Here is a 130,330-nt window from a genome sequence, read left to right on the forward strand (position 1 = left end):
AACAGTAGGGAGACAACCTGACAACAACACACACCTTAACATTGACAATGATCCCACAGTCATACTGTGTCCAAACACTCAGCTAAATAGTGGAGGAGGCCTGATTGGGAATGGGCCACACCTGGGTGAAAACACGAGGGAGCTAATCAATCACCAACCAAGCACACAGACATCACTGAGGGGTGGAGCCACAAACAGGAATCCCTGAAACACAGACGAGAGTTAACACAAACCAAATAAACAAAGACAGAAAAAAAGAGGACCCAAGGGTTAAAATAAACAGAACCTGACATATATATATATATATAGCGAGACATCGACTCACTGATCCATACCACCCGGATATACAGTACAGACATTGGGATGTCATTCGGACTAGAGAAGTGTGGTCGGATGGTGACTAAGAGAGGGAAGGTCGTCCACACAGAAGGGGTCTCACTCCTAGAAGGAACAATAGCAGACATTGAGAACAGTTACAAGTACCTCGGAATCCCACAAGCAAATGGCAACCTCGAAGAGGTGACAAGGAAAGCGGCTACGGCCAAATACCTCCAAGGAGTACGGCAGGTCCTAAGAAGCCAGCTCAATGGCAAGAACAAGTCCCGGGCAATAAACAGCTACGCCCTGCCAGTAATCAGATACCCTGCAGGAATAATAAGCTGGCCAAAGGATGAGATACAGACCACAGATGTTAAGACACGAAAGCTCCTAACCATGCACGGAGGGTTCCACCCCAAATCCAGCACTCTGAGACTGTACGCTAGCCGGAAGGAAGGAGGACGAGGACTAGTGAGTGTGAGAGCCACTATCCAGGATGAAGCATCCAAGATCCATAAGTACATCAAGGACAAGGCTCCAACAGATGACGTGCTCAGTGAATGTCTCAGACAATGGGGAACAGAAGATGAGGTGCTGGAGGTTCCATCATGGGAGGACAAGCCCCTACACGGGATGTACCACCGAAACATAACTGAAGTGGCGGATATCAAGAAATCCTACCAATGGCTAGACAGAGCCGGACTAAAGGACAGCACAGAGGCACTCATCATGGCTGCACAGGAGCAAACCTTGAGCACCAGAGCAATAGAGGCCCAGATCTATCACACCAGACAAGACCCCAGGTGTAGACTGTGCAAAGAGGCCAATGAGACAATCCAGCACATAACTGCAGGGTGTAAGATGCTGGCAGGGAAACCTTACATGGAGCGCCATAACCAAGTGGCTGGTATAGTGTACAGGAACATCTGTGCAGAGTATGGGCTGGAAACCCCAAGGTCAAAGTGGGAAACACCTCCAAAGGTGGTAGAGAATGACCGAGCTAAGATCCTGTAGGACTTCCAGATCCAGACGGACAGAATGGTAATGGAGAACCAACCAGACATTGTGGTGGTGGACAAAGAGCAGAGGAAAGCCGTTGTGGTCGACACAGCAATACCAAGCGACTTCAACATCAGGAAAAAGGAACACGAGAAACTAGAGAAATACCAGGGGCTCAGAGAAGAGTTGGAGAAAACCTGGAGGGTGAAGTGGTGCCCGTGGTCATTGGGGCACTCGGGGCAGTGACCCCCAAACTGGAGGAGTGGCTCCAGCAGATCCCAGGAAATACATCAGACATCTCGGTCCAGAAAAGTACAGTTCTAGGAACAGCAAAGATACTTCGCAGAAGCCTCAAGCTCCCAGGCCTCTGGTAGAGGACCCGAGCTTGGAGGAAAAAAGAGACCGCCCGGAGGGTGAGGAAGAGATTTTTTTTATATAAAGCCTTGCTTCTTCTCACTCCATTTTGAATGTCATTATTTTTTTTTTCTATTCTTCATTATTATTTTGCTTCCGCAAAATCTTCAATTCTATATTGTATTCAATATTGTGCAATTAATTTGTTAGACAGCAATCAGCCTTGTACTATTTGCATATTTGGAATTAAAGCAGAGCTAAGTAACTTGCGCTTAGAGACTGGTACCGTGTCGGAGGCAGGGAAAGTTGCAAGCGTGGTTTTCTGGCCAGAGACAACAGGGGGAGATAAAGACCCTCCAATCACCCCATAAACACGTGTAGTACCCTCAGAGGGACTACGAGAAGGATTTATTAAGGTAAAAAATTTACTCAGTTCTGCTTAAAAAAAAACAACAACAAAAAACATATGTGACATTAGGTGGAAACGTAGTGTAAAGGGTTTATAAGTGCTGAACATGTCTAGAAAGTGGTAATAAATGTGCAGAAAAGACATTACATTGTGTCAGAAATGGGTGTAATGTAGCAAAAAAAACATTTCAAAGAGTGAAATATTGCAAGAAAAAGTGATGAAAATAGGTTAAAAGTTAAAACTTTGGTGTTGTTACAGAAAAAAAGGTGAAAATAAGACCCTAAATGGGGTCCTGACCCCAAGGTTGAGAACCTCTAAAAAAATAAAATTTTCTTCCCAATTCTGCATTTTCCACATAAATGATTTAAAATACAGCTTTTTTTTTAAAAAAAATATTTCATCTTTTTTTTTTTTTTTTGGAAAATATCAGTTTTTAACTGTGGAAACGTAATGAATAATAAAAAAGAAACACATTGTTTAACAAAAATGTATGTCAAAATAAAAGTGTAATTACCCTAATTTAAATTATCCTGATGACGTCATTGCAGTAATGATTACATGAAAAAGTAAAAAATGAACACAAAAATGCATCAGTTATTTCACCACTAATGAATCAGAAACAAATGGGTTCAAAGTGACCAAAAATGGTTGAAAAGGTGGTCAAATGGGATTTTGAAAACCACAGAAAATGGTTAAAAGTTGCAAATTAGAGTGGATAAAAACAGACAGAACTAGTGGTAAAAAACAAAGGGGTCAAAGTGTTAATTTTGGAACAATTAGTTTAAACTGGCAAATAATGAACATGACAAAAGTTGAGTGTGTGTGTGTGTGTGTGTGTGTGTGTGTGTGTGTGTGTGTGTGTGTGTGTGTGTGTGTGTGTGTGTGTGGTTTACTCAGCAGCATTACAGACCAATTGGGTTAAGGAACCAATTTTGATGATCGCGTAAACATAAAACGTTATAATTATTGAATATTAATTGTAAAAGTGTGATTACTTAGTTTCTAGTGTTATCAGTTACAGTTTTTTTTCTGTCGCTAACAAGCGTTTGTCCAACCAGCTGTCACATTTTCAAAACTCTAAACACAATTACTACAGCGTCGGTCTTTTGTGGCCATACTATTCACACATTTCTTGTTGTTTTCACACATGATGCAGTCAGTGAACACATTTCCACAAAGCTTACATTTTCTTAACAGACAACCTATACCTCCCAACAAAATTATGGATTGTTTGGTATTATTTACGAATGTTAACACACAACATTCAACAATAGCAAATACAATATTCCAAACCTTAGATACAGTATAAATACCTCTGATTCTGCAATGATATCATTTCAAAAACTATACATTACAGCTGAAAGTGCAGTGAGAGGTGCAGTGAGAGGTGCAGGAGAAGTGCAAGGTGCAGTGAGAGGTGCAGTGAGAAGTGCAAGGTGCAGTGAGAGGTGCAGTGAGAGGTGCAAGAGGCAGTGAGAGGTGCAGTGAGAAGTGCAAGTGCAGTGAGAAGTGCAAGTGCAGTGAGAGGTGCAGTGAGATGTGCAAGTGCAGTGAGAGGTGCAGTGAGAAGTGCAAGGTGCAGTGAGAGGTGCAGTGAGAGGTGCAAGGTGCAGTGAGAGGTGCAGTGAGAAGTGCAAGTGCAGTGAGAGGTGCAAGGTGCAGTGAGAGGTGCAGTGAGAAGTGCAAGTGCAGTGAGGGGTGCAGTGAGAAGTGCAGTGAGAGGTGCAGTGAGAAGTGCAAGGTGCAGTGAGAGGTGCAGTGGGAGGTGCAAGGTGCAGTGAGAGGTGGAGTGAGAGGTGCAGTGAGAGGTGCAGTGAGAAGTGGAGTGAGAGGTGCAGTGAGAGGTGCAGTGAGAAGTGGAGTGAGAGGTGCAGTGAGAGGTGCAGTGAGAAGTGGAGTGAGAGGTGCAGTGAGAAGTGGAGTGAGAGGTGCAGTGAGAGGTGCAGTGAAAAGTGGAGTGAGAGGTGCAGTGAGAGGTGCAGTGAGAAGTGGAGTGAGAGGTGCAGTGAGAAGTGCAGTGAGAGGTGCAAGGTGCAGTGAGAGGTGCAAGGTGTAGTGAGAGGTGCAGTGAGAAGTGCAAGTGCAGTGAGAGGTGCAGTGAGAAGTGGAGTGAGAGGTGCAGTGAGAGGTGCAGTGAGAAGTGGAGTGAGAGGTGCAGTGAGAAGTGCAGTGAGAGGTGCAGTGAGAAGTGGAGTGAGAGGTGCAGTGAGAGGTGCAGTGAGAGGTGCAGTGAGAGGTGCAGTGAGAAGTGGAGTGAGAGGTGCAGTGAGAGGTGCAGTGAGGTCCATCCAAAACATATCGACATTGTATCGTATCGTGATGAAGCTGGTGATTTACACCCCTAGTGTGGACCGGCAATGCATTTAGCAAGTAAGCTAATTCTGTCATCACAGGCTCCTGATTTTAGCACTTCAGCTAGAAGGTAAGCTTATGCCCAAGCCTATTCATGACTGCCTTGAAACATTTCCCATCATGCCTTGCGTTTTCGACTGACTCCATTTACGGTCATGTTCACTGATAGCAACTATGGCACGCCATAATAGAAAAATACATCAATACAACATGTACTAGTGCAGATATAAGCAACTGGCAGCTTGGGGGCCAAATGCAGCCCTTGGTCAAATGTTATGCAGCCCCTAAAGTAAATGTACAAAATGACAGAAAAATACACAAAACAAGAGCAAGATAACACAAACAATTACAACATTGCAGGAAAATACAGTAAAAGATAAAAACAGAAAATACTCCAAAAACACTCAAAACTACTACAAAAATGAGCAAAAAGCAACAGTAATACACACAATTACTCAGAAAAATATGCAACATTACGGTAAAAACTCTTTGTTCTTTCCTGTATTAATGCAAAGATCGCTCATTATTCTAATGATGACATGAATGTTGATCATGTGACCCTCTGATCAAACAAACACATTTTTGTGGCCCCACTATGATAGAAGTTGCCAATATATGTGTACACATTATAAATACTTATTCATTACTTATAGTGTTGTTTGGTACATGATAAGAGTACATGTACAAAAGCATATAAGCAATAAAAAATAAATAAAAGTTAGAATTTATATGGTTGAAATGAAATAATCATTCAGTTTCCTTTGCACATTTAACTATACTAGTACAGTGCCCGTCGGAAGTATGTATTCATATTGTGGGAACTTAAGTAGAGTTGTCAATTATGGCCAAATTAGTATGTGTTTGAAGGTTGGATGTACAAAGAGGTGTACATACTCTGTAGTGTTATAAAGGGGTTTATTTGTGGGTGCAAAGTAAAATAGCGTGTGATTTCCCTGGTTTAATTGCATGTGACATACACATGATATATAGATAAAGGTTGCACCAATGTTTGCTGGACTTAGGTAAATGGATAATAAATGCACCAGATCATCCCTTGTCTTTAGACCCTACCTGGGCAAAGAAAAACACAAAATTCATTACATGTAAACATGTCATGTACGTCCAACATACGACCATAGAGAAGAGACACAGAAAAGTGGTGGGTTTTACACTAAAGATGCCCCTCTCCATTTATCCAGGGTTGGGACTGGCACACAGGAACACACTGAGTGAGTCCTTTAGCAGCTGGATTCCCACCACCACACCATGTTAGAGGTTAGTTTGTTAGTGGGTTAGTTTTTAGTCGTAAAAGTATGTAGTATCAGTGGGCGTGCTGCTCAGATGCTCCTCCCTCTCATGTCTCGTTTGGTCTAATTTGTGTTGATTTCAAAATCAAAACGTAATTACTAAAGAAATTTAAAAATCAGAATCTAGTAATTATAATATGATAAAAAAAACTATATTACTAATAAACAATATTAAATAGTGATAAAGTAATATAATGATAATATAGCAATACTAACAATACAATGAAAATACCATTAATTGTTGTATAAAATAATAAAAAAGATTATGAGAATATAATGGTAATTAGTAGTACAATTAAACAATAATAATAATAATAATAATATTAGCAATAACAAAACATAATGACAATCCAGTAACTAGAATACAATAATAAACAACATTGCATTTTTGTGCATTTTTTGTATAATTATAATTTTTTGTTGCCATTGTAGTGTGATTCTGGAGTCATTTTGTTTATTTTTGTGTTATTTTTAGTGTAATTTTGTGCATTTCTGTTGTCATTTTAGTGTATTTTTTTGTATAAATATTGAGTTATCAGCTCAGAAGAGAACCAACAAACATAGTAAAACATTTCATTCATCTAATTGAAAACAATGGTGTAATGAAAAAACAAGTGTCTTTAATTTATCACAAAATGTTGATGGATGTATCTGATAATACACAACATATAAAACAATGGAAATGGAGCTGAATATGATATTTGATGATGATACTTGGGGAAATGTTTGCTCTGGTTGTCATAAGGGGGTGGGGAGTCAAATGTGGAAGGAGTTTGACTGGAAAACTAAAATCGAATTTTTCAGGACTCCACTGGAGTCTTTGCGTTGTGGGAGCTGAGGTAATGGTATGTGCTGGAGAAATTGTGGACTTGTGGGTGATCAAACACACATATTTTGGGACTGCCCCATTTTGCATCACTTTTGGACTGAAGTTAAAGGACTAATAGATTAGCTACTTAAAGCAAACCTTTCCTGAGACCCTTTGATGTTTTTACTGGACATATTCCCTGATGATCTGTCCCAGGACTACAGGTTTTTGCTGCATCTCCTGCTAATGACAGCAAGAAAAATGATAACAATCTGCTGGTTGAAACATGACCCACCTACAGTCTCACAATGGATACTAAAAATCCCCTGAATTACTGTGGACTGGAAAATTCAATGAATTTGCTGTATATTTCAATGAAAAAATACAATCAATAAGGTCAAACATCAGAACAAACAGCAAAATAACAAATAGCTTGAACAGCTTCAACCACTGAGGGAGGAGTCAACTACAATGTTAGAGTTTATTACAGTGAACCCAAAAACAATAGAGGAAACTGTTCAGCAGCTGAATTCATCAACGTGTTGCTTTGACACAATACCCTCAAACTTCTTTAAAACTGTTGTAAAGTCAATTGTCACTGATTAGTGTCAGATAATTAACTGCTCATTCCAATCAGGCACCGTACCAAAATCCCTGAAAGTAGCTGCTGTTAAACCTCTGTTAAAAAGAGAACACTGGATGCCTCTATACTGGCTATCTATAGACCAATCAGAACCTTCCATTCATGGCCAAGATCATTGAGAAGGTGGTCTTCAACCAAGTGATGACATAAGGTTGAACACTGATTCAGGAAAAGTATCTGTTTTCATTCTATTGGATCTAAGTGCTGCATTTGACACTGTAGATCATACAATTTTGTTGCACAGATTGCAAACATGGGTTGGACTAAATGTTAAAGTAATGCAATGGTTAAAGTTCTACTTGGAGGAGCAAAGTTATTTTGTAAGCATTGTAAACTTTGAATCTGACAGATTACCAATGTCCTGTGGTGTTCCTCAGGGCTCTGTTCTTGGACCTCTTCTGTTTAGCCTTTATATGCTTCCTTTAGGACACATTTTACACAACTGTAAGGTTGATTATCAGAGCTACGCAGATGACACACAACTATATCTATCACTGAACCCAGATGACTATGGTCCCATTGAGGTGTTGTGTGACTGTTTAGAAAAAGTAAACTGCTGGATGAGTGAAAACTTCCTTCAACTAAACCATGACAAGATGGAGGTGATTGTCTTTGGTAACAATGAAAAGAGGACTGCTGTCAGCAAGTATCTGAGTCTGGATCTTTAGAAGATAAAGACCAAGTCAAAAACCTTGGTGTTCTGATTGACTCAGATCTGACATTCAGCATCAGATCAAATCTATCACAAAAACATCTTCTACCACCTAAAGAACATCTCCAGAGTGAAAGGTTTAATGACTCAGAAAGATCAGGAGAAACTGGTCCATGCTTTTATCTCCAGCAGACTGGACTATTGTAATGGTCTTCATCAAACATCTACAGCTGGTTCAGAATGCTGCAGCTCAGGTCTGAACCAGAACAAAGAGATCAGAACACATTAGTCCAGTTTTAAAGTCTTTACACTGGCTCCCAGTCAGCCTCAGAGGAGACTGTAAAGTTCTGCTGCTGGTTATAAATGTGTGAATGGGTTTGGTCCAGAATACATCAGTGAGATGTTAGTCAGGTATGAACCCAGCAGGTCTCTCAGATCTATGGACACAGGTCAGATAGTGGAGCCCAGAGCTCACAGTAACCATGGTGATGCTGCTTTTAGTTGTTATGCTGCAAAGAAGTGGAACAAACTGCAGCAGAGCTGAAGTCAGCATCACATGTGAACATTTTTAAATCAAAGTTAAAGGCACTTTTTTTCTCTACTGCGTATGATTGAGAGAGAGATTTTTGGTCCTGTTGTTGATGTAATGTGTTTGTTGATGATTTGAAATGATTTTATACATTTATACGGTGTACGCTTTAGTAAATAAGTAACTGTGCAGCCGTACCAGGAAATAGCAATATTTAGTCATTTTGTCTATGAAACGCACAAAATGTGGACACTTTCAAACTTATAGGTACTGTAGGCTATTGGAAATTGAAAAATAAATCATTTATAATTTAAAAAAATTATCAAAATATCAATTCACCCTTGGGTAGACTGTTGTTTTGGTGCTGCTTGCCTCCCCTGGACTCTCTTATCGAAGGTTTGCAAGCCCAATGGCCACTTGCTTGGAGCGGCTATGCTAGTGGTGGTAGCCGCTACTATCCAAACACCGAGTTCTATCAGTCTCCACGAATCCTGCATCACCTCTACCTTCAAGCGGATGTCTGTACGTGGAACACCATCCCTGTGGAAGCTGTGGATTACCCTGGCGTATGTCACTGTCATTATCCGCTACATGCCTGGATCTCTGCTCGCAGTTAACACACCACGCATCATGTTGTGATCGGACACCTCGACACAGCATCACCAGGCTCTCAAATACAACCACCGGGCCTCCATGCAGAAACTGGATCTTTCGTGGTGCCCTCGTTACATCCATAGGGGATCAGGGCGCCGGTATTTTGTGTCCCAATGCGGCGACCACAGCTCCATCACATCCCTCTGGTCAGCATCACGTCCCGTCGCGTCACCGTCTGCGGCCGGCCCACCTTGATACCAATACCTCAATAAGGCTCGTACAACTGGTCGGGGTGGGGGCCTTGCTGTTTTACATCGCAGCAGCATTGATATATTCCCCGTGCCTGAGCCCAGTAAGGGCTCCTTTGAAAGTCTGGTTTTTAGCTGCAAAAAACCTTTTTTAGCAATAATATTCCTCATCTATCGCCCTCCCAAAAGACAACAAACTTTCATCTCTGACCTTCACGATTTCCTTTACTCACTCTGCACAGCACACTCAAATATTCTGGTTATTGGTGATTTCAACATACATTCCAAAAAAATGTTTTCCACAATTAATCACATTCTCAAACCACAGATCTCCTCATTCTACACCCACACAGACACAAATTGCAACCGGTTTCTTAATTAATTCACATCAAAAATTGATAATATCCGCTCCTCATTCCCATGTCTCAATAGCACATCACTTGATCTGCCCACAACACCCATCGCACAAAACCTACCTCAATTCTCCCTCACAACGCAGCAGGAGGTCGAGAACATCATCAGTAAATCTAGCCCATCCACTTGCCACCTCGATCCCCTCCCATCTCCTCTGCTTAAAACTCACAACAAATCCATCAGTCCCCTCATAACCAAAATAATAAACCTGTACTTAGAAACTGGCCATGTTCCAACCTCCCTCAAAACTGCTCTCATTAAACCCCACCTCACAAAACCCACCTTGGACCCTAAACCATTGTCAAATTACAGACCAATCTCAAATCTCCCATTCATTTCCAAGTTCTCTTTATTTTCTGGACACACCATTCCCCTCTCTCCCTCTGTCACAAACCTGGGGGTTAAATCTGACCCGCACCTCTCCTTTGACAATCATGTCACCTCCATTTGCAAAACTTCATTTTTTCACCGCCGTAATATTTCCAAACTGCGCCCCTCCCTCTCCCTCCCTGCTGCAGAGAAGCTCGTCCACGCCTTTGTCTCCTCCAGGCTGGACTACTGTAACACACTCCTCATCGGGATCCCTGGCAGGAGCCTGCAAAAACTCCAGTATGTGCAGAACAGTGACTGCCAGGGTCCTGATGAGGGTGCAGAAACATGAGCACATCACCCCCATCCTCCGTACACTGCACTGGCTCCCCATTCAGTCCCACATAGAATGTAAGATCCTGCTGCAAACCCATCACTGTCTGCACCCCCACTTACCTCACTGAACTGCTCACACCACACACCTCAACCAGGACCCGGTCAGGCCAACAGCACCGTCTGATCACGCCCAGGACACGGCTCAAAACAATGGGCGAGAGGGCCTTTGAAGCCGCTGCCCCCCGCATGTGGAACGCCCTCCCTGACCACCTCAGGGCCCCACAAACGGTGGACATTTTTAGGAAAAAACTTAAATATCACCTTTTTACAGAAACTTATTTTAACAGTTATTGTCTCTTTTGGTCCTGTCTTTTAATATATGTTGTGTTGTATTTATTCTTTTTAATCCTGTAGCACTTTGAGATTTGGAATAAAATGTAAAGTGCATTACAAATAAAATGTATTATCATTATTATTATTATAATTATTATTATTATTATTGTTATTATTATTATTATTATTATTATTATTATTATTATTATTATTACCTGAGATCAGTGACCCACCGTGAGCACTAGGTTTGGGTAGGCATGGCGTTCCAAATCGAGACCACCAATGTCAACACCAATGAAAATTTCATATGTTTCTGCTGGCAAGTGTTAATTCAACTTTATTTGTATAGCAAAATTTACAACAAAGTCATCTCAATTATAAAACTAATAATAAAAAAGAAAAAACCCAATTAAAAACACCATTAAAGAAAAGTAAACAATTATTTAATATAGCCTCTGTTACGCTCCGAGTGCTCAAAGGGCACCCGGACAACAACAGACGGTCAAATACAACAAAGACGGTTCAGTTTTTAACAATTTATTCGTCTTAACACAAGGACAAACTCTTCCCGGTTGGGGAAGGTGAGGGCTGGGAGGTTTGTGCCAAATAAATGAAACAAACAAAACAAACCAGGCCCTATCAAACTCTACTAATGCAATATGAAAAGGAACAAACAAAAATCCTGACTAACTAACTAAAGAAGATGCCAAAACGTACATGGGGTGGCACCAACCACTTACCAGTGTTTCTAGACATAAAAATTCCTAGGTGTGTAAAATGTAAGAGGTACCTCGTCTTACCTAACCCTACACCTTACCACCACACCGAGAACAAAACAAAAGTGAAGGCCACCACGTAGCACAGCTCTCTCCAGAGCATTAGAGGTTGATGCCATTGAGCCCTTATATACTCTGCAGGGCTGCTAACGAGGCCAGGTGAGCACAGCTGATTAGCCTGCTAAAACAAAAGAGGAGGATTACAACAGTGCAAAGTTTACATGCACGTAACACCTCCATGTTCTCCCAACAAGATATATCTCATGATACGGCAGCGCATCCGTTGTTTGTGTTGGAGACACAGAAACAGGGAGAAAATGCCAACAACTCAGCACAGCCTCAGTGAGGAGCATCCACAAAGTCAATCCTTCCTTTTGTACTATTCACTGTATAAAATACAAACAATGTTCTGACCTTACCTTTGCTGAAGGTCTGGTTGCTCAGGTGTTGGTCTGCCGTCTTTTAAAAGCTGTTGTTTTTTCTCAAAAGAAAGTTTCTTTTTTGTCTCTAGCGCTGTCATCCTGCCTGTAGTGTTATCCAGCCCACTAGCTAGAGAACGTAGCAGCAGCAGCCTTATGATATCAATTCACTAACGCACTGTGAACTTACATATAGCATTTAACATAGCACGTTTACGTCCAAAGGCCGCGTAGAGAGCTGCCTTTTTACGTAAATGGTTTTCATCTTGGAGAACTGACTGTGCATGCGCAAACACATAAAAACACACTACGGGGCCAGAGGCAGAGCAGCAACGTGCTTTTGTGAGGGGTTGTGGCTCCTCCTCCTGCCTTACAGCGGAGTGAGACTGTGCAGCATCTCTGCCATAACAGGAAATAGCGATGTTTAGTCATTTGGGCTGTGAAAAGCACAAAATGCTGACACTTTCAAACCTACTGGTACTGTAGGCTATCGGAAATTGAAAAATAAATCATTTATAATTAAATTATAATTATAAACAAATAATCAAAATATCAATTCATCTTTGGGTAGGCACTGCCTACCTTGCCTACCCTGACTGCACGTCACTGCCTGAGACGTCCTGTCAGTGCGCTGCCGCGCAACAAGAAGAAAAGGAGACCTGGAAAAGGACACTGCATGAAAACCAAAATTATCGACCCTGTGAATGCCCAATAATTCCCACAATTCCCCTTGATTATCGGCAGTTATCAACAGTTCATGAGTTCGCCTCTGCCAATAATTGTTCGAAACGTACTAGCGGGGTCGTGCACCCCCCACTGCAAATGGCTCTAATTGATTAGCATTTCAATGTCTGGCCTCCCCGACTGAAACTAACAACCGCATTGGATGAAACCACAGACAGTTCTGAAGTAAAATCACCTGTGATTAGACAGAAAATCCTTCACTCATTGGTTACCATTGGGACATATGGTCATTTGCCCCTCCCATTTTGATAATAATATTAATAATAATAATAACAAATATGAATGATAATATTAATATAATACTAATTATTATTATTTATATTATTATTTAGTGAGAACTACACATCACAATATCAGTTAATTGAGAATAAGAAACACAGGAGGAACATATTGAAAGAAGAGCTTTATTTAAAAGAATTAAAACAAACTTTACACGGTCACACTACGGTTCTATTGGACAAACTACTTTTAATCCACTAACTCCCATCATAAAGGGTGTGCTTAACTGATCAAAAGTGTGTCACTCAAGCTCAGACAAACAGTTTTATTTCCATGCAACGCTAACTATTACTAGCACAGTAATCGTGTCGTTTGCCAGCCAGGTAATCAACTGAAACGACATAAAACAAACACACCCACAACATTAACAACACGGACATAATATCGACTATATAAACTGCACACATGAACATTTAAGTAGTTAACACAGGTTTAACATCTACACATTTTCTCACCAGCTCAGCTCCACCAGTCAAAACAGCGACATTTGTACAAATGAAATCTGGCAGGTAAACACATACGCGGGTAACACACATCACGCCCTATATTTTTATAGATTAAGCCGCCCCAAATAAAATACAGAAAAATGCAATAAGGGTGAGCTGTGGGGCCTCGCCCGTACTGGGGCCTCCCCTGGGTTGTGCTGGGTGGGTGTGTGTGGGGGCGCGGCCTAGGCTCCAGTACTGGCGGATCCGCACCAGGGGTGGTTAGTCTGTGGCTGGGGGCGCCGGGCCCCATGGGTGTCGTGTCGGGGTGGGGGTGTCCCGGGGGTGGGTCTTTGGGGTTGGCGTCTCGGGGCGCGCTCCCCCGCCATCTGCCCGGGGACTGGCCACGATTCAGTGTGGCACCGCGCTGCCTCGGGCGGGGTGGGGCTGGTGGCTTGGGGCCCGCTGTCCTGGCTGTGCTGGTGTCGGGGGGTGTCTTGTGTCGGCGCGTGGGTGATTGGGGGTGGCTTCCGCAACAACACCCACTTTTTGCACCACAATCACATACCGTACCCTTGGGGGGGCTGGATGGTGGGGCTTGGGGTGGAGGGGGCCGCCACCTGTGCTACTAAGTAGTGGCTAATAAAGTTAGCAAAGCAGTTTATATTATCAGTTAAAAATTTTGTAAGTGCAGTATCTATAAACAGCCAGGAAGTGGTGGTAGAGCTACAGTATAGAAGTGCTTGTTACAGAGGTTGGACCATTTCAATAGATTATAAACTTAAACTTTCTATGTGACCAGCAGTGATTAGAACTCAGTGAAGGAGAACAAGCAGCACAACAAGGATGCTTTAAAGCCACAGAGGCAGTTAAATTCAGGCCCAGAGTAGCTAATCTGGAGGAATGGTCTGATGTCACCTGGTAAGTGATGGAGGATGTGAGGGATATTATATGCAATGCAGAATTTCTTGTCTTTTAATTCTCCTTTTGCCAAATCTCACAGTACTTTAAATTATTTTTAATGCATTTGCTGATAAAAAAAAATCCTGTTTTTTTTTTTTTTTTTCAAAAATAAAAATGTTTTAGGAAATTCATTTAAACTATATATTTTAAATAAAGTAATCCATACTTTACTCAGTGATTGTATTCATGGTCTTCTTCAGAAAGCCATCAACGCCCACTTATCTCAAACATTCAGAGCAGGATTACTATTGCAGCAACACATCATCAGTAGGGTAAAACTAACCTGTTTCTTGACAGGCTTCACTTTAAGCCTATTGTTGCATGACACGTCACAACATACTGTTTATGAGAAATGTAGGATTAGTACAACCAGCAGTGTTGTCAGATATACATTCTGTTTTGAAATCTAAACACACAAAAACTCTCAAATTTATTGACAGAAAAACAGCCCAATCTGGCAACAATGACTTGTCACATCGTTTCTTGCCGATTCAAATAAACGCAGTGGTATGTGTTGTTCCTTACTAATGATATAGCATTAATAATAACAGCAATGACAATATATTTTGAATTTGGAATACTTTATTAATCTCTGAAGGGAAAATACAAAATGAATAATAATAAAATGAGAATACCAGTATCTAAAATATAAGATAATGAGATAATATGAGAATATGATTATAAAATATCAATAACTTCATTTGTGTAAGCACATCATTCCTCTATAGATGTACTCTACTGTACACTCTAGGTTAATGCTAGGATAATGCTAATGCTAATAAAAATGCTAATGCTTCACCGTCCAACCGGCAACCGCCCTAGAGCCCCTCTCATGATTTCCGCAGAAATCGTCTAGTATTAATCATATAAACACTATTAAAACACTAACGATATCTAGAACAACATTACAAACGCAGAAATATAAACAGTGAAAAAGCTTGTTTTACGTTTATATCCCTCTGACCTATGACCCCCCCAGGTCACGCATTCGCAGTTCCAGAGTGTGAAAAGAGAACACATTCCAAACTAGTTATGACATCATCAAACTAGTTATGACATCATCAAACTAGTTATGACATCAGACTTAGAGAAACTCAAAGGGCTGTGATCTAAAACTCAAGTTAAGTCTCCAGACTTCAAACACTCAATAACAATGCCTCGTCAATTGTTTGCTTTCGGCCGTAAAATTATACAGAAGATGAAGACGAAGAAGAAGGAGCAGGTGAGTTCAGCTCTAATTTAAATTCAAGACATTTTTCTTCATCAAGTTTGAGAATTAAGTGATAAACAAAACTTTAAATACTGGTTGATTTTTCCCAAATACCTGTTCTCAGTATAACCACTCACTACTTCCCTCTGTTCATGGCCACCACCATTATACTTAAGCTGGGTGCTGTGTCACCTGCTTCAATTTCTCCACACTTGTCACCAGACTCGCTGAACTGATTACACAACACAATATGTACAACTATCACATCTCACTCTCACCCAAAAACAGTCGACTCTTCCCCACCCCTTTTATTTCCTACCCCGACTCCCTCTTCCCTGTTCCCTCCCCCCTCACCTAGGTGTAACACTGCCCTCCCTTTTTATATTCTCACTTTAGTAAAGGGTTTCGTACCCGGAGGGCTGGTGATGGTCACAATTATGCATTAGAATAAATGTATTTATTTAATTGCAATACTAAAATAGCATTACTGTCACAAAAAGATTACAATACATACAGTGTTGACCTTTGACAGCATGTGCAGACAAATGTGCAGAAAAAAAAGATAAATTCTCTTGTTAATGTGCTGCTTGTCTCTGTCCCTCAGTGTGTCGACATGTCTGCTGCCATCAGTCAGATACCTGGACTTCACTTCCTGTGCTCCATCTGTCTGAAGGTGCTCACTGATCCAGTCTCCACACCATGTGGACACAACTTCTGCAAATTATGCATCAGCCCACGCTGGGACACCAGTGTCAGCTACTCGTGTCCCATGTGTCAGCAGGTGTTCACAACAAGACCTGAATTAGCCTTCAACAGTGCAGTTTCTGAGCTGGTTTCTCAGTTCAGACGTGGATTAGCAGCACCAGGAGAAGATCCCTGTGACGTCTCCACTGGAACCGAAGTGAAGGCCTTGAAGCCCTGCCTGGACTGTGGGATCTCCTACTGTGAGATTCATCTGGAGCCTCACCTGACAGCATCAGGCCTGACAAGACATCAGCTGGTGGAGCCTGTGGAGAACCTGGAAACCTGGATGTGTCCAAAGCACAGCAAACGTCTGGAGATGTTCTGTAAGAACGATCAGACATGTGTCTGCTTGAAGTGTTGTGTGGCAGAGCACAACAGTCACCAGTTTGGCTCTCTGAAAGAAGAGTCTGAAGAAAGGAAGGTGGAGCTTCAGCAGACGATCCAGAACAGACGAGATAAGCTGGAGGAGATCAGAGAGTTAGCAAGGATTAGCAAGATTACTTTAGACAGAGAGGAAGCTGAAGGTGTGAAGCTGTTCACTGCTCTGAAGGAGCTTTTTCAGAGAGACCTGAAGGAGATGATGGAGATGATAGAGGAGCAACAGGAATCTAAACGGAGAGAGGCTGAAGGTTTGATCAAAGACCTGGAGGAGGAAATCTCTGAGTTGACGCAGAGAAGATCTGAGAGGGCGCAGCATCCTGGAGACAACCTCCACGTCCTGCAGGACTTTGACTCTTTTCTTCCAGCCACCAAGGACTGGACAGACGTCATTGTCCGTCTATCATCATATGAGGCCATTGTGCTGAGAGTTGGGGCTCAGCTGATAGACACAGTCAGTGACAAGATGGAGGAGATGAAGATGAAGAGGATGAAGGAGAAGGAGGAGCTGAAGATGATGAAGCAGTTTGCAGTAGATGTGACTCTTGATCCTCTTACAGCTCATAATAACCTCAACATATCTGATGATGGAAAACAAGTTGACGTCAGTGATGTGAGGAAGAAAGTTCCAGACAACAAAGAGAGATTTGATCCTCGTGTTTATGTTTTAGGAAAACAGAGTTTCAGTTCAGGCAAATTTTACTTTGAGGTTCAGGTTAAAGGAAAAACTGACTGGACTTTAGGAGTGGTTAAAAAATCCATCAAAAGGAAAGGACACTTCACTCTGCGTGCTAAGAATGGTTCCTGGGTTGTGATACTCAGAGATGGAAATAAGTATGAAGCAAGTGAATGGCCGCCAATTATTCTTGATCTGAATTGTGTTCCTGAGAAGGTGGGTGTGTTTGTGGACTATGAGGGGGGTGTGATCTCCTTTTATGATGTAGATGCTGCAGCTCTGATCCACTCCTTCACTAACTGCAGATTCACTGGCAAACTTTGCCCACTCTTTGGTCCCTGTTCAAAAGAAGGTGGTAAAAAGGCAGCACCACTGATCATCTGTCCTGTCAATCAAAGTGAATGATCAGTGTCATGATGAAGTCTCATCAACAATGGATTCAATGGTTCTCTATGAGTTCTCCCACTTTTGGGCTCCAGGATCCTTTTCAGGGAGAACATTTACTGAGGACTTCCTCGTGATCTTCACACTGATTCTGATATGACATTACATAATCTCTCCTGGTCAGTTCTGGTCAAACTGCCCTAAGCAGGCTGATACTATCGTACTGATAACACCAAGGCCTTTTCCTCAGAGGCTCCGTCATTGTTTTGGCTAGTGCTATCAGCAGCTATGAAACCCTGAGAGCACAGAACAGCTACAGATTCATGGGACGCTCACACTGAAACCTCTGAATCCCAGACCGATCTGCCTCAAAACCCTTTGACCAAATTAACCCTGTGTCCACATTTGACCAGCAACCCTTCAACTTGACATTGTCTCATTTAATTCAAAACCACCACAACAGTTGGGGGCTCGTCCGGAATCTAAATACATCAGATAATGAGGGAAGTGCAGAAGTTTCCTTCTCAACATTTCAGATGGAAATCTGTGCCCTACCTGTTAAATGACTAGATAAAGAACTCATTAAAATCTGAATTTGTGGTGGGAAATTAGTGGGAAAATTTATATCCTTTTTCACCCAAAAACCAAAGAGATGAAGGATCTAAATTTCTTATATGATTTGTCTTGTTGCTGGAACACAGTCTGTATTTTTTTTACTGTAAATTTAAAGAGTAATTTGGGATATTTCCTTAAAATCCACACAAAATGAGTGATTCCAACATTGGGCAGTGATTACAGCAGGGAGAGGAGCCTGTGTGGTACAGGTAGAAGATGGGTGCAATGGCGTGCCTGCCTGGACAAGATAACTGTAGCGGGAGTATGCTCTAGTGGGATAGGGTCTCGGTAGGAGCCATTTGAACTGAGTTGGGAGTTAAATATCTGTGACAGAAGTAGCCCCAATGTGGTATTGGGTCTCAGAGGAGTCTGAGGTACTGTTACAGGGTGTTTCTCCAGCTGTGTTAGTGTGTGAGTCTAAGGTACTGAGTGAGATGTCCAGTTTTTGGTAAGGGTTTCCACTACCTACCACCTTTGGTTCATATATAACATGCAAAGGTTGTGTTTACCATTGTGGGAGCTGAAGAACTATTACATGAAGAGTTATTGTGATGACCATAGCACCGGCATGATGACCGCTTGCTGTGTAACAACTGGGAAACAGAAGCATTCTCAGTGTGTTACTGAGTTTCAGTTAAACTCAGCTACTGTTTTTCAGGGTGTTTTCATTGCTGTATTGGGGTGTAGCAGGTCGCTCAGTAGCTCTGCTCTGGGGACTTGTAGGAACCGGTTCTGAACTGTGTAAAGGCAGCCTTCATACACAAAATATTTTCTCCCATATTACATGAATCGCACTGAATTCTGGTCAATGATGCTAAACTAATAAGGATAAATCCATAAATGATAAAAGGAAAGGGTTTATTGGTCACAGTGGTGTATGTGTTTCTGTTCTTCAGAATCAGAATCAGAATCAGAATCAGAATCTTTATTGACCAGGTACAGTTTAGAACAATACGAGGAATTTGACTTGGTAGTTGCAGTGAAAGAAGACACATCAACACACCGGAGCAGCCTTTTGCGGCGCCCACATATTTAGGTGAAGAAGGGATCAACAACAGGAGGAGAGGAGGGGTGAGGGGAAAAAAAAAACTGCCAGTTTGAAACTGATTTCCTTAAACAGAGAAAACAGTGTGAAACCAGGAAAAAAACCGCCTCTGCAAACATAAATGTAAGCATGACACAGTCAAACAACTCGAGACAAGGCATGTGGGAAGGGTTGGGTGGGAGGTTGGCTGGGGGAGGGGGTCAGGTGGGAAGAACAGCAGGATTCCAGCTATTTGGGGACATGGGCGTGCTGCCAATGGGCGCTGCAACCACGCCTCCATGCAGCTGCGGATGGGAGGTGGGGAAAGATGGCCAACGAGGCATTTGAATTTGAAGACCTGTAGCTGCGTTACTGACAACCAGATGACGTGTGGAAAAGTTCAGCATCAACAGTTCCAGGTGGGAATGTAGGGAAGGAGCGGGGGGAGGGAGTGGGGGTAAGAGCCGCCGTCTGCAGAAACTTCCTGGTGATAAGAGATGAGACAACCTTGGCTTTAGCCTTGGCTGGCTGGGGAGCCGAAAGGGAGATAAGCAATGTGATTTGATACAGGCTATGTCAATTTCCAATAGCCTTCTGTCCTGGGTCTCTCTGCTGTAATCCAATGAATGGCCACTTCCAAGCCAGGTCTCCAACTTCTCCCAGTTGTTATCCATAACGCGTAGACGATCCAAAAGCTTGCTTTTGATATCGATCAACACATGAGTCTGAGTGTTCAGAGCCCTGCTACATCCTTCAGAAATCACTGGCAGCTTTTCAAAACAGTCGCCAGCGTAGTACGGACTTTTCGATAGATGAGGAAGCCACCAGCTCCGATCAGCAGCATGCCTACTATCATTATTCCAATCATGTAGATGTCCTCCACGTCTTCCACGGAAAGGATGGACAGACACACAACTCGCCACTTGTTCCAAGGGTCGAGGGTGTATCCAGCCGCAAACGTCCCGCTTGGACATGCGGGTTCACCACCCCCGGTTCTTTTTGTCGAAAAAATCTGATCTTAGTGAGGATGCCAGGATAAATTAAGCATCCTCACTATTGTAATTGTTGTACTTTATTAGTCTTCTTCTTCTTCTCCCGCATTTTGTAACCGATTCCAAGTTTGGTATCAAACTATTTTCTGGTACTCTGCTAGGTATTAGCTTTGTTTTTAATTTGACACTTTTTAAACTATTTACCTTTTTAACTTTTAAATTTTACCATCCACATTGTAGAATTCTACACGACCGTATTTTACCATGACTACCTGTCAACATTGAGCTGTTCTGCAAAGCTCCCGGTGGAAAATTTTATGTAATAATTTATGAACGTATCATTGCAGTCCAAACAAATCCGACATTGCCAAGGCTAATGCTAACACTAGGTTAATGCTAATGCTAGGTTAATCCTAATGCTAAGCTAATGCTAACGTTAGGCTAATGGTAATGTTAAACTAATACTGACACTAGGCTAATGCTAATATTAATGCTATTGCTAACATTAGGGTAATGCTAATGCTAACCTAATGCAGCAGTCAGCACCTGCATCCTGACTTGCATTATCTTCAGGGAATGTGTTCTAGTTAATCTTGCGATGGCAAATGTCTGTTTATTTGTTTGTTTGTTAGTTTTTTGTCATGTTAAGAGAAAATAAGGAAATTAACTGAAAAATGACAATATCAATATAAAATATATTATTAATTAGGAAAAGATTGAAAAAGACCTTGTTAACAGTGAAAATAGTGTTTACTCTGGAAAATAAATCTTATAGCTAATGTGGAGAAGCTATCATTAGGATGAATATTTAACATAAAGATAAAAATGAAGAAAATAATCGAGGTATACAATACTATAAATGCAAAAAGACAACATAGAGGAGCATGGAGACATAGTGGTTAGCACGTCTGCCTCACAGTAAGGACACATGGATTCAGGCCTTCGGGTGGAAATTCCAGTCCTTTCTGTGTGGAGTTTGCATGTTCTCTCTGTACTTGTGTGGGTTTTCTCCGGGTACTTCGGCTTCCTCCTACAATCCAAAAACATGACTCACAGGTTGATTGGAGTCTCAAAATTGTTCGAAGTGAAAACAATAATGATTTGAACCAAGGTAGGACAAGATGGCACTGCTGTGTTTGGTGCACCGTCCTGGTCTGCTAAACTTTCTGCTGGTTTGTATGTTTATCTAGGCTGTCATGCACGATGTGTCATCTGTGCTTGTGTACGATCGCCTGACGCTCGTGGAAATTTGTGACACTGTGAACAACTTGCCTGGGTGTGCTGAATATGGGCAATCGAATACACCGCCACCATTCCTAGCCTCTGTACCTGCATACCTGAGATCAGTGACGTGCCGTGAGCACTAGGTTTGGATAGGCAGGGCATTCCAAATTGAGACCACCAATAACAATTACATATGATTCTGCTGGCAAGTGTTAATTCAATTCAACTTTATTTGTATAGCAAAATTTACAACACACAATTATTTAATATAGCCTCTGTAGGAGGTCATGTCTATGACAGATACCACGGCACGCTTGTTGACCGCTTTGGTCAGAAACAGTTTCCTCCTTTTTCCCTTTCAAACAGAGACAAAGAGCTGAGTACAGGAATTGTGTGTTCTTACCCCACTCCTCCTTGAAGCACATGACAGAATCCTTTCCTTTGTGTTCTATTGTTCTCCAAATATTAACAATGAAACATCCTAAAAGCGGACAGAAATTCCTGATGAAAGTTTTAAAAGTATTTTTCTACACTGTCAATAACTGTTTTATTAACAGGAAGTCAAGGACAACCTTAGAATAAGATCATATAATTGTTTTTACAGTTAAAGTATCCCTAAAGAATCTCTCATTAACTTTACCTAAAGTAGATCATGTTTGGTGCCAGAATAACCGGGAAAATATCTGCTTTCGTCTCGTTTTGGAAGTTATAATCTAACTGGTTTCTGAGTTCTATTCATATTTCTTGTCCCAAAATGTTTCACATTCATTCATCTCTTATCACACACACAGGATAGCCACAACCCACAAAACATCCAAAGCAATCTAATTGGCTCCCGAAAACACGTCGACCAATGGAATCGCTTAGACCGCGATAAAACCGAAGCGCAAAATTCAAATCATTGGATTTTGGTGCTGGCCGCTAAGCAGTGGCGTGCCGTGCATTTCACACCTAGGCCTTCAGTGATGACCTACACTGAATGTATCCACCTCTTAATACCATCATTATGACGTCATGTCTCTCTAAACCATACATTTATACAGAAACAAACATAGTCGAGTACAACTACTTTATTTCCGGAGCATTTAAAATCAATACATCCGTATTAACAATTAAGAGTAGTAAAGTAAAAGTTACATGATCGCTTGGATACTGTCACAACTTAAAAATAAAAGGCAATTAGTCTACAAAAGTCCACTAAACACCACATTGTCGAACCCGTAAAACAGTTTCATTCATTCATTTCCGACAGTGGTGAAATGGTGTAGCCTACTCCATATTGATATAGATTAAAGCGAAACAATTCATCCCTTCACTGAAGTCACAGGTACCGGCACATTATGGGCTCTGTCTTGACAATAAAGCGCAGGCTGCGCCCGGCGCGGCACGGCGCAGACCGCTCCGCCAGACCGTCAAGACAGGGCTTACAAAATAAAATCAAAAAAATATAGAAAAAAAAAGAAGAAAAAAAAGCTTTGTACTCACCAAAACGACTATCCCCGCTTATTTGAACACAAAATCCATCCTCCTTTCTTTCCTCAAGAAGACTTCAATTACTATTGTACAGTTTATCTGTCCGTCTCAGTTCCACCAATAAGTCCTTTGCTATCGACATGGAGGCTAGTGCTGAAAGCAGATGTAATGTTTTCAATAAAACATCTGAAAAGATTCTCCGTTGGCAAACTCCGCCATTTAATGAGAACAACAGGTATCAGTGATACAGTCTTCTTCTCCAACCCCTACTCCTGTATACCTATGCACTATAACTGTAGACACCAGTAGAACTCAGGTCACGGCTGACACCTAGTGGATGGGAGAGTTAATGGCTCCTATCACCACAGCCGAGTCTCTCTGAACCTGTGAGCCAGGGATACCGCTCGTAGCTGCTGCTTTGAAAGTGGCGCACAAACCCTTTTCCTGGCTGGGACAGGTTAGCTAGCGCGGGGGTTGGACGACCTAACGGGACACCAGCTTCCATTTGGTTAACGTCACTCTACTTTGCATAGCGCTGCCTCTCACTAGTGCGTATCCAATCAGAGGACGTGAACGTCAGAACGTGTCACGTTCAACGTGAGACCTGCTAGCTGGCCCCGATGTCGCCAACTCGAAATCTGATTGGTTATCACAATCTGTCTGTTTCAATTCATTTAAGTGTACAGGCGCCCCCACTGTTAATTCTGAAGGCCTCGGGAAGATTTCGTGGAGCCTGGCAACACGTGACAGCTCAAATATGATTGGATGAAAGCTATAAGATAAATATACAATCCTGGAAGCAGCGCAACCAAGAGGAAGACTATGAAATGAAGAGAAAAGACTATGAAGAATAATTTAATACATATTTATGAAAAAAATATATTAAAATGAAATTTATTTTCTAATTATGTTTAGGCCAGCAGAGAAGGCCTTGCTGGACCTGACAGCCCACCACTGCCACTAAGATGCCCACTGCAGTGTTATGTACGTCTCCTTTAATCTTTTATTTTTGTTTGTAACAAAGTGTTTTCTTTCATTAGACCTTTTAAACAAGCTTGAGCGTCCCAGAGAGAAACCTCCTGTTCCAACTGAAGATACTGAACACTGAACCAAGAACCAAGCCTGAAGGAGCTGAACACTGAACCACAAGAACAAAGCCTGCACACGCTGAACAAAGGCCAGACAGGCCTAACACAGGTCAGAACCAGTGGAAACCTGCTGACTGAACGAGCTGTGAAACCCACTGAACAAGGAACAGAACCGACCAGCCTAACACAGGCCAGAACCAGGTCCAGGAAAGGACACACTCCAGTGGTCCAGAGCCACGCTTTGCTGCTTCAGACTCCTCTCACCAGTCCACTCTGCCACAAGAGAAGGACCACCGACCACGGACCCATCAGAACTGAGGTACTCTGGATCTCAAATTCTAATCGGGCCTAAAATAATTGCAGCCACATAATTCTATACTGATCTTATCATAGCTCTCACACACACACACACACACACACACATACACACACACACACACACACACATACACACACACACACACACATACACACACACACACACAGAAATCATGCTACTTTTCTTTCATTCCTTCTTTCTTTCCCTACTAAGCTTTTAACTTTAAAGTGTAAATACATTTATCCTTAGTTTAGGGAGCGTAGCGCTCTTTTAGCTTCATTGTGTTAATAGGTTTTAACTTGTTTTGATTAATAAATGTTTATACTTTGAGAAGTTGTCTGTGGTTTATGAAAATATTACAATCATAAGGTTTGTTATATGGAGAGTAAACAGTCTTGACAAGAGTTCACAACCCTGGATGACAAGGTATTAATAACTAATTAAGTGATCTGAAACACAAAACCAATCCGATCATTCACTGTGAAAAATACAAACAATGTTCTGACCTTACCTTTGCTGAAGTTCTGGTAGCTCTGGTGTCGGTCTGCTCACTTTTAAAAGCTGTTGTTTTTTCCTCAAAATAAAGTTTATCGTCTCTAGCTCTGTCATCCTGCCTGTAGTGTTGTCCTGCTTCTAGCTAAAGAACGTGATATCAATTCACTAATGCACTGTGAACTTACGTATAGCATTTAGCATAGCACTGTTACGTCCAAAGGCAGCGCAGAGAACTGCCTTTTTACGTAAATGGTTTTCATCTTGGAGAACTGACTGCGCATGCGCAAACACATAAAAACAAGCTATGGGAACAGAGGCAGAGCAGCAACGTGCTTTTCACAATTTTGGGTTTTGACTTCAAATTGAGCGTATTGAACTAGAACACATTTAAACACTATTCACTTCTATGAACAAATCTAGAAAGAGACCAATAGGTTGTTATTCACAGTTGGACCAATGAGTGAGGTGTTATTCAACTATCACAGCAACGGGCTACATAGCCAGGGGTGGAAAGTTACAAATTACATTTACTCTCGTTACTGTAATTGAGTAGCTTTTTTGTGTACTTCTACTTTTTTGAGTACTTTCTAAAATCTGTAATTTTTCTTTTACTTAAGTACATTTTGTTTCAAGTAACAGCACTTTGTTACATTAGAACTAGATTCCGTTACAGGGTAAAATAAACCCCACACACGGACGGGAGTCTGCTCCATTTGTGCTATTAAACGTACCCTAGAGCTGTTGTTTGGATCAGTGTGTATATGTCTATGGCCTGCTCTGTTGATTCACATGACGTCACTCACATTGCTGCATCGCGACAAAGCGAGAGCTCTAAATTGTGGGGGTTGTGTGCATCTCAGAGCGGAGCGTTTTTGTGTCCCCCAAAGTTTTCTTAATGCCCCCCCATTTAATACTGCCTGGCGCTGACTATGGTCTCCCGTGCACCTCGTCCTCCAGTAGTGCCTGATAAGCCGCTGTCTTTACGCATTGTGTGCACATTTCTTTTTATAACAGCTACAACAGGTGTTGTAGCTAATTGATCAGCAGTTTTGTGCAATGATCATGTGATTTTAAATGCAATTTTTATTATTAATATAAAACTGTATTTGTAGGCGTGTGCACGTCACCCTGAGGCATCAGTATCATTTTTTCCTCCTTCGGCTCATTCCACCTAGAATGTTTTATAGACTTTATATAACATACTGTACACATTTCTTGCTCTCAGAGGTGATTTATTGGATGCTCTGACACATTGGATTATTGACACAAACACTGACCTCATCCAATTCACATCCTTGACATTTATTTTATTTTATCTATCCAGGTTAGCCACACCATGTCTTGTTCTCATGCACGTTATTTTGAAATGGTGTTCTCTAATAAATTCTAATAATAAAAAAAGAACTTAGTTTGATCTGTATACACGTCTTTTTATTTTTTTCTTGCATGGGAGAGATGCACATGTGAATGGTAAAATGACTCAATGGGGGCTAATACTATACTTTCACGTACTGCTACGAAATTCTGTAAAATTCCGACATCATCATTGTAGAGATAGGACTGATGACATCATCACTGTAGAGCAGTGATGATGTCATCAGTCCTACCTCCGCAGTGATGATGTCATCCCTATCTTCCAATGTTTTAATCCAATCACTGGAGAGCCCACTTCCACGCCCCATTCCAAAATGCATGTGGTTGCGAGGGCCCGTTCATTGCTGCCTGCAGCTTTAATTTTAATTAGGGGGCCAAGCCCGTGGGGCCTGAGGACGTGGGGCTTACATACGCGGTTCCCAGGACCAGCGGTGCTAGGAAACCTATTGTATTCCATAGGATTATTATTATTATAGAAACATTTTATTTTTCTCTCGGTAAAAGAGGTGCTGCAGAATAAACTGTGCAAGGGAGGGCGATGCCCTTTGGAGGGTGGGTCCAGGACCCCCAAGGGACCTTGGACGCAAAAACTCATTAATATCCGTCCAGCAGGTGGCGCTATTACAACGGTCAACGCGTTTTGGATTATAACTCCCACACCGTATTCCTTGAATAGCACTGAAAAGCCTGGGCTAGGCCACGCCCATTTCTGCCTAATTTTTTTGGAGCAAAATTGCAAAAACTGTAAAACCTACTTTTTCAAACTACTCCTTGGGATTTTGTCCAATCAACGTGAAACTTGACACATAGAGTCTTCAGTTGGACCTGATCTAAAGTTCGGCAAGCAAAATTTGCGCAAATGATTAAAGAGTAAAGTTTTCAAGCGAGCTATAGAACGCCAACTGGTGCATATCTCGGTCAAAATAAATGCCAACACACTTTTATCCAATTTTTGCCCACTTTCATCCAAATAAGCTTGATTTTGCACAATGAATACCATTTTGCCTCTTTTTGTTCCACATGTTGGCCCTTTTTCACTATTGTTTGCCACATTTTGCCCATTAAAGCTACATACCGCCTGGTTCCTCTTTATTTGCCCTTTTTTTGGCCACTATTGATGGTTTTTGGACCTTTTTAGTCATTTTACACACTTTTCTTGTCAGTTTTTGGCACTTTTGGACCCTTTTTGGCCACTTGTTACCATGTCTGCCTCCACTCGCTCGTCAAAAAACTAAATGGTCCATGGAGCGGCGTTGTGCCAATCTTTGAGCAACTTTACTTTTTCCTTCTTTAACTTACAGGAGGTGTTGGACATTTCAAGCTGCATTTTGGATTTTCTTTGGCAGGTTCAGCACTCGCCGTAACTTAAAGGGTACCTGTAATGTAACCAAAAAAATATATACAGTGTAAATTTGTCTTCAATCTTAATCACCATTCAATCAATCTAACTGGACCAATTTGTTTTTGTACAATGAATCCCTCTATAAAGGAGTGTGAGGCGCTCCTGAAATCAGGTGAATATTAAAGGTGTTTTTCCACATCCAGGAGCAGTTCCTCACTGATCTTTAGAAGTCTTTATCCCAGCCTGACTGCTCCTCAGGAGGCTCCACTGGGTCTGGAGGGAATACGTCAAAGTGGCTCACATCCATTGGTCCCTTCAGCTGTTCACACACAGAGAATCATTATCATCATCATCATCATCATCATCATCATCATCATCAAAGCATTTGGTCTTTCTTACATTACTGTGGCTGCCAATGGTACAAAAGCTCAGTGGTTACCAACCTTGGGGTCGCCAGATGCCTTCTTGAAACTAAGAATATTTTTTGAACAATTTACCATTTTTTTGCAACTACACCAAACTTGCCATATTTTTTTCTGCTTTTAATGCATTTTTGCTACATTACTCCCATTTCTGATACTTATCCATTAAATTTCAATGTCTTTTCTACACTTTTTTTCCACTTTCAAGACATGTTAAGCATTTATAAACCCTTTCCACCACTTTTACACCTAATGTCACATATGTTGACCCATTATTACCACTTTTAACCTCTTTTCACCATATTTCATGCTTATTTTGCCAATTTAGCCACGTTCACAATTTGTCATGCCCATAATTTGCCGGTTTAAACTAATTGTTCCTACTTTTTTCGACTACTTTTAAGCCATAGTGACACTTTGAATCCTTTTTACCACTAGTTCCGTCTGTTTTTGTCCACTCTAATTTGCAACCTTTAACCAATTTCTGTGGTTTTCAAAATCCCATTTTACCCTTTTCCACCCTTTTTCCACCCATTTTATTAGTGATTAATACCAGTATTTCCATCTTTAAGATGACTATAATAATAATAGTAAATGTTCCTGGATAACAGTGGATATTATTCAGATGAATAAATAAATGTGGTTATCACACATTCATAGAATAATAGACCATCATTTTACTGACTTTATGGATGGACCCCAAAACTCTCTCCTTTATTCCCCCTTATAGATGGTCCTGTCTCCACATGACTGTTCTTCAATGTTCATGTCTGTGTTCAACCACCTTCAGCTATAGTGGGGGTCCCCGCTCTCTGGGACCTTTATTTTGGGAGTCACGGGCTGAGCAGGTTGAGAACCACTGACATAAAGCATCGTCTCTTGGGTCAGAAATTGTGAGTTCATGCCTCGTCTGCTTTAAAATTCACATTTGAATGACACATTTTTTTCACGGGCTGGAAAGTACGGAAGCTTATTGCATTCACAGAAAAAAAAAGTTTGTTTTTCTGAGTTGATGAGATAAAAATAATTAAATAAAAACAATTGGCCCTGTTTTTCTGTTTTCATAGGAAATATTTTTTCTGAACTGATGAGATAAGTTTGCAAGGGGAAAAACGACCCTGCGTCCTTAACTGCAAGTGTCCGAACTGAGAATCTGTCATGTTTGCTGTCTGCAGTCTTCCGTTGAACACGGTCTGCACTTAGGAATTCAACTTAAAGAGGCAGAAGTACACAGGTGCAGTAAGTTGTTTAAAGTTTAATCTTTACTGCTTTACTGCATGTACCGATGAAAGCAGGCTGGACACTGAACTGCAACGAGCCATAGGGATGTCAGCTAACTGTTAGCCTATGACCATCTTATGTCCACGTTTGGTTAGTGTGAGCAAACTGATCTTATTGTAAAGTAGTCATACCTGTCAGGTACTGTTATTAAACATTTGCATTGAACTGTGGCCATATTTAGACAGCAGGGTTACACCAATGAGCTCAGCTAGCTTCCCTGGTTAGCCCTGGTGGGACTCGAACTCACGACCTTTGAATTACTTAGAAACACTACCTAGAAGTCCAATGCACTATCCATTAGTGACGTGCCGTCAGGGTAGGCAAGGTAGGCAGTGCCTACCCAAGGGTGAATTGATATTTTGATTATTTGTTTTAATTATAATACAATTATAAATTATTTATTTGTCCATTAGCAATAGCCTACAGTACCTACAAGTTTGAAAGTGTCTGCATAATGTGCGTTTCATAGCCTAAATTACTAAACATCGCTATTTCCTGGAACAGCTGCACAGTCTCACTCTGCTGTAAGGCAGAAGGAGGCCACGCCCCCTCCCAAAGGCACGTTGCTCTTCTGCCTCTGTTCCCATAGCGTGGTTTTACGTGTTTGCGCATGCGCAGTCAGTTCCCCAAGATGAAAACCATTTACGTCCAAAGGCAGCGTAGAGAGCTGCCTTTTCTCTGTGTTTTTCTTTGTGTTTCCAACACAAACAACAGATGTGCTGCCGTGTCATGAGTCATATCTTGTTGGGAGAGTATGGAGGCTATATTAAATAATTGTTTATGTTTCTTTAATGGTGTTTATGATGTTGATTTTGTTAGATGGCTAAATGTTTGTTCATGTGGATCTTGTTGGGTTTTTTCTTTCTTATTATGAATTTCATATTTTGATAAGTTCATTGAGAGGATTTTGTTGGAAATTGCTTTATACAAATGAATTGCCAGCAGAAACATATGAAATTGTCATTGGTCTCAATTTGCAACGTGTCTACCCAACCCTAGTGGTCACGGCACATCACTGCTATCCATGCCTTACTAAATAGCGTTTACTGCGTTGGTCGTATTTTGCCTGTCTTTATGTCTTACCTCCGCTTTGAGGCATTTTAATTTTTTTGCCCGTTTTCATTTCTTCCCTTCGCCCATTTTTATGCCTTACCTCCGTTTTGAGGCGTTTATTTTTCAGCCCTTTTTTGCCTTACAGGGTAATGTTAACCAGCTGAGTTTATATTTGGATATCTAAAAGTGCTTTCGCTAAATGCAAAGTGTATATCTTTTCAATGATTCGATTAAAATACCTGTTTCACATAGGCTATCTTGACTCTTTCTGAGCTGTATATGTTCACCTTATTCTGTGTGATTTAATGCTGGACTGAGGTCAAAGTATTATATTCAGTTTTTCTTTCTGATAGAACAACATCCTGTTTAAAATGGTAACCTATGGGTTACATTTATGACTACTAAAGTTTCACACAAGATTATTGCCAAAAATGACAATGTATAGATGGCAATGTTGAATTTGTTAATTCATTTGATTTGATTTTCCTTTGTAGCAGTTTTAAGAAACTACAGACTTTGCACCTGCCCCTTTTGGCCTAAGTGCCCTTTTTGTCAAGGTGTTATTTATTTTTATTTTTTAAGATAATAAATATGAATACATTCTCTTTTTTGCCCCTCATATATAATAGATGATGTAAAAAATAATATTTAGAAATAAATAGCGTAACATATTTTCTACTGTGACTTGAGCTCTATCTTCGATCCTGACCCCTCCTCCGCCCCTCGCCAATCTGGCTGCCCAGTGCCACCACATCCTGCTGAGGACCCAGTGGAGAGCCCAGGTTGCATTTCAGCTTCTTTGTCCCTAATTGACAACTTCAATGTTGTTGTGGGGAGTTGAAGAGCCAGTAAGTAAGTTATTTTACTGATTAGCTTGTCAGGCTGGGACCATTTATTGACCTAATCAATGACTTGAATACGTAGCCTGCACTGCTGCTCACCTGAGACAAGTTCAGTGTCTAATGGAACAAACTGTGGCTTAGACTGGAAACCACGTTTAAAAACCAACCAGATAACGTCACGTGACTACTTCTATCTCTCTATTTATGGGACATTTATCATTATAATGAGACTCACTAATGAGTTCAGGTCAAATCACTGTGTAACAAATGTAATAAGATTTATCCAAAAATCTAAAGGAATTTAATTTCATTAAAATTTTAATAATTTATAACTTGTCCCACCATGAAAAACATAGTTCATGTTTCGTTTAAAACTGTTAGTGCTTAGTAAAAAAGACTAATGTAATTTCCTATGAAATGTTACAGAATAGATCTTTTGAAAAAGCAATAATTATAAAGTAATGCCCTGCAGAACAATTTATGTTGTTATTGTTTGTTTGTTTGAAGGGAAACGCTGAATGAAATGATTTTGGATTTTCTTCTCAAACAAATGTTTGGTTTTTACTTTGAGTAAAAAAATATTTTAATCAAGTGGTTAAAAAAATATTGTTTGATTAAAATTATTGTTAGATTATTGTTGAAAAAAAATATAGTTAGGTGCCGCCCTACTAGCAGATGGCTTTGTAAAATGATCATGCACATACCAAACCATTCATGTTGAATGAGATATGATATGCATATCGTATATGATATGAATATGATGATGATTTGGTTTTAGTCAGTCGTTGTCATATTGTGTGTTTGTTCCATAGGCTCTACTCAGACATTTCCCTTTTTTAAATTAATCTTCCTTTAAATACATTTATTTCATTTTTCAGTTCAAAGATGCCACATTTCACAAAAACAGAAGGAGCTGTGTGAGGCAGCTTAAAAACAGCAAAGCTAACAACAACAATACATCGTTTTTTAGCTTGTTTTGAGATGAAGATACATTCAGGATTTATTAACTACTTATATTGTATATCAGTGGATCAGAGAATGGAGAACAAACAACAAAGAAAAGGTCAGAGTAGAAGGCTCTGGATAAATTATTAAAAAAATGTTAGGAACTAAGAAGCATAATTGTAAATAGTTGTAAATATTTTGAGTGAAGAAGACCACAAAGGAAGAAAAATAGAAAAGGCAGGAGAACAAGAGAAGAGGGAAAGAATAAACTGTATACAGGTGATGAAACACACATAAAGAAAGTTAGATCATAAAATGAGGTGATCAATAGAGTGCTGATTAGAAATGTTAATGTATCTTTATTAAGGCAAAACATTTAGTTGATCTCCTCTGTTCTTATTTTTATGTCTACAGTTCCATGTTCCAGTTTGTTGCTAGTGTTTAGAATGTATTACTGTACTGCTCTGTAAGTCTGGCAAAGCATTTGCTATTAATGGTTTATTAGAGTTTATTAAAATACCAACAGTGTGCTCATGTTCTTTAGTTTTTTCTTTCGTTGTCATGATCCTCTCCAGTCCCCAATCTTTCCCTCATCTCCTCCTCAGCCCAGCAGTGCCAGTAAGATCATAAGTCATAGGTAATCTTAGAATTAAAGGAGCTCTCAGTTCATTTTGAATGAAAACATTTTGCTTAAAATATGTGCGACAAGTTGTTTGTTTTATATATTGTGTTCAAATAAAATCTCTTTCAATTTCCATGCCTACTACTTTAGTTATATATATGAAAGTGTCTGATACTGGCTAAGATGTAATGATATGTACTGGTAATATGTTTCTGATCTGAGCATCTGGAGGTCTCTGCACGGACCTGCTGCATATGGTGATAGAGTTACTGTAAGACTTTCTGCTTACAAAAGCTGGGAGCACAAGATCCCAAAAGACTGTCTTTACTTAAAAAACTTAAAAGAAAGATGAGAACAGCAAGTGGCAAAGATAATAATTCAGAGGAAAATCCCACCAGCAGGGATCAAAAACTGCCTTTGAAATACTGTATAACCAGTGTTGGGAACATTACTGTAAAAAAGTAATTAGTTATAGTTACTCACTATTTGAGCCCAAAAGTAACTGAGTTAGTAACTGAATTACTCTATAATAAAAGTAACTCATTACCAAGGAAAGTAACTATTGAGCGACTGTTAAAAAATAAATAAAAAGTTTCTATATGTCAAAGAATTCAGATTTTTTAGATGCATGTGTCATTGTGAGGTGCTTCATTAAATTTGAGTTTCTTACAACAAATGTGGACAAAGTCTTCATTCCTGGATATAATGAACACTTCACATGTACGTTCTTGTCTTTGACCACAATTAATATAAAGTAGTGTTTGTATCGTCACCTTAAAAATGACAACTTTTCATCAGATTGTTCCACGCTCACCATCTCTGCTGATTCATCAAATCTGTAGTGTGTGTGTGTGCGTGGCACGCAGTGTTGTGCTAGTTACTGAAAAAAGTAACTAGTTACCGTTACTAGTTACTTCATTCACAAAGTAACTCAGTTACTATTTTGATTACTTACACCAAAAAGTAATGCATCACTGGAACAAGTAACTTTTGAGTTACTTAGAATTAAAGAATTGTATAATTTTTTTGGTCATTAGTGTCTGTACAGCTTCATATACAGCTTTAGTACAGCTTTAGTACAAAAACTAGCAACAATGTTCAACATAAACACAAAAAAACCTTCTAAAATAAATAAATGAAAACAATCTGAATAACATTTGGAATGAATTTTGACCAACTCTGCTTTACAAAACCTGCTATAAAACAACCATAAATGATGTGCATATAAAGCACAAAACTGCTGCTCAAAATATAAAACTGTAATTTTTCAGCCGTAGCACAATAATGTAAAGTAAGCTGTGTGTATTCCAGGTGCACATTCTGCTGTTGAAAATGCTTGTAAAAATAAATAAATAAAAATAAAAAATACTGCGTTAGAGTACTAGTTACTGTGAAATGTAACGTTGTTACGGTAATGCATTAGAACACTCATAATCACTCCCCTTGTTTTTAACCCACCTCCTCACTACAGCTGTGTATGAAGCCAGGGGTGTTTTCAGATAACAGTTTATTCAACCAATGCATGTAACGCACCACATTTAACGTTCAGTAACGTTAACAGCCTTGTAACAGCGTAAAAAGTATTATTACCCAACGTCGTTATTCCAAACACTGTGTATAACACGAGCACTAAAGACAACAAGGAACATTGAAATAGGCTGGTTACACGACAAAAACCAAGTGAGAAAAGGCAGTGGAGGAGGAAGTATTAAACATTTCTAAAACTGCCATTAAAACAGAGATCATGTCTCATGCAAAGAAGCTATTTTTTCCTTATGAGAAGTCCAGAAAAGAGAAGTGGGAAGAATTCTCTCATGAAATTGTTGACTTTCAGGAAGCATACTTTTAAGGAAGGCTGTGCTATAGGACAACTGTACGAGACATATGGGTGTGTTAATGTTTTTCTTGACTAGTGCAGTGCCCGTAGGAAGTGCAGTATGTGTTGCTATAGAAACTTGGGAGGTTAAGTAGCTTTTTCATGGATGGTTTAAATGGGAGCTTTAATTCCTCTTTAATTCAGAATAAAAGTTAAATCCTCTTTAAACTCACCTTGTAAACACTTAATTCCGAATGCAAATTTCATTCTGCATTACACATACACACATTTTTTATATTGTTATAATGACTTTATGTTACTTTCACATGCTTGGAAGAGCTGGGACGGCGGCCCATTGCACACACATGCAGCTCAACGCATCCACTTCCAACAGCAGAGCTTAGAGCTGAGATGGAGGCTGGAATACAGTATATAGTAATTGCTATATTATGGATATTAGATATTGCTTAGAGTCACTCATTCGCTACTTGAAAAGTCATGTTGTTTACAGATGGAACATGTTTGCAGTCATTGTTTAAAGTTTTATTGTTTAAAATATGTTTAAGGTCGATGTTTCGCATGTTGAACAATATCTCAAGTAATTGTTTATACGAAAGGGTAGTTGTATAAAAAGATTAAAGACATAATATTTCTTATTCCTTTGCTGTATACCGTAGACATACCCTATATTTCTGACAGAAGTTTGTAGATTAATAATGGTTGTTATATTTTAGTACATAAAACTGGCCTTTTACCATTGTGTTTTCAAGGCATCAAATTAGGATTCCTTGAAAAGAACAAAACTAAATTCCTTTTTTATGACATTGTGCAAAGAAAGTTTTATTATTAATGTGCTTTTGATTATTTTGATGATTAAAGACTTTTTTCATAGATTTTTTACTTTTATTTTAAATTCAATGATTCAGGGCTTCAATTTCCAAAAGTATGTCACGTTACAGTTTGTATAATGACAGGTTTCTAACCTGTTTGTTCATAACAGTTATTAATGGCAGTATGGCACCCCTTTGTTGTACTGTATATAATAAAAGTTGAATCACTTTTAAATAATTGTTGAAATTGTTTTCATTTACAGGACCTGCACTCAAAAGTGGTTCTAAAGTTATGAATAATAAAATAAAAATGGTCTCACACAATGAAAGACTAAACATTTTATTTATTGTAGTGTAAATGAACCTCTTGTTTACCACAATTTATTTATTTATTTTTGCTCTTCTTCTCTTCTTTATGCGGTCTACTACGAAAATAGCAGCACAGGCTCTCAAACGGTAAACTAGTCCCATTTTTAAAAGTTAATAAAACAAATATGATGCAAAATAATGTGTTTTGTTAGGCAAGACATTTTAAACGTTTTACGCCACATTTGTATAACAGTGGAGGATCCTTTAATGTACTCAGTATCGTACATTTCTTAGTGTTAGTCCTATGAAGGCATTTTTCTGTCTCAGTATTGCAACTAAACATCCCTGAATTATTAGGACATTTTTCCTAAAAGTCAAACTGTCACCAGATGTAGCTTTACTTGTTTACAAGGCACCACAGTGGTGCATTGGGTATTACTTTAGCCTCAGAGTTCATAGAGTCAAGACACCCTGGGAGGCAGTGCACCATCAACCATTCTGTGTGGAGTTTTATAAGAATCTTAATGAAACTCTTTCGTAATACATGATATTTCAAGATATGATGTCGAAAAGATCATTTGAAAATGCTGAACTCATTATTATGATTTATGTATAAATCTAGGAATCATCCCTCCTGTTTGTCATTGTCTCACATATAGACACACCCCAGACACACCCAAGGGCAGCCAGCTGAGATGCTGACAACTTTCAACCAATCAACGAAGCTTCCCTTTTGGGAGGCGAGTCTCAAAGATATTCTTTTAAAAGGAAGAAAACCGCCCAAAATTTCAGTTTTGGGACGCTGGCGTTTCATGCTCAACGCGTTTCCCTTTCCCATCTTTTCATTTATTTCATTTTATTTTTAGTTGAAACAGTTAGATTTTTGGAACCAACAGCTGCCTGGTTCGGATGAATCCAGCATCTAGTGACGTGCGTAACAGCTGAAAAACAACCCCAGCCCGCGACCCATTGGGGTAAGCCACGAGCCATTCTCTAACTCAGCTGTGAAGGCCAGAACCGCTTGGATCGGCTGAAGGGGCTATACTCTGTTGAAACACAACAGAACTCAACGGTGGCACGTCCTGCTGCATTTCTTCAAACAGCACCTCCAGGTCCAACCCTGACATCATCTGTAAGGTACCTGAATGAACTTTCATCAGCAAACTTCATCCACAATAGATCACATACATACTTCCATAACTACACTCTTACACACACTCACAACATGTTCCACACACAGTTCATCTCATTCATGTCTGTACGTCTCCCCTGTCTGTCTTCCCCTCTTTGTTTTATGAGCTCTCTTTATGATTTTATTCTTTGATTTTATCATCTTATTATTCGAATATGTATCCTGCATTTTTATTCAATATTTAGTAGACTAGCATTCTCCTAGATTAGTGATTTCACTTTATTACATATAATCCTCACTTTTATTAGCCTAGAAATGCATTTTATCATGATTTAATTATTCCATTTCAATTGATGTTTTGACTGTGTTAATTGTTGAATTTTGAATACAAGTTTAAACGTAATCTTTGATTTCTCTGATTCATTAAAGCTGTGATTATGGTGTAGATGTTGCTGTTAGAATTCACTTTTCCCTGGTTTCACATTGATGAGTTTAGTCTAAAAACTTAGACATCATTCTGCTGTTAAAAGGAGGATTTGAAGTAATATTAATAATCATAATTAATATTCTTATTTATATAACCCATTAATAATAACTCATCCTGTTACGTATGGAATATTGGTCGTATCTCTCGAAACATTGCACCTGTTCCACATAACGGTTCTCTGTCCCTCGGTCAGATCCTATACGAGTAGCAGTGCCATCTCTTGTGAAAACATCCTCCATAAAGTATCCTGGGATGACCTTGAGATCACTACTAGTAGAGTAAGCATGCAGCCACATCACCATTCTTGAAAATCCATCAATCACACCATTAATGCAGATCCCAAATGGTTTTAACTTGTCATATGAGTCTATGTGCCATAAAAAGTTTGGACCTGCATTTCTGTGCCTTCTTCGGTGGAGGTGATTCCGACGCCTTAGCTCTACTCCGTGGGGATCAAGTATTTTCCTTAAATGCCTGATTGTCTCTTGAGTAACCACAAAGCCAGCCTGAATGCATTTCAGATGCATCATTCTATATCCATGAAGCAGGTCAAACAGTGCAATGTCCAGCAAATCAAATGGTTCCTTTTTTCTGAATAACTGCATAGCTTTGAGGTGCCTACACAGTCGATAAAGTAATAACAATTCCATCTAAATTACTTCGACAAACAACAATTTCCCAAAGTCTTAATCCCAACTGAAAATAAAAGCGGATACAACTAAGATGATGGGACATTATATAAAATAAATAAAATGAAACTTATCTCATCAATTTAGAAAAAATGAAAAACATTTCCTATAAAAACAGAAAAACAGGGCAATTTTTTTATTTACTTATTTTTATCTAATCAACTTTTGAATCAACCTTTTTTTTCTTCTATGAATGCAATAAGCTTCCTTGGAAAGGTTGAGAACCACTGCATTAGTTTACCTTACAACTCTTTTACTTTACAGCTATGCAAATGCTAATGTCTTTACAAGCAGTAATAGTAGATTTAATCTTCTGTATTTTCTTGTCCTTTTATTATCCTTATGTGTATTTTTGGTACATTGTATGTTTTTGGGTTATTTTGTTTATTTTTCTTGTCATTTTATGTTCTTTGGAGTCATTTTTTGTTAGGTTCTGTTTATTTTAACCCTTGGGTCCTCTTTTTGTTATTCTGTCTTTGTTTATTTGGTTTGTGTTAACTCTCGTCTGTGTTTCAGGGATTCCTGTTTGTGGCTCCACCCCTCAGTGATGTCTGTGTGCTTGGTTGGTGATTGATTAGCTCCATCGTGTATTCACCCAGGTGTGGCCCATTCCCAATCAGGCCTCCTCCACTATTTAGCTGAGTGTTTGGACACAGTATGACTGTGGGATCATTGTGTGTGTGATGTCAGGTTCGTTGTCTCCTTCCTTGTGTCTGGTCTTGCTCCCTGTTCCTACTCCCCTGTTTTGGATTTAAATTTTGATGTTGGATTTTGGAATAAAAACATGGAGTGGTTCCAGGAACGATATGCTAGGATCCTGCCTTCTTCTTTCCCTGCATTTGGGTCCACACCAACACCAAACCGTAACATTTTTGTGTATTTCTGTTCTCCTTTTATCTATTCTCTCTGACGAGGAGGTATTATTTTCACTGTCATTTTTTTAATTGTTTGTTTGTCTGGTTATGGAAGATTCCATTACGTTTTGGAGGGGCTGTGGATCAATATACTGATTCTGGAAATTTTTCAAATTCAAATATCTGTTCCTAACTGACAAATCGTTATGAAATTTGACTCAGTTATGTTTGGTTAGTTTCATCCAAATCAGATGTAGATTGTGAATTTCATTGCAATTTTTTTTATTTATTTATTTATTCAGTTTATTTCCGACATGGTTACATTCATTTTTTTTTTTTTTTTCACATTTTTTTTTTTTTTTTTTCTTTTTTGTACATGCCGAAAAAGGAGACGAGAGAAGCAGTTTGCTTATCAGGGTCCCGTCCCCTGTTTTACCATCGCAAATTTACATGGGTTTACATGTCTCTCTGGTCAAACATTCTTGAGTTCTTCTGAACCGTCCTTTTTTGTGTATTCTCATCTGTGTTGTCCTCCTCTATCTTTGTTCGTGTTGGCCTTGTTCCCTGCCAGACGTTGTTAGCATTCCTCCAGTTCAAGAACAGTTCCTCTTTCGAAGGTGTTTGGAAGGTTTTTCCCTTTTCATCCATAATGTCACCACTTGTTTTGTCTCTACATCAAGGGTAATCCAGCTGTTGTTAGCTCTATTGGCAGTGTTGTATTCTCCACTGTCAGATCCAACTTGTATAAACACATTATTATATCCTAGTTCACAAGCAAGGTAGTATTTTAATGTAATATATCTTAGTTCATAAGCGTGTTTCTAACTGCTGTTGTTAGTTCTAATGGCAGTGTTGTATTTTCCACTGTTAGATTTAACTTGTATAAACACATTATTATATCTTAGTTCATAAGCAAGGTAGTAATTTCATTGTACAAGAAAACGTGTTTCTAACTGCACATATGACAATAAACAATTTGAATTTAAATTTAATGTAATCCTTAATCACCACACCACCTAGCAATTGAAATGAATAAATGACAGACCTTTTTTACTCTTGGTTTCCACATTTAATTCAGTCTCCGTAAAATAATCACAGTCTGAGTTTTGTTTTCAGTGTTTATATAGATCTGGGTCCATATCCATGATTACCATCAGTAGTGTTGTTGTTTAGGTGGATCCTTCGTATTTTCCCAAGTTGTCCATCGTTTTGATGAGAACTGGTTTTCCGTCTTCTTCTTCCAGGATATAAATCCTGCAGTTTTTTGACCACGTCTTCACAATCTTTCCTCCTTTTTTTATTTGGCGTGCCTTCCATGCAATGCTTGCATTTTGTTTCGTCAGGTTTTCATTGATGTACACCTTTGTTCCCTTCAGTTTATTTCCTTGCTTGAGTATTTCTCCTTTGAATTTCGTATTCGTGAAGGTTATTTTTACAGCTCTGTTATCATTTTTCTTTGGCAGGAGATGGCAGGAGTTGATGTTGTCAGGGTTCAGGACAATGTCCTTCGACTTCAGGTAGTCAATGACCTGTTGTTCAATCGATTTTGTTTCTTCGTCACTCGCGTAGCTCCTGGGTTTTATCTTTAGGCCTGTGATGATGACATCTTTCTCTCTTTCCTTTTGTTCCAGCTGTTCAACCCTCGCGTTCAACAATTTTATCTCTTCAGCATTTCTTTCATTCTTTTCTTTCAGTACCTTTGCTTCACTTTGTAGTTTTTCCAGTGAGTTTTCCAGCGTCTTTTCCAACGACTTTATCTCAGCAGATAGGTTTTGTAGACCCTCGCGTATCATCTCCTTGACCTCTTCCAAACCCGAATTGGGTTCTGAAGGGCCTCCCTGCGGTTTTTTCACCATTTTCCTTCAGTCTTGGGCCCAGTTTTTCAGGCTGTTCAGCTGTAGCCAGCTGTAGCCAAGGTCGTGTTATCGGAGCAAATGAAAACACGTCTGCTCTCTCCAAAGACCAGAGATGTCTAAAATATGTGCGTGTCAATACATTTTGACTCACTGTTTGGTTATTAATTGAATATAAATAATGCTCCAAGCCTTTAAAACCTCTTTTACCTCAAGCATCTTTTCTCCGAAAATCACATATCCATAAGAAATAGTGTTTTTCAAAGCATCAACATGGCCTACATACTGTAGCTAATTTTTGTCCAGGACCCTTTGTGGTTAATTTTTTAAATATATGATACTGAGTGACAATTATGTTTTAAATACAGAAATCTGTAGTCCTCCCAAACAACAAGAAATTTACATCAAATATAAAGCCAATTCTAAGTGGGGAAGGCTACAATGTGTGGACATCGACTGCAGCTAGTTTGGTGATAATAATAAACATTAGGCCAAAGATACACGTTTTTGTACAAAAAAGTTCAGGCTGAAGCTCACTTTGCCACAACTGTGCCAAAGTTTTCCACAAGCTTGGAAACAAGTGTGTAACTGTAATATGTCAGACAAATCTATTCCAATCATTGTTAGTGTCAGGTTTGACCACTAGGTGTTGCAATTTGGCTTGAAATAAAAGTGCTCATTGGACAAATTTGTCAACTCAGAAGTGCTCAGATGTGTGTAATGGTGGTGTCTGTCTGACTACACAATTAGGATTTATCAAAATACAGAGTTTTATGCACATTGGAGGAACTTTTGATCAGAAACAACAAAGGTAAGACACCATTTGTCATCATTACTGACTTTTTCCACTGTGTAATTTCTGATTTTGTGGCGTTGTTTTGGTACGTAACACACTGGACCTGTATAACAGTGGATTCTGCTAGGCCTGTAGTTTCACATAGGCTCTTATTATAGAGCTCTGTGTTTATTTTGTGAAACAGAGGACTGAAAAAGGCTGAATTGTTGACTTTTCCCTCTGTGAACATAATGGCCTGGTGTGTGTGCTGTGAATGTGGGTTGGCTACAGTTTTAGCTTCTATAGTTTCTTAGGATTACAGAGAGGTATAAAATGTGTGATTTCATTCATTATTTACAACATTTTGACCCGTGACAGTCACGAAAGCTGGAGCTGCCCCCGCAGGTGGGTCCATTGTGGCTGACGAGGTTGCGTTTCGATCGTTAATTTATTATAATGTGACATTAACTAATCCATTGTTAAGATTAAGGAGACACCTGTTGAGAATGTTACCAGTTCACATACCTTGGCCATGTCATATCAAATGTGGAAGGTTGTTCTGCATTTGCTGTCCAGCAAATTGCTTCAGCTCATAAGAAATGGAATGAGATAAAAACCGTGCTCACGGATCGTCGGATAAAGCTGTCCATCTGGGTAAAGTTTCCAACGGCGTGTGTGTGCAACCGTCTTACGTACAGTACTCAAGCCTGTCATCTTAACGCCTCACAGCTGGTGAAATTAAATTCCTCATGAATTAATTTTCTTAGAAAACTTGTCTGAAATGGGTTCGAACGTGTCAATGCACCACCAAGACAAAGAGATAAAACGCCATCGTTAGAAGAAAACAATGTAGACTGGCGTTTCAAATATACCAATCTCGACATACTCCGCCTCTCCCACTCTACACCGATCCGTAACTTCTGTCTTGTTGAACACCTTAAGTACATTGCTCATATATCTAGACTTCCTAACTCAGCTCTGCAAAAACAAATTCTGTTCTGCTCTAATAATAAACCGTAAACCCGTGACATATGGAAAACTACGGTAAACTTACGGGCCTTTTACCTATTCAACTCCAACGGGAAATGCAAGATAAGTCAAAGTTCCTGCCAATGGTGGCACCCAACCCGCTGAAGCAGTGGAAGGGGAAAATTGATTTGTGTATATTTTTGCATAATGTGTTTTTTTAAGTAATTTTCTCCATCTTCTTTGTCCTTTGTGCGTTTGTAGTAATTTTCCAGTGTTTTTGGAATAATTGTCTCATGTATTTTCTGTTGTTTTTGTAGATTAACTTTGGGGGCCACCAGTAGTGCATGTGTGATTTATCTGTAATTATAGTGTGTAATATTAAAGTGGTTGTTCTGTTATCTGGCAGGATAAAAGCATCTTCATCAGGTCACCATGTCCATTAAATGTCTTTGAGTTGTAGACTCTTCAATTCTATGCAGATGTATTTGAATCAGGAAAATGTATATAAAAGAAGGCAGCCATTTAATGGTTGTGCATGTGATACTCCAATTCAGTAGTTTCTAATCACTGTGTGATGTCATAGAGGTCAATGATCATCAGATGTGCCATGTCTATCCATTCTGCTACGTTTCTGTTCTTCTGTTGTGATTACCAGGCTTTGTTAGAAGGAGGAGTGTTGGTGGACTTGACCATGTGTGTTTATTCATTTAATTGTAAGATGTGAAATGTTGTGTGATGCATTACACTCACCTCTCTCCTCAGTGGAGACAGCAGCCTTTGAAACATCAAACCTTCCCAGTTAAAGCCCTGAAACCACCTGAAAAGCAAGCAGGCGAAACAAAACTGTGGCCCCCAAAATAAACACACCAATCGACAGAAAAATACACAAAACAAGAAAACAGCCAAAATACATCCTATCTGGTGGACATGCCAGCTCTTGGGAGGGGGTCACAAGATGCCTTCATGAAACTAACAATATTTGTTGAACAATGTTTTACCTTTTTTCTGCAACGACACCAAACTTAACATATTTTAACCTATTTTCATCACTTCTTCTTGCCATTTTTTTGCTCCTTTTTGCTACATTACTTTCATTTCTGACACTTCTACATCACATTTCAATGCATTTTCTGCACATTTTTCACATGTTTACCCATTATTGTCACTTTTCACCATATTTCATGCTCATTTTGCCAATTTTACCGCCTTCACCATTTATCATGCCCATTATTTGCCAATTTAAAGTAATTGTTCCAATATTGACATTTTGAATACTGTTTACCACTACTTCTCTCTGTTTTTGTCCACTCTAATTTGCAACTTTTAACCAATTTCTGTGGTTTTTAAAATCCCATTTCACCATTTTTGGTAACTTTGAACCCATTTTATTTCTGATTAAATCAAGGATTTCCATCTTTATGATGACTATAATAATAGTAAACTTTCTGGATAACAGTGGATATTATTCAGGTGAATTATTATTTCTCAAAATAGTCAAAAAGTCAGCGTGTGTTTGGGTCTGGAACATGTTTGGACCTTCAGTAAACAACTTAGCATATGTCTCAGCTCCCTGTAATGTGATCAGCATAGAGCTATGAACATAGACTATTTAGTTTAGTTTAGTTTACTATACTTGAGCAATTCACATTCTTAATTTTTACAAAACACAAGGTAGATCATTAGACGGTAATAAAAGGAGTAAGCTGAAGCATGGAAGCTTTTAGACTGTTCACATCACTAATGATTAGTCACATATATGGGGTAGAGCAGTGGTTTTAAACGTGAGGGTGTTCTAAGGGTGGGGCAACCATTCACTCAGAGTTTAGTTTATTAAATGAATTTACTAAAACCATGATAAAGCTGTTATTAAGTAAGTGATTCTCAACATGTGGCTCTTTATGTCTTCATTTTAATTATTATTCCCCCAGAAAACATTACAAGGGGGAAACTTTTTAACCCCTTTTTACCTTTTTCTTTGGCCATTTCGCAAATAATTTTGCCCTGTTTTTGCCCCTTCTCCAATTAAATTGACACTTTTTTTAGTTTTTTTCAGATTTTATCTTATTTTTACCAATACATTTCCTAATGTTTGTCCTTTTTTTGCAAGTTGTTTTTGTCAATTTTTGTACCTTTTTTTTTACCTTTTTTTTGCCACTTTCATCCAAATAAGCTACCTTTGCCCAATAAATACCACTTGTTTCCTTTTTCCCTATATTTTACTTTTTGTTCCACGTTTGCTTTTTTCACTAACGTTTGCCACATTTTGCTCATTTAAGCAACCTTTGGCCATTACATACCATATGTTTCCTCTTTTTTGATATTTTTTTTGCAACTCTTGACTGTTTTTGTAACTTTTCTTACACTTTACTCATCACTGTTAACTCTTTGTTTACCTTCATCAAATGGTTGGCTGTGATTGGCTGATCACCATTCAATCAATCTAACTGGATCAATAATAATTTTCAGCAATGAATTCCTCTGTGAAAAGTGAGGGAGATGATTTTTTTTGCTTTCATGAAAGTACGGGTCACATGCATTTGAGTGATACTCTCTGGAAATCTGAAAAAATATTATTTTTTTACTATTTTCATTGGCCCATAAGATCAGAGGGGTGTTCCATAAAGTAGGTTATGTTCAAACTCTGAGTATGTTCAGGCTGAAACGTGAGGTATGTTCTTCTCTGAGTATGTTACCATGGCAACATTGTCCGTGAACTAAACCTGGTCACTGGCAGGTTTTATCAAAGAAACCCTGGGTTTCTACCTGGCTCCGCCCACCTGAACACTTTAATGAACCTTAACACTTTTCTCTGAAATTAGTAAAATCACACGCCACAGACGTGTTCACATTATTACTAATGTTGTGTTGCTTTATGTTTTTTTATTTTTTTTTTATCAAATGGTAGTTTTTCTTTCTAACATTGTAGATGTAGATCATTAAGTGAAACACACTGAGAGGTTGATCTACATTAAAACATCTACTGACGTCTGTAGTAAAGTTCACTGAATACAAACCTGTAGATAATATAAAGGATGAGATGATAATTTAAATAAATCCACTTTTAAGGCTCGATTGTTGTTTTATATTATTATACAGTTAAATCTGTAGATCACGGCTCTATGAAGATATGATGGTGTAGTGAATTGTGATGCTGCTCTTGGAAGTGAAGGGTCGCGGGTTCGCGTCCCGCTTCAGTGTTTTTTATGACATTTTTTAGGACGTGTAGATGACTCTGGTGACAATATTACATTAAAAATCAATATAAATGATGTGATATCAAGTGGCATTTACTGTCTTTATATCCAGTGTAACAGGAGGACTCTCTATGCAGACATCCTATGCTGCTGACACGTCTCCTCAGACACATTTTATTCATATTATTCACCACTCGTCACGTCACTGATGAGATAAAGTAATGAAGTGACTAAAAAGTGTGACTAATTACGGGTGATTTAAGCCACTATAGTCACTGAAGACTGAACACACCTTTAGAACAGGCTCATATTCATCAACCACAGGCTTATTTCACCCATTACGGTGTATAAATCACTATTTTCTGGGTGGTTGCCATGGCAGCTCGACTCATCTTCGAGCCATTGATGACGGCTTTTTACTGACGCGCGTGCACGTCAGTAACCCAAGGTTTACATACTCAGGGTTGATTAACCCACTTCATACCAGCTGTAATGGAATCAGATACACAGAGTTTCTCATCGCAGGGTAAGTTGACCCAGAGTTTATGGATAGACTCAGAGTTTGTTAACCTTCCTTTATGGAATACCCCTCAGATCTGATTTAATTTTTAGTATAAAGAGAAATATTTCTTGGGACATAAAACACCCTTAACTTTGGGTTATTTTACCACTTGCAAATATTGAAAATCCTTTACATGAAGTCATTGTAGCTTGGCTTTGTCTTATAATCATTTATTGTTTATTAGTTTTATTATTATTATTATTATTATTATTATTATTAGTAGTAGTAGTAGTAGTAGTAGTAGTAGTAGTAGTAGTAGTAGTATTTAGTTCCTGAGATATAGAAAGCTGAAAATGTTAGAAAAACAAGGACGTACGTGGGCCTTTTGAATAAAATACAATTGCTAAAATGTTTTTTTGAGATGCGTGGGAAGTCCTGAACATTTTGTTAAAATGCCCCCTTCCTGCTTTACTGCTCAGTTCTCCATTCTATTTTCCTTTCATTTAAATGTAATTTTTAAAATGTGAGGGTTTAGCAGGCTGTGCTTTCCTTGCTCGTTTTGTTAACTCTGTCTCCTGTTCTGTTCTCTCATTTCTTTCCATTGACATCAACTGGTTGATGCAGATGACTCCAGTCTGTTTGATTTTATCCACTCCGTCATCACTTCTATTGCTCATTTGTTTCTTTCTTCTTTTTGCAACATTGATTTTGAAATGTGGGATATATCTATATTTATAAATGAACTTGAAATGTGATATTCATACCGTGCAGTAGAAAATGAGAGGTACAGAACATTTTGGATTTATCTTTTTGTTAAATCCAGACTCATTTCTTTTAAATTTATTTAAAATGAAAAATAAATCATATTTTAATTGATTTAGTCAAACTTTAGTCAGCAGATTGTATTTTACTTCTAGTCAAAAATTTGAAAATAATTTATATGAGCTAAATCTGTGGACTGAGGACTTATTTCTGTTATTAGTATTTCCTAAGACTTTTACCTTAAAATGGACTGGACTAAATTAATCCCGATTCAAATTGATTTTGTCTTATTAGAAAAAACTAAATCTACAAAAATCTTCCACGACTGGTTTGGTGCGCATTGTCAACGTGTCAGACTGCAGGACATTAAACAATATTCACAAAGACAAAAATCTCACTATGTTTGATTTTAGCTGAACTTGTCCATAAACAGGCAGTTGTCTTTGGTCTAGACTTACTTGTGCTTCTTGATGTCGATGATACCATTCTTTTTGTTTCCAAGACGCTCTACAGGGTTTAACCTGAGAGGAGAAACAAGCACATTTATTTATTATTCATTAGTCAGCCATCATTTGTCCACCCTCAGTACCGGCTTCTCTGTTTTAGCGTTTTAGCTAATCCTCTACATCAGGAATGGGCAAACTGGTTACCCGGGGAACACATGCAGCATTATGTGCGGCCCTTTCAAAAAAATGACTCCAAAAACACATACAAAATAATGGGAAAAAATAAAACACAAAATGGCTCCAAAAACATGACAACAAAATATATTGAGTCTAAATACACACGAAAGGACAAAAAAATAAACACAATATGACAACAAAAATATGAAAATTGAGGCGAATATTGTTCCTCGATTTTCCACCATTTGTAATTTTTCTCCAGTTTGTATTTACTTTCACCCACCAGAGTGTCACGTTTAAGGGGAGCAAATGGCTCCTTAATCACTACAAAGAGGTTTATCCAGTTGACGTAGCCCTCTTAGGGCCTATGCTACGAAGCTAGATAATTACAGTATATCCTGGATTTATCTCCGTTAGCTTCACCTAACCAGACATTGTCCGTCAGACAGACGCTGTCCTAGGAATCTCAATATCAACTTTCTAAATTAACTAGTTGATTTCAGTCTGGCTACGTACGCACTCTAGTGACAGAGGAGGAGATTACAGCGTCAGACCAATCACAATCACAGACAAACTGGAGAACAATTTACGTCACAATTGAGAAAATTATACTTTAAAAATATGAAGAATTAAAATACATTATTTAGACCAAAAATAGAGAATAAACAGACACTCTGATCAGTTTCACTTTTATCTTGTCTGTGTCTCTGATGCTGCGTTCATACAGATCAGTCTACATCATAAGGTGGAATATATTTATATTTTATATTATCTACAGGACTGAGGCTCTCAGCATTACCACAGAACACATGGATTACTTAATCAATTAATTCATTATTGGGTCTGAAAGCATCCAATGTACACAGGCTTTATCAGCTGACTAATGTCGGTCAGATAAAAATCTATATTTGTTTCTATTTCTGTTTTCTCAGAGATCTGATTGGTCAGGAGGCGGGGCTTTAGTACTTGCTCAGATCGTAGCCAGAACAAAACCTGGTCCCGACCAGGTTAGTCATTCAGCCTAAGTTACCATAGTGATTTACAGTGACATGCCGTCAGGGTAGGCAAGGTAGGCAGTGCCCTTAATTATATATATATATATATATATTTTTTTTTTTTTTCCATTTCCAATAGCCTACAGTACCTATAAGTTTGAAAGTGTCCGCATTTTCTGCTTTTCATAGCCCAAATTACTAAACAGCGCTGTTTCCTGGAACAGCTGCAGTCTTTCTTTATTTTTTTTTCGCTCCGCTGTAAGGCAGAGGGAGGCCACGCCCCCTCCCAAAGGCACTTCACTCTTCTGCCTCCTTTCCCATTCCGTGATTTTACGTGTTTGCGCATGCGCAGTCAGGTCCCCAATATGACATCCATTTACGCGTAAAGGCAGCGTAGAGAGCTGCCTTTGCACGTAACTGTGCTATGCTAAATGCTATACGTAAGTTCACAGCACATTAGTGAATAGATGACACGTGACTGCCGCTGCTACGTTCTCTAGCTAGTGGGCGGGACAACACTACAGTGTGGATGACAGCGCTAGAGATGATAGAGAAACTTTGTTTTGAGGAAAAACGACAGCTTTTAAAAGACCAACACCTGAGATACCAGAGCTTCAGCAAAGGTAAGGTCGGAAAATGTTTCATACTTTTCACAGTGAATGGAACAAAAGGAAGGATTGACTTTGTGGATGCATCTCACTGAGGCTGTTCTAAGTTGTCATTTTCTCCATGTTTCTGTGTTTCCAACACAAACAACAGATGTGTTGCAGTGTCATGAGAGATATGTTGTTGGAGAGTATGGAGGCTATATTAAATAATGTTTATGTTTCTTTAATGGTGTTTATGATGTTGATTTTGTTAGATGGATAAACACTTGTTCATGTGGATCTTATTGGGTTTTTTCTTTCTTATTATGAATTTTATATTTTGATAAGCGCATTGAGATGACTTTGTTGGAATTGCTTTATACAAATAAAATTGATTTGAACTGAATTAACACTTGACAGCAGAAACATATGAAATTGTCATTGGTGGTCTCGGTTGGCAACGTGCCTACCCAACCCTCACGGCACGTCACTGGTGATTTAGCTCCGTAAGACATTACCCAGTGTCGTAGTCCAGCACACACCGATTAAATCCCGGAAGTTAACGCAATAAAAGGAAATCTAGCTTCGTAATAAAGGCTCTTATTCTCTACTACGAGTTTGCAGAGAAGTAAGTAAAAAAGTTATTTTTTTATGAAGCGCTTTTTGAAGATAAAATCAAGTGCTGCACAGAGCTGAACTAATACAACAAGTGCAACATCATAATAGAATAATAAAACCTTCATCATAGGAGCAACATCATAAAAGGAAGCCGCAGTGTTTGCAACTGTCGCCACCTGCGGTCACAGATATTTCAGGTATAGATATAGAATCAACAGCGCTTTTAAAAAAGACAAACAAACAAAACAATATAATATATTGCCATTGTTATTTGATTTTAAAACCGATCAGAAATACACTGTTTTTTTAGTATTTGGTTTTTCCATATTCCTGTGTCTGGATTTAAATTAATGAAAGAAAAAAAAAAAAAACAATCAGGTTTTTCTATTTTTTTATTTGGTTTTTAAACTGAATAAACAAAAAAAAAAAGGGTATATGGTTTCAGCTTCTCTCTGATGGAGAATGTTTGGTAAGGTGAAGGCTGAGAGCAGAGATAAATCCAGGCTTTAACACATCTAGCTTTGTAGTACAGGCCCCTAAACTCTTTGTTGTTTCATAAAAAAACACAAAAAAACTGCAAAAATACACATAAAAAATACAAAAGTTCTCCAAAAACACAAATAATTACTACAAAATAAACAATTTCAAAATATACAAAAACAAGAACAAAAATACACAAACTGACTCCAAAAACAAACAAAACAACAACAGAAATTAAAACCACGAGCGGCGTTGTAGGGTCCGAAGAAGTGGTCCGCTCGGTAATCCATCTGTCATTTTCACATTGATTCTTGTTTAATGCTGGACAGTCATCATGTGTATGAAATATGAGGCTTTTTGAATGATGTATAAATGAGATTTTTCTATCATAGCGTGCAAAATGGCGTCAGTGGAAAAAACCCAGTATTAATGATTGCTGCGAATCCATTGAAAAATAGCCAAGTTACATTAAATGTGATGGCAAAGGATTTTCTAGTGATATTATAGGCCCCTCCCACTGATCACGGAATGTTTTTCCTTAATCGGCGACCTGCTCCCATCTTATAAGATTCATCCAACACTATTTTGAAGTCAACATGACATATCGTCTTTTCGCTAGAGCTGTTAGCATCGGACGCCGCTAAAAGCGGCGCTCTCTGAGAATGAAAGGCATGATGGGTAATTTTCACATTGAGTCTAGTTTAGGGATGGACAGTCAACATGTGTATCAAATATGAAGCAATTTGAACTTTGCATTTGAAAGTTATATGCATTTTGCTATTATGGCGTGCTAAATGGCGCCAGTCGCACCACGACCAAACCATTAAAGATATGCAAATTCTTTCAATGATTTTTAATCTTCAGTTGGTCCTAAGTGGTCTGGCCGAGTTTGAAGCGAATGGCATGGAGCCAATCAGACTAGTTCGTGCAAATGTGTTTCCAGGCCGAAACGCCATTTTCTGACCAAAGTTGGCTGACTTCCTGTTTGGTTTTGGGTGTGGTCAAAATATAACTTTTTGCTTATCTTGGGGTCAAGAATACATGTGGTGAATATAGTATGAATCGGGCAAACCTGCTGGTCGTGCGGTTTCATCGCATTTTTTGCGTTTATAATGCTCGCCATGTGAGCATTTTTTTGTGATTTTTGTCATTGCGCCAAATGATCTAGTTTTTCAGCAGGCTTGAGGTGTGTGCAAATTTTGGTGAAACTCTGGGCATCCCAAGGGGGTAAACAGGTGTGGAATATTAATAATAATAAACAGAATAAATACAACCAGTATGGCCTTCAGACCCTAAATATACTGTTATGGTCAATTATTATATTCATCATCACATCGTCAAATGTATGTTCATGTGTACAATTTGTCATGTTTTAATACATGACGACTCCATTACTCTTTACACTTTTGAACAGCTGAATCATGATTAAACAGTACAGATCGTATTATTCTCAGTGCAGCACAGTCTCTGCTCACATGCAGATATACACTGACGCACACACTTATCAAGGACAGATAAAGACTGGCACCGAACCTTCTCATAACATCTTCATCATCCTCCAACATTTCCACTATGGGCATCTGACTCCCTCCCTTTTGTCTCTCACTGTTGGGACCTTTTCTTATCTGTATAAAACCTTAAGCTGAAACTGTTAGGGGGCGCGGCACTTCCTTCGGACGTCCGCCTGGACGGACGCTAACTTTGTTCCATCTTGTACCTTTTTTCTTAGTTTAGAATAAACTATTTTTATATAAAATCATCAATGCTTCTCCTGGACTCCATCATTCAACCAGAGCAATGAATCATGTCTCCAAATGAGGTCAACCGTAAATTCAGCCGTAACAATACAAAAATGACAGAATACACAAAAAAAACAGACTCACAGAAACAAATGTTGTTTCCTGTGTTGAAGCTCTGATTGGTCTTTATTCTAAAGCTGACATGAATGTTGATCATGTGACCCTCAGACCAGATATAATCACATTTTTGTGGCCCCGCCCCCTGTGATTAAAGTTGCCCGTTTATAATGTGTAATTTATTATACTTGCAGAGTCTCCTGATGAGGTCATCCGGACGTTTGCCTATTCTCTTGGGAAAATCCACCTTTTCGATCCCACGAAGGACCATTGTGTAAATATTGAGGGGGTCAGCTCCAGTGAATGGTGGGCTTGGAGGGGAGAGAGTGTTTGATTAGACGGGTGGAGAATAACATCAATCAGTCTGAAGAAGTTTTCCATGCATTTGAATTGTGTTTTCTTCTAAATGGATCATTGGAAATGTAGAAATGTCCATTAAGGTCTTTAGTTCTGACTGCATTTGATTGAATGACGCGTCTCTATCTAAGTGTCTTACTTGCCAGTGAGTAGTTCAAATATGAGTATTCCTAGGGACCAACAATCGGCTCCAAAGTCGTGGCCTTTGTTCAGGATCACCTCCGGAGCCACGTACTCTGGAGTTCCACAGAAAGTCCACGTCTTCCTTCCGAGGCCGATTTTCTTTGCAAAACCAAAGTCTGCCTGATGAGAGAAATGACACGCCTTTACTTCCAAATACACACATATACACGTTCCAATAATCCACGCTAAAGAATCTCACCATTTTGACGTAGCCGTTGCCGTCGAGCAGCAGGTTTTCAGGCTTCAGGTCTCTGTAAACCACGCCCATGGTGTGGAGGTACTCGAAAGCCTCCAGGACACAACCAGTACAGAACCGAGCCGTAGCATCGTCAAAAAATCCCCTGGTGTGTAGGAAAAGTTGATCAAATGAATGGATTGACAACACTAACTGTCTTCACGGGTTCACATTAATAGAAAAGAATAATAAGTCATCATTATACAACATTAGTTGCATTTATAGTAAATCACTTTGCGTGTGCTAAAATAATCCATTTCCATTTCCTCCTAGCTCTACTTTGTGTGACTGGCCCATGTTTTAATATTCATGACACACTGAGGGGCGGATTCACTAAAGGTTTAATGGTATTAAAACGTGTGCAAACGTCACTCCACGCGTTAATAAGGAGTACAAAGCCCTGACAATCAGGACTGCACGTCTTCAGCGCATCACAATGCGCCCTCAATCCATTTAGTGCATTTCCCTCTAACTTTTTATTATTTTCATTTATTTATTATTTGTTTATTTTGAACAAACAACAATTTAATACAATAATAACTAAAATAATATGATCATGCAAAAATAATCCCTTTGTCCAAAAAGGAGTAGTAACACATTATCACAGTTCTTCCTGAGCCAAGGAAGGGAGAAGACGTGTTTTCAGAGCTCTCTCCGGGAAAGCTATACTCCCGTCTGATAACGCGACCTTGACTACCAGCGAGCAGCGACCAGCTGCATCTGAAGAGAGAAAACTGGGCCCAGACATGCCACCAAAAATGGAAGAGAACTTTAAGCTATTCAAAGAAGAGCTTAAAGAAATGATTAAGGAGATGAAACAGGAGATGAGACAGGATCTCATGTCCTTAAGACAAGAACTATCTACGAAGATGGAGAACATGACGAATGCCTTGGAGAAATCATTGAAAATACTGGAGAATGATGTCAAGGTACTGAAAGAAGAAAATGTAAAGAATGCAGAAAAGATAAAAACATTGGATGCGAGGGTTGAAGATCTGGAAAGAAAAGAAAGAGAAAAGGATGTCATCATCACGGGCCTAAAGATAAGGCCAAGGAGCTACGCCAGTGCAACAAGACAAACAGAGGATCTGACCAGCGAAGACAAAAAATCGATTGAAGAACAGGTGATTGATTACCTGGACTCGAAAGGCATTGAAGTGAACCCAGACAACATCAACTACTGCCAGCTGCTGCCAAAACGCAAAGACACCAGAGATGTGAAAATTACATTCACCAACGTGAAATATAAAGCTGAAATAATGAAACAAGGAAGAAAACTGGCGGGAACGATGGTGTTTATGAACGAGAACCTGACGAAGCAGAATGCAAGTATCGCATGGAAAGCACGCCAACTGAAGAAAGGAGGAAAGATTGTGAAAAACTGGACCAGAGGCTGCAGGATTTACATCACACCTCCAGGAGGAGAAAATGGAAAACCCGTTCTAGTCCAAAGGATGGAAGACCTGGAAAAATACGAATGAGGTGCCTAAAAGTCAAGAACACTGATAAAAGTCATGGATATGGACAGAATCACTAAAAATCATCCGCAACATCATCAACATCAACAACGGGAGATTAATCAAGTAGACGAAGTGGACCCAAACAACTTTTCACATTGGAAACAATACACGAACAGCCATTACTACACAGAGAATGACTTCAAAGTGGAAAATAAGAAGGAAAAAGGTCTGTCACTTGTTCACTGTAATTGTCGCAGTATGTATGCAAATTTTGAAGACATTAAGGATTACATCTCTACATTGTATAGGTTTGACATAATAGCACTATCAGAAACTTGGATGAATGAAAAAAAAGGCATGGATTTTATGATAAAAGGATATAAATTTGTCTATAAGAACAGATTACATAAGCCAGGAGGAGGGGTAGCACTATTCATAAAAGAAAATATAGATATGGAGATAATAGAGTCTTTGAGTTTAACTGTGGAAGAAGTAATGGAATGTATAACAGTGAAAATTACAAGTCCAGAGGGACGTAAGATAATAATCTGCTGTTTGTATCGTGCACCTGACTGTAAAATAGACATATTTAATGAGAAACTAACCAAAATGATAGAAGAAATTAAAAATAAGAGATTACTGATATGTGGAGACTTCAATATAAACATTTTAAATCCTTTAAAAAATACACACATTGAAGACTTTGCCAATTGCATGTACACAAATGGATTAAAACCTCTCATAACGCAACCAACCAGAATTAATAAACACAGCTCAACACTGATAGATAACATCTTCACAAACATACAAAACACAGATATAGAGAGTGGTATATTAATAAATGACATCTCTGATCATTTACCAATATTTATGATACTAAACGCAAAAGAGAAGAAGAACCGTGAAAATCATAACACACAGACATACAGGAGACTGGAAGGAGAAAAACAATTAGAAAACTTTAAACAACAGATAAAAAGACAGACGTGGGAAAGTGTCTTCAAGGAAGAAGACGTGAACGTAGCATATGACACATTTACAGACACAATAACGACAATATACGATAAATGCTGCCCTTTGAAACAAATAACAACCAAAAGTAAAATAAACAATGTACCATGGATTAATAAGAAAATAGCCAACGTATGCAAAAAGAAAAACATACTATATAAAAAATATATAACAGAAAAAACATTAAAAGCAGAAATACGTTATAAAAAATACAGAAACAAAGTTAATAATTTACTTAGAGAAAAAAAAAGGGAATATTATGAAAAACAATTAAAAGAGAATAAAAACAAAAACAAAAAATTGTGGGAAATAATAAACAACATAACCATGCGCAAATGCAAAGAAAAAAATGCAGACCATTTTATAATAAACAATGTAAAAGAATACAATAAAAACATAATAGCACAAGAACTCAACAGTTTTTTCATAAATACTGGAAAAGACATAGAGAAAGAGATAAATAAACACCCAACACTTAAATGGAACCATTTTGACAATGAGAAGAAAGACATTGATAAGTACCTTGTACTTGAAGAAGTAACAGAAGCAGAGGTGGACAGAATAATCACTACCAGTACCTCAAAAAAATCCAGAGACGTTAATAATCTAACTATGAGTCTAATAAAAACCATAACAGCTGAAATAACCCCGCCACTAACATATATAAGTAATCTATCATTTAAGAATGGTGTTTTCCCAGAAAAAAGGAAAATTGCAAAAATCAGACCGATTTACAAGGGTGGAGAAAAATGTAATTTCACTAATTATCGACCTATATCAATATTACCACAACTATCAAAAATTCTGGAAAAACTGTTCATGAACAGACTCGACAAATTTATAGAAGACAATAATATACTACATGAAGGACAATATGGATTCAGAAAAGGACGTTCAACAGCAATGGCTATAATTGACATCACGGAGAATATAAGAGAAGCATTAGAAAAAAAACTATTGGTATTTGGAATTTTTCTGGACCTAAAAAAAGCCTTTGACACAATTAATCATGATATTCTAGAAGAAAAACTTCAAAATTACGGAATAAAGCGCAACGCCTTAAAATGGATTAAAAGCTATATGACAAATAGGAGACAATATGTTGACTTTGAAGAACATACATCAAAATGCCAAACCATACAATGTGGTGTTCCACAGGGTTCAATTTTGGGGCCAAAACTGTTCATTCTATACATAAACGACATTTTCAAAATCACAAATTGCCTAAAACTAACATTGTTTGCAGATGACACAACCATTCTATGCTCAGGCAAAGACATTAACACTTTAATAGAGTCAACAAATGAAGAACTATTAAAAATTCAAACATGGTTAGATGTAAATAAACTATCCCTAAACGTCAGTAAAACAAAATTCATTAACTTTGGAAAGAGAAAAAAAACAGGAGATATAAGACTGAAACTAAACAAGGAAATAATAGAACAAGTAAAAGAATATAGGGCACTAGGAGTGTGGATGGACGACAAGCTGACCTGGAAAAAACATATACAAATAGTTAAAAACAAAGTGGCCAAAAGCAGTTACATCCTATGGAAGCTTCAACAAATCCTACATACCAAATCACTTAAAACAATCTATTCTTCACTCATAGCATCGCACTTAAATTACTGCTCCGAAATATGGGGTAATAACTACAAAACGTATCTTGAACCACTATTTAAACAACAAAAAAAAGCTATAAGAATTTTACATAAAGTACCACACAACACACACACAAACGATTTATTTGAGAAGTCAAAATACCTAAAACTGCAAGAAATAATACACTATAACACACAAATACACGCATTTAGGGCTTCATCAAAAAAATTACCACATCAAATCCAAAAACGTTTCACATACAATCAAAATCCCTATGAATTCAGACATAATAATGTGTTTAGACCAAACAGGATCATATCAAACGTTGGCAAACATAGTACTGTGTATAGAGCCATGAACCTCTGGAACAGCCTTGACAAAGAGACACAACAGTCCGATAATCTGAAACAATTTAAGGAGAAAACAAGGAGGACATTTCTACATGCATACAGATCTCAAGACAACTCTCCATTGAACTCTACAGCGACGACATGGAACTCATCAACTGGTCATTGAGCACCATTGACAAAATCTTCTCAACGAGGCAATTGCTTCAGCACGAAATACCGTGTCCAAAGGACACATACCCAAGTGGATATGTCGTGGACGCACGAGGGAGAAGCCAGATGCTCTGTCTCTCCCAGCTGAAAGTGGAAGATGTGGAGGACATCTATCTGCTAGGAGTCATGATCTTTGGCCTGCTAATGATGGGGGTATGTGTCTATGCATGTGCCTTCCGGATGGATCGTAAGCTGAGGCGACTCTCAGAGGATATGAAGGTTCTCAGAGAGAAGAAGAACTTCACGTTTGGAGAGTTGGAGGAACGTAAACAACGACTGGAAAAGAAAGCTCGTGGAAATACGGGGGAAAAAGACTGTGAAGAGGAGTAACAGCAGGAACAATGACTGCAGACGAGAACACATCACAAAAAAAAAAAAAAAAAAAAAAAAAAGGGAAGAAACGAGGTTGGATGTAAAATTATCTGTGTTCAAATTAGGGGACGGATCTAGATAAGCATAATGCTTTTTTCCGTCGCCCTTTCCGGCATGAAAAAGGACAAAAAAAAAAAAAAAACAATGATGTGATTTTGCTCTGAATGTCAAATGAATTTCTGTGAATGCAACCATGTCAGAAATGAACTGAATAAATAAATAAATAAATCACTCATTTCGATGTTTTCTTGTAAACCGTTCCACAAAGTCACCCCACAGACAGTAATGCAATTAGTTTTGAGAGTCGTTCTTACACTGGGTTGTTTAAAATTTTGCTTTCTCCTCAGTTTATACTAGGGGTGGGAACCTCTGGGTACCTCACGATACGCGATACACCGCTCACGATAACGAATATCTCACTATATGATGATACTGCGATTATGGATATATTGGACAGAAATTAATCTACGGTAATCTATGACATAACAAGGAAAAAAAAGATTAAGTGAAAAAATAAATAAAAAATCACTTAGTAGTGACATTATTTTAGTGCAACATTTCTGTAAATAAGTGTCAACAAACCAATGTAAACTAATAAGTATCTACAATGGTGCTTTATTTATTGCTTTTTTTTGCAATATACATAATGTCTGTAATGTGGTTTTGTAGGTGTTCCCCCTCACCTTAACACAATATAACAGGTATGGCAGTACAAGTGAGCAATATGAAATAAATAATGTTTCTTCATTCAGGAGGTATTTGGCTCGACCCAACACTCCAACAGTTCTTGCTATTTTAGAGCCAATGTGTCCAACTAGGACAAAGTTTGATTGAATATGCATAGTCAGCGAATCACCCAGGGAGGCCAAAATATGGGAGGAGGAAATGCAAATAAATTAACGTCGGGGAAGCAATGTGATTCATAGAAAAATAGTACGACTGAGAAGCAGGTGCAGACACACACAGATGACAGAAAACATAGTGTGTGTGTGTGTGTGTGTGTGTGTGTGTGTGTGTGTGTGTGTGTGTGTGTGTGTGTGTGTGGGTGTGTGTGTGTGTGTGTGTGTGTGTGTGTGTGTGTGTGTGTGTGTGTGTGTGTGTGTGTGTGTGTGTGTGTGTGTGTGTGTGTGTGTGTCCTAATCTGCTGATTTTGCATGCACTGATCAGAGCAAAGTTACAGGACCGGACGAAGTAGCCACAAATACATGAGGGGGAAAAAATATCATTAGGTTTTAAAGTTGTTGTTTTTTTAAAAAAAAAAAATTAATTATTTGTTTATTTTGTTTCTACATTATTTAATGTTTGTGCAGCAGACAGAGAAGTCCATCTGCCTCTAATGTAACTTCCTCAAATCTCGCCTCCACATTGAATGAGCAAAATGCTCATTTAAATAGGGTAGTCTGCACCAGTTCTGCACGTGCACTAATCATTGCTGCAATCTCAGTGAATTCCTCGCAGCAGGTGAGGAACCTGCGTCACTAAAGGATTTAGGGAAACAACTGAATCACCACCCTTTCTTTCGGATATTTGTGAATCCGCCCCTAAATGTGCAGCGATTGGCTCTATTTTAAGTCCATATGTTTACACCGTCAACTGGAACAAGGAAAAAAAATAATCTGGGATGATTTGGTGAAAATTAATGTTCTGCACTACCTTAAGCTACACTTACATGTCCCGCAGCACAGTCCACAGCTCCCCACCAAGACACACCTCCAGCAGGATGTACACAAACCTGCTGTCTCGGAACGTTCGGAAGAACCTGAAACAAAAGCACATACACACATATAACTCACAGACATGTCATTATAATGTCAGTCAGTGCTGTTTCTCATTATTACAACAACAAACACAACAGAAGACAGGGGTGGACTGGGACAAAAACTCATCCCTGGCATTTCCTGTCCAGACCCTCCCACTACATTATCAGACGCCATTTATTACCTGTTATTAAGGCAGTGATTTTCAACATGTGGCTTTTTATATCTTAATTTTAATTATTAGTACAGTGCCCATTGGAAGTAGAGTTGTCAATTATGTCAAAATGAGAATATGTTTGAAGGTTGGATGTACAAAGAGGTGTACATACTCTGTAGTGTTATAAAGGGGTTTATTTGTGGGTACAAAGTAAAATAGTGTGTGTGATTTATCTGGTTTAATTCTATGAGACATGAACATAATAAATGTGTTAGTTGTTTTTTTTACTCATCTTTATATTTTTTCCTTTTGGGGCCACTTCATCCAAATATGAAAACTTTTGCCCAATAAATATTACTTGCTTCCTTTTTCCCTACATTTTCCTTTTTTTGTTCCACATTTTTTTGCCCTTTTTCACTAATGTTTGCCACATTTTGCCCAATAAAGCCACCCTTTGCCATTACATACCACTTGATTCCTCTTTATTTGACCATTTTTGCCACTCTTGACTGCTTCTGGCCCTTTTAGGTCACTTTTCATTATTTTCTTGCCACGTTTTTGCCATTTTTGGCCTACTTCGGGTCTAACACTCGTTCACCCCTGGAAAAGGCCGTTCATGTGTCACTATATGAACATATCATTTGAAGCCCCAATGCTGAGGGAAAGAAGCTGTGACATCATCAAATCCCAACAACCCAGGCTTTTCTTTCTAAATGGCACTGACTGTTTACACAAGGTCTTTGTTTGGACTTTTCTGTGTCAAACAGAAAGTCCAACTGCATTCTTTACGTTGTACGTAGCAACTCCAGTCCAGACCAGCACATGGATTGGTTTGTCCACTGGCCTCCCAGAGCAGAACAAGAGTTTTGAAGCAGATGTACAAAGACTGAGAAGTTTTATCTGTGTCTTTTTTTAAATTCAAATGAAAACTTCCTAAATTAGTGGACAAAAGAAAGAGGAGAACTTGTGCTTGTGAAATATTTATGAACAATGCCTGATTATTAATACTTTTTAAATGGTGCCACGCTATGGGATGGCAGCAATGACAAGTGTTTAGATTATCATCAGTCTGCCTCAGATTGCTTCATAGATTTATTTTTGGTAACACTTCACTTGAAGTTTTTTACAAAAAAGCTGAAATGACATTATTATGACATGAACATCTGTCATTAGCATGAATCAGGTGTCATGAAGGCTGTCGTTAAGTGTCGTTTGTTACCCTAAATCAACCTAACCCAAAAAATGCAAAGCAGTTGGGTCAGATGATGCTATCTGTAGCAGCGCTACTAGCCCCACCCACATCCTCTACCACAGAGTGGTCTACTGTCCACTACAATCATTTATCACTGACTTTGTTCATTTGTCACTGATGGATTTATTCATTTTGGTTCTGAACCCTGTCTGAGTGTCAGTGTGGATTGGAGACACTGTCTGCTCCACTAGGACCATTGTCCCTGCTAGCTGCTACATGTTAGCATTGAGGTGTTAGCTGCTACATGCTAGCAATGAGGTGTTAGCTGCTACATGTTAGCATTGTGGTGCTAGCTGCTACATGTTAGCATTGAGGTGATGGCTGCTACATGTTAGCATTGAGGTGCTAGCTGCTACATGTTAGCATTGAGGTGCTAACTGCTACGTGTTAGCATTGAGGTACTAGCTGATACATGTTAGCATTGAGGTGCTAGCTGCTACATGTTAGAATTGAGGTACTAGCTGCTACATGTTAGCATTGAGGTGCTAGCGGCTACATGATAGCATTGAGGTGCTAACTGCTACGTGTTAGCATTGAGGTACTAGCTGATACATGTTAGCATTGAGGTGCTAGCTGCTACGTGTTAGCATTGAGGTACTAGCTGATACATGTTAGCATTGAGGTGCTAGCTGCTACATGTTAGCATTGAGATGCTAGCTGCTACATGTTAGCATTGTGGTGCTAGCTGATACATGTTAGCATTGAGGTGCTAGCTGTAACATGTTAGCATTGAGGTGCTAGCTGATACATGTTAGCATTGAGGTGCTAGCTGCTACATGTTAGCATTGAGGTGCTAGCTGCTACATGTTAGCATTGAGATGCTAGCTGCTACGTGTTAGCATTGAGGTGCTAGCTGATACATGTTAGCATTGAGGTGCTAGCTGATACCTGTTAGCATTGAGATGGTAGCTGCAACATGTTAGCATTGAGGTGCTAGCTGATACATGTTAGCATTGAGGTGCTAGCTGATACATGTTAGCATTGAGGTGCTAGCTGCTACATGTTAGCATTGAGGTGCTCGCTGCTCCATGACCCCCTGGGGTCAATCTGAACCCAGGCATATATCCCTCCAGAAAATTATTTTCTGTCAGACACTTTGTTTATTTGTTGAATCCATAAATAATCTATTGATTATAAAACCTTGACCTGTTCTCTAGCGCCACCATCAGAACAAACTTTTACATTAGAAGTAATTTATCTTGAATAGTTTTCATCCAAATCTTCTAAAATTAACTGACAACATTGATGAGCACTAGAGAATGAACCCTATTGGTTGTGGTGATGATATGACCTTTGACCTTTACTGCAGCGCCACCATCAGGTTAAACTTTCAGTTTTAGTTAGTGGATCTCGAAAATATTTCACCCAAATCTTTTCTAATTTGGGGTGAACATACATGACTCACACAATGAACCATATAGATAAATTTTGATCAATATGGTTGATAAACACTTTATTTCCTTTTTTGTAACATATTTGTTATTGTTCACCAAGTCCTCTGTCTCAGACACATCCTACTCTACATCACTTTCACTGTGAAAGAGCTGTTACAAAACCTCATTGACAGTAAACCTTTCCCTAAATGATATTTTCAAGAAATCAGAAATGTTTTTAATGGCAATGGAAGTACAAGGTGGACAGTACAAGTTAAAGGACAGTACAAGGAATTTGTCTTGGTAGTTGGTGCACAAAACAAACAACAACAAAAAATAAAAAAAAACAAAGAACAACCCAGCAACAATAATAATAATAATAATAATAATAATAATAATAATAATAATAATAATAATAATAATAATGATAAATATAAAGGATGAGGGATAAATAAAGGATAGATAGAGAATAAAGGATAAATAGGATATATATATATATACAGTGCAGCAGATAATGTCATCATGGAGGTGGTGATCGGGTGGGGGGGGTTCAGTGGGTGACTTGGGGTGTGTTCATGTGGATGGTGGCAGAGGGAAAGAAGCTGTTTTTGTGTCTGGAGGTTCTGGTCCTGATGGACCGAAACCTCCTTCCAGAAGGGAGAGATTGAAACAGTTTATGACCGGGGTGGGAGGGGTCGGCCACAATCTTTCCTGCACGCCTCAAAATCCTGGAGGTGTACAGGTCCTGGAGGGAGGGCAGATTGCAGCCGATGACCTTCTCTGCAGAGTGGATGATACGCTGTAGTCTGGCCTTGTCCTTGGCAGTAGCTGCAGCGTACCAGATGGTGATGGAGGAGCAGAGGATGGACTGGATGATGGAGCTGTAGAAGTTCACCATCATCTCTTTTGGCAGACTGAACTTCTTCAGCTGCCGCAGGAAGTACATCCTCTGCTGAGCTTTTTTGATAAGGGAGCTGATGTTCAGCTCCCACTTGAGGTCCTGAGTGATGATGGTCCCCAGGAAGCAGAAGTACTCCACAGAGCTCACTGTAGAGTCTCCCAGGGTGAGGGGGGTGAGGGGGGCTGGGTTCTTCCTGAAGTCTGCTATCATCTCCACTGTCTTTTAAGCTCCAGCTCCAGGTTGTTCTGGCTGCACCAGGACACCAGCCGGTCTGTCTCCCACCTGTAGTCAGACTCGTCTCCATCAGAGATGAGACCGATGATGGTCGTGTCGTCTGCAAACTTCAGGAGTTTGACCGACTGGTGAGAGGAGGTGCAGCTGTTGGTGTACAGGGAGAAGAGCAGAGGAGAAAGAACACAGCCCTGAGGAGAACCAGTGCTGATGGTCCGGGGAGCAGAGATGGTTTTTCCCAGCTTCACGTGCTGCCTCCTGTCAGACAGGAAGTCTGTGATCCACTTGCAGGTGGAGTCTGGCACGTTCAGCTGGGAAAGCTTGTCCTGAAGGAGAGCTGGGATTATAGTGTTGAAAGCAGAGCTGAAGTCCACAAACAGGATCCTGACGTAGGAGCCTGGGGAGTCCAGGTGCTGGAGGATGAAGTGGAGAGCCAGGTTTACGGCATCGTCTACAGACCTGTTGGATCTATAGGCAAACTGCAGGGGGTCCAGGTGGGGGTCGGTGATGTCCTTGATGTGGGAGAGCATGAGGCGTTCAAAGGACTTCATGACCACAGATGTCAGAACGACGGGTCTGTAGTCAGTAAGTCCTGTGATCCTCAGCTTTTTAGGGACAGGAACGATGGTGGAGGCCTTAAAACAGGCTGGTACGGTGCATGTCTCCAGTGAGGTGTTAAAAATGTCTGTGAACACTGGAGACAGCTGATCAGCACAGTGCTTTAAGGTGGAAGGAAAGACAGAGTCCGGTCCACAAGCCTTACGTGGGTTTTGTCTCCTGAAAAGTCTATTTACATCTCTCTCTTTGATGGAGAAAGGTGTCTCTGTGGGACGGGGGGAGGAGGGGGGGAAGATAGGGGAGAGAGCCTCTGTAAGCAGCTGTGGTGAGACTGTAGCTTTGATGTGGGGGGTGAAGGTGTTGGAGTAAGGCTGGTCAGAGGTGTGAGGGGGGTTGGAGTCAGGTCTGTCCCATTGTCTGTCGAATCTACAATAGAAGTTATTCAGACTGTTGGCCAGGCAGAGGTCGTTAGCAGCAGCAGGGGCTCTGGGCTTGTAGTTTGTAATTTGCCTGAGCCTCTCCAGACAGAAGCCGAGTCATTCGCAGAGAACTGATGTTGTAGCTTCTCTGAGTACAAACGTTTGGCTTTTCTCACCTCCTTTCCAAACGTGTACTTCGACTCTCTGTACCTGGCTCTGTCTCCACTCCTGAAAGCGACCTCTTTGTCTGCCCTCAGCCCTCTGAGCATAGCTGTGAACCAGGGTTTGTCATTGTTATAACTCACCCTGGTCTTTGATGGAATGCAGCTGTCCTCACAGAAGCTGATGTAGGACGTCACAGCGTCTGTAAACTCATCCAGGGAACTGTTCGCAGACCTGAAAACATCCCAGTCAGTACAGTCCAAACACTCCTGGAGTTTCTCCACTGCTTCACTGGTCCACTGTTTAGATTCCTTCACCACAGGTTTACAGAGCTTCAGCCTCTGTCTGTATGAAAGAATCAGGTGGACCATCACATGGTCCGATAGGCCCAGTGCAGCACGGGAAACGGCGTGATAAGCACTGCTTAGTGTGGTGTAACAGTGATCCAGTGTCTTCTCCTCTCTGGTTGGACATTTAATTAATTGTCTATATTTGGGGAGCTGGTATGAGAGGTCCCCTTTATTAAAGTCACCAAGCACAATGATAAAAGAGTCCGGGTAGGTCCGCTCCACGCACAGGATCTGGTCGGCGAGTGTGCGCTGTGCCTCGCACACATCAGCTGACGGTGGGATGTACACACCAACCAGGATGAATGAAGCGAACTCACGGGGGGAATAGAAGGGTTTGCTGTTGATAATCAAGGATTCCAGGTGAGGAGAGCAGTGCTGGAGGATCACTGTCACGTCGTTACACCAGTTACTGTTCACATAAAAGCAGATTCCTCCACCTTTCTTCTTCCCGGTGAGCTCCGCGTCTCGGTCCGCTCTGTGAAGTTGGAAGCCGGCCAACTGCAGCGCAGAGTCCGGTACCGCTTCACACAGCCACGTTTCCGTGAAGCACAGAACAGAAGATGAGGAGAAGTCTCTGTTTCTACCCAACAGCAGCTGGAGTTCGTCCACTTTATTACACAGTGAGCGCACGTTAGAGAGGAATATCCCCGATAACGCTGTGCGTCGGCCCCGCTGGCGGAGGCGCACAAGCGCACCAGCTCTTTTTCCTCTCCTCCGGCGCTTCACTGCGTGAGCAAAGGTGAGCGCACCTTTGAGTAAAATGTCCAGTAAATCCACAGAGGAAGCGATGAAAGTGGGAAATAAATCTTTGGGGATTATTGCCCTGACATTCAAGAGCTCTTCTCTTGAATAAGAGCAGCCAATTGTGGATTTTACGACAAAAACAAGACAAAAAAGTGCGCACCAACACACCACAGCAGCCATCCGCGGTGCCATCTTGCCTTCAAGGACACAGACAGGCGAGTTCTACACACCTAACAAAAAAACACCAATGCATGCGATATGTGTTCAGCACATTGAAAAAATATCATCATGATAATTTTATGCCTAATAAGTTGGATCCATCAAATTAGGAAAAGTCATGAAATTTGAAGCAAAAAAAACTAAAGTCAACTATTTCATAGACAATAGGATGGTTAAATAATGGTTAAATGAATGTGCAGATCATTCAGTGCGGTTGTATTGGTCACTGTGAATATAATAAATGACTGTGTGAAAGGTTCAAACCTGATAATAAACATGGAGTTAGTTTGCTGAAGGATGCTTTTCTCAGAGTAGACGTGCTCCTGCTGTCGGTTTTCCACGATGTGACTTTTCTTAATGCACTTCAGAGCAAACGTAGTGTCCTCACCTCTTAACCTGACCTGCTTAATGAGCAGAGGAACACAAGAACCAGCCATGCATTAATCACAGGTGAAAGAAACAGATTACTCACATTACTGGAAATTAGTTTTTTTAATGAGTACTTGTACTTTTATGAGTTGATTTCTAAACCACTAATTGGTGAGGATGACAATGATAATAATAAAATACATACATTTTATATAGTGCTTTTTTGGGAACTCAAAATTGCTTTCCAGAATTAAGGGATTATTATTTCGCTCCACACATAGTGGTGGTAAGCTACTATTGTGTTAACTCCTCCTACACCGTTTTTCTGATTTGGACAAATAAGCTATCAAAAAATTCTGAAAGTTCCCAAGATTTATGCTATCGCTCTCATAATTTCTAACTTTAAAACTTTTTGACTTATTACATTTTTTCTTTCTCATTTATTTCTATTGGAAATTTCAACCCCTTCATCTCCAGACATTCTTCAACCAATTTTGACCTTTAACATGTTCAACTACGACCTTTGACCTTTTCAACCTTTTTCAGCTTTATTGCTAATTTTCAGCTAATGCTAGGTTAATGCTAATGTTAGGTTAGTGCTAATGCTATGTTAATGCTAATGCTAGGCTAGTGCTAATGCTAACACTAGGCTAATGCTAAAGCTAAGCTAATGCTAATGCTAGGCTAATGCTAAATTAATGTTATTGCTAGGCTATTGCTAAGTTTAGGCTAATGCTAAAGTTATGCTGATGCTAATGCTAGGTTAGTGTTAATGCTAAATTAATGTTAATGCTAGGTTAATTCTAAAGCTAGGTAAATGATATTGCTAGGCTATGCTAATGCTGTTTTTATGCTAATCTTAATGCTAACCAATGCTAATACCGATGTTAATTTTAATGCCAGCTAATGTTAGGTTAACGTTAATGCTAAATTAGTGCTAATGCTACGTTAACGCTAAATTAGTGATAATGCTATGTCAATGCTAACATTACGTCAATGCTAATGCTACGTTAATGCTAACATTAGGTCAATGCTAATGCTAGCTTAATGCTATTGCTAGGCAAATGCTATGGTTAGGTTATGTTAATGTTAGGTTAATGTTAATGCTAAACTAATGCTAATGTTAGATTAGTGCTAATGCTAGGTTAGTGCCAATGCTAGGTTAATGGTATTGCTAGGCTATGCAAATGCTATGTTTATACTAATACTAATGTTAATGCTAAGCAATGCTAATGTTAATGTTAGTTATTGTAAAGAGATACAAAATACAGTAAGCCTGTGAGCCAGATAGCAAAATAATAGGTGACATGTAGGTGGCAGCAGAGCACCTTTGGATGACAGATCACCCGTGATCTTCAGAGGAAAGGAGTTTACGAGACAGAAAATTATGCTACGAGAGTTGATACTGAAGTTCCCACCAGCTCACAGCAGCTCACACTCGACCACAGCATGTGTGGAACTAAGTGGACTATTGAGAGTGTGGCAATGGTGAGAGAAAAAGATTAAAAAACGGGTCAAGCGATAACACTCGGCATGATCGAGATGAGGAGGAAGTTGCGTGTGTGGAGAATGACAAAATACAGTAAGAAACCCATTCAACTCTGACCTAGATAGCAAAATAATAATAATGTTGCCATCAAAAGCCTGGTCTCAGTGTTGTTTTTGTAGTTTTATAGAAGGAAACTAATGTTGAGGTGTCACTAAAGCAAAAAAGTAGCTTTAAAGTCAATAATAGATTTTTCAGAAAAAGCCATTTTTCTCAGTTTTTCGTCACCAACTGGTGATTCGTGTGAAACTGGCCTTTATTCAACTGATGATTACAGAAGAATGAAACTATTTTTTTTTCTGTTTTCTGTTGAAAGTAGAGACTTTAATCTTTCAGAATCTGGTGTCAGATTTCAGATTGTCATTGTACAAATATTCTGTAGGTCTTTAAAAATCAGTCAAAATGCTCTAAAAGGGCTGGTACTGAGGGGGGTAGAAAGTCTGAAAATGGCTGGCACTGAATGAGTTAATGCTAATTCTAGCTAATGTTAATGCTAATACTAGCTAATACTAATGCAAATAGTTAATACTAATGCAGGTTTGCGGATCTCCCCAGCTGCGGTGCCCTTACTAAGAACACATCATCAGTAGGGTAAAGGGGCTGACAATGGCGGTGAGGCCAAGGGCTGGGTAAATGGTTTTGGTTAGGAAAGGGAGTGTTTTCATTCCTTCAGTAGCTGATGTAGTGAATTATGTTTTGTGTTTGTTGGTGAATTGTTAGTAAAAACATGTAAGCACAGTCCCTCTACCCTTCTGACATTTAGCCTGGTGTCATGTACCCCCTTTGCTCACCAGCTCCACTCGACCAAAGCCTCCTGTGCCCAGTGTGGAAACCACCTCCAGTTCCTGGAAAGGTCTGTGTGTAGGGAGCAGCGCTAACTTCTCCCTCAGGTTCTGCAGCTCCACAGCCTCTGCACTATCAGTGTGAGGAGAGACGGCCCTGGACACACACACACACACACACACACACACACACACACACACACACACACACACGACTCCACTATAAGTCTTTTCACACTCTGGATCTGTGCATGCAGGTCATAGGTCAGAGGGATATAAAAGTAGACAAGCTCGTTCACTGTTGATATTTCCAACCTAACAGTGTTTTTAAAGTTATTACAGAGATCTTTAGTGTTTTAATAGTGTTTATATTATTAATATTACACATATTCAGACTCGAGGAGGTGTCCACGGCTTTTCCGTGGGCAACCGTGCCTCAGGTGGTAGAGAGTCGTCTTCTGATCGAGAGGTTGGGGGTTCAATCCCAGTACCTGACTATGTGTTGAAGTGTCCTTGGGCAAGACACTGAACCCTAAGTTGCTCCCAGTGGTCGACTAGCGCCTTGCATGGCAGTCCTGTCCCACTGGTGTGTGAATGTGAGAGTGATTGGGTGAATGAGCTGATATGTAAAGCACTTTGAGACTGTTTCAGTGTGGTGATAAAGCTTTATATAAATCAAGTCCATTTTACCATTTCCGCTGATGTCACTTTCGGACGATCTGAGCACTTATAAAAAACCAATGGAGCAGCTCAGTAGCAGTATGGAAGCAAGGCAGTCCTTTCACTTCCACACAGGTGACCTCTATTGAAATAGAAACTTTCTTTTGATAAATTGCTAAAATCTTCTTTAGGGTACATCACTAAAATGCACTCAAAAAAACCAATGCCACCAATTCTAGAGACCACAAGAATCATTTTCTTACTTCTTATGTATCATACTCAAAGCTACAGTTTGTAGAATCCACTCTCTGCTCTGTTTTGAAACCGAAACTTAAAGTTAACTTCTCTTACCGGTGTCTTTTGTGAACGCTCTTAGCAACTTTTTTCTCAATAGAAACTAGTGACAAATGTATGGACTTCATCTTGTGTAATTGGAGATTTTTCAGGTGTTTTAGAGACTCATTCCTGCACACAGAGGGGGCTGCACAGATTTCAGCCGCTGTTTTCAAACTGTTGTGTCTAACGCTGTGATGGAGGCTTCTGCTGGAATGTCAGCCATTGCATTTGGTACCTCAACACGTCTAACTTCAGTCGAGCAGCCAATAGAAACGCCCAAAACAGCTCAAGTACACATATTTGTAGAAAGATCTCTGATTGGCTGACATCCAGCATTATGTTCCTAGGTTTATAAACTTAATTTACAGCCAGGAGAAGGAGATTAGATTCACTGTCTATTCAGAATATTTACATTACAATATAATCAAAGATCATTATGGATTTTTGACCAAATGATGCCAAAAAAACTTACATTCTGCAGCTTTAAAAAAAAAATACAGTTGTGTTTTGTTCTACCATGGGGAGGGAGGGGTATTTCCTCATGTGAGGCCCTTTTGAGATATGGTCATTAACCTACTACTCACACGGCATTTCGCCTTTCATCGTTCCTGGAAAGCTCTTCAACATATTGCTTCAGGTAATCCTGAAGCTCTACAAAGGTTCCCACGGTCTCATTAAAGTTGCTGAGAAAAAAAGACAGAGAACATTAATTTACTAAGGCTGTGTTGTCACACTAACGTACGTATACAGTATAGTATATATTATAGTATGATTATGATGATGAGCGTTCCCACTGAAGTACACTTCCAAGTTTCCCAAGATGCATCTGGAACCTACAGCGTTAAAAACCTTGTTCACACTGAGGCAAAATATCTCTGTTGATTCTCCACCTTTACTTTGAAAGTTCTGAAAACATTTGAAGTGAGAAAGTGACCAGGTAGAATATCAACATGTGCTCATTAGATCCATAAAACTCACGTAGACACATTTCATTCACACATTTTCACACAGAGACCTTCCATTGGTCTACTGACTTTTTTTTTTGTCCTTTTGCATGCCGGAAAGGGCGACAGAAAAAAGCAGTTTGCTTATCCAGATCCGTCCCCTGATTTGATCACAGATAATTTTATGTAGCGGGTTTTTGAAGACTCACTGCTAGTATTAAGATTGGGCTAATACTAATATTTAAGGCTGAAAAATGCATAGGCTAGTTGATCACAGAAGACAACACGGAAACAAGAGTTTAGCTTTGGTGCAGGTACCATATATTAAATAATGGTTTACATAAAGTATTTACAGAACAGAAATGAGAAAAAAATAGAAAACCCCACAATATTTACAAACTGCAGCTCAACCGGTAACCTGTAGTCACGTGTACTGTATGATTCTTATCGAGTAGGATGACCACGGAACACACAGCAAATGTCACACACACACCAAGAACCTAAAAGAATAATCCATATGATTTGGTTCCTTCAACGTCCAACGCAACAACCCACGAGGGTTTTGTAAGAGTTCATAGTGGCAAGTCCATAGGTTGTTGTTGGGGAAAGGGGAATGTGTATGTGAGAATGAAGCGTCGGTCGATTGAGAAGTGTGTGGGGACAGGCTGCGGACAACCTTCCTACCAGACCAGCAGGATGGCTGTTCAGTGTATGCTGCTTCGAAGGTAGGCTTCCAGCCTTAGTTCAGCTCACCATCAATCGTCTCCAAGACAGAGAGAACCTGGCCAGTTCCTCAACGCGACGCAACACGATGGCGGCGACGGATTCCCTGCAGCACAGTAGGTTGTTCTGTCCGCAGCTGTCGATCGGCTTCCCCACACCTCTAAATGCGGAAGACGCCACAGCCAGGTTAAACGCTAATGCTTCCCTGCAGTTGGCTAAGCATGGTCACGTGACTCGCCTACGTGAGGTCGAAGGGCACGCACCACGCACGGGTAATTTAAAGGGGCAGAACTAGTATATATTTAGTAGCAGATCTTAACCTGGGTTACATTTACATCAAAGCTCGTGTCTTTCCTGGTCAAACATTCTTATCTTCTTCATACCACAATTTTATCTTTTCATTCATGTTTTTTTTTTTTTCTTTTTTGTGTGACATGTTCTCGTCCGCAGTCATTGTTCCTGTTGTTACTCCTCCTCACTGTCCTTTTCATCCGTATCTCCTCTGGCTTTCTTTTACAGTCGTTGTTTACGTTCCTCCAACTCTGTGTTGTTCGATGAAGAGTTGACTTGGGACCTGTATGCGTGTAGGAATATCCTCCGTGTCTTCTCCTTAAATCTTGTCAGATTTATGGATTGCTCTATACACAGTACTATGTTTCCCAACGTTCGATTTGACCCTGTCTGGTCTAAACACGTTATTATATCTGAAGTCGTAGGAATTTTGATTGTATGTGAAACGTTTTTGTATTTGATGTGGTAGTTTTTAAAATGAAGCCCTAAATGCGTGTATTTGTGTGTTGTAGTGTATTATTTCTTGCAGTTTTAGGTAATTTGCCTTCTCAAATAATTTGTTTGTGTGTGCGTTGTGTGGTGCTTTATGTGATATTCTTATAGCTTTTTTTAAATAATGGCTCAAGATACGTTTTGTAGATATTTCCCCATATTTCGGAGCAGTAATTTAAATGTGATGCTATGAGTGAAGAATAGATTGTTTTAAGTGATTTGGTGTGTAGGATTTGTTGAAGCTTCCATAGGATGTAACTGCTTTTGGCAACTTTGTTTTTAACTATTTGTATATGTTTTTTCCAGGTCAGCTTGTCGTCCATCCACACTCCTAGTGCCCTATATTCTTTTACTTGTTCTATTATTTCCTTGTTTAGTTTCAGTCTTATATCTCCTGTTATTTTTCTCTTTCCGAAATTGATGAATTTTGTTTTACTGACGTTTAGGGCTAGTTTATTTACATCTAACCATGTCTGGATTTTTGATAACTCTTCATTTGTTGACTCTATTAAAGTTTTAATGTCTTTACCTGAGCATAGGATGGTTGTATCGTCTGCAAACAACGTTAGTTTGAGGCTATGTGAGACTTTGAAAATGTCGTTTATGTATAAAATGAACAGTTTTGGTCCTAAAATTGAACCCTGTGGAACACCACATTGTATGGTTTGGCATTTTGATGTGTGTTCTTCAAAGTCAACATATTGTCTCCTATTTGTCATATAGCTTTTAATCCATTTTAAGGCGTTGTGCTTTATTCCGTAATTTTGAAGTTTTTCTTCTAGAATATCATGATTAATTGTGTCAAAGGCTTTTTTTTAGGTCCAGAAAAATTCCAAATACAAATAGTTTTTTTTCTAATGCTTCTCTTATATTCTCCGTGGTGTCAATTATAGCCATTGCTGTTGAACGTCCTTTTCTAAACCAATATTGTCCTTCATGTAGTATATTATTGTCTTCTATAAATTTGTCGAGTCTTTTCATGAAGAGTTTTTCCAGAAGTTTCGATAATTGTGGTAATATTGATATAGGTCGATAATTAGTGAAATTACATTTTTCTCCACCCTTGTAAATCGGTCTGACTTTTGCAATTTTCATTTTTTCTGGGAAAACACCATTCTTAAATGAGAGATTACTTATATGTGTTAGTGGGTTATTTCAACTGTTGTGGTTTTTATTAGACTCATAGTTAGATTATTAATGTCTCTGGATTTTTTTGAGGTACAGGTTGTGATTATTCTATCCACCTCTGCTTCTGTTACTTCTTCTACAATGTCTTTCTTCTCATTGTCAAAATGGTTCCATTTAAGTGTTGGGTGTTTATTAATCCCTTTCTCTGTGTTTTTTCCAGTATTTATGAAAAAACTGTTGAGTTCTTAAGCTATTATGTTTTTATTGTATTCTTTTACATTGTTTATTATAAAGTGGTCTGCATTTTTTTCTTTGCTTTTGCGCATGGTTATGGTGTTTATTATTTCCCACAATTTTTTGTTTTTGTTTTTATTCTCTTTTAATTGTTTTTCATAGTATTCTCTTTTTTTTTTCTCTTAGTAAATTATTGACTTTGTTTCTGTATTTTTTATAACGTACTTCTGCTTTCAATGTTTTTTCTGTTATATATTTTTTATATAATATGTTTTTCTCTTTGCATTCGTTGGCTATTTTCTTATTAATCCATGGTACTTTGTTTGTTTTACTTTTGATTGTTATTTGTTTCAAAGGGCAGCATTTATTGTATATTGTTGTTATTGTGTCTGTAAATGTGTCATATGCTACGTTCACGTCTTCTTCATTGAAAACACTCTCCCACGTCTCTCTTTTTATCTGTTGTTTAAAGTTTTCTAGTTGTTTTTCTCCTTCCAGTCTTCTGTATGTCAATGTTTTATGATTTTCAAGGTTCATCTTCTTGTTAGTGTTACAGAAAGTATCGTAGATATTGGTAAATGATCAGAGATGTCATTTATTAATATACCACTTGTTAGATCTGTGTTTTGTATGTTTGTGAAGATGTTGTCTATCAGTGTTGAGCTGTGTTTATTAATTCTGGTTGGTTTCGTTATGAGAGGTTTTAATCCATTTGTGTACATGTAATTAGTAAAGTCTTCAATGTGTGTATTTTTTAAAGGATTTAAAATGTTTATATTGAAGTAATCTCTTATATTTAGTTTCTTCTATCATTTTAGTTAGTTTCTCATGAAATATGTCTATTTTACAGTCAGGTGCACGATACAAACAACAGATTATTATCTTACGTCCCTCTGGACTTGTAATTTTGACAGTTATACATTCCATCACTTCTTCCACGGTTAAACTCATCGATTCTATAATGTCCATCTCAATATTTTCTTTTATGAATAGTGCCACCCCACCTCCTGGCTTGTGAAATCTGTTCTTATAGACAAATTTATATCCTTTTATCATAAACTCCATGCCTTTTTTTTCTTTCAGCCAAGTTTCTGACAGTGCTATTATGTCAAACCTATACAATGTGGAGATGTAATCCTTAATGTCTTCAAAATTTGCATACATACTCCGACAATTACAATGAATAAGTGACAGACCTTTTTTCTTCTTTGTTTCCACTTTGAATTCAGTCTCCGTATAGTAATAACAGTTTGTGTCTTGTTTCCAGTGTGAAAAGTTGTTTGGGTCCACTTCGTCCACTTGATTAATCTCCCGTTGTTGATGTGGTTGATAATGTTGTGGATGATTTTTAGTGATTGTTTCCATATCCATAATTTCTATCAGTGTTCTTGTCGTTTAGGTACCTCATTCGTATTTTTCCAGGTCTTCCATCCTTTCGATTAGAATGGGTTTTCCATTTTCTTCTCCTGGGGGTGTGATGTAAATCCTGCAGCCTCTGGTCCAAGTTTTCAAAATTTTTCCTCCTTTCTTCAGTTGTCGTGCTTTCCATGCGATACTTGCATTCTGCTTGATCAAGTTCTCGTTCATAAACACCATCGTTCCCTTAAGTTTTCTGCCTTGCTTCATGATTTCTCCTTTAAATTTCACGTTGGTAAATGTAATTTTCACATCTCTGGAATCTTTGCGTTTTGGCAGCAGCTGGCAGTAGTTGATGTTGTCAGGGTTCACGTCAATGCCTTTCGAGTCCAGGTAATCAATCACCTGTTCTTCAGTTGATTTTGTGTCTTCGATGGTTGGTTCCTCTGTTTGGCTTGTCGCACTGGCGTAGCTCCTTGGCCTAATCTTTAGGCCCGTGATGATGACATCCTTTTCTTTTTCTTTTCTTTCCAGATCTTCAACCCTCGCATTCAGCATTTTTATCTTTTCAACATTCTTTACATTTTCTTCTTTCAATACCTTGACGTCACTCTCCACGGTTTTCAATGATTTCTCCAGGGCATTCCTCATGGACTCTATCTTCGTAGATAGATCATGTCTCATGTCCTTAATCATTTCTTTAAGCTCTTCCAAAGCCGGATCAGGTTCTGGATCCGGTGGTGGCATTTGACTTGGTTTTTTTCTTGTAGTCATGTTCTGGGCCCAGTTTTCCCAGGCTCAGGCTTTCTTTGGCTCCCTTCAGATAATATTTATTAGTGTATTTTACAGCTTTGGGGGATTATTTATTCCAGGCACAGTAAGTGTGATTAATTGTAATAGAACTTGAGTAATTGAGAATGTAACTGACTTTCAGGGGAAAAGCCTTTACTCACTCTCTGTCGACCACCAGGCAGTGTGTGTCGTTCTCGTTACAGATGATGTTGGCAGAGCGAACGTCCTCACTGTGAACACATGCTGTCAATACATGTTTATCCTTATGTCTACAAACACACACTGATGCTTTTTATGCTCTACCATTGCTACCATTGGTCATTGGTTCCTGACCCACAGAAATGTGAGAGACACTGGGAGACAGTCGTCAGATGGCTTCAAGAAACTAAGAATATTTTATGAAGAATTTCAGCCAATTTTTCCTTTTTTTTTTTTTTTTTTTTTACCATTTTTCTGCAACTTTTCAACACTTCGCTCCTTTTGTATTTCTGCTACATTTCTCCCATTTCTGACACTTCTACATCACATTTTAATGTCTTTTCTACACATTTTTACTACTTTCAGACATGTTCAGCACTTATAAACCCTTTCTACCACTTTTACACCTAATGTCACATATGTTGACCCAGTATTGTCACTTTTAACCTTTTTTCTCCAGATTTCAGGATTTTTTTTAATTTTGCCAATTTAACCATATTCACTATTTGTCATGTCCATTATTTCTCAGTTTAAACTAATAGTTCCATCATTGTCACTTTGAACCCTTTTTAACTTTTTCTGTCTGTTTCTTTACACTCTAATTTACAACTTTTTTGCCTTTTTTTTTTACCCCTTTCTCTGCAACTACACGTAACTTTCCATTATTTTTTTTTTATCACTTTTCTTGCCATATTTTTGCTCCTCTTAATGTTTTTGTGCTACATTACTCCCATTCCTTGCACTTCTACATCACATTTTAATGTCTTTTCTGCACATTTTTCCACATTTCCACCACTTTTCCACCTAATGTTGAAATGTTGACCAATTATTGTCATTTTTAACCTCTTTTCACCATATTTCATGCTTATTTTTGCATATTTATCCATATTCATGGCCATTATTTGCCAGTTTAAACAAATTGTTCCACTATAGTCACTTTGAACCCCTTTAACCATTTTTTCTCTCTGTTTTTGTCCACTCTAATTTGCAACTTTTAACCAATTTCTGTGGTTTTTAAAATCCCATCTCACCACCTTTTTCCACCCTTTTTGGTAACTTTGAGCTCATTTTATTTGTGATTAAAACCAGGATTTCCATCTTTAAGATGACTATAATAATAATAATAAACGTTCCTGGATAACAGTGGATATTATTCAGATGAATAAATAAATGTGTTTATCACAGATTCATAGAACAATGGACCATCATTTTACTGACTTTATGGATGGACCCCAAAAATCTCTCCCCTTTATTCCCCCTTATAGATGGTCCTGTCTCCACATGACTGTTCTTCAATGTTCATGTCTGTGTTCAACCACCTTCAGCTACAGTGGGGGTCCCCGCTCTCTGGAACCTTTATTTTGGGGGTGAAAAAGTTGAGAACCAGTGTTCTACCTGATCAAAGCTTTCTCTCCAAAGTAGTCGCCCACTCTTAAGGTCTTAATCTGCTGTGGTTCAGTGAAGCCGTCTGTGCTCTGAGTGACCACGACCTGCACAACAAAGCGTAGATGTGAAGGTTCTCAGTGTTTCTGCTCAGTTCAACAATAAACATCACAATGATCTTCAGCTAAAATTATTAATCAGATATCATATCATCATTGGACTCTCTGATGCAGGGATGGACATCTTTTATCACAGCAGGGCCACAAACATGTGACTGTATCTGATCTGAGGGTCACATGATCAACATTCATGTCAGCATTAGAATAAAGACCAATCAGAGCATGTTTTTCCGTATATTTTACCTTTTTGGTTATTGTTGCTGTTTTTTTGTTTTTTTATTTTTGGGGCCTATGTTACAAAGCAAGTTTACTTTTATCACGCTAACTTTCAGGATTTAATCCGTGTGTGCTGGACTACGAAGCTCGCTAACGTCTTACGGAGCTAAATCACCATGGTAAGTTAGGCTGAACGACTAACCTGGTTAGGAGCAGGTTTTGTTCTGGCTAGGATCTTAGCAAATTCTTAAGCCCCGCCTCCTGACCAATCAGTTCTCTTAGAAAACAACCTGCCCAGAAGATCTTGATTGGAGCAGATCTGACAGCTGAGTTTAGGAAATAAGATTATTAATTATAAATGAATCCTTTCATTTACTGATGACTTCATTTTGGAAAAATATAGATTTATATTTGATGTACTGATCTATAGTCATCTGATGAAGCCTGTGTCATCGTATGCACGGAGGAGTGAAGTCATTAATTCATTCATCCCTACACTATAACCTGGTCAGGACCAAGTTATGAAGTGGATCAGATCAGAGGGACTATCAAAGCTCCGCCTCCTGGTGTGCTACACTAACACTGTTGTTCTTCACTGTCATCATGGATTTATATTTATTATATTTGTTTAAGATCATAAACTGTTCCTCCTGTAAAGACGCTCGCTCTGTCAGGTTCTCCATTGATTGGTCAGACGCTGCAAGCTCCACCCCTTTTATGTGCACGTACCCAGGCTGAAAACACTTGGCTTAAATTAGCTTGTTGTTTTCGACTGTCATAGGACAGCTTCTCTCTGACAGGGAATGTTTGGTTAGTCGAAGCTCACTTATGAAGATAATCCAGGATATAATTATTTAGCTTTGTAATGTAGGCCCTTGCTGTTTTTTTTGGGGGGTGGGTTTGTCTTTTTTTTGTGTATTTTTGCTGTTTTTTGGGTATTTTACCATCATTTTCTTTGGGGGCTGGACAATACTAATACAACTGGGCTGGTATTGTGTGACCCTCAGGCTGCCAGTTGTCCATAGGGGTATTTCATCACACCCAGCTCAGGATTTAAGCTGAAATCCGGAGTTGCTGAGAAACGTCTCGATGTCCCGACCTAAACAGCTCCACTTCCTCCCACTGCCTCTCCCAATCTACCAGAAGCCACGCCTCTACTTTTCTGCAGGAGCATCGTGGTACATTACAAGGTCATATTAATATATGTCTATGGGTCAGGTAAGATCATATTTACCTGTTTACTGTTGTGACACGGCCTTGTTTCCGTGAACAGTTCCACATTCACTTTGATTAACAGGAAGTGAAAGCTTATTGGCTGGGCACACTCAGCAGTTGTTTCTATTTGTATTGGGGTTTATATGATGAAGGAGGGACTTATATACATTAATGTATATGAATGACTACCACCAGTAGACCATAGTAAAAAAACTAGTTAGGGATTTTTTAGCATTTCAAAAAAATCATACATAAACATAGATTTCTCAGAAACTCCGGATATCAGCTTTAAGTTTATGTTTAAACTGAGAGTCCAGCTCTGTTAAGCCAGGTTCTAACTGGAACAGCGGTTTCATCAACGAGAAAACAACTTGGTTACCATAGTAACACAGTCCATGGGTTAAACCTGCTCCTGACCAAGTTTAAGCAGCAGGCTTGGTTTAATCTATAACTGTCAAGCTCCAGTATCTGTTATATTTTAATATAGATTTACAATAAATCTAAAATAGCCACTTATCAACCACTTACTAAATACAATAATGTGATTATAATCTGGTAGGTCGACCTTTATTGATATTAAAATGCTGTGAACATTCCTAGTAGGGCTGGTGATATGGACCAAAACTCATATCTCAATATATTTTATCAAAATGGTGATTTATGATATAAATCTAGATCATTTTATTAGATAAAGTCTGACCAGAAAAACAATTCTGGGTTAAATGTAAAATGCTACACAGGCTCATTTATTAACAAACAGCTGATCAATATGTGACTCATTAATCATCTAACTGAGCTTTACATGTTGTTCTGAGAAGTAAAAACAGCGACTCTTCAAACTTGTATTTTCATACATAATAAGCAATAATTTTGCCCAGCCCTAATTAAATTATAAAACAACCTAAATAAAAACATAAATGTGTATATGAAGCACATGTGTTTATTTAATATACTTACAGTTTATATACAAGTCAACACGTTGCATATTTACTGTTAATTTAACGTTGCTTGTCTTTAAGTTAGACATTAACATTTTATTTTATTATATATTTTATTATAATTTCTCATGCTCACTCATGTGGTTCTCTGATATTCACTAATGACTTATTAGACACATTTATTACAGACTTTACATTATTTAACACTTTATAAACAGTGTATATTTGTGGAGCTTGTGATTGGCTGATTTTTCATGGTGAAGCGTGTTTCTTCTGTTGTGGTAGACGTTAAAATATCAGTTATTAATCTAACAGAACGTGTAACTGTGTCACATCCTGATGATCTTTATGAAGATAAACTCTATGTTATATTTTATAATGTATTTACACCAGTTATTTGTTTATATCGCCAGAACGTCTTCATACATCGTCTCTGTTCTGAGATTGTTGCCGCTGTCAGCACTAATATCGCGGGAACTGCCACCCAGGCTACTTCAGATGGCAGTTCTCGCGAGGCTAGTGACAGCGTTCAGTTAAATAAGGCATCTTTTAATTGTTAATACATTAAAATACGGGATATTTACGAGAAAATACTAATACGGGAAGATGGCAGGAAAGAGGGGTAAAATATGGGAGTCTCCCGGCCAAAACGGGATACTTGACAGGTATGGTTAGATCTGCTGAGTCACTCTCATGAAACCACGGCATCATTATTAAAGAAGTCATTTAGTAATGCTTTAAAACACTCAATAAAGATCTTCAAAAGGAAAAATGAGTCAAAAAGATTTCTGTTGTGCTTTTGTTTGTTTTTTAAATACCGCTTTAATACGGTATTTAAAAGGAAATTAAACAGAATATCATTATAAATGTTTTAATATGTTGAAATCAAAATGACAATAGAATCATTGTTAAGTGTTTATTGTGTCCCATAATTTTAAAGAGATGATCACGGTCTCCATGTGTTTAAACCATCAGTAATAATATTGTATTGGTCATTTTATGGGTGTATCCAATTGTGAGTCTTAATTGAACGTGTCACAGACGATATATGTGATGCCACTTCCGGGACAAGCGTTTGTTACTTGACGTAGTGGAACTCAAACGGTTTCTGACAGCAACACAGCAACACTGCAACACCACAACACTGCAACACCACAACACTGCAACACCGTAACACCACAACACTGCAACACCGCAACACTGCAACACCGCAAGACTGCGCACCGCAACACAGCAACACCGCAACACAGCAACACCGTAACACTGCAACACCGCAACACTGCAACACCGTAACACCGCAACACTGCAACACCGCAACACTGCAACACCGCAAGACTGCGCACCGCAACACAGCGCACCGCAACACAGCAACACCGTAACACTGCAACACTGCAACACCGTAACACAGCAACACCGTAACACTGCAACACCGCAACACTGCAACACCGCAACACAGCAACACCGTAACACCACAACACTGCAACACCGCAAGATTGTGCACCGCAACACAGCAACACCGTAACACTGCAACACAGCAACACCACAACACAGCAACACCGTAACACCACAACACCGCAAGACTGCGCACCGCAACACTGCAACACCGCAACACTGCAACACCGCAACACCGTAACACAGCAACACAGCAACACCACAACACTGCAACACCGCAAGACTGCGCACCGCAACACAGCAACACCGTAACACCACAACACTGCAAGACTGTGCCCCGCAACACCGCAACACCGTAACACAGCAACACCACAACACCGCAAGACTGCGCACCGTAACACTGCAACACCGTAACACTGCAACACCGCAACACTGCAACACCGTAACACCGCAACACTGCAACACCGTAACACAGCAACACCGCATCACAGCAACACCACAACACTGCAACACCGCAAGACTGCGCACCGCAACACTGCAACACCGTAACACCACAACACTGCAACACCGCAAGACTGCGCACCGCAACACAGCAACACCGTAACACCACAACATTGCAACACTGCAACACCGCAACACAGCAACATCGTAACACCACAACACTGCAACACTGCAACACCGCAAGACTGCGCACCGCAACACTGCAACACAGCAATACCGTAACACCACAACACTGCAACACCGCAAGACTGCGCACCGCAACACAGCAACACCGTAACACCACAACATTGCAACACTGCAACACCGCAACACAGCAACATCGTAACACCACAACACTGCAACACCGCAAGACTGCGCACCGCAACACAGCAACACTGCAACACCGGAACACTGCAACACTGCAACACCGTAACACCACAACACTGTAACACCGCAGGACTGCGCACCGCAACACAGCAACATATCAACACTGGAACACTGCAACACCGCAACACCGTAACACCACAACACCGCAAGACTGCGCACCGCAACACTGCAACACCGCAACACCGTAACACAGCAACACCGCAACACAGCAACACCACACCGACCGTGGCTCGGCTCAGGTGGTCGTGGGTCGTCTTCTGATCGAGAGGTTGGGGGTTCGATCCCAGTACCTGACTATGTGTCGAAGTGTCCTTGGGCAAGACACTGAACCCTAAGTTGCTCCCAGTGGTCGACTAGCGCCTTGCATGGCAGTCCTGTCCCACTGGTGTGTGAATGTGAGAGTGATTGGGTGAATGACGTGTTATGTAAAGCGCTTTGAGACTGCTTCAGTGTGGTGATAAAGCGCTAAATAAATTCAAATCAAGTCCAAGTCCACAACACTGCAACACCGCAAGACTGCGCACCGCAACACAGCAACACCGCAACACTGGAACACAGCAACACTGTAACACCACAACACTGCAACACCGCAAGACTGCGCCCCGCAACACAGCAACACCGTAACACTGCAACACTGCAACACCGCAACACCGCAACACAGCAACACCACAACACAGCAACACCGTAACACCACAACACCGCAAGACTGCGCACCGCAACACTGCAACACCGCAACACTGCAACACCGTAACACAGCAACACCGCATCACAGCAACACCACAACACTGCAACACCGCAAGACTGCGCACCGCAACACAGCAACACTGCAACACCGCAACACTGTAACACCACAACACTGCAACACCGCAAGACTGCGCACCGCAACACAGCAACACCGTAACACCACAACACTGCAACACTGCAACACTGCAACACCGCAAGGCAATACTGCAACACTGTTTGATTGTATACTGTGTGAAGTGCAGATGTTTATAGGTGAACTGATTACACTAATGGAAACATCGGTTTGGAATCAACTAAGAATAAAATAAGTATACATCAAGAAGTCGTACGTCATTTATCTCAAATGACAGTGAAAGGTGTGCACAGTGGGCGTGTCAGCCACTCAGCCCTTTAATAACCCATCAAGGGACTTGGCTACTACAAATATGTTTATATAAATTTATGTGCATATCCATCGCCTCCGTTTACCACACGGTATAAATGTCCATTTATTGATCAGAGATTAATAATGAAAAAGCTGTGAATATATAGAGAGGGAGGGGCTGTTCAGGAACAGTCACAGAGCAGAGCACGAAGACTCCCTAATGATAAAAATTCACTATCGCTTTAAGGGATGTGTAGCAGTGCACGCTGCTCACCTGCACAGGGAGCGTCTGCAGCGTTGGACGTGACTTTCAGCGTCACACAGCACAGCTGAGCTGCTTCCTCTATTCATTTGAATTTAATGTTAAGTGCTGAGCTCTACAAACTATTTATTTATTTTTTTATTATTTATTTATTTATTTATTTATTTATTTATTTATTTATTTATTTATTTATTTATTTATTAATTCAGTTTATTTCCGACATTTTTTTTTTTTTTTTTTTTTTTGTACATGCCGAAAAAGGAGACGAGAGAAGCAGGTTGCTTATCCGAGTCCCGTCCCCTATTTTGAACACAGAAAATTTACATCAGAGCTCATCTCTCTGGTCAAACATTCTTTGGTTCTGAACACAATTTCATTTTTTTTCTTTTTTTTTTTTTTTTTGTCCTTTTTTTGTGTAAGATTTATTCTCATCTGTAGTCAGTGTTGTCTTCTTTTTTTTTTTTTTTATTCTTCCTCTCCATCGTTGTTCGTGTCGTCCTTCTTCCCCGTAGATTTCATTCCCAGACGTTGTTTGTGTTCCTCCAGTTCAAAAGAAAAGTTCATCTTCTTTCTCATTGATGTGTTGATCTTGTATTCTTGCAAAAATGTCTTCCGAGTTTTTTCTTTATATCTAGCCAAGTTTGCAGCTTGTTTTGTCTCTGCATCAAGGCTGTTCCAGCTGGTAATAGCTCTGTTGACAGTGCTGTATTTTCCAATGTTAGATTTAACCCTTTCTTGTATAAACACATTATTATGTCTTAGTTCATAAGCAGTGTGTTTGTATGTGAAACGTTTTTGTATTTGGTATGGGAGTGTTTTTAGTGATGCCCTATATGCGAGAATTTGTGTGTTGTAGTGTATTATTTCTTGCAGTTTTAGGTATTTGGCCTTTTCAAATAGTTCATTTGTGTGTGTGTTGTGTGGTGCCTTATATAAAATCCTAATTGCTTTTTTTGTAGTTTAAATATATTCATGTCTAGTTTCAGTCTAATATTTTCTGTTATTTTTTTTATTTCCAAAGCTGATTAATTTTGTTTTGCTGACATTTAGGGCTCGTTTATTTACATTATTTACAACATTATGTTGTCTTTACCTGAACATAGGATGGTTGAGTCGTCCGCAAACAGCGTTAGTTTGAGGCAATTTGAGACTTTGAAAATGTCGTTTATATATAGAATGAACAGTTTTGGCCCTAAAATCGAACCCTGTGGTACACCACATTGTATGGTTTGGCATATTGATATGTTTTGTTCAAAGTCCACATATTGTCTCCTATTTCTTATATAACTTTTAACCCAGTTTAGGGAGTTGTGCCTAATGCCGTAGTTTTGAAGTTTTTCCTCCAGAATATCATGGTTTATTGTGTCAAATGCTTTTTTAAGGTCCAAAAAAATGCCGAATACAAATAAATTATTTTCTAATGCATCTCTTATATTTTCCGTGGTGTCAGTTATAGCCATTGCTGTTGAACGTCCCTTTCTGAACCCATATTGGCCTTCATGTAATATATTATTCTCTCCTATGAATTTGTCCAGCCTTTTCATGAACAGTTTTTCTAGAATTTTCGATAATTGCGGTAATATTGAAATAGGTCGATAGTTGGTGAAATCTCGTTTGTCTCCACTCTTGTGGATCGGTCTGATTTTTGCAATTTTCATTTGGTCTGGGAAAATACCATTTTTGAATGAGAGATTGCTGATATATGCTGATATAGCGGTGGTGTTATTTCAGCTGTTATAGTTTTTAGTAGACTCATAGTTAGATTATTAACATCTCTGGATTTTTTTGAATTACAGTTTGTAATGATTGCTTTCACCTCTGCTTTCGTTACTTCTTCAAGTGTTAAATACTTCATCATTCTCTATATTCTCACTGTCAAAATGGTTCCATTTAAGTGTTGGATGTTGATAGATTCCTCTCCCAGTCTCCATTCCAATATTTATAAAGAAATTATTAAGTTATTCTGCGATTTTTTTCTTATTGTATTCCTTTAAGTTGTTTATTATAAAGTGATCTGTGGCTTCTTCTTTGCTTTTACGCATAGTTATGGAATTTATAGTTTCCCAAAATTTTTGTTTTTTGTTTTTATTCTCTTTTAATTGTTTTTCATAATATTCTCTTTTCTTTTCTCTTAGGAGAGTGTTGACTTTGTTTCTGTATTTTTTGTATCGTAGTTCTGTTTTCAATGTTTTATCTTTAAGATATTTTTTATATAGTGTATTTTTTTTTTTTTGCATGCGTTTGCTAATTTTTTATCAATCCAGGGTATTGTGTTTGTCTTACGGTTGATTGTTATTTGTTTCAAAGGGCAGCATTTATCATATATTGTAGTTATTATGTCTGTGAATGTGTCATATGCTCTGTTCACCTCCTGTCTTGTGTAAACCTTCTTCCACGTTTCTGTTCTTATCTGTTGTTTAAAGCTTTCTAGCTGTTTTTCTCCTTTCAGTCTTTTGCATGTTTTTGGTTCTAGTGTTTCTAGGTGGATGTTGTCGTTAGTATTAACTATTGTAAATATTGGTAGATGGTCAGAGATGTCATTTATTAATATTCCATTGGTTAGATCTGAATTTTGTATGTTTGTCAAGATGTTATCTTTCAGTGTTGAACTGTGTTTATTGATTCTAGTTGGTTTCGTTATAAGAGGTTTTAGTCCATTTGTGTACATGTAGTTAATAAAGTCTTCGATGTGTGTGTTTTTTAAGGGATTTAGAATGTTTATGTTGAAGTCTCCACATATCAACATGCTCTTGTGTTTAGCCTTTTCTATTATTTTGGTTAGGTTCTCATTAAATATGTCTATCTTGCAATTAGGAGCTCGATACAAACAACAGATTAATATGTTCTCTCCCTTTTGTCTTGTTATTTTTACTGTTACACATTCCATTACTCCTTCCACAGTTGTACTCATCGACTCTAGTATCTCCATTTCCTTGTTATCTCTTATGTATAATGCCACCCCACCACCTTGCTTATATAATCTGTTTTTACAGACAAATTTATATCCTTTGATTGTAAAATTCATACCTTTCTCTTCATTTAACCAAGTTTCTGACAGTGCTATTATTTCAAACTTGTAACAAGGTTGTAATGTAATCCTTAATGTTTTCAAAATTTGCATACATACTACGACAATTGAAATGAATAAGTGACAGACCTTTTTTACTCTTGGTTTCCACATTGAATTCATTGTCCGTAAAGTAAGCACAGTCTGAGTCTTGTTTCCAGTGTTTATATAGATCTGGATCCATGTCCGTGTTTACCATCAGTAATGTTGTTGTTTAGGTGGATCCTTCGTATTTTCCCAAGTCTTTCATCGTTTTGATGAGGATTGGTTTTCCGTTCTCTTCTCCCAGTGGTGTGATATAAATCCTGCAGTTTCTTGTCCACGTCCTCACAATTTTTCCTCCTTTTTTTATTTGGCGTGCCAAAATGCTTGCATTTTGTTTCATCAGGTTTTCATTGATGTACACCTTCGTTCCCTTCAGTTTATTTCCTTGCTTCAGTAGTTGTCCTTTAAATTTCATATTCGTGAAAGTGACTTTTACAGCTCTGTTATCATTACGCTTTGGCAGGAGATCAAACACTCACTAGTCTCAAAAATTACATAATATTCAATTGTGAGTTTCAGCATTGTCTTTTATTAAATGCTGACAGGTAGGGATGTAACGATTAATCATGAGGCAGTTAAAAATTGATTCATAGGTATCACGGTTGATATCAATTTTCTGAAAATTGAATCGCAGTACTTATTTTAACCAGCTATCCACAAGTGTAGGCGGCGGGCGGAGTCTGCTAATACTTTCTTTCTGGCAGCCTTCTACTCTTAAACATGTTCATAAATGATTCCTTACCCCTTTAGCACTGAAAGAATATCTGTAATATTACTTGAATATCTGTAAAAGTCACGTTTTTCTATTAGCTCTGTCTGCTAGCATAGCTTCTCTTCTTCACTGCAAGATATCTGCATGCCAACCGACCACTGTGTTACCAGCGCCCTCTGCTGGTCCAAACAAATATGATGTAAAGCAGTGCAATCACGTTTTTTTTTTTTAAAGTCCAATTAAGGCACAAAATAAATTTTCAGTTGCACTTTTAAAAGAAAAAGAACTATTATGCAGTTTTGCATTGTTTATAATAAAACCAGAATTTCAATTAATAGGCTTCATTTTCATTTGTATTATTCCTTTATTTATTTCATTCAAGATTTATTTTTAGTTAAATTGCATTGTTTTGAATAGGTTATCAAGGAATTCTTTTGACAATGAAAAATAAAAGGAAAATAATACAGTATTTTCTAGTTTTTTTTCCCAAAAAAAAAAATTTGTCTACAGTCCCATTTTGTAAAATAAATCGTGAGAGAATCGTATCGTGAACCCAGTATCGTGAATCGAATCGTATCGGGAGTTGAGTGAATCGTTACCTCCCTACTGACAGGTGTTAAAAAATTTATCAAACGCACATGATTCTGTTGTTTCTTTTTTACGTGTCTGTCCTTTAATCTCACTGCTCAGTAACAGATGATGTCACTTCCTGTTGGTCTCAGCAGTGGTTTCTATTGGCTGCTTATTCATCGTAAAAGTTGCAGCACTTGCTCCGTCTCTCTCTAATCATTAAATCTGTGATCGATCCCGTGGGTCTTATGAAGACGTGCACTTAATCTAAACACTGTCAGCTGATTGGCTCAGGATGACGGAATGGTAAAAGCCAGCATGGTCACAGAGGCTTAGCTGAACCAGGTTTAAACCATAGACCTGGCTCTACTGAGAACGCTTTGATCAAATACCGCCATGTCGGCTCTAAAACATTCATAATCAGTAACAGAGGTTATTAAAGCAACACTTTTCAGGAGTGTCATCTCCATACCTGTCAAGTATCCTGTTTTGGCCGGGAAACATACGTATTTTACCCCTCTTTTCCGCCATCTTCGCATATTAATATTTTCCCGTAAATATTCCGTATTTTAATGTAATAATAATTAAAAGATGTCTTACTAAACTGAACGCCATCACTAGCCTCGTGAGAACTTCCACCTGAAATGGCCTGAGTGACAGTTCTGGTGAGATTAGATTAGATTAGTGCTGACAGCGGCAACAAACCCAGAAACAACAGAACAGAGATGATGAATGAAGACGTTCTGGTGAAAAAAACAAAGAACTGGTGTAAATACGTTATAAAATATAACATAGAGTTTATCTTCATAAAGACCATCAGGATGTGACACAGTTACACGTTCTGTTAGATTAATAACTGATATTTTAACGTCTACCACAGCAGAAGAAACACGTAAGTCACCATGAAAAATCAGCCAATCACAAGCTCCACAAATATACACTGTTTATAAAGTGTTAAATAATGTAAAGTCTGTAATAAATGTGTCTAATAAGTCATTAGTGAATATCAGAGAACCACATGAGTGAGCATGAGAACTTATAATAAAATATATAATAAAATAAAATGTTATTGTCAAACTTAAAGACAAACAATGTTAAATTAACAGTAAATATTCAACGTGTTGACTTGTATATAAACTGTAAGTATATTAAATAAACACATGTGCTTCATATACACATTTATGTTTTTATTTAGGCTGTTTTATAATTTACTTAGGGCTGGGCGATATATCGAGATTCAAGATGAATCAAGTTTTCTATTTTGGTGATATAGAAAACTATAATATTTCATATTATCATATGAAACAAAATACTAGTTTTAGGAGTCACTGCTTTTACTTCTCAGAACAACATGTAAAGCTCAGTTAGATGATTAATGAGTGTCACATATTGATCAGCTGTTTGTTAATAAATGTCTCTGTGTAACATTTTACATCAACAAATTTAGCCCAGAATTATTTTTCTGGTCAGACTTTATTTAATAAAATTATCTAGATTTATATCATAAATCACCATTTTGATAAAATATATTGAGATATGAGTTTTGGTCCATATCACCAGCCCTAGTAGGAATGTTCACAGCATTTTAATATTAATAAAGGTCGACCTACCAGATTATAATCACATCATTGTATTTAATAAGTGGTTGATAAGTGGCTATTTTAGATTTATTGTACATCTATATTAAAATATAACAGATACTGGAGCTTGGTTGGGCGGGTGGGACGGCTTGTAGTGGGCGAAATTTCCCTTATTTTCAAATCCAAAACTTGACAGGTATGAACATCAGGTCTTGTTTTATCTTTATCTTTTATCTGTTTAACATGGAAAGTTTGAGGAGCAAATACAGTCAAACGTCTCCAGATGAAAGAAGACGTTAGTGTGTTCTTACCTCTCCTTTAGCGATGATAAAAAAAGTGTTTCCCTCCTCTCCCTCACGGATAATGTACTCTCCCTTTTCAAAGTAATCCTGAAACACAAATTCACCTTTTAGCTTCATAATAATAATAATAATAATAATAATAATAATAATACTCACTTCTTCAAGACAATCAACAATCCTGGCAATTTTCTCTTCTGGGAGTTGGTGGAGCAGAGAAACACTATGAGAAACAAATAAGCATCAATGAGGCAAAGGCTTTCACTTTTTTAGTTAATAAATATACATAATGAACTATTATTGTTTTATTTTAAGATGCCAATCAGTTAGATACAATTTAGATACAATTCAATGACTTTTGAATTTAAAAATATATAGTTCTATCATTGAATAAAAGAGAGACAAGAAGGGCAATAGAATTTTATACTGACAATGTTAACAATTAGAAATTATAAATAGAATACATGAAAAAAAAAGTTAACAAACCACCTCAAGTAGAATTCAAATAAACTGTTAGCTGCAGACATGACACTTTCATTACCAGTGAAAAATAAAGACACTTTTGGATTGAATTCATTGGTGTTATTTTATTATAAAAATAATTGCACATTTTGACAAACCTTTTATTTTATACAGATGCCTTTAGGGAAAATAAATTAAGATTGTGTCTCATCCTTTTTAAGTTTCTACATGAGATGTTTACTGTATGTAAGGGACCCGTACCAAGATTTATTACCAACAATATAAACAGTATGAATACATACGGTATTTAATTGAGTACTTGAGTTGTTCATGTATGAATTACTTGCACTTGAGGCAAATGTATTTGTATAATGTATTTCATACACAAGGCAACTTAATGTGCTTTACATGATCAAAAAGTGCAACAGAAAACATTCAACAGCTTAAAATCTATAAGAAAAGTCTGCAAAAACATTTAAAATCATCAACAATCACTTCCGCCCGAATAGACTAGGTGTTTTTTCGGGCAGCTCCGCAAATTTTCAAAGATTTGGAACTTTCCAGATGGATTGATAAGACCAGCAGGTGATTTATCGTGGATTTTGGAGACCTTTCGCTATAATGTCAACCAAAACTCGCAAACTTACGCAGAGAACTATTTGGGCAACTTAAGCTACGACCGGGGCTAACTACCTAGCTTCAAAACCGGCTAATGCTAAAGACACAAACATGGCCGCATCGGAGGATTCTAGCAGCCAGGGAGACATTACGGGAGAGCTGCAGATGACTGGTGTGCAGACGGAGGACTCAGCTGTCACGGTACGGATACTGCGTGAGGAGCTGAGATCGTTTTTGGTGGAAATGGATGCGCGGATTGAGGCGAAGATTGGGGCCGTACGCGAGGAGCTGTGTGAGGCTCTGACCGCGGCCCGGCAAGATGCGAAGGAAGACACCGGAGCTCTCAGAGACGAGCTTACTACACGGATAGAGACACTTGCTGGCAGCCACGAAAAGTCGGTGAATACGCAGCAGGAGATGGAAAGGTCGCTCACTGATGTTAGTGACAGAGGTGCAATACTGGAAAAATCAAACGAAACATTGTCAAAACAGTACAAAAAAGTCTGGAACAAATGCATAGATCTGGAAAACAGAAATCGCAGATCGAACATTAGGATCGTGGGGATCAAAAAAGACGCTGAAACGGGCAACCCCACTCGCATCGTGACAAATCTTTTGACACAGATACTGGGGAAAGAACATTTTCCCTCCCGTCTCATCATCGACCGAGCACACAGGATCCTTGGCCCAAAGCCTAAACCAGGTGAGCGTTCCCGACCATGCCTTGCCCGTCTACATTACTACGCTGACAAGGAAAAAATCCTAAGGCTATCCAGGTAAAAGGGCCAGCTTCTATATAACGGCTCTCGAGTATACATTTTCCCGGACATGTCTCCAGAAGTGAGTAGACTCATTCAAGCAAGTTAAAGCCAAACTGCGTGCGGCAGGCATCCCGTACAGTCTATATTATCCTGCGAAGTTGAGCATCACGGTGGAAGGAACCAGACACGAGTTTGCTGGTCTACAAGATGCTGAGAAGTTTGTTGCTGGCATTGAGCCAGCTACTGTGGATGAAGAATACTAAAGCTTTGGATGCAGCTTGATCTACGTCGAAGATTTATGTGGGAGTAGAGACAACTAACTGAAGACGTTACCAGATGATGGCCATATATGTATGTATGTGTGTATATATATATATATATATATATATTTGTGTGTGTATATGTGTATGTATGTGTATATATATATATATATATATATATATTATTTTAATTTATTTATTTTTTATTAATTGGTTAATTAATTAATTAATTTACTAATTTATTTATTTTATTTATTTTATTTAATTTTTCATAGTTTTAGGTAATAGCTGGCCTTGGCAATCTTTTTTTTTTTTTTATATTATTTGTTGTTGTTAAGCTCCCAGACAGTTGGATCTGGAAAGCAGGTTTTGATTTATTGAATTATTCAAAAAGCGGAACTTAGTGGGAAGTCAACAGTTTGTGCTGTGCCACTCGAGCCAAGTCGGGCTGTTCTGTGTGTTCTGTTCTTGTTCGTTTTTTTTTTTTTTTTCCATTTTCCCTCTCCTTCACCCGTCCCTGCCTCTTCCCAACTCCTGGGGGTCTGGCCATGTATGGTGGTATTTTATGCTAATTTGCACAGATGTCACCAAACAATGTCACAATAATCTCTTGGCTTTTGAAGCGAGACAATATTCTTTCCCACCTAGAGAAACTGGGTACAGATATTGGTTTTCTACAAGAGACCCACCTCAAAGATAAAGACCATTGTAGACTAAGGAAAAAATGGATAGGACAGATATACCGTTCCAATTTTAGCGCTAAAAGTAGAGGAGCAGCTATAATAATTAAAAGGACGTTACCGTTTGTTATGAATAAAGTAATTCTAGACAGTAGGGGCAGATATATTACTGTAACAGGAAAACTTTATAACGATCCAATTACATTAATTAGCATTTATGCTCCTAATATTGATGATAATCAGTTCATGTTATCTTTTCTTTCAGCTATACCTAATATGGACACTCATAAGCTCATTATCGGAGGAGATTTTAATTTCATGCTTGATCCACAGCTGGACAGGTCTTCACGAAAAACGGCAACTCTATCAAAATCTGCTAAAACCATCCAAACATTCATGAACACCTACAAAGTAATAGACCCTTGGAGGACACTAAACCCTAATAAGAGTGAATACTCATTTTTCTCAGTGGTCCATCAATCCTATTCTAGGATTGATTTTTTTCTGATAGATCAAGATTTACTGCCAAAGGTTAAACAGTGTGAATATAAAGCAATTGTTCTGTCAGATCATAGTCCGGTATTACTACAAATTGCAATTGGACATAAAACTACTACTTAATAACTATTTACTATTTGATCAAAAAGGACAAGAAGAAGTAAAAAAACAAATTGATTTTTTCTTAGCTACCAATGATACACCAGATATAACCAAGTGTATCCTTTGGGAAACACAAAAAGCTTACTTGCATGGACAGTTAATTGCTCTAAGTAGCTTCAATAATAAAAAGCGCAAAGAGAAGGAATTTAGGATTATGAATGAAATCTCTAACATAGACCAGCAATACGCAATTTCGTCCACCCCTGATCTCTATAATAAAAACTGAATTTAATTTGTTGTATACTACTGAGACAACCAAACTGTTAACACGACTAAGGCATAAACACTACGAACATGGAGAAAAGGTGGGAAGGCTCTTGGCATCTCAACTTAAGGAGCTAGAAGCTTCAAGAACAATAGCTGAAATTAGGAATGATTCTGGTCAAACAACAATTGATCCAAAAGAAATTAATGAAACTTTTAAGAAATTTTACACTAAATTGTACACATCTGAGTCCACAGGAGACACCGCAATAATTGATAACTTTTTTAGAGATCTCAATATTCCCCAAATTACTACGGAACAAAAACATTTATTAGAAAATTTGATAACGTTGGAAGACGTAAAACAAGCAATAAATAAAATGCAAAATGCAAAGGCTCCTGGCCCAGATGGTTACACGGCAGAGTTCTACACGGTATTTAAGGATGAGATCTCTCCTCTCATATTACAAGTATTCAATGAGGCACTGGCAAAGGTTCCCTGCCCCCATCATTTTATGAAGCCAATATTTCACTCATATACAAGTCAGGTAAAGACCCTTTAGAACCTGGCTCCTACCGGCCCATAAGCTTACTTAATGTGGACTATACAATTTTAGCAAAAGTTTTAGCTACACGTTTGGAAAACATACTCCCCACCATCATATCTCCAGATCAGATGGGGTTTGTAAAGGACAGACAATTGTTTTTTAATGTAAGAAGACTAATGAATATTATTTATACTCAGGAATCGGATAAACAAAATCAGGAGCTGTGGCTCTCTCTGGACGCGGAGAAGGCCTTCGACAGGGTTAAGTGGGATTATCTCTTCTCGACCCTGTCAAGGTTTGGATTTGGTCCCAGTTTTGTATCTTTAATTAAATGATTATATGGCCGACCACAGGCGTCTGTTAAAACTAATGGTTTGAACTCGTCTTACTTCCCTCTAGGGCGCTCAACTAGACAGGGCTGTCCGTTATCACCTTTGTTATTTGCCTTAGCAATCGAGCCATTGGCCATTACATTACGAACTATTAAAGGATACACTGGCATATTTAGGGGAAGAACGGAACATAAGGTTTCATTATACGCTGACGATCTATTGTTGTACGTGTCAAAGGCTAAAGAATCTCTCCCAGTTATTATGTCCGTTTTAAAAGATTTTGGATTTATATCAGGATATAGAACTAACTTCTCTAAAAGTGTTCTCTTTCTGATTAGCCGCTCAGCCCAGCAATCTAATACCATACTTAGCTCCTATCCATTTACAATATCAGCTCATTTGAAGTATCTAGGAATTAACTTTACACAAGAATTTTCTGGCCTTTTTAAACAAAATTTCTCGACAATGTATGAACAAACAAAACAGAATTTGGACAAATGGAGAAACCTTCCAGTTTCTCTGGCGGGTAGAATTAACATAGTAAGAATGAATATTCTACCAAAATTTTTATTTTTATTTCAATGTATACCATTTTTTATGACTAAAGCCTTTTTTACAAAACTGGACAGTTTAATTTCCCAATTCATCTGGAACAAAAAGACTCCTAGGATTAAGAAAGATTTTTTACAAAGACCAAAGGAACTTGGTGGAATGGGATTGCCTCGCTTCAGATTCTACTACTGGTCGTGTAATATTCGATCTCTGTCCTTCTGGTGTAAAGCAAGGGGGGCTGATTGGGTTGAGATGGAGAGTCAGAGTTGTCATACTACCTCGTTACAAGCATTGATTTACTCTTCCTTAAGAACTACAACTCCCAAAATCAAAAATCTTGTCGTGTCTCATACTATAAAAATTTGGCATCAAATTAGAAAACATTTTAAATGAATACTATAATTTTAAAAGATCCATTGAAAAAAGGGTCCATTACTAAAATATGCAACGAACTGTCAGATATGGAATACGTGCCTTCACTCGATCACCTAAAAGAAGCTTGGCAACAGGACATTGGAATAAATATTTCTGCATCTCAGTGGACTAAAGCTCAAGAAAACGTCCACTCATCTTCAGTCTGTGCTCGTCATGGACTGCTCCAATTCAAAGTTCTGCACAGGCTGCACCTCTCTAAAGTACGGCTTTCCAAAATGTTCCATGGGGTGAACACGGCTTGTGATCGGTGCGGCCAAAAACAGGCTTCACTAGCTCACACTTTTTGGAACTGTACAAACACAACAGCGTACTGGATTAAAATTTTTGAATTGATGTCTGATAGTTGTGGAATACAGTTACATCCTGACCCTGTGCTCGCACTTTTTGGAGTACCCCCAGTAACTGTTAATCTTATTAACAAGCAGAAAACTGTTATCAAATTTATTTCAGTGTTATCAAGAAGACTGATACTACTAAATTGGAATAAAAAAAGCCCTCCAACCCATAATAATTTGTTACATGATGTTATGAAGCACGTTCAATTGGAAAAAATCAAATTTGAATTAAAAGGGAAGGTGGATGATTTTCATTTGACATGGGATCCATTTCTGGGGTACTATGAAAGGTTCACCCAAATGTGTGATCGGCAATGATTGAATGGCCTGCCCCCCCCACCCCCTTATTATTTTTATTATTATTAATAATATTGCTTGTTTGTTGTTCGGTTAAAATGTTCAAAACCTTTAATAAAAAGAATTGGGAAAAAAAAAAAAATCATTAACAAACACATTACAACAACAATATGACCAAAAATCTCCCTCTCAATCATACGCAGTAGAGAAAAAGAGTTCCTTTAACTTTGATTTTAAAACTGAGTTGTATACATCAGTACTCTTTACACCTCTGTAATATGCAAATAAGAAACATATTCATCAAACAGTCATTTTCCATCTTGCAAAATCCACACAAATGTCCTGTTTTGTTCTGAAAGGATGTTTTTAGGAATCAATAACATGTTAATTTCTTTGTATGTATAGCTGTTTCTGGCTATATGCGGATCATGTAATGGCCTGCGGCCCCAAAGTTGAGTTGTAGATCTCATTTAATCTGTGTTCATCACTCATATAATTATGTAGTTTAATAATTCAAACAACACTTGAGTTTGAGTTCTGTTCTTGCTCTAAATGTTTTTGAATAACGTAGTTTAAACCTTTGTTTTATTCATTCACATGCAGAGCATCCTTGTAATCTCTCTTTTTTTATTCACTTTTCTTGATCTCGTGTTAATGATTTTAGGCCGCTAAGCTGGTGAATTGTAAATCTATACGCAACAATCGGTTTGTGTGTTTTGTTGTCTTTTTTGTGTATTTGTGTTGGTTGTTTTTGTGTGATTTTGGAGTCGTTTTAAGTATTTCTGATGTCATGTTGTATATTTCAGCTATTTTTGTGTAAATGTACAGTCTGTGAATTTTTCTGTCATTTTGTGCATTAACTTTTCAGTCTGCTGTCCATGTCTGGTGTAAACACCACAACAAATTAACAATCTTGAAAACAATTATACATAATTATATATATTATAACAAATAGAAATAGCAAAACACTTTTACAAATGTCAAAACAGATTTACAAAGGCACATTGTACGTGTAAAAGTCTCTTTTGACCTTACGTAAACGTGTTTCCGTATTTTGTAAATGTGTTTTTGGCGTTTGCATATGTGTTGTGTGAAATCAAACAGAAAAGAATGTTGTGTTGTAGAATGTACCCCTGCCATGAAATGCACCCGCTAGGAGCGCACACACTAACTCTGGATTTCCACTGGACGTGTATCTGCTCCATTGCGTAGCTGCAGCACATACTGCTGTCCTTTAATCTCCCTCGCTTTAGACAGTATGTGATTCAACCATGGATAAATGCAATATTTATATGTGAAAATGTTTCTTCTTTTGCTTGGATCAGGCCAAACATGGTATCAAGGGAAAGGTCTGGTCCCCCCGAGTCCATATATGTGCTTCCTTTTCGGGTAGAGTCCGAATTGTGCCCGCTTGAGCTAAAATGCACAATTTTCGGGCTGGAAAAAAGTATTCATTTTGTGTAAAATGTGGTATCAGTGGACAGGTTTTATTCCCCAACAGATGGAATTATGAACATGGAGTATTTTATTTTGAAAATAATCCTCCCTTTTCTGTGGTGTTGTGACTTTTGCCATTTGTTGGTGTGTTGTGTTGTGGGCACTTCTGGACCACTGGGTTCTGCACAGTGACCTCTAACCCTCTTATTTTACAAATACCCCCCCCCTTTTTTTCTGTTTCATTTCACACAACACATTAATAACCACAACACATTTACAAATCACTGCAACACTTTTACAAAAAGTCAAAACAAATAACGAAATATAGAAACACTTACAATGTGTCTTTGTGAATCTTTGTAAAAGTGATTTTCTATTTGTAATTTTTTTACATTTTATGTAAATTTGTTTTCAAAGTTGTACATTTGTAAAAGTGTTTTGCACTTCTCAGCCACCGTAGATGTCAGACTATTGTTTCTGCCACAGGTAAAAATGTTTCTCATATTTCTCACAAGAAACTTTTACTTTGAGCACTATTTAATTGAGCTACTTTTTACATCAGTAGTTTTTACACGTCTGTTAGATTTATACCTGTCAAGTTTTGGATTTGAAAATAAGGGAAATTTTCTGGCGCCCACTATGATCCGTCCCACCCCCAACCAAGCTCCAGTATCTGTTATATTTCAATATAGATGTACAATAAATCTAAAATAGCCACTTATCAACCACTTATTAAATATAATAATGTGATTATAATCTGGTAGGTCGACCTTTATTGATATTAAAATGCTGTGAACATTCCTACTAGGGCTGGTGATATGGACCAAAACTCATATCTCAATATATTTTATCAAAATGGTGATTTATGATATAAATCTAGATCATTTTATTAAATAAAGTCTGATCAGAAAAACTATTCTGGGTTAAATTTGCTGATGTAAAATGTTACACAGAGACATTTATTAACAAACAGCTGATCAATATGTGACACTCATTAATCATCTAACTGAGCTTTACATGTTGTTCTGAGAAGTAAAAGCAGCGACTCCTAAAACTAGTATTTTGTTTCACATGATATGTGAAATATAATAGTTTTCTTGAATCTCGATATATCGCCCAGCCCTAAGTAAATTATAAAACAGCCTAAATAAAAACATAAATTTGTATATGAAGCACATGTGTTTATTTAATATACTTACAGTTTATATACAAGTCAACACGTTGCATATTTACTGTTAATTTAACGTTGCTTGTCTTTAAGTTAGACATTAACATTTTATTTTATTACATATTTTCTTATAATTTCTCATACTTACTCATGTGGTTCTCTGATATTCACTAATGACTTATTAGACACATTTATTACAGACTTTACATTATTTAACACTTTATAAACAGTGTATATTTGTGGAGCTTGTGATTGGATGATTTTTCATGGTGACTTACGTGTTTCTTCTGCTGTGGTAGACGTTAAAATATCAGTTATTAATCTAACAGAACGTGTAACTGTGTCACATCCTGATGGTCTTTAGGAAGATAAACTCTATGTTACATTTTATAACGTATTTACACCAGTTCTTTGTTTTTATCACCAGAACGTCTTCATTCATCATCTCTGTTCTGTTGTTTCTGGGTTTGTTGCTGATGTCAGCACTAATCTAATCTAATGAGAACTGTCACTCAGGTCATTTCAGATGGAAGTTCTCACGAGGCTAGTGATGGCGTTCAGTTTAGTAAGACATCTTTTCATTATTATTACATTGAAATATGGGATATATACAGGAAAATAATAATATGGGAAGATGGCAGGAAAGAGGGGTAAAATACGGGAGTTTCCCGGCCAAAACAGGATACTTGACAGGTATGGTTAGATGGACACAATCCTCCTCCCACACTGAATGAACCTGGTCTTTGTTCTACATCTACCTGCGCAGGAAGTTGAAGTGTGCCGTGTGTTTGGCTTGTTCGGTTCTCATCATGATGTTCTGAAAGCTCTGACGATCCAAAGCCCAGATGTGAGCCTGAGATACAGCTGTGGAAGAAGAGAAGAGTTTCTATTCCACTGAAGCACAGAATCATGTGTGTGACTGTGGTGTTCCTCACCGGTCACCGTGGCTGTTCTCTTACAGTTGTACAGAATGGCAAGTTCTCCAAAAGCTGTCCCAGAATGCATCTGACCAAGAAGCTTCCCATTCTGCACCACTTTAAGGACTCCCGCTGTCAGAAAGAACATACAGTACACCAGTAAATGTATGAGCACTGGAAAAAACTTCATCATTATCATCATCACCAGGGCCATTGTGGGGCCCAGGACAAGCATTGAGCCCACCCACTTTATATTATTGTATTTTTCACACATCTCCATTTGTTCTAACAACATAATATTTGAGGTTTATTTTCCCAAACTCGCCTGTTTTATGGAGTTTTAGCCTCTGAAAAGTCACTTTCAGAGCGCTCCTAAAAACGGACTGTTTTGGGGCCTTTATGCATATGTATGAGTGGGCGTGTCTATAGACGCAGACTTCATGCCTCACTCTTGCAAGGGTGATCAGTGATCACCAAAGCAATTTTCTTTTACTATCCACACACTGAGGTTATTGTTTTCAGCCAAAAAACTACACATTACAGTAAAACATGGATATTTAAGTAGCTATTGTTATTGAGAGTCTGATAATCATTTATTTTGTCAAACTGCTGCATCGCATTGTGTCACAAACACGTCAGAAGGTGATGCGAGGCAATATAACGGGTACTAAAAGTGGAACTTTTCCCTGGGTGCTACACCGTGGCTGCCCACTGCTCCTCAGGAAGGGGTTAAATGCAGAGAACACATTTTCCATACGTAGCTTTACATATATGACAATAATAATGTATAATATATATTCTATATTTAACTACAGTGTTTGTTTTAGCTGTGAGGTAGTCTGAGAGGGAGGAGCTCACATTCTTATAAGGCAGGAGGAGCCAGGATTGTCAGAAGGAGGAGGAGTATCCATCATGTGATGTCACAATGTGAGAAAAAAACAAACTGTCCTGTTTGGAGCTGACTTTTTACAAAATGTGGAATAACAAGGGAGGGAATAAACTCTGACCCTCTGAATGAGGCTAAAGGCTTAATTTACTTTGGTGATCACTGTTCCCCCTCATGAGTGAGACATGCAGGGAAGTCAGTAGTGTCCCGTCTATAGACACGCCTACTCATGAATATGCATAAGTAGGCTGCAAATCAGCCTGTTTGTGTAGAGTTGATCAGAAAGTGACTTTTCAGAGGCTAAAACTCTGGCAAACAGGCGAGTTTGGGAAAATAAACCTCAAATACTATGTTTTTAGGGTTCTTAGAACAAATGGAGATGTGTGTGAAAAATAGTATGATATCAGGTTCTGTTTTAGTTTGTGTGTAGCCCTTGTGCTTCTTTTCAGTTATTCTGTGCCTTTGTTTATTCTGGTTGAGTCTGGCCTCCTGTGTTTAACTCTTTGTGTTTCTTCCTGCTCGTGGCTCCACCCCCCAGTGATGTCAGTGTGTTTGAGCTGTGACTGATTAGCTGCCTCATGTGTTGCATCCAGGTGTGACCCATTCCCAATCACTATTTAGCTGAGTCACTGTGTGTGTGCTTGCTGGGTCATTGTATATTGTCGACTCTCCTCATGTCCTGTGTTTGTTTCCTGGTTTTCACTGTTGGATTTGGTTTTTGAGTTCTGAATAAACATGAACTGGTTCCAAGAACACTACGTCTGCATTCGTGTCCACACCTACACCAGCACGTGACACCTTTAGTATGTGGGGGAAGCAAACATAAAAATTTGAAGCAGTAGAATTGGAGATGTTATTAGAGGAAACAAATAAAAATAGAATAAATACAGAAGATAGATAGATATTCTTTAATCATCCCGCAGTGCAGAAATGTGCGTGACTGTGAGTGACGGATGGGTGCATGTATGTGTGACAGACAGTGACCCGCGGAGGAGAGATGGACGCACGTCCACATTTACGGCAGCAATGATCTCTGCGTGTGTGTTTGCATCTCAATCATACTATGTTCTGGCACTAAAACAATCACCACAAACACTTCCAGACTTCATGAATTGTATTGATCCCCCTGCATACATTTATTTGCATTTCCTCCTCCCATATTTTGCTCCCCCTTGGAGATCCGCCTACTATGCATATTCATTAGAGGACAACGGGATAAATGGGATTGAGGGCGCATTAGGAAGCGCAGCTCCTGATTCCCTGGGCTTTGTACTCCTTATTAGCTCATGGAGTGATGTTTGCTCACGTTTTAATATCACTAAACCTTTAGTGAATCCTCTCTTTAGTTTGCTATGATTTTAGGAAGTTTAATCACCTGATTATGGAAAAACCAGGAAAACGAAACTGAAATGTGTAAAATGAGGCTAAAATTACGCAAAAATGAGTAAACTAGAAACTCCCTAATATTCATACTATTTCCAACTCGACTGTACATAATTAACATGTCGTTTAGTGCCAGGGTAAATGAAGCTTTTAATGAGCAAAACAATCCCCCTGTTTGAACCTCAGAATAACACACATCAAACCTACCTTTTCATTCTAAAAACCATTTGGATAGAAACGACTCACCTGCCAGAACATAAAGGTAGTTTCCAGGCTGACCTTCCTGGATGACGAGCTGTCCTTGGGTGTAGTTCATCTCATACATACACTCCACCATCTCTCTCATGTGCTGTGCCTCCAACTTTTTCAGAAAGTCATTGTTCATCAAAGCATTGTTGATGAGTCTTTTGGTGCTGCCATGAAAATAGAAAACCGTGATTTATTACTAGTCTCATATCTTTAAAGTTGGTATAAAATCTGAATTGTTTTATGACAACAGACTGATTTCATGTCATTTCACAAATAACACATCTTGCTTCGGCCCACTCCTTTTGAGCAGAACTTTAACTGCTCAAATAAACTAAACTAAACACACACTTTGGTCTGAATTTTTTATGAATTGTTCCATAAATATTCAATAGGCACGCTGTATATTTTCTATGTTACGAGTGAAAAACGAATAAACAATAAATTTATTATCAGACACAGAGCTAAGCTACAATGACCTCATGTAAAGGATTTTTAATATCGGCGAGTGGTGAAATAACCCAAAGCTGGAGTCCAAAATAAAAAAGAAGAAAAATAGTTTCATATCCCAATAAAGAGTAACCCTTATACTATAAATTAAAACATATCAGATTTATTAGTACATTCCCACATACAGTTATGAGCCAATGAAAATAGTAAAAATAAAAGTATATTTGATCATATTTCCAGAGCGTGTGAGTCTAGAACCAACACACATCTGTGACTAATCATTAGTGATGTGAACAGTCTATGTTCATAGCTCTAAGCTGATCACATTACAGGGAGCTGAGACATATGCTAAGTAGTTTAATGAACATGTTCCAGACCCAAACACACACTGACTGTGACTATTTAGAGGAGCTGACATGTCCACCAGATAGGATGTATAGCAGATCTATTTCTATATTCTGAGAGAGTGGGTGGAGCTTATTACTATACCATATTTACCTTTCTATGTGATGGAGTTACAGACATATTGGAAGATGAACATGGAAGATAAATTAGGACACACCCCCCTCACTAAATTGTCCATATCTCAAAAAATATTGATCAGATCAAACTAAATATTTACAGTATGACTATTAAATAATCACATAACAATTGGTAAATTTTTTTTTAGACCAAAGTGTGTGGGCCGGTTGTGAAATGACATTGAATGACCCAAAAGAAGAACGCGACATGTGAAATAAAAATGGAACACAAGAGTAAAAACTCTGAATTTGTTGAGACCAAAGTGCTTATAAAGCACAGCATGCTAAGGAAGGTAGATTCACTCTATCTAAAGCAAAGATAAATAAAATTAAAGCTGTGAGCAGAGATAAACGGGCCCTCACAACCACACACGTGTCAGGACGTGGTGCACGTTGAGATGCGTTGCATGTCGGGGTGTGGCAGAAATGTTAAAGTGTTGAGACATAGCTGACCATTTTCAAAGATCGTATCACAAATATTCCCTCAGTGCAAATATAATGTCTATGATTTCCTTTTACCGATAGGTGGCGCTATGACTATGAATGACGGTTGTGGTAATCTATAACTTATTTTTTTAGCATATAATTGAAAGCTGCTATAATTAATTAGCATCTACTTAGCTCTACAAACTCTGAATAACTACCATAATTGTAGCACATAATCCTAGTGAATAGGCTGCTAAGAAGTTTGTATAAAGTGTGTGTGTGTGTGTGTGTGTGTGTGTGTGTGTGTGTGTGTGTGTGTGTGTGTGTGTGTGTGTGTGTGTGTGTGTGTGTGTGTGTGTGTGTGTGTGTGTGTGTGTGCTAATATAAGGCTCTTATGTCATAACCAGGGGTGCACACAACATTTTTGATCTGGTTCTCAAGGAGCACCAGACCTTGTTTCTTGGTGGCGCTCATTTTTTTTAATGTCTGAGTCATGGTTCAGATATTTTTTTCTGATAAAATAAAATTCAATACATAATTGGCAGTTAAGTAAAACCTACAGATAACATCTGACTTAATAAAGTGAAAAAGAAAAAAGTTTCACTCTAACATTGCTGCTGTTAACAGTACTGGTTAGCTTTTTAGATCATTTTAACAGTAGCACCTAAAATCATTTCCCCAGACAATGTTTGTATCCCTCAGAACTAAGAACATGAATAGCAATAATGTCTGCACTGTAAAATGTTGGGAACTCAAATAAGCACTAACACACTTTAATATGGAAGCCCAAAAGATTCATAATTAGATAAATAAAAACAACATTTTGAAATAAATGAAATTTTGATAAATAACAGACAAATAAATATAATGTGGCCATTAAATTGTTAAAAAAGGTAAAATTATTATGAAATATGTTTTATTATTCTTAAACATCTAATAATTATTATTTTATTAAAATTATATATTTAATATTAATTATTTTAACAATGTCACATTTTTAAAAATAATTACTTTTTATTTATTTTCTTTTTCTGTTCTTTTTAAATCTGTTGATTTAAAACATTGTTGCTTCTTGTCCTCTCACTGTCAGCACAAGCCACGCCCACTTACCTAAACTCTGTCACTGATTGGCTTACCATGAAATTTCACTCTACCTAAGCCAAAAAATAAAACATATAGGCTTATAGGATATATATATATATATATATATATATATAACAGTTGTAATATTTGACTCTCAAATAAATGACAAATCAACTTTAATTTTTTTATTTTTTATTTGGGACGCTGTGAGCGTTGATGCGTACACATCCATAGATTATATCAACCAAATTTCAGTCCGATATGTTCATGAATAACAGAGGAGTAGTGATTTTAACTAGTGTACACAACAACAACAAGAACAAAGTGAGTCTATTAATGCAGATTTTTTTAACCTGTTGTACAATGTTAAACAATGAAACTGCATATGTATCAATATAGTTCCAAAAGAGGAATTGCGGTTGTAAATTCAAACTGTACATAGAATTTTAATTCATCCAAACATAATTGTGCTTGTGCATCATTCATGAGCACATCACAAAGATGAATTGATTAAGAAAGCGTTCAGAGGCTACGATGGAGACAATAATGATTCCGACTCATTCACGTCCGTGGGCCTTTCTCCCTTCATGAGTTCCCATTATACCACCCATGCTAATCAGGCTTTCACATGCTAGACATGTTACAAAAGCTGGATGGAGCTGGAACACTATCAGGCCAATTATATTTCCTTTGTGTTGATCACAGCACATCAAAGAGCATAAGGGACAATACGTTTTCTCCAACTAAGAAATTCAGTGAGTTTTAGGGAAACAGACGTCGGCAACTTACAGCCCTCGATCAAATTATGTGTGGCACCCAAAATAATTGGTCAAAGTCATAGGAAAATAAACAAAAAAACAAAAACAAAACAGTAAAAATACAGAAAATACACAAAAAAGAGCAACAATGCACAAATTGACTCAAAAAAACATCCAAATGTGCAGAAAAACACAAAACTATTATTAGTTAATCCCATTATGACATTTCACTCATTTCGATCAGTCAGAATTGAATTTTGGATACCTACAAAATCTGTGTACCCTTCGTTCTTTGTTATCATGTTTTAAAACGAAATCAAAATAACAAATAAACCCGGAAACGGCTAAGCGGGAGAAGATGGATGGAAATAAACATTGTGGGTATTTTTGTTTTACTGACTTAAAACCAAAACAGAAATACAGAAAAGTAAAAAACCAGACAAGCAGCGTTTTTTGGTTTTAAAATTAAATATTGTTCTGTTTGTGAGATATTTGGATATTTAATGGGAAACTATGGACTACAGCTTCATGTTTTAATCTCACTACACAGAGGGGACACACAGGGGGGCAGACTTTTACTACTGGACAAAAAAAGGAGCAACACATAAGTCACATTACTGATGAACTGGTGAATAGAAACATTATCATTACAGAAATAAATCAAAATAACAAATCAAATTTATATAAAACATGAACATGATGTGTGATTAAAGGAACCAGTGGTGGTGTAATGAATCTACTGGTGCTCCTCGTTTCTTGTGATCAACTTATTATTTATAACGTGCAAAATAAATATTTTTACTGCCCTCAAAAAAGCTGTAATTGTTTTTGCAATAGAGTCAAAAAAAGTTCTAACATCTATTGTTCCTCACAGTCTATAGTCAGTCACCAGATTATCTGGATACTATTTGGACCGTAACACTGTTTGGTAAAGTTTGCAGATATTCACAGATTGAGACTTCCAGCATCAATAACTCTTTAACGAAACATCATCAACACATAAATTACACCTCTTTACCATCAGTGTGAGGTGGACAACATGATACAAGATCATTTTATCAAACGCAGCAGAGTGAAAGTCTGCTCCCCCCCTGTGTGTCCTCTCTGTGTGGTGAGATTAAAACATGAAGCTCTCGTCCATAGTTTCCCCGTAAATATTCAAATATCACACAAACAGAATTCATTTATTTATTTTTTATTTTTCTGTATTTTTGTTTTAGTTTTAAGTCAGTGAAACACAATAACTACACTGTTTATTTGTTATTTTGATTTGATTTTAAAACGGAATAACCAAAGAACAAAAGGTACACAAATTCTACGATTCAATTTTTTTAACGTAATGTAACAACAATTGTAGATATCAATATTTGACTTTGTCACTAGATAGAATGGAGAATTGTAGATATCTACAATGATAATTTCCACTGCTGAGAATCTAATTGTAGATAAATGTCCAAACGGCTTCTCATAGACCACATGTGTCAAACTCATTTAGCAGATCATAAGCGGGAAAACAAATTCTTGTTAAACTTAATAAACATTTTAAAATCCAAGTGAATGGCTCTCTTTTCCTCTACTGCTGTGACAGAGGGAGATTTTTTTTAATCATTTAAAGTTTTTACTGCTGATTTAGTTTTGATTTTAGTCTTGATTTAGAAGTATTAAATGTTTTTAATTTGCACTTTTTAATCATGTAAAAACACATTGAATTGAATTGTGTATGAAATACACTATACACATTAATTTGCCTTGCCTTGCCCTCATTTAATTGGGAACATTTTGTAGAATAAATTGAGGAAAATTGCTGAATTTTAGAAAAATGTAAAGTTATTTCAAAAATTTGAGATAAAAAAAAATGGCTGCCATCATGTGACGTAAGCATTGGAATATTGTGAGCCCTGCAAATATTATGGAGTTTGGTTAAATTTTGAATGAGATTTCAACAAGTGAATTAGTTTTTTTAATTTTTTTTTATCTTGTTTGCACATGCTGTCAGAGGTCAACACCACAGGAAGTGCAATCATTATGAGACAGCAATGCATATGTTGTTATTGCAATAAAATACATTGATTTATTTTATTGCTTAATTGTGACCATCACCAGCCCTCCCTAAAGAAGGGTAAGAAATCTTTTATTATAGGGAGGATATAAAAAGGGAGAGCAGTGTTACACCTAAGTGGAGGGGGAGGGGGAAGGGGAGGGGAAAGGGAGCAGGGAGGAGAGAATCAAGACAGGAAACAGAAAAGGTGGGGAAGAATAGAAGAATAGCATATGTGCAAAAAAAAAAAAAAAAACGGTACTGCAAGCCCAGGAACTGCCCTGGGCCCGCAGATGCAGCCAGGCCAGCAGAAAGAGCGGAGGCCAGGGAGCCCCAGGCAACCCCCCCGCGGCCGAGTAACCCCCCCAAGATCCCAGGCCGAGAGGCAGCCACCGCCCCCCACACACACATCCGAGGAAGCCCCAAGCAGCCGAGCACCCAGCGCATCCCCCCACCGACCCCAACCCCAAGGCCCCCCGCCAGCATCCAGCCCCCCCCACCCACCCACACCCAACCCCCCGAGGGAAGGGCCCAGAGAGCCCCCCGCCCGAGACCCCAGCAGAGGAGCCAAGGCCCCTGCCCAGCAGACGGCCAGAGCCGCGCGGAACAAGCAGCCGGCGGGCGCCCCCCGGTGGGCCCAGAGCCAGCAGGGTCGGACCCCAGGCCAGAAGGACCCGGAACGGAAGCAGCACCGAGAACAGCGCCCCCAGGGACAACAACCATGCCCATAGTCGCCGAGGGCACCAAGGGGATGCTGCAAGCCGCCCCGCCGGCCCCCAGGCGCACCGACCAAGCACCCCAGAGCGCGCCAGATCGCCTTTTCTTGATGCCGCCCACGCGATGCGCCCCAGACGCCCCCCCCCTCCCCCCACCAAAGGGCCCAGCCACACCGCAGAGCCCGGCTCACAGGGCGCCGCCCAAGCCGGGGCCGCACCCGCAGGTACGGCAGGGCGCGGCCCGTACCACCTTCCCCGGCAGACCCACGCCAGGACCGGCCCAGCCAGCCGGCCAGACCCGCCGGACCCAAAGGGCACCACCGCAGGACAGGGAATCCCCAAGGGCGAGCCCCCGGGCCAGACCTCCGTGGGGGGCACCCCCCCACTCCCCAGCCCACAAACAGGCCACAACCCAGCAAGACTGCGCAGCCCCAGACGGCACAAAGACAGCTGCCCAGGTCCCGCCCCCACCGGACACCGGTGCTCCCCATCCAGCCTATGTGTATATATGTGTATGTGGTGCAATAGCTCCGGAGGGTGGAAGTGGTGGTCCCACCCTCCGGGGGGTGGTGTGTTGAGGAGTAATTAAAATTGGAGGGATTAGTTGGGCAGCCAGAGGTGGGAGTGCCGCCCCCGCCACTACTTAGTAGCGCAGGCGACGGCCCCCTCCACCCCCAGCCCCACCATCCAGCCCCCCCAGGGTTGGGTATGTGAGTGTGGTGCAACAAGTGGGTGAGCCAGACCAGCTGGGAGTGAGTGATGTGAAGTGTCCAGGTAGGAGGCCTGTCTGGTAGGAGCCCGGCCCGTCCGCACGGCGGGCCACCGGAGAGGGCAGACGGCGCAGACGGGCACACGGCACCGCAGGCCCCAGAGACACTTCGAGCAGCACAACCGGAGACCCCCCGCGGCACCCCCCGAACTGCGGCGGCCATACGGAGCACGGCGGGACCCCCCCCCAGGCGGAGCCAGGCACCAGCCACATCCCCCAGCAGTCCAGGAGGCGACCCCCGCCGCCAGCCGGCCCAGAGCGGCACGCCCCGCCAAAGTAGGCGGCGACCGCGCAGGAGAGAGGCCAGCTCCCACACCAGGGCCAGCACAGGCCCGCACGACACCACGACATAGCACCCTCCACAGGTGGGCGGCCCCGGCCCCCCCGACGAGAGAGAACGCCACCAACCACCCAAGCAGGGCCACCCCGCCAGCCACAGACCGATAGGTAGGCGAACCCATGCTCCCCTAGCCAGGCACCGCAACCCCACATCAATGTCGCCAGCAGAGCCCCACCCACCCACGGAGACCACCCCCAATCACCCCCGCGCCGACATGAGACACCCCCGACGCCAGCACAGCCCGGAGAACAGCAGGCCCCAGCCAACAGCCCCACCCCGCCCAAGGCGGCGCGGCACCTTGCCGAGCCGCAGCCCGTCCCCGGGCAGACGGTGGGAGGGCGCACCCCGAGACGCCGAACCCAGAGACCCACCCCCGGGGCACCCCCGCCCAGACACGGCACCCATGGGGCCCGGAGCCCCCAGCCTGCAGACCAGCCACCCCGACGCGGATCCGCCAGGACAGGAGCCACCGGCCGCGCCACCACACACACCCACCTAGCACGGCCCAGGGGAGGCCCCAGCGTGGGCGAGGCCCCACAACTCACCCTACCCTCCCCCCGAAGCTACACAAGCCGGCCCCTGCGGTCCTCCAAGTGAGCCCCCGAGGAGGAGGGGGAGGGGGCGGCCCGGCCCACCGCGCCAGCGGCACGCTCAGCGAAGGCGTGCCCCAGGAAACCAGGTCAAGGCGCCCAGACCGGCCGTCGGAGCAACCCACCGCACCACCCCGCCACCCAACAACCCAGGATGCAAGTGCCGCCCCCAAGAGCAGCCGCCCCCAGCGCCACCCCCATCCTGGACCCCCCCGTCCCGAAGCCACGAACCCCACCACCCCAGGCCCCCAGACGAGCCAACCCCCGAGCCACCCACCCAGCGCAGCAATGCCCGCCCCCCAAGCGAAGGCCACAGCCCCCCCACCAGCACCCCGGGCCGACAGGAGCCCCCCACGCCAAACCCAATGGGAGAGCCGGCGCCGAGCGAAGGCGGAGGAGGGGGGGAGGACGAGACAGGGGGACAGAGAGCAAGAGGAAAGAGTGGCAGAGAGACACGCAGGCCCCCGGCACCAAGGGCCACCCAGATGTGCACGAAGGGGGCAGGAGAGCAACACCCAACTGCCCAGGGACCACAAGAGCACCCGAAAGGGACGCACGCCCCCACAGAGGCACCCAAAACACCCCAGCAACCCACTCAAGCCACCCAGGTCAAGGCCACCCCACAAGCCCATGGAGGTCCAGGACTACAGTTAGATCAGTGTGTTAGTAAAGAGTGGTGCTGGCAGTTGCTTGCAGGCTAGATCATCAGGCTAAGAAAGAAAAATCAAGATTCAATGCAATTAGAAAAGGAGTCCAACGCTCCTCAAAGCAGGTTATTTTATTTTTTCTGAGAGCAGACATCTTTTCCATGGAAATAAATTCTATGAGGAGATTTCGCCATTGGTTTATGTTTAAGGATTTTATCTTTCCAATTCACTAATATTGTTTTTTTTGCTATGGCAAGTGCCGCAAGGATGGATTGTGATTGGTTTGCTGGAATATCAAGCATAGTCAGGTCTCCAAACAGACAGATTTGGAGATAGAGGAATCCTGGAGTCCAAAATGGAGGACAGTTTTTCAGTGATTAGAAACCAAAACTGTTGAACTGGCGAACAAAGCCATACGGCATGTAAATATGAATCAGCTGTTCCCTGGGTGCACTGAGAGCAGATGTCTGTTGGGGAGAAGCCCATTTTATACATTTTCTGTTGGGTAATGTGGGATCTGTGGAGGACCTTGTATTGAATTTGCTGAAGATTTGTGTTTTTTGTCATCTTAAAGGTATTGCAACAAATTTCTGTCCAGAAATCGGTGTTCGTGGAGATTGAGAGTTCAGCTTCCCATTTAGCGATTGGTAAGTGATTAGAGTTAGTGTTCAAGAGTGCTCTGTATATTTTTGAGAGTTTTTTTGTTTTTGTTGAGATATTTTTCATATATATGGCCAGTTCTGGAGGTTTCAAGGTGATTAAATCTATTGCCGTATTTTTCTTAATTGTCTCTGTTACTTGTAGGTATTGAAGAAAATTACTTTTATTTATATTAAATGTTTGGGTTAGATTGTTATATGTCCTGAGCAAGTGAATTAGTTAATAATTTACCCAATGATTTGGTTTTCTCTGTTTTTTTACATTCTCCTGCAGGACAGATTAGGTGGCTTGAGTTTGACACATATGTACCATAAACTAGTGATTCTCAACTGGTGGGTCGCGGACCAGTATTGGGTGGGTTGCGGACAGCTGGTCAAAAATAAATAAATACTTAATGTCTCTCATGTTGGATGTGTCTTTTATTTTGAAAGAAACTTTTTTTTTTGACAGGCATATTGTGCAATGCATGTTGCACACAAAAGATATAGATTTATGTTTTAAAAAATGTGCTGTGAAAAGATTGTGTTTTCATCAATTATTTTTGAAAAACTAAATTTCGTCTGAAGAAAATGTATTAATAAAAAAAAAAAGTGGGTTGCGAATCAATGACCGTGGCAAAATGTGGGTTCCAGGGTGAAAGCAGTTGAGAACCCCTGCCATGGACTATATTTAACACTTACTAAAGCAAAATCATCTCAATCTGCTGAAGTATTAATGAATTACATGGAAGAACTTGGAATAGGAGACGTATGGAGACTGAACAACCCAACTAAAAAAGAATGCACCTTCTTCTCCCCTGTGCATAAATCCTTCTCCCGAATTCAGAATCAGAAATGTTTTTAATGGCCATGTACAGTTTTAAGGACAGTACAAGGAATTTGTCTTGGTAGTTGGTGCACAAAACAAACAACAAAAAAAAAAAAAAATTCTCAAATAATTGGAGAGAAAGACATAGTCTTATCTAAAAAAAAAAATAATAATTTTATTTTGCAACAATTACGATACAAAAACTTTGACTCTGTTTGATATTTTTTATTGAAGAATGCAAGATCCACCACTTTTCAGCATTCACATTTTAACACTTATCAACATCTCGGAAAACAAAAAATGTAAAAGAATGTGAAAGAGATTAGAGGAACTAAACATTGGTATCCTCAATCTTCAATATTACATACATACATGTAGACATACACATACAGTACATAAATGCAACTTAACATATGTACACATATATATGCAAGGTTTTTTATTTTTTAAATGCAATATCCTTCCCTCCCACTCCCACCCCATGATCCCTAAGGGAGCTACATTTCTTTATAAAATTGGATTAGTGTATATATTAGAGAGAAAAAAATAAAATAAAAAATAAAATAAAATAAATAATAAATAAATAAATATTACAATAATAATTAAACAAAGTTACTGAAAAGAAGAGAGAAAGAATAATAACAATAATAACAATAATAGAGGATTTCAAAATTAGCAATTGTTCAGTCTGCTGGTAATGTCTGTAACGAGTTGAAATAGGAAAGGAAGGGCTGCCACGTTCGATAAAAAAATTCTGTATTGCCCTTAAGGTCCTCTCTGATTTTTTCCAGTTTTAAGAAAAACATAACATCCCGAAGCCATTGAGAGATAGGCGGAACTGCACTACCCTTCCAATGTAGCAAAAGCCTCCGTCTTGCTAAAAGTGAAGTAAAAGCTATCACCGATAGCTGGTCATGAGTAAGGTGACTATGTTCCTTAGGTGTGCCAAATATAGCTATAAAGGGACATTTTATTATGCTCACACCTAATATTTTGGATATAGTCTCAAAATAATTCTGCCAGAAATTAGTCAGCTTTGAACATTGGTAAAACATGTGGCTCAAATTACAGGGAGACAATTGGCATCTGTCACATCTATCTTCCACAGTAGAAAACATTCTAGACAGTTTAGCCTTAGAAAAATGAACCCTGTTTAGTACTTTGTACTGTATAAGCCCAAGGCGAGCACAGATTGTGCTTTTGTGGGTTCCTCTGACGGCCCTTTGCCAACATTGGTCTGAAAATTTTACATCCAGTTCTCGCTCCCAGACCTCCTGCACCTTTACACCGGGATCCTCCTCAAATGACAAAAGATGGCAATAGATCTTTGAAATTAGTGACTTCTGTCCGAGATCTAGCTCCAGGAGGTCTTCCCATGGCTGTTTAGGAGGTAGTAATGGAAAATTAGGAAAAATCGAAATGGCACAATGTCTTACTTGAAAAAAGCGGAACTGATGGGTTGCAGGTAGTTCAAAGTCACCAGAAAGACCTGCGTAGCTGTAAAAAACACCATCTTTATAGAGATCACGAAAGCATCTAATCCCTTTATTGTGCCACTGTAAAGCAACATTATCCATATATGATGCAGTGAATAAATGATTTTTAATTAAGGGAGCTTTAGGAGAAGGTGATAAGAATTTAAAATGACTCCTAAACTGATACCAGATTCGAAGGGTGGATCTCACAACTAAATTTCCCGTGAAGCCAGAAGGGTCAAGGGGCAGAGAAGATGCAAGTAGAGCATCAAGAGAAGACAAACTACAAGATTGTCTTTCAAGTATGCACCATAAAACACCAGGAGACTCAATCCAGTATATTATCTTTTGGATGTGTGCCGACCAGTAATATAATTGAAAGTTGGGCAAAGCAAGGCCTCCGTTAAACCTACATCTGTGTAACAGAGACTTTCGAATCCTTGGAGCCTTTTTATTCCATAGAAAGGTTGAAACAATACTTTCAATATCTTTAAAGAACTTTTTTGGTAAATAGAGTGGGATACATTGAAATAGGAAAAGCAATCTTGGCAATACATTCATCTTTATCGTGTTAATCCGTCCAATAAGGGATAATGGTAAACTATTCCATCTCTCCAAATCTAATTTAAGCTGAGTAATTAAGGGCGAAAAATTGGCCAAAAATAGATAGGATATAGTACGTGTAATATTTATCCCCAGATACTTAAAGCCACTGGAATTAATTTTAAAAGGAATGTCCGTCTGCCGCAGCTCCAACGCCGGGTCATTTATTGGGTAACAGACACTTTTAAGGATATTAATTTTATATCCCAAAAAGGACCCAAATGTTTGCAAGATTATTTGAATATAAGGAATATTTTTTATCGGGTCATTTACATGTAATAATAAATCATCGGCAAACAGTGACAATTTAAATTCCTTATTTTCTCGAGTGACTCCTTGATACAAGGTAGATGTTCTGAGCATAACTGACAAAGGCTCTATCACCAAGGCAAAGAGCAGAGGCGACAGGGGACAAACCTGTCTGGTTCCTCGAAATAACTTAAAATAATCTGAACAAATGTTATTTGTACGAACACTAGCCTGTGGATTGGTATATAAAAGGCGAATCCAAGATATGAATGTCTTTCCAAAACCAAATTTTTCCAGTGTAGCAAAAAGGTATGGCCATTCAACGCGATCAAACGCCTTCTCCGCATCTAATGAAATTACCACTTCTGGAATAGCAGCAGATTTACTTGAGTATATAATGTTGAAAAGTGTTCTTACATTGAAAAAAAGTTGGCGTCCTTTTATAAAACCGGTTTGTTCCTCTGATATTAAATTGGGAAGAAACTTTTCAAGTCGTCGTGCTAGAATTTTCGCCAGAATCTTTGCATCCACATTTAGCAAAGATATAGGTCTATAGGAGGAACATTGTGTAGAATCCTTGCTGCTCTTTAGGAGTACAGTTATGGATGCCTGGGTTAATGTTTCTGGTAGAAAACCTCTCTCTAAAGATTCGTTATACATCGAAATAAGAAAAGGAGCCAACTTATCCTTAAATTTTTTAAAGAATTCCACCGAGAAACCATCCGGACCTGGGGCTTTATTATTCTGCATGGATTTGATAGCTATTATGACTTCCTCCAAGGTCAATGGAGAGTCAAGTTCCTCTATAGCCCCCGCATCTGAGCTGTAAAGAAAAGAGTAAAAAATTTTAAATGCATCATTAATTTTCTTTGAGTCACAGTGCATTGAACCCGAAGAGTCCTCAATCTGAGGGATGATGCGAGAAGCCGCCTGTTGCCTCAACTGATGCGCTAGGAGTCTACTTGCTTTATCCCCATGTTCGTAATACATGCTGCGAGAACGCAGCAATAGCCGTTCTGCATCACTCGTAGTGATGAGGTCCAATTCAGTTTGAAACTCCAGCCTCTGTTTATGTAGACTAGGAGTTGGGTCCAAGGCAATTTGACGGTATGTTTGAGGTAAGTCCCTCTATCTTAGATTTTCGTATCTTATTTGCATTGGCCGAGAAGGAAATTATCTGTCCCCTAAGATATGCTTTAAGTGTTTCCCAGAGCAGTGAATATGAAGTACAGCTGGGCTGGTTCGTGGCTATGAAATCTTCTATTGAGGTTGATATAAATTTAACAAATTTGTTGTCGAATAATAAAGTAGGATTGAATCTCCAGGGTGAAGAAAATCGAGGGCAGACTTCAAACTGAATGTCTATACTAATCGGCGCATGATCAGAAATAATTATCGCATGATATTCTGATGAGGTTATTTTTGAAACAAGGGCACTATCAGTGAAAAAATAATCTATACGAGAAAAAGATTTGTGCACATGAGAATAGAAAGAAAATTCCTTTGCTTGTGGGTGACAGAACCTCCAAGGGTCCACATATCCGTTTTTAGCCTGGCAGCATCTTCGGGTCCAGGGCAGCTCTTGGGTTTACAGTAACGGTTCTTGCACAAACATTGGTCTACGATGCACTGGCACGCCTTGGACTGTGGGATAAAACTGGTACTGGGCTTAACTTTAGACACGATCCTAATTACCTGTTTTAGGTATTACCACTCACTCATTCCCTCTGTCCACAGACACCACCAGTATAGCTAAGCTTCACACTGGTCATCAGACTGGTTTGTTTACACAACACAATAAACACGATATGCACAACTACAACAGATTGATGCATCACATCATAGCTGACCAATCTGATTAAACGTAATGCATCACATCATAGTGACCAATCTGATTAAACATAATGCATCACATCATAGTCGACCAATCTGATTAAACATAATGCATCACATCATAGTCGACCAATCTGATTAAACATAATGCATCACATCATAGCCAACCAATCAGATTAAACGTAATGCATCACATCATAGCTGACCAATCAGATTAAACATAATGCATCACATCATAGTCGACCAATCTGATTAAACATAATGCATCACATCATAGTCGACCAATCTGATTAAACATAATGCATCACATCATAGCCGACCAATCAGATTAAACGTAATGCATCACATCATAGCTGACCAATCAGATTAAACGTAATGCATCACATCATAGTCGACCAATCAGATTAAACGTAATGTGTCACATCATAGCTGACCAATCTGATTAAACATAATGCATCACATCATAGCCGACCAATCAGATTAAACGTAATGCATCACATCATAGCTGACCAATCAGATTAAACGTAATGCATCACATCATAGTCGACCAATCAGATTAAACGTAATGTGTCACATCATAGCTGACCAATCTGATTAAACATAATGCATCACATCATAGCTGACCAATCAGATTAAACGTAATGCATCACATCATAGCTGACCAATCAGATTAAACGTAATACATGACATCATAGCCAACCAATCTGATTAAACATAATGCATCACATCATAGCTGACCAATCAGATTAAACGTAATGCATCACATCATAGTCGACCAATCAGATTAAACGTAATGTGTCACATCATAGCTGACCAATCTGATTAAACATAATGCATCACATCATAGCTGACCAATCAGATTAAACGTAATGCATCACATCATAGCTGACCAATCTGATTGAACGTAATGCATCACATCATAGCTGACCAATCTGATTAAACGTAATGCATCACATCATAGCTGACTAATCAGATTAAACGTAATGTGTCACATCATAGCTGACCAATCTGATTAAACATAATGCATCACATCATAGCTGACCAATCAGATTAAACATAATGCATCACATCATAGCTGACCAATCAGATTAAACGTAATGTGTCACATCATAGCTGATCAATCTGATTGAACGTAATGCATCACATCATAGCCGACCAATCAGATACATTACCATTTTCACCAGAAAACCATAAAAGGGGTAAACTTTTCACACTTTTCACCTTTGGTTTTGGCCATTTTGCCACTTCCTTTGTCCCATTTTTTTGCCAATAAATAAACTTTTGTCTTAATTTCAATTTGACACTTTTATTAAATTTTTGTTGATTCTTTAACCATTTTTGGCTACTTTTCATCCAAGTAATACCTTTTTTTCCAATAAATAACACGTTTCCTTTTTTCCCTAGATTTTGCCTCTTTTTGTTCCACATTTTTGCCTTTTTTCACTATTGTTTCCCACATTTTGCTCGTTTAAGTTACCTGTAGCCGTTACATACCATCTGTTTCCTCCTTTTTGTCAATTTTTTTGCCCACTCTTGACTGTTTTTGGCCCATTTTCACTAACTTCACTAACTCTTTACTTGCTACATTTTTGCCATTTTTACTCATTTTTAGTCACTTTACTCATCACTGTTAACTCTTTGTTTACCTTCGTCATGGCTGTGATTGGCTGTGATTGGCTTAAAGGTGCAGTCCACAACTCTCAGATTCCTCCCTCCCCCTCACTCCCTGCTGCTCTTTTGCCCTGCCTCCAAACTTTCCAAAGTCCCTCCCTCAGAGGAGATAACAAGCTAACGCTAGCCCGACAGCAACATCACAGTAATAAAACATGCTCTGTTAAAAGCATATTACTGCAGCGCTTCTCTCTCTCCATGTGCACACACCTCAGCAGCAGCAGCAGCAACAACACAGTGTCACTTACAGCAGCTCGCACGGCGGCTGCTGCGTGCACACAAACAACACATGCACTAGAGATTTGAAGTGTAACAATTACAAATCAAACATAATGTAAAACAAGCAGCAGTAATTATCTTTCAAGCAGAAAAGTTGCTAATTCCATATTTTACTCCTACTAGACCATACACTGTAAAAAAAAAAAAAAAAAAAATTGGCGCTACAGCCCCGGGAAAGGGGTGGCACCTGTGAGCAACAGCTGTCAGACAGCTCATCAAACACAATCCTGGCTCTGATTGGTTCTTTTTGCTCGGTCGCGGAGCATTCTGGCAATCTGCCAAAGGCTGCAGGAGCAGCAGGGGGCGGGGCTCACTTAGTCTGTTTTTTTCACACAAACTACTAGTTTGGTGTAAAGCTGTCCTTACACAGTGACAGCTTTAGCAAATATGACAAAAACTCACTTTTATAAGAGTTGCAGACTGCACCTTTAATCACCATTCAATCAATCTAACTGGATAAATACATTTTCAACAATTAATCTCTGTTAAAAGTGAGTTTTTGAGTGTTTTTATGAAAGTGTTGCATCCCTTATAGGTGAGACGCTCCTAACTACCGCTATCAGCAACACATATAACCCTGAGAGCCTTTGACCAAATAAACCCTGAGTCAGCATCTGACCAGCAACCCTAAAACTGCTAGTGCTCAGCAAAATATAAAAAGTTAGCTTTACTTACGCTGAGTTTTTATGAGCTGCTCGTGCGTCGTTGTTGTGCGAGGCTCTAAATCCTGCACAGAAGTTGTGCGAGGTGGGCTCCGCTGAGACGCCTTCCTTGGCCCTCAGCCGTGGGCTGGGCCCCTGGTCCATGACGCTAGGAGCACAGGAGCCCAGCCGGGGTTTGTAGCCAATAGCATCCTGGAGCTTGTCAATCTGGGAGGTTTTGGCCTCCAGTTCCTTCTGAAGATGTCTTAACTGAAGCTCCTGGGCAGAAAAGTCCTTGTCCCGACGTGTCAGCTCAGCCTCAAGGTGGATAATATGCAACCTGAATCAAGCACAGAAGTACATTTATTTACCTGTTCATCAGAAGAAAACCTTTGCCATTGTGTGAAGAAACAACTCTAGAAAAGTTATAATTCACAGAACCCCATTTTTACTCAGTTAAAGGGGCAGTATTATGAAAAAAAACCCATTCCATAATAGTTTTGCTACAGTAACATACATTCCTTTAGTCTCAATCAGAGGGCCAAAGTTGAAAAAGTTCTGTTTCCTCCCTCCCTTGTTATTAGATTAAAGGGTGGGCAACTCCAGTCCTTGAGGGCCGGATTCCTGAGAATTTTAGATGTCTCCTTGCTCCAACACACCAGGTTGAAGCCAATGTCTTGTCATTAAGCTCTACAGAAACATGATGATGAGCCATTTATTTAATTTAGGTGTGTTGGAGCAGGGGTACATCGAAAAGTCATAGGAATCTGCCCCTCGAGGACTGGAGTTGCCCACCCCTGGATCATTAGATAATTTTTGGTCAAAAATTACGTGTGCTGCTTTTGGTTGCTCTAAAAAACCCAAAAAAGTTAAAAATGCAGATGTAACCCTCTTTTGTTTACAGCTGCTAAATAATCTAAAAATCAGGCTGAATGTTTCACTCCGACAGAAAACAATGAGATGTTTACAGGCAGTGGGGCTGTGTGACATCATCAATCACATTATTTCAAGATGGAGGAATACAGGCTCTAAAACGGTGAACTAGTCCTATTTTTACAAGTTAACGAAACAAATATGGTGCAAAATAATGTGTTTTGTTAGACATAAATGTACTAATAAAGACATTTAGAAGTTTTTACGTCACATTTGTAAAAACAAGTTTTTTTTTTTAATCTATTTCAGTGTTATTGAGTGAATCCAGTTGTCCTCACATCGTCTGTCATTAGTAAACTTGAACCTAACGTAGTGTGGATGTAGAGATGAGGACTCAGAGATGAGCTCCAGCTTGTGGGACCAGGTCCATTTTCTTTACCAGCACACACACACACACACACACACCTGAGGAGCTCTGTGTCCCTGCCACTGGAGTCTGTGTGAATAGAAACCACGCAGCTGTTCTCCACAGGCCGTGAGGCTTTTATCGACCCGTTGCCCATGGACAGACATTGGCTGGCCACCATAGGACAGACCGTCTGTAACACACATAGTGGAAACGCTCATCGTTTTGTCTTAATCACGGGAAAAGTGAAATGACTCTAAAACCCCCAAAACAGACAAAATGACAAAAAAAAAAAAATCAAAATACACAACAATGACTTTAAAAATCACAACATGGCACAAAATGATTTAAGGATACTAAACAACAACAAAAAATACACAAAAGTGACTGCAAAAACCCCAAAACAACACTGATACAAGAAAAATACATGATAAAAGGACTCCAAAACACACTAAATGAAATAACAAATATTCAAAAGGACAACAAAAATACACAAGATGGCAGAAAGATCAAGAAATATACAACAAAAATACAAAAAAGACTCAAAAATGACAGAACATTACACAAAAGCAAAACAAAGACTGAAAACTAGATTTAAAAAAATATAAATACTCAAAAATGACTGCAAAAGCCCCAAAACAACACTGATGCACAAGAGAAATACACAACAAAGACACACAAAATGGCAGAAAAATATCAAGATATAAACAACATAAATAGAGAAAATGACTCCAAAACAGACAAAATGACAGAAAAATGCACAAAAGAACAAAAACGCCCTTTACAGCAAAGATTTGATGTACAGTGTGTTACTTACAGTGTGGTTGAAGAATGTGTCTAAAAAGAAGCAGAAGCTGTGTAACACTGCTTCATCGTTCCACAGTCGTTTGCTCTGAGCTAATAAATGTCTCTCATAAATCAGGCTTCAGCTCATCAGCCTGTGAAAAGGCAGCGTGTGGCAACCTCTGCTGGCTCCAGAGAACTATGTCACACATTATTTCATCAAATTAGGAAACAGATCAATTCTATTAAATAACAGAAAAAAATACACAAAATAACTAAAAACAAAAGACATAAAATTACTCCAAAAACAATCAAAACACAAAAAATGACTTTAAAAAAAGGAAACAAAATACTGCAGAAACCAATTGGATGACTACAAAAGCATAGTGTAAGGAACTTCATTTATTCTCAACAAAATCATCTGTATAAAATAAAAAGTTTGTCAAAATGTACAATTATTTTTAAAAATAAAATAACACCAATGAATTCAAATAGGTTGGAGATAATAAAAAAGATCCATATGGATTAAAAGCCAAACAACAAAGATTATGACATTTAAAGTCTGTAACAGACTCCTGTGGCTGGTGGATGGTGATTTTGTCACGGGGAGGGGGGCGAGTAGATTATCACAACAACCGCTCAATCCACCGCTTTATATCCAAATAAATGTGCACTGAGCGCAGGGTTTGTTCAGTCTCTGTTCCAGCCACTGCATGTCCACAGGTGTTCCATAAAGTAGGTTATGTTCAAACTCTGAGTATGTTCAGGCTCAAATGAGGGAAACTCTGAGTATCTCATTCCTAAACGTGAGGTATGTTCTTCTCTGAGTATGTAACCATGGCAACATTGTCCGTGAACTAAACCTGAGGGGTATTCCATAAAGGAGGGTTAACAAACTCTGAGTCTATCCATAAACTCTGTTTATCTGATTCCATTACAGCTGGTATGAAGTGGGTTAGTCAACCCTGAGTCTGTAAACCTTGGGTTACTGACGTGCACACGCGCGATAAAAAGCCATCATCAATGGATCAAAGAATACTCAAACTGCCATGACAACCAAACGGAAGATAGTGATATATTCACCCTGATGGTGAAATAAGCCAGTGTTTGATGAATATGAGCCTGTTCTAAAGGTGTGTTCAGTCTTCAGTGACTATAGTGGCTTAAATCACCCATAATTAGTCACACTTTTTGGTCTCTTCATCACTTTATTGCTTCAGTGACGTGACGAGCGGTGAATAATTTGAATAAAATGTGCCTGAGGAGACGTGTCAGCAGCATAGGATGTCTGCATAGAGAGTCCTCCTGTTACACTGGATATAAAGACAGTGGCTGCTGCTTCATATCACATCATTTATATTGATTCTTAATGTAATATTGTTGGTAGAGTCATCTCAACATCCTAATAAATGTCATAAAAAAAAACACTGAAGTGGGACGCAAACCCACGACCAATTGCTTTCACGAGCAGCATCACAATTCACTGTGCCATCATACCTTCAAAGATGTGTGATCTACTCTTCCGGCAGCTGAGCTGACAGCAGCTAAAGAGCAGAGCGGAGCTCACAGAGGAATTTATTTACTAAACATGAACTTTTTCTTCTGAGAAATGATACGATACCTCAACATCAAACTCTATCATTTACCATCTGACTCTGAGGTAATCATCTACTGCTTTTTTATTTTCTGGCTCAACTGGAAAGCTAAGTAGCAAGCTAGCTAGCTACAAGTAGCAAACTAACTAGCAGAAGAATGGCTGTTTCCACAACAGAATACAGCAGTCTTCTCCAAAAGATTACTGAACTGGAGACTACAGTGCGAGGAATACAAGTAAACATTGAGGTTAATGGGCACTGTGGATATGATAATTATACGACTGTGCCACTGTTTCAAAACAGCGGAGTGGATAAAGCTAACTCGCTACCAGCCCGTGCTAACAAAGCTATCAGGCCCGTTGATAAGCCAACAGGTGTGAGTCCTCCTTGGAATACTCTGGGAGCTAAGCCTAAGAAAAAGTCTGATCCACTTCAAAGGCTAACGGGCCAAGCAAAGCGCCCTGATATCAATAATGAGATGGACTGGCCTGCACTCCCTTCTCAGACTGCAGCCTCAACATCAACTCCCTTGTCTGCCCAGGCACAAAAGTGGACATCTGCTAAAGGCAGGAGTATCACCAAGTCACAAACCCAGTTTCATGTAGAACTGGGTAATCGATTCACCCCACTGCTGAATGACCTAGAATCTGGCTCTAATGAGGTCAACACACAACATTCTGGAACTGCAAAGACTGAAAGTGCTTCAGGAAAACAAAAGCGACATGGTAGGCCAAAGCAACAACCTCACACACTGATAGTGGGAGACGTTCTGTTAAAGATGCTCAGAAGATGTTTAGCAGCAACGTGAAAGTGATCTGTTTACCTAATGACACAGTATCAGACCTGGCTGACAAAATCTTGTATATTGTTGCAGATTACCCACATTTGAAAAATGTTGATTCATTTTGGGTTAAATGATTTAGCCAAGGAGGAGTCTGAGGTGTTAAAGCAGGATTTCACCCATCTGCTAAAAACTGTGAGCTGTTAACAGCCTAAAGTGTTCATCAGTGGCCCGATACCTCCAGTCCGCAAAGGAGATCTGAAATTCTGCTGCCCTTTCACTGAATTTTATAGAAAATGTTCCTATTTTTTGGGAACGTCGTCATCTTTTTAGAGCAGATGGACTGTGTCTAAACAAGGATGGAGTAAAACTCTTCACATCTAACTTGTTTTACTTCACCAGTCACACTGCTATCAGTTTTGATAAAGACAGAGGACAACATGTACCATCGGAGAACAAAACAACAAGGAAAGAACATGGAGTCGATGAGCTTCCAGCAAGAAATAAAAATCGCCAAAATGAAGAGGTCAACCCAACCCCCACATCTCAGGACCCTCCTGCTTCACCCCAAAATTCACCTACTTCCACCTCATCCAGCTTCTCTCCTACCCCTGCCTTCTTGGATTTAACTGCCCAGATGAACGAGCTGGTTCTGGCTGGCACAAGACTGACACCCCACCCTTTACCCCACCACGGTCCCATCTTATCTCCTCTAAAGAACCAATCTGCACCACCCATCCCTCCTCGACGATACCAGGCCCAGGATCACTCTTCTCCTCAGGCCAGCTGTGTTCATCTTAGAGCGACACAGGCCTGATGTGTGCTGGGTCCAGACTGCAATAGCTCTATTTTTAGGAACAACCAGAAAAAGTCAGGGCCCTATGGAGTTAATGCAGCTTCTTTAATTCCTGTGGTGACAGGTAACACAGGTAAAATTGTGAAATTAAAGAAAAGCAAAAAGCTTTATAGAGATAAAAATTTGACTCCTATAACATGTCATTCAAAAAGTCCACCAGTGTCTCCAGTAAAGTTTTTAAAATTAGCTCTTCTTAATGTTAGATCTCTTGTTAACACATCACTTGGACTTTTTATTTCTTAATGAAACGTGGTTGAATGATGGTATCAGTAATACTATTCTCAATGAAAGTGCACCACAAGACTTTATTTATTTAAATAAGTGTCGTACTTACAGGAAAGGTGGTGGAGTTGCTGCCATTTTTAAATCAATATTTCAGTGCAAAGAAATAACATTTGATGATTTTATCTCCTTTGAATATATGTCATTCTTACTGAAGGGTGATTCAAGAGTTCTGTTTTTAGTCGTTTATAGACCCCCAAAATATTCTGGAGAATTCATGGATGAGTTTGCTGAACTTCTGTCAGTTGTATGCACTGAATACAACTTTTTAATAATAACAGGTGACTTAAATATTTATGTAGACAATAACATGGACAATACTGCCAAAGAACTGTATGTTTTAATGAACACTTTTAGTCTTATACAACATGTGACTGGTCCGACACACACTCAAGGTCACACTTTGGATCTGGTTATCTCTAAAGGTGTTGATATCTCTGCTGTTGATGTAAGAGACTTAGCTCTATCTGATCATTTCTGTGTCTTTTTTGACCTAGAGACTGTAACATCTGTTCCCCCTAGTTATGTGTGTTTAAAGAAAAGGTACATAAATGAGAACACAAGTGCACGGTTTATGGAAGCCATAGCAATGACACCAACATTGAGTGCTGAGACAGTTGATGATCTTCTGGATGAGTTTAATACAAAAGTCTGTAATGTCATAGATGTGGTGGCTCCAATCAAAACTAAGAGAAAACCAAACACACAGAAAACACCTTGGAGGAGGACTGAGATAATGCAGAATTTGAAATCTGACTGTAGAAGAGCTGAGCGTAAATGGAGATCAACAAAACTCAAAAATCATCTAGAACTATACAAAATAAGTCTGTGAAAATTCAATGATGGCTTGTTTAAAGCAAGGCAGCAATACTTTTCTGAAATTATTGCCAAAAATGTCAACAACTTTTGCACGTTGTTTTCTGTAATTGAAAAGCTCACAACCCCCCCCAGATCAGATAGCCCCTGAACAAATCTCTGGTCATTGGAGAGAACAGACGTGTTTTCATTTGCTCCGATAACACGACCTTGGCTACAGCTGGCTACAGCTGAACAGCCTGAAAAATTGGGCCCAAGACTGAAGAAAAATGGTGAAAAAACCGCAGGGAGGCCCTTCAGCCAACACGAACAACGATAGAGAGGAGGAGGAATAAAAAAAAAAAATTTAAAAAAAGACAACACTGACTACAGATGAGAATACACAAAAAAGGACTGTTCAGAACAACTCAAGAATGTTTGACCAGAGAGACATGTAAACCCATGTAAATTTGCGATGGTAAAACGGGACGGGACCCAGATAAGCAAACTGCTTCTCCTTTTTCGGCATGTACAAAAAAAAAAAGTGAATATAACCATGTCGGAAATAAACTGAATAAATAACATAAATAAAATAAATTACTGTCAGCTGGAAAATTCAATGAATTTGCTGTATATTTCAATGAAAAAATACAATCAATAAGGTCAAACATCAGAACAAACCAGCAAAATAACAAAAAGCTTGAACAGCTTCAACCACTGAGGGAGGAGTCAACTACAATGTTAGAGTTTATTACAGTGAACCCAAAAACAATAGAGGAAACTGTTCAGCTGCTGAATCCATCAACGTGTTGCCTTGACACAATACCCTCAAACTTCTTTAAAACTGTTGTAAAGTCAATTGTCACTGATTAGTGTCAGATAATTAACTGATCATTCCAATCAGGCACCGTACCAAAATCCCTGAAAGTAGCTGCTGTGAAACCTCTGTTAAAAAGAGAACACTGGATGCCTCTATACTGGCTAACTATGGACCAATCAGAACCTTCCATTCATGGCCAAGATCATTGAGAAGGTGGTCTTCAACCAACTGAGTCAATTCTTAACATTCAACAAAATATTTGATAAATTTCAGTCAGGTTTTCGTTCTCATCACAGCACAGAAACTGCTCTGATCAAAGTGATCAATGACATAAGGTTGAACATTGATTCAGGAAAAGTATCTGTTCTCTTTTTATTGGATCAAACTGCTGCATTTGACACTGTAGATCATACAATTTTGTTGCACAGATTACAAACATGGGTTGGACTAAATGTTAAAGTAATGCAATGGTTTAAGTTCTACTTGGAGGATCAAAGTTATTTTGTAAGCATTGTAAACTTTGAATCTGACAGATTACCAATGTCCTGTGGGGTTCCTCAGGGCTCTGTTCTTGGACCTCTTCTGTTTAACCTTTATATGCTTCCTTTAGGACACATTTTACAGAACTGTAAGGTTGATTATCAGAGCTACGCAGATGAACCACACAACTATATCTATCACTGAACCCAGATGACTATGGTCCCATTGAGGTGTTGTGTGACTACTTAGAAAAAGTAAACTGATGGATGAGTGAAAACTTCCTTCAACTAAATCATGACAAGATGGAGGTGATTGTCTTTGGTAACAATGAAAAGAGGACTGCTGTCAGCAAGTATCTGAGTCTGGATCTTTAGAAGATAAAGACCAAGTCAAAAACCTTGGTGTTCTGATTGACTCAGATCTGACATTCAGCATCAGATCAAATCTATCACAAAAACATCTTCTACCACCTAAAGAACATCTCCAGAGTGAAAGGTTTAATGACTCAGAAAGATCAGGAGAAACTGGTCCATGCTTTTATCTCCAGCAGACTGGACTATTGTAATGGTCTTCATCAAACATCTACAGCTGGTTCAGAACGCTGCAGCTCAGGTCTGAACCAGAACAAAGAGGTCAGAACACATTAGTTCAGTTTTAAAGTCTTTACACTGGCTCCCAGTCAGCCTCAGAGGAGACTGTAAAGTTCTGCTGCTGGTTATAAATGTGTGAATGGGTTTGGTCCAGAATACATCAGTGAGATGTTAGTCAGGTATGAACCCAGCAGGTCTCTGAGATCTATGGACACAGGTCAGATAGTGGAGCCCAGAGCTCACAGTAACCATGGTGATGCTGTGTTTAGTTGTTATGCTGCAAAGAAGTGGAACAAACTGTAGCAGAGCTGAAGTCAGCATCACATGTGAACATTTTTAAATCAAAGTTAAAGGAACTTTTTTCTCTACTGTATATGATTGAGAAAGATTTATGGTCATGTTGTTGATGTAATAAGTTTGTTGATGATTTTAATTGATTTTACTGATGATTTTAAATGTTCTTATTGATTTTAAACAATTGAATGTTTTATCATGTAAAGCACATTGAGTTGCCTTGAGTATGAAATGCGCTATACAAATACATTTGCCTTGTTTGCCTTACAGACTTAACTGTATAACAATATAAAACAACAATCGAGCCTTAAAAGTGGATTTATTTAAATTATCATCTCATCCTTTATATTATCTACAGGTTTGTATTCAGTGAACTTTACTACAGACGTCAGTAGATGTTTTAATGTAGATCAACCTCTCAGTGACTTTCACTTAATGATCTACATCTACAATGTTATAAAGAAAATTACCGTTATCACAAAAAAAAAAAAAAAAAGACGTAAAGCAACACAACATTATTAATGATGTGAACACGTCTGTGGTGTGTGATTTTACTAATGTGTTTCAGAGAAAAGTGTTAAAGTTTACTAAAGTGTTAAGAAACGATGTTCAGGTGGGCGGAGCCAGGTAGAAACCCAGGGTTTCTTTGATAAAACCTGCCAGTGACCAGGTTTAGTTCACGGACAATGTTGCCATGGTAACATACTCAGAGAAGAACATACCTCACGTTTAGGAATGAGATACTCAGAGTTTCCCTCATTTCAGCCTGAACATACTCAGAGTTTGAACATAACCTACTTTATGGAATAAACCTCTGGTCGCTGGCAGGTTTTATCAAAGAAACCCTGGGTTTCTACCTGGCTCCGCCCACCTGAACAATTTAAAGAACCTTAACACTTTTCTCTGAAATTAGTAAAATCACACGCCACAGACGTGTTCACATCATTACTAATGTTGTGTTGCTTTATGTTTTTTTATTTTTTTTTTATCAAATGGTAGTTTTCTTTCTAACATTGTAGATGTAGATCATTAAGTGAAACACACTGAGAGGTTGATCTACATTAAAACATCTACTGACGTCTGTAGTAAAGTTCACTGAATACAAACCTGTAGATAATATAAAGGATGAGATGATAATTTAAATAAATCCACTTTTAAGGCTCGATTGTTGTTTTATATTATTATACAGTTAAATCTGTACATCACGGCTCTATGAAGATATGATGGTGTAGTGAATTGTGATGCTGCTCTTGGAAGTGAAGGGTCGCGGGTTCGCGTCCCGCTTCAGTGTTTTTTTATGACATTTTTTAGGACGTGTAGATGACTCTGGCGACAATATTACATTAAAAATCAATATAAATGATGTGATATCAAGCAGCATTTACTGTCTTTATATCCAGTGTAACAGGAGGACTCTCTATGCAGACATCCTATGCTGCTGACACGTCTCCTCAGACACATTTTATTCATATTATTCACCGCTCGTAACGTCACTGATGAGATAAAGTAATGAAGTGACTAAAAAGTGTGACTAATTATGGGTGATTTAAGCCACTATAGTCACTGAAGACTGAACACACCTTTAGAACAGGATCATATTCATCAACCACCGGCTTATTTCACCCATTACGGTGAATAAATCACTATTTTCCGGGTGGTTGCCATGGCAGCTCGATTAAATCTCTGATCCATTGATGATGGCTTTTTGTCGCACGTGCACGTCAGTAACCCAAGGTTTTCATACTCAGGGTTGATTAACCCACTTCATACCAGCTGTAATGGAATCAGATACACAGAGTTTCTCATCGCAGGGTATGTTGACCCAGAGTTTATGGATAGACTCAGAGTTTGTTAACCTTCCTTTATGGAATACCCCTCTGAGTGACAGTTCTCATTAGATTAGATTAGATTAGTGCTGACAGCGGCAACAAACCCAGAAACAACAGAACAGTTGATGAATGAAGACGTTCTGGTGATAAAAACTAAGAACTGGTGTAAATACGTTATAAAATATAACATAGAGTTTATCTTCATAAAGACCATCAGGATGTGACACAGTTACACGTTCTGTTAGATTAATAACTGATATTTTAACGTCTACCACAACAGAAGAAACACGCTTCACCATGAAAAATCATCCAATCACAAGCTCCACAAATATACACTGTTTATAAAGTGTTAAATAATGTAAAGTCTGTAATAAATGTGTCTAATAAGTCATTAGTGAATACCAGAGAACCACATGAGTGAGTATGAGAATTTATAATAAAATATGTAATAAAATAAAATGTTAATGTTTAACTTAAAGACAAGCAACGTTAAATTAACAGTAAATATGCAACGTGTTGACTTGTATATAAACTGTAAGTATATTAAATAAACACGTGCTTCATATACACATTTATGTTTTTATTTAGGCTGTTTTATAATTTAATTAGGGCTGGGCGATATATCGAGATTCAAGATGTATCGAGTTTTCTATTTTGGCTTTATAGAAAACTATAATATTTCATATATCTATATATAAATATATATGTATATATTATAGCTTATTATGTATCATAATACTAGTTTTAGGAGTCACTGTTTTTACTTCTCAGAACAACATGTAAAGCTCAGTTAGATGATTAATGAGTGTCACATATTGATCAGCAGTTTGTTAATAAATGAGCCTGTGTAACATTTTACATCAACAAGTTTAACCCAGAATAGTTTTTCTGGTCAGACTTAATTTAATGAAATGATCTAGATTTATATCATAAATCACCATTTTGATAAAATATATTGAGATATGAGTTTTGGTCCATATCACCAGCCCTAGTAGGAATGTTCACAGCATTTTAATATTAATAAAGGTCGACCTACCAGATTATAATCAGAATCAGAATAAGTTTTATTGCCATGGTTTGAGAACAGGTTCACAAACTAGGAATTTTTCTCGGTGCAAACGTGTGACATAGAACATATAAGACAGTTAAGATAAAAATAAGCTAAAAAACTTTAAACTATAAACTATAAGGCTATAGGGGCATGCATGAAAAATATTAAATAAATAAGATAAAATAAAAGTTACATATGGTAAGACAACAACAATTTGACATTGAACAACAGCGGGATTGTATTTACAGATGTGTAGGAGTATAAAGTGATATTAAGTGATATAAAGTGATTAAGTGATAGTGATAGCAGCGGGTCTAGGTGTGGACACAGTGCAAGTGCAGATTACAGAGTCTGTGACTAAGCTACAGAGACTTGTTTTTTGTTCATGAGTCTGATGGCGGAGGGAAAAAACTGTTCAAGTGGTGGGAGGTATGGGTCTGGATAGACCGTAGCCTCCTGCCTGAGGGGAGAGGGGTGAATAGTCTATGTCCGGGCTGAGAGGGGTCAGCTGTGATCCGACCCACACGCCTCCGGGTCGTGGAGGTGAACAGGTCCTGGAGAGATGTGAGCTCACAGCCAATCACCC

At 39.1% G+C, this 130,330-nt stretch overlaps 2 protein-coding genes across 2 annotated transcripts; one reads left to right on the top strand and one right to left on the bottom strand.

Annotated features, from left to right (window-relative positions):
• The first annotated feature begins 15,342 nt into the window (after nucleotides 1–15,342).
• LOC114476350 (E3 ubiquitin-protein ligase TRIM47-like) lies at nucleotides 15,343–17,807 on the top strand. Its single transcript, XM_028467781.1, has 3 exons — nucleotides 15,343–15,433; nucleotides 16,026–17,199; nucleotides 17,788–17,807. The coding sequence occupies exons 1-3, from the start codon at nucleotides 15,365–15,367 to the stop codon at nucleotides 17,805–17,807; spliced, it is 1,263 nt and encodes a 420-aa protein (XP_028323582.1). The 5' UTR covers nucleotides 15,343–15,364.
• A 9,965-nt stretch (nucleotides 17,808–27,772) lies between these two features.
• prkg2l (protein kinase cGMP-dependent 2, like) lies at nucleotides 27,773–120,468 on the bottom strand. The gene is made up of 20 exons (XM_028469437.1): nucleotides 120,406–120,468; nucleotides 119,648–119,781; nucleotides 118,344–118,649; nucleotides 101,754–101,920; nucleotides 99,257–99,370; nucleotides 99,080–99,185; nucleotides 89,732–89,795; nucleotides 89,585–89,662; nucleotides 77,195–77,289; nucleotides 75,763–75,831; nucleotides 70,226–70,324; nucleotides 68,655–68,802; nucleotides 66,213–66,349; nucleotides 59,495–59,584; nucleotides 52,785–52,926; nucleotides 52,542–52,705; nucleotides 52,234–52,356; nucleotides 47,345–47,407; nucleotides 43,179–43,245; nucleotides 27,773–27,868 (listed from the first exon to the last, which is right to left on the bottom strand). The coding sequence occupies exons 2-20, from the start codon at nucleotides 119,767–119,769 to the stop codon at nucleotides 27,773–27,775; spliced, it is 2,250 nt and encodes a 749-aa protein (XP_028325238.1). The 5' UTR covers nucleotides 119,770–119,781; nucleotides 120,406–120,468.
• Nucleotides 120,469–130,330: the final 9,862 nt, after the last annotated feature.

The sequence above is a fragment of the Gouania willdenowi genome, chromosome 15, assembly GCF_900634775.1.
Source record: "Gouania willdenowi chromosome 15, fGouWil2.1, whole genome shotgun sequence".
NCBI lineage: Eukaryota > Metazoa > Chordata > Actinopteri > Blenniiformes > Gobiesocidae > Gouania > Gouania willdenowi.

Excerpts from the sequence above, each read along its gene's own strand:
- LOC114476350 (XM_028467781.1), top strand. The coding sequence starts at position 15,365 with ATGCCTCGTCAATTGTTTGCTTTCGGCCGTAAAATTATACAGAAGATG. Across the intron at positions 15,434-16,025 it reads AGACGAAGAAGAAGGAGCAG|TGTGTCGACATGTCTGCTGC; the intron begins GTGAGTTCAGCT and ends TCTGTCCCTCAG. Across the intron at positions 17,200-17,787 it reads CAAAGAGAGATTTGATCCTC|TTCTGGTCAAACTGCCCTAA; the intron begins GTGTTTATGTTT and ends TCTCCTGGTCAG.
- prkg2l (XM_028469437.1), bottom strand. The coding sequence starts at position 119,769 with ATGGTGGCCAGCCAATGTCTGTCCATGGGCAACGGGTCGATAAAAGCC. Across the intron at positions 70,325-75,762 it reads TGCCTGGTGGTCGACAGAGA|CAACTTTAATGAGACCGTGG; the intron begins GTGAGTAAAGGC and ends TTTTTTTCTCAG. Across the intron at positions 68,803-70,225 it reads GATGAAAGGCGAAATGCCGT|GGCCGTCTCTCCTCACACTG; the intron begins GTGAGTAGTAGG and ends GTGTGTGTCCAG.